Source organism: Hylobates moloch, unplaced genomic scaffold (genome assembly GCF_009828535.3).
Source record: "Hylobates moloch isolate HMO894 unplaced genomic scaffold, HMol_V3 SCAFFOLD_1, whole genome shotgun sequence".
NCBI lineage: Eukaryota > Metazoa > Chordata > Mammalia > Primates > Hylobatidae > Hylobates > Hylobates moloch.
In genome coordinates this window covers 25,682,927-25,814,088 of record NW_026652276.1, presented here as the reverse complement: position 1 = coordinate 25,814,088, position 131,162 = coordinate 25,682,927, and the positions used below count along the sequence as shown (strand labels likewise).

The following is a 131,162-nucleotide window of genomic DNA, read 5'->3' as shown; positions in this document are numbered from 1 at the left end:
GGAAGGAAGGAAGGAAGGAAGGAAGGAAGGAAGGAAGGAAGGAAGGAAGGAAGGAAGGAAGGAAGGAAGGGCATGTTCTTAAAAACCTGTTTTCCCCCCTACAATGACCAAGAGTACAGAGCTAATGGTTGATTGAAGCTAACACTCTGTAATATCACATTTATAATAATCTTTTTTTTTTTTTGAGACAGAGTCTCGCTCTGTTGCCCAGGCTGAAGTGCAGTGGTGTGATCTCGGCTCACTGCAACCTCTGCCTCCCGGTTTCAAGCGATTCTCCTACCTCAGCCTCTGGAGTAGCTGGGATTACAGGTGTGTGCCACCATGCCTGGCTAATATTTGTATTTTTAGTAGAGGGGATTTCACCATGTTGGCCAAGCTGGTCTCAAACTCCTGATCGCAAGTGATCCACCTGCCTTGGCCTCCCTAAGTGCTGAATTACAGGCATGAGCCACCGTGACCAGCCTGTTAATAATCTTTAGAGTGGAAGTGGAAGTGGAAGATGGGCACAGCTTAACTGCCAGAGAAAAGAACAAAGTCCTCTCTCTTCTCTCAAGTCTATTGATTAAAGCCTTGGAAATTGGGTAAAAAAATTTTTTAACCTCTCTCTTGTGAAATCTAAAAGGAAGGAGAGATGTTTAGAACCTGCTTCTCAGATCAAATACTTAAAGCATAATAAAGTATACAAAAATGAGGAAGAGAATTAAGCCTTTCTTTCTTAACAGTTGTTTATGTCATATTTCTGTCAAGACATTTTCTCTTCTCTGTCCTATGAAGTCAACAAGTACATACTGACTTTGTACTACATGTCCAGCCCTGGGGTTTTCCCATTGGTGGTTAAAAAGAAGAGTAAGACAGTTCCTAATCTCTAGAAGTTTGTTATCTACCTAGAAAGATGAATGAAAGCTCATGATGCCATCTATAATCTATACAATGATATGAAATGCTGCATAATTAAGTATTAAGTGTATGGTTCAGATGGCAAATGCTATTAAATTACAAATAGAAGAAGGCAAAAGAAAGGGAATAGAAACTAATATTTATGAAGTGTCAGTCACATATTAGGCATTTTATACTGGGCCATTCATTGAATTCTCACCATACATATGCAACACAGGGTTAGGCTGGGAGGAGAGGACATGGGGGCTGGGGTAGTCACAGAAGGGGACGTGAGCAAGTGAGTCTGTCTTGAGCCAGGCTTGAAAGAAGTGGAGAAGCGTGACAAAGATGAAGAAACCAACATAAGCGGATGTGTTGAGTAGTCATGTTGTGGGAAAGGGAAGGGGGAAAATTGCTACTGAATCCTAGGGTGGGGTGCAAATATGGAGAGCCTCAAACACCAGACAGGCCTTCAGATATATTTTAGTCAGTAATGGCAAGACAAAATAAAAATATTGTTTTGTTTATTAATCACCATTAATATGGTAAAAAATGGTAGAGGAATGTCTTCCATTTTAGAATGTCTTCCAGTTTAGAGGAAGTAGTATGAAGGCTGTATTCTGGCATATGGTGGTAGTAGAAATTCAAATGAACAAATTAACAAAAAGATTTCATAGGAATGACTAGCAGGACTTAGAGACTAATTATTATTAGGTATATGGAAATATGTCCTTAATATAGGAAATGAGTTCATCAAAGAACATTCTAGAAGTTTATAGATCTTTGCATAAATGTTGGCGGGTAGTACGGCACAATGAAAATAACATGGGCTTTGAAATTAGCAAACCTGAGTGTGAGTTCCAGCCCCACCACTTACTAGCTATGTAAGATTGAGCAAATTTCTCCTCTAAATGGGAATAATAAAAGTACCTACTTCATTGGTTTGTTGTGAATATTGAACAATATGATTATTGTAAAGTACTTAGAGCAGCACTTGGCACACAATAAACATCCAATAAGTTTCTGTTGTTACTATTATTAAGTCCAAGTGTCCTCTTCTGCAAAATAATATTTGCTTCATAAAATTATTGTACCTAGGCTGGCATGGTGGCTCACACCTGTAATCCCAGCACTTTGGGAGGCCGAGGCAGATGGATCACTTGAGGTCAGGAGTTGGAGACTAGCCTGGCCAACATGGTGAAACCCTGTCTGTACCAAAAGCACAAAAATTAATTGGGCATGGTGGTGCACGCTTGTGGTCCCAGCTACTCAGGAGGCTGAGGCACGAAAATCGCTTGAACCTGGAGGCTGAAGTTGCAGTGAGCTGACACTGCACAACTGCACTCTAGCCTGGGTGACCAAGCGAGACTCTGTCTCAAAAAAAAAAAAAAAAAACAAGCCGGGCGCTGGTGGCTCACGCCTGTAATCCCAGCACTTTGGGTGGCCGAGGCGGGTGGATCACAAGGTCAGGAGATTGAGACCATCCTGGCTAACATGGTGAAACCCCATCTCTACTAAAAAAGAAATACAAAAAATTAGCCGAGCATGGTGGCGGGCGCCTGTAGTCCCAGCTACTCAGGAGGCGGGGGCAGGAGAATGGCGTGAACCTGGGAGGCAGAGCTTGCAGTGAGCCGAGATCGTGCCACTGCACTCCAGCCTGTGCGACAGAGCAAGACTCCATCTCAAAAAAAAAAAAAAATTGTTATACCTAGAACAACTTTGCGATATCTAGCACATAGTGTTACTTAATAAATATTTACTGAAGCTGGGCACAGTTGCATATGACTGTAGTCCCAGCTACTCGGGAGGCTGAGGTGGGAGGATTGCTTGAGTCAAGGAGTTCAAGTCAAGCCTGGGCAACATAGAAAGACCCCATCTCTAAAAATAAATGAATACGTAAATATTTTTTGAATGTATAATTAAGTGAGATAATGCATGTACTGTATAATCAACACATAACCTACCAAATTACACAATCAGTAAATTCCATAAATGTTGTGGAGTTTCCTTCTTTATCCCTTTCTCCTTTCCTTTCCCCCTTCCCCCTTCTCCTTTTTTCTTGGTAACACTGAGAGGTTCTCTGCTGTAAATAAAGATGAGTTTGGTTTGAACATGCTTTGCTAAATAATTCAATTAGAAAATATTCGCCAGGCTATTGGAGATACAATCTTGAGATCTACATTTGGGTGTTCTTGGCATAAAAGTGGTCCTACAGCTGTGTGCAGGAAGGCTGTATATTTTAACAAGAGGAACAGAGTATGCTGTTGAGAATAGAGGACAATGAATTAAGAATCGGGCCTAGAAAACACTGGCAATTATGGGTTGGAGAAGGCAGATAAGGGAGCAAAAGAAACAGAAGGAAGGTTTGAGAGGTAAAAGAGAATGAGAGTAGAAAGTTAAAGGAGGTGAGGGAAGGTTCAAGAAAGATTTGGAAATTAGTGGAATCAACAGCTCTGGTGTGACAAGGAGAATAAGAATGGTGAAGTGGTCACTGTGATCACATCAGGGACTTTCAAGACGGTTCCTCACCAAAATGCGTGGATCTGTCATCAAATGAAGGAGAAATAGGGTTTTGGACAGTACATAACAAAACCAAAAAACCAAAAACCATCAGCTGTTCACTGCAGCTACTACCACTTGACTACTTCTATTTTTTATTTTCATTATTTTCATTTTATTTTATTTTACTTATTTTATTTTTGAGACAGAGTCTCACTCTCTCGCCAGACTGGAGTGCAGTGGCACGATCTCAGCTCACTGCAACCTCTACCTCCCAGGTTCAAGCGATTCTCCTGCCTCAGCCTCCTGAGTAGCTGGGATTACAGGCGTGCACTACCATGCCCAGCTACTTGTATTTTTAGTAGAGACAGAGTTTCACCATGTTGGCCAGGCTGGTCTTGAATTCCTGACCTCAAGTGATCCGCCCATCTTGCCCTCCCAAAATGCTGGGATTACGGGCATGAGCCACCACACCTGGCCTTGACTTCTTCTAAATCTTGGTGGGGAAATCCTGGACTTTAGAGTTATGCAAGTATAGAATTAAATCCAAGTTCTCTCACTGCTATATTTAACGCGTTGAACCTAATAGGTCAAGTGAGGAAAGTAAGACCTACCTGTCAAGCTTGTTGAGAGATGCAAATAAGAGAACATCTATAAAGAGTTTACCTTACAGCCTGACACATAAGGCTTGATAAATGCCAATTTCCTGGCCTATTTCTCATCTTTGCAAGTGACTTGCACGCGTGCGTGTGTGCGTGTGTGTGTATGTGTGTACAGAGATTGGGAGTGGGGAGGAAGGGCAGAATATTGCAGGATGAACTGGATATGAGTGGCTATAAACTATTTGATAGAAAAGCTTGGTTGGAGATAAATGAGATATCAGAAAGAGTAAAGTGGCAAGGTAAAGTTATTTTTTTCTAGATAAGGAACTCTGAGTTTGAAGGCAAAGGGGAAAGAGCCAGTAGAAGGAAGTTGGAGCTACTGGAGAAGGAGGAAATCAAGGATGAGGAAGAGATGGGGATCAAGAGTCAAGTTGGGGTGGTCAAAGAAAATACCTGTTTTCAGACCACTCATGCTGGGGAAGGCCAGCCACTGTTGTAAGGACACTCAGATGGCCCATGGAGAGGCCTATGTGGAGAGAAACTGAGTCAGCATTATGTGAGAGAACCATCTTGGAAGCAGATCTAGCCTCATTCAAGCCTTCAGATGACTGCAGCCCTGACATCTTTAGAGATCTTGAAAGAAAACCAGCTAAGCCGCTCTCACATTTCTGACTCAGAGAAACTATTTATAGGAATGCCACAGAATTTTTGAGAAAATTCTATTCACAGAACACTAAAAGGTTCAGAAACCATAAAAACAAAAAAACGCTCTTGGACCTCCGAATTCTATAGGCAGGAAGCAGGTAGAGAAGACTACTCACCACCCAGCTAAGGCACTCCCAGTTTATTGACACACATAATTGTGTGAGATAATAACTTTTTTATTGTTTTAAACCTTTATTTCTTGGGTAATTCATTACATGGCAACAGATAATTCACATTCTTGTACTGAGACATCTGATACATTCCAGACTTGCAGGAAACTAACAGTAAAAAGGATCCCCAAATTTAGGAAAACACTTTTTACAGTAGCTGTGATAACAAGTAGCCACCAGAATTAGTTTTAAACATGTTCAATCAACAACTGCCTAAGTGAGTACGTTTTTGAAAGCCAACATGAGAGTGCCAGACCCTGATTGGCCAAAAGTCAACTCACACTAGTGTGAAAGTCAGCCAAACAGGGACAGAGCCACTCACCTGATTGACTTTCAGAAACAAAGGACTGACTGAGGGTTAATTTCCAAAAACATCTTTGCTAAGTGTTAAGGTATGGTTTGTGTTCCCCCCCAAATCCGTATGTTGAAATTTTAGCCCCCAAAGTGATGGCATTAGGTGAGGCTTTAGGTCATGAGGGTGGAGTCCTCAGGAATGGGATTAGTGCCCCCATAAGAGAGACCCAGAGGCTGGGCTCAGTGGCTCACACCTGTAATCCCAGCACTTTGGAAGGCCAAGGCGGGCGGATCATGAGTTTGAGACCAGCCTGGCCAGCATGGTGAAACCCCATCTCTACTAAAAATACAAAAATTAGCTGGGCATGGTGGCATGTGCCTGTAGTCCCAGCTAATTGGGAGGCTGAGGCAGGAGAATTGCTTGAATTCGGGAGGCAGAGGTTGCAGTGAGCCGAGATTGCGCCACTGCACTCCAGCCTATGCGACAGAGTGAGACTCCATCTCAAAAAAAAAAAAAAAAAAGAGAGACCCAGAGAGCTAGTCAGCTCCTTCAGCCACGTGAAAACACAGTGAGAAGGCACCATCTGTGAACCAGAAAGTGAGTCCTACCAAACCCCTAACCTTGATCTTAGATTTTTTGCTCCCAGAACTGTACAAAATAAATTCTTGTTGTTTATAAGCTATCTAGCCTATGGTATTTTCTTATGGCAGCCCAAATGGACTAAGACACTGAGGGAGATTGTTGTTGATCAACTGAACAGGTTTAAAACTGGTTCTACTGTCTACTTTTTACCATGACTACAAAACAACCCATCTTTTCCTAAGTTTGTGGGAATGTTTTGTAGTCTCAAAGGATAGTGTTCTAATTTTAGGGAGATGAGGAAATCATGTTTCAAGGTAAATCAAGGACAGTGTCTCTGTCCTGTGACTACTGTGAGTAGACATTGGCTGGACACCTTTCTAAAATGAGCTGTGCCTGAGGCAAAAAATAGCCCCCTAAGGTGAATAGCCAGGAGCTCACCAACCCTTTACATTTCATATTTCTTATCTAAGGTTTTAATAGGATGTTCAAAAGTCATCTCTCTTTTTGCCTCTGATAGGATTGTCCCTCTCCTCCATCAGCTAACAAGATGATCATGTTTATCTTTTATATCCCCAAGAGACTCCAAAGCTTCTCTTAGCTACTATTTTCTGTACTAGTCTGTCCCTGGGCTCAGGAAGCTCTTCCTGTTATCTAACATTGGCCTCTCCCATTGTGCCCAACCAAATCAAGAGTGTCGAACACCATACCTTTTTATGTTTTTTTTTGTTAAATTAAATTAATTTTTTTGAGTGATTCGCCCACCTTCATCTCCCAAAGTGCTGGGATTACAGGCATGAGCCACCGTACCCAGCCACTTTTTAATGTTTATAAGGCCCATTAATAAGGGTCATCATCCCCATGCATGTGTTCACTTTGCCCTGCCACATCTTCCTAGAGCACCACCCCCTCAACAAAGAGAGAGGAAAAGGGAACAAGAAGTAGGAGATTTGCAACTTGCCTTCTCACGTGTACTCTTTAACATCTCTGTCTCCCTTCTGAACATCTGGGCACATCTTCAAAGAAGTAGTGAGGAGTACAGAACATAAAACTTTTCCCAGCTCTGAAGCTCTGGTCCTTTCGTCTCCTCGGGGTCTCAACCCCTAGTTTGAAAATTCATACTGTATAGAAGAGCCAAGGAAGGCCCTTCATAAGCTGCCTCCAGCAACTACAGAGAAAAACAGATGATCTAAGTAGGAAAACACGGTGGATTAGGGTGGCCTCCCAAGCTGTGATCATTGCACCTTCAAGTAGGTTCGAAGTGGTTTGTTCAGAGGTCATTCCTACCATAGAATTATCATGATGCAGCTTTCTGAATGTCAGTGTACAAGAGGACTTGGACCAGGGAAAACATTTTTGTATTAAACATAGACACTTAGAGAGTAGAATTAGAAATGTATGTATATACACATTTGTATATATATATACATATGTATAAGTACATATATAGATATACATATATGTATATCCTGGAACTTAAAGTAATAATAAAAAGAAGTGTGTGTGTGTGTGTGTGTGTGTGTGTGTATAAAACAACAAAATCTGAAAATCTTCACCTGGGGGTGGATGGCATTCAGCCTCCACATTCAGTTTCCTCTGGGTAGAGGTCTGCTGTCCTCTGTGTAGAGGCCACTTTGGTAGAAGGGCCCTGGTTGAGCTCATCAATGCCCAAGGCCTGCTCAGCATTCTAATGGTTGGATTAATTGTCCTCTGAATCTATTTACCTTGGGAGGGCTCTCTGCCATGCTTCTTCCTGTATACATCTTTGTACTTTTAGACACCTCAGCCAAATGAATCTCCTGGTCCAGAAAGCTCCATAGATAAGAATTTAAAGATAATGGCGCTCATTCTGCCCCCAGTACACCCCCAGGCAAAGTCAAGCAGTGAGGACGTAGTGAAACCTGCCCATTTCATCCTGCGGATCCTACCACTAAGATTCCCAATTCTGTCACTGGGTCCCTGATTTATTCCAGGCATTGGGTTAAGTGCCCAGTTATAAAGTTAATTTAGATCCAACATCTGCCAATCCAATGGAAAGAGAAAGAAAATCGACAGAGGCCAGAGGAAATACTGGGTGAGAGGGCAGCAGAGGAGAGCTCCCCTGCCTGGAGGGGGAGAAAAAGCCATTCCATTGGGCTTAAAATTCACCTAAATTTTAGAAACACTGAAATGAGAAAAAAAATATGTATTTTGGCATTTTAAGAGATATGATATACAGTCCTTCCTGTCACGTGGTAATTACCAAAGATATATAATTTTTAGACATGGGATTTGCCTCAAAATGAATGGAGCCTAGTGGAATTCTAGAGCCTAGTGGAATTTTTGTTTCTTTCTTCTCTCCACTGCCCCACTCCCATCCACTAGGCCAGAACAGTAGACATTGGGAACATTTGAATACACATGAGAGGAGAAGCAGCTTTATTATTGGGAATAAAGGGATGGCAAATGGTGTACATGCGGCAATAAAGGAAAGGCTCCGAGAGCACTGAAATACAGTGAGGGATTTGGGAGTTGGGAACAAAAGTAACAGCCAGTAATCTGGAGTTGCTCAAGAGTGTACAGCCTCGAGGAGTGTGGGGCGGCAGGGTTGTGAGTAGAAGCTTGCGATTCTGAATAATACGCACACTTATTTGAAAAGTGGGGAATTTTTTGGTAAATAGCTTGGAAACTTTTCATATCTACAGCGGGTGCCACTATAGTTCGTAAGTTATTTTTCAGAGTATAAATGCCAATAATATTGCATAACAGCAGGACCATTTGCCTCTTTCACTAGGATTAAAACTGGGTATGTTGAAAGTTCATGAGCGTATTCTAGCTAATAAATTAAGAAGTGAGAGAAATGGAATATCATCATTTTGTAACCCCTAATGATTTAATGGGTATAGTCAATGGCCATTAATTAGCTGTTAACGTCACAAAAAGAGTCAACTAGACATTAGGGGACTTCTAATGGAAGTACAAAACATCACCTCTAAAATTGTCTTGCCAAACAAAACAAACCATCAACCAAAAAAAATTTCAACGTGAAATTGATCAAGACTTTCTATTTAGCTATCAACTCATAACACAGAGTTCAGAGGAATACACTGTGGGGATGCAATCAGCAAAACCCAGGCTATGAGAATCTGCAAGATAAATGACCTGTTTTCTTTAACAAATAAGTTACCAGGAAAAAAAAAAATGAAGGACAGGTATACAGACCTGCACTGTCCAGAACAGAAAGTGGAGAGACAATGTTATTTTAAGGGTGAAAATGAAGCCTCTCCACCACTCTTCCAGCATGTGATAGGACAAATCCCAGTAACTTTTTGAGATTGTGGGCTGACAAGAAGCCAGGAGACAGGTTTCCTTTACAGAATAGCAAGGTAGACATGGTTGGTGTGGTTGTACCATTTGAGTGGCTTGCTTAATGTTGTATTTATCCATTTGAGTATAGTTTTAATGGATGATTCAATAGCCAGAAGTCTGGAATACAGGTCCCAGCCACCTATGGTTCTTTTTTTTTTTTTTGACAGAGTCTCGCTCCGTCGCCCAGACTGGAGTGCAGTGGCACAATCTCGGCTCACTGCAACCTCTGCCGCTCCCACCCCCACACCGGGCTCAAGCGATTTTCCTGCCTCAGCCTCCCAAGTAGCTGGGATTACAGGCACCCACCACTACGCCCAGCTAATTTTTGTATTTTTAGTAGAGACGGGGTTTTGCCATGTTGGCCAGGCTGGTCTCGAACTCCTGACCTCAGGTGATCCACCCGCCTCAGCCTCTCAAAGTGCTGGGATTACAGGCGTGAGCCACTGTGCCCAGCCTACCTCTGGTTCTTAACTTTCATCTACTGGTTAAGGCTTCCTCACCCAACTTCCTTATACTCTGCATGCTCCAACTAGAGGCTGATTTATATACAAAAATTGGTAACACAAGCAGACTATGCTAACTACTTAATGTATGTAAAATAAAGAAACAATAATTGTTGACTTTCATATGAATAAAGAAAATGCAAATTATGATAACAATGAGATATAGTATTCCTTCACGTGGGTTTTGCCAAATATTATATGTTTGTATAAATGACAAAAATATTACTGTAGTGAAAGTTTATTCACTCTCTATTATAAGCGATTTATATTGCACTCCCAAAATAAAGTATTGCAAGAAGTAAAGGGAGAGGAAGGCTTCTGCCAAGTTGAGGATCCTTTCCCACATTCCTGTTCATCTCATCCCATTTGCTTCCTGTTGATGGCTTTGCTTTCCTATCTTTCAGGTGGAATGCATCCTTGGGACATCTTTGCATAACCCCATCTAGGAAGAAGTTCTGTGAAGTGTGAACTGTGAGTTTGCTCAAACAAGTCCAACTCTTTATAAGGCATAAGTAGACGTCAGGTCTGGGATGGAAGAGCCAACAGCAGTAGAAGGCCAGGTCCAGCTTCCAAGCCCCCACCAGGGCTCTCTCAGGAAGGCTGTGGCTGCTGCCCTGGCGCTGGATGGGGAATCCACAATAGGGCGCAGGAAAAAGAAGAGGAAAGAGTCACGCCCAGAATCCATCATCATCTACCGCTCAGACAATGAGAAAACAGATGAGGAGCCCGGGGAATCAGAAGGTGGAGATCGGCCTAAAGAGGAGGAAGGAGATGATTTCCTAGACTATCCTGTGGATGATGGTAAGTCTCTCTAGCCCACTTGTTTAAAGCCATGCGAAGGAAACCAAAAGGGCATCTTCCAGAACAGACAGGCATCTGCTCACTGACCTATTTCTTCTTGGTGACACATTTCTTCTTGCAATATTACCACCTTTTATTCATTTATTTTGAGACAGAGTCTTGCTCTGTCACCCAGGCTGGAGTGCAGTGGCGTGATGTTGGCTCACTGCAACTTCCACCTTCTGGGTTCAAGCAATTCTCCTGCCTCAGCCTCCTGAGTAGCTGGGACTACAGGCATGTGCCACCATGCCCGGCTAGTTTTTGTATTTTTAGTAGAGACTGGGTTTCACCATGTTGTCCAGGTTGGTCTCGAACTCCTGGCCTCAAGTGATCCACCCGCTTCAGCCTCCCAAAGTGCTGGGATTATAGGCATGAGCCACTGAGCCTGGTGCAATATTACAGTCTTCATTCAACGAATGGTCAGTATTTACTGAGCACCTATTACATTTTTTTCTAGATGATACAGAAATCTCCACCCTTTCAGAATTCCTAATGAAATGGAAGAGGCTGATTTATAACAAGAATTGGTAACACAAGCAGACTCTGCTAACTACTTAGTGTATGTAAAATAAACAATAATTGTTGACTTTCATATGAATAAAGAAAATTATGAGAAAATTTGCCATAAGAAAATCATATGGCAAATTATGACAACAATGAGATATAGTATTCCTTCACATGTAGGCTTGCCAAAAATTGAGTAAAATATGACTACGTCAATATGAGCAAATGGATATACTTCATGCACCTTAGTGAAAGTGGAAGCTGCTTCAACCACTTTGTGGAGGAAATTTGTCAACATTTATGAAATATTTAGTAAAATTCACAGTTCAAAACATACATACCTCATGACCCAGAAATTCTCAATATCTACTCCATGAAACTTATGCCCATGTTATCCTTGTATAAGGAGGCATATATAAGAATATTTGTTGCAGCTAATGCAACCATGATGTGTTTGTATTAAGAATTATTGTGGAGGCTGGGCACGGTGGCTTACACCTATAATCCCAGCACTTTGGGAGGCCAAGGCAGGCAGATCATGTGGGGTCAAGACTTTGAGACCAACAACAGGAGTTTGAGACTGGCCAACATGGTGAAACCCCGTCTCTACTAAAAATACAAAAATTAGCTGGGTGTGCTGGGGCATGCCTGAGGTCCCAGCTACTTTGAAGGCCGAGGCACAAGAATTGCTTTAACCTGGGAGGTGGAGAATGTGTGTTTGTATAATGCAGAGGTTGCAGCAAGCCGAAATCCTGCCACTGCACTCCAGCCTGGGTGACAGAGCAAGACAACATCTCGAAAAAATAATAATTATTATTGTGCAGCCGTAGAGAGATGAGGCAGATCTATTTGTGTAGATGGACAGATCTCTAAGACATATGCCCACAGTGAACAAGATAAGCAATTTCTCTGCTCTCCTGCAGTTGACCTTCAGGGAAAGACAGATAGTGAATGAGTCAACAAATAAAAGATACTTCCAGGTAGTAGTATGAGTTCAAAGATGACAAAACCACGCTGATGGGAAGATGAGTACTGGTGGAGGGTGGAAGGTGGTAGGGCAGAGATTGCATGGTTGTGAAAGGCTTCTTTGAGGAAGTGACATTTGAATTGATCCAAATGACATGAGCGAGCCACCATGAAAAGTTCTAGGGCAGAGTTTTTGGAGGCGGAACAGCAAGGGCAAAGCCCCTGAGGCGAGAGCAGCTTTGGCCCGTTTATGGAAAGGAGTTATTTCAGTGTAGGGAGTGTAGGCAATAAGAGGGAGGATGGTGAGAGGAGGACAGGAAGGTAGGCGGGGGCTGGATCATGGTGGCCATTGCAGGTCTTGGTAAAGAGTTTGAGATTTGTTCCAAGTGCAAGAGGAAGTCAATGGAGGACTTTTAAGCAAAGAGACATCATCTTGTTTATATTTGTAAAAGATCACTCTGGCTTCTCTATAAAGAATGAATTATAAGGGTTAAGACTGGATGCTGATGGGAGACTATCATGTCCCTGCAGCCACAGTAGCACTAATGGAGAAGTTCGGGTGACAGCAGGAGAAAGCTGGAGAAGAGAAGCTGGATTCAGGATGCAATCTGAACTTGCTGATTGATCAGAGGCAGGGAGTGAGAGAAAGAGATGAATCAATAATGACTCCTGGGTGATTGACTGGAATGACAGGGAGGATAGATGGTGGTGGTGTTTACTGTGATGAAGACTGTGAAAAGACGGGGCTTGGGGGACTGCACATTCCTTTTCTCTGGGTAAGCAGAGTCCCTGCCACTATCCAGGGCCCTGCTCTTTAGGTGGCTTCATCTTATCTCTCAGTTGTGGGGCAAGGAGGCCACAGGGCCCAAGGTCCATGCCTGCCTAAAGCCTGTATTTTCCCATCCCCACCCAGACTTCTAGGGTGGCCAGCAGATGGCTATTTGGTTCTGTGTGGGTGAGTCGTATGTGTGTGTGTGTATGTGTGGTGTGTGGTGTGTGGTGTGGGTGTGGTGTATGTGGGGGTATCTGGGCTGTTTGTGTGTGTTGTATGGTGTGTGTGTATGTAATGCGTGGTGTTGTGTGTGTGGATAGGTGTGGGTGGTGTGGTATGGGGGAGTATATGGTGTATGTATGTGTGCGTGGTATTTGTGTGGTGTGTGTATGTGTGTGGTATGTGTGGTGTGGTACGTATGGGTATGTGGTGTGTATGTAGAATGTGTATGTATGTGGTGTGTGCATACGGCATGTGGGTGGGTATGTGTGGTGTATATATGTGGAATGCGTGGGGGGCAGCATTTGTGTGCATGTATGGTGTGTGTATGTGTGGTGTGTATATGTGTGTGTGGTGTGTTATGTGTGTATGTTGTGTGTATGTATGGTATGTATGGGTATGTGGTGTGTATATGGTATGTGTATGTGTTACATGTGGTATGTGTGGGGAGGTTGTGTGTGGCATGTGTGGTGTATGTGTTATGTATGGTGTTTGGTATATGTGGTGTGTGTATGTGGTGTGTATGTGGTATGTGTGATGTGCATGGTGTGTGGTGTGTGGTGTGTGTATGGGATAGTGTAGTGTGTGTATGTGGTATGTGATTGGGCGTGTGTGTGTGCGTATCGTGTGTATGTATTATGTGAGAGGGTGTATGTGTATGGTATATGTGGGATGCATGTGTGTATGTGTGCAGCCCCTGGATGTGAGGGCTGGATCAGGCATGTGAGGGGCCCCCTCTCAGAAAGCACAGAACTAGGCATGAGAAGGGAAGGTGGTGGCTGTCCATCAGTCCAGTATCTTCACAGCACTTGTTACCTAAAAATAGGATCATCATTTGCATCATGTCTGTATCAAAGTTCCTCACACTCCTCCATGCCACAGAGATTGTACCAAGATTGAGGCCCCAAAAAGCGGAGAGAGTACATGAAAAACAAGCTTAACCTGCCTCACAATTTTATCAGGGCCCAGGCACAAGGAGTGAGAGTTCATGTGGGAGCAATAACACCAGTGGTCGCCCTCCCGAGGGAGACCCGCTCAGTCTGCCATTGAATCACTGACCCAGGACTGTGCCAGATGCTGTAAAAAAGGCTACTCTTGTCCTCATGCCCAGCCTGGGAGGGTGCGACATGGAGATGCAATGCCCACTCTTCTGATCTTGACTCTCACCTCCTTTGTACCCTGCAGATATGTGGAACCTGCCTCTGGACAGCCGCTATGTCACCTTAACTGGGACCATCACACGAGGGAAGAAAAAGGGTCAGATGGTGGACATCCATGTCACATTGACAGAGAAAGAGCTGCAGGAACTGACCAAGCCTAAAGAGTCATCAAGGGAAATGACGCCTGAAGGAAGAATGGCCTGCCAGATGGGAGCTGACCGTGGGCCCCATGTGGTCCTCTGGACGCTGATCTGCCTGCCTGTGGTTTTCATCCTCTCTTTTGTTGTCTCTTTCTACTATGGCACTATCACCTGGTACAACATCTTCCTCGTGTATAATGAGGAAAGGACATTCTGGCACAAGATCTCGTATTGCCCTTGCCTCATTCTCTTCTATCCAGTGCTCATCATGGCCATGGCTTCTTCCCTGGGCCTCTACGCTGCTGTGGTCCAGCTCTCGTGGTCCTGGGAAGCATGGTGGCAAGCTGCCCGGGACATGGAGAAAGGCTTCTGTGGCTGGCTCTGCAGCAAGCTGGGTCTGGAGGACTGTTCTCCCTACAGCATTGTGGAGTTGCTTGAATCCGACAATATCTCAAGCACTCTCTCCAACAAGGACCCCATCCAAGAAGTAGAAACCTCCACGGTCTAAACTCCCAACAACTTACTCCCTCCTCTGGCCCCAGTAGCCTATATATCATCTTAAAATTCCAGCAGATTCTTTCTTTAAATTACCCCCTACTCTCTGCAGTTCTTCTGGGAAACCAGAGTCCATACTGATCAGTTTTACCATCTTGAGGGTTCCAGGAGGGCAGGGAGCAGACAAGCAATTGTGCCAAAGCAGTTCATCCAATGGGCAAACTCTTTTTGATTCCCTGCCCTAAAATCACCAATTATCTAGGACAACGGAACTCTGCTGTGTGTCGTTTTGGGAGCCTGGAAGTGTTACTGGTGCCTGGAACTGAAGGGAGTATATGACTAAATGTGTCAGGGAGAATAAAGAACCTCAGGGGTAACCACATCCACCAAGATAATAGACAGGGATGGAGTAAGACATTTAGGAAGCTGGTCTACCACAGTGTAGCAGAAGGTAAAGATTTGTGTGTATCATTTAGATTTAGATTTAGCTGCATAGAATTAAAACCCTAAAATATCAGTGGCTTAAACAAGATAGAAGTGTATTTCTTTCTTGTACAGAAGAAGTCTGGAGGCAGACCATCCTGGGACCCTGTGAAGTAATCCAGGTCCCAGGCTTCTTCTATTTCTCTACCATTAGTAGGATGTGACCCTTCTCACCCTTATCCTCAACATCCCAGTGCTGATTACATCTTCAGCCATCACATCATGTTTCTGATAAAATAGAGGAAAGGGCAGAGAAGCACACCCCCTTCCTGTTCAAGGAGACTTTGCAGAAGTCCCACTCAATTCTTCTTATATCTCATTGGCAAGACCTCAGTCACATGATCTCATGAGCAAAAGAGGCTGGAAATGTAGTTGTTTGGCTGGGTAGCTATATTCTCAGCTAAATATTGGGTTCACGCCAATTGGCAAGAAAAAGGAAGAATGGTTATTTGGTTTTTGTTTTGTTTTGTTTTGTTTGTTTTGCTTTTGAGACGGAGTCTCACTCTGTTGCCGAGGCTGGAGTGCAGTGGCACTATCTCGGCTCACTGCAACCTTCGCCTCCTGGGTTCAAGCGATTCTTGTGCCTTGGCCTCCTGAGTAGCTGGGATTACAGCTGCGTGCCATCATGCCTGGCTAATTTTTGTATTTTTTTTTTTAGTAGAGATGGGGTTTCACCATGTTGCCCAAGCTAGTCTTGAACTCCTGACCTCAGGTGATCCGCCTGCCTCGGCCTCCCAAAGTGCTGGGATTATAGACAAGAATGGTTATTTTGGTAGGCAAGTCAGAATCTTTGCCTCACAATGATAATTTAAATGCGTTCAGAACCCCAAACTGCTAATATGGTTTTATTTATTTATTTATTTATTCATTCATTTGTTTATTCATTTATTTATTTAGGCCTGACTCTTACACAGAGAATTTATATATAGATATTAGCTACATATACTTTGAATATACTATACATAGATATTAGCACCTCACATACTTTGCAATTAAGCTTCTGTAATGTCATGCGATTTGTTTTTGGAAAGGAATAGTGGACAGGAGAGTACAATTTATAATAGTAGCATAACTCTTTGTCCTGGTGGTGGAGGTGGGACGAGGTGGTGATATTTAACCTAGATTAAAGACCAGGAAGGGAGGAATTGCATCTGCCAAAGTTTCCTCCAACAGAGATCAATAGCCCTAATCACAAAGAAGCCAGATTTAGCCTTCTGTTGTTTGGCAAAACCTCACTCAGAGCTTTACTCCCTCAGACCTTTCTGAGTTTAACCACAGACATGATCTTTGCTGTGCTGAGAAACTTGTGTCTTCCTGGCCTGTAGGGAGTGTAAACCAGATTAATACAGATTAACAGACTCTGAACTTAAAAAAAAAAAAATCACTCCTAAGGGTGTCCTTCTAATTTCAAAATATCAACTCCTAAGAGGTCAGCAGAATTTGGAGATTTGGGTCCTTATAAGAATAGCTGGTGCTCTTTTCTTGTTCATGTCTCAAAACAAAGCTGTTGAAAGAACTGCTGCGATGAATCAAACCAGAGGAGTTGGTCATGCTCCCCATAGAGAGCCCAGGACATTTGCCTGATGTACGGTGCTGAGCTCCACCTTCAGAGGAACTCTCTCTCTTTTTTTTTTTAAATAATTATTAGCTTGACAAGAAAAAAAAAAGTGCCCAACAGTTTTAGTGTTAATCTTGGTGCTCTATGGTGCATTTGCAGAGATATGAACAATTAAAATGAAGACAAAGAAAATAAAAATAAAGTCTGATTGATATTTGCTCATTTTGTCTTTGAGGCTCTTCAAAATTGCTTTGAATGCTGTGGTTTGCAGAAAGAGGGTGAGCATGATGGCTGTCCTATATGTATGTAATGATTTTAATGTGAATCCTTATGTCTGGACTCTTTCCATGCTTCACTAATTTTGGGGAATTCTATTGAGGTGGACTGTTTTCACAAACCACATTAGAAACTTGCAAACACATTTGTCCCATTTTTCTGGGGTTGGGGAAACCAATGGGAAAAGCCAAAAAGTCATGATTAGGACACAGGTAAAGTGGCTGTGGTGCCATGGAAGAGTGTGGGATGATGATGAGATCATACCCAAGAGATAACTAAATAAAGTTGACATGGCCTTCATCCTAGTTGGGCTCATCATCTAATGGAAGAAATAGGCTTGTAAATTAAAATTATTTCAAAGGGGTTCTATAGAGGTATGTAAAAGCCTAGACTAGAGGAAGGAAAAACAGAATCAAACAGAACCAAAGCGTCTCATTTTTGCTCTCAGCAAACACCACAGAGACCATCAGAGGAGAAATTGGAGAGTTCAATACCATATTTGAACAATTCTTTTGGCTCATAGTTGCCTAATCATCGTGGTGAATATCAAGGAGGATAACTATATTTTCCAGTTGCTTAGCAGCCATAATGTGCTGAGCTGGATAAACCATGTCTGGCCCATAGGGTGACACTGATGTGTTTCCAAGTCATCTTATCTGTTGACATTAGGTAGCACCCTTCATTTCACTTCACATCCAAGAAGAATAAAACCCATGATTTTCTATAAAACAAGATTCTAAATCTTAAAAATAACTAATTTCAGATGATGTGAAAGTTTCATTCTGCCATTTTGGAATGGCCACCCAGAGCTTAATTTGTGCAGTGTTGAAAAATATTAGTGGATATCTCACTACTCACATCTGTTTGGGATATAAACTTTTTTTTTTTTGAGATGGAGTTTCGCTTTTGTCGCCCAAGCTGGCGTGCAATGGCGCGACCTCCGCTCACTGTAACCTCCGCTTCCTGGGTACAAGTGATTCTCCAGCAGCTGGGATTACAGGCATGCCACCAGCATGCCTGGCTAATTTTTGTATTTTTAGTAGAGATGGGGTTTCACCATGTTGGCCAGGCTGCTCTCAAACTCCTGACCTCAGATGATCCACCTGCCTCAGCCTCCCAAAGTGCTGGGATTACAGGCATGAGCCACCAAGCCCAGCCGGGACCTAAACTTTTATTTCATATCTGTACTCTGTTAATATTCTACTTATTTTCTCAGTTACTCATATAACCATTGTAACAGCTCTCTGTCAGAACACAAAGCCTGTACATTTTAATTTTTTATAATGGTCACGAAGTCATTACTCATAGTTCACGTTCAAGGTAATACCAAATGCAAACATATTCCAGCAACTTAAATTATAATTGCAAAATAAAATTTTTATTTGCCTTTATTAACTACCTGAAGGGGAACACATGGTCTACATTGTAGCAATAGTTCAAAAAAATCTCTGCTGTTTCAGTTATCTATTGCTGCTGTAACACCTAAAACACAATGGCTTAAAATAACAGCTTGGTATGCACCTGTGGTCCCAGCCCCTCGGGAGGCTGAGGTGGAAGGACAGCTTGAGCCCAGGAGGTGGAGGTTGCAGTGAGCTAAGACAGAGCTACTAGACTCCAGCCTGGGTGACAGACTGAGATCCTGTCTCAAAACAAAACCAAAACCAAATAAACCCCACCAAAATAGCCATTCAATTCCTTTGCTCACAGTTCTGTAATTTGTGCAGAGCTTGGTGGAGACTACTAGTCTCCCCTCAATGTTTCTAGCGCTGAGATAGCTTCCTAAGGAGGATCTTCTCCTAGACAGCCTCGCTTGCATGGTGGCCAAGTTGGTGCTGGGTGACATCCAGGTTACTCTTGGGGCTGTTGGTGCTCAGTGCTTGTATTAGTCCGCTTGAGCTACCATAACAGATTTGGGCTGTCATAACAGATAACACCATAGACTAGGTAGCTTAAATGACAGAAATTAATTTTCTCACAGTTCCAGAGGCTGGAGGGATCTCTTCTTAGGTTGCAAGTGGCTATCTTCTCACTCTGTGTTCACATGACCTCTTTGTGTGAGTGGGGAGAGAGGGAGAGGGGGAGAGAGGGAGAGAGGGGGAGGGGGAGAGAGAGAGAGAGAGCTCTCTAGCGTCTCTTGGTCTCGTTTCTTTTTACAGAAGCACTAATTCCATCAGGAGGGCCACCCTCATGACTTTACCTAAATCTGATCACCTCCCAAAGGCCTCATCTCCAAATATTATCACATTGGGGGTTAGAATCTCAACATATAAATTTTGGGGAGACACACTCAGTCCATAATAGGGCTCCTTCACGTGGCTATGTTGGGCTTTCACAGCATGGCAGTCTTCATACATGGTATCTGGGGTCACCAGGGTGCAAAAGACAAATCTGCCAGGTATTCTAAAGGCTTCAGCCCAGAACTACCCACTGTTCTGTAAATGCCTACACATTTTACTGGTTATAGCAAGTCATGAGGCCTGTCCAGATTCAAGGGGAAGGAACTACATAAGGGTGTGAATGCGGGAGGCATGGCTCACACGGATCACCAAAATGACATTTTGCCATTCCTCCTTTCCTATCCCATTTATTTCCTTCATATGCCACAGTGGCTCTTACACATTTCTAACTCCCCCTTCTGTCCCCCAACACACGCACCATCACCACCACCTGTCATAGCCCATCAACCTCCTGTCCCCCTTTTTACCCAATTCTGTAACGTATAAATCCAAAAGGACCTTGCACTGACAGAAATAGAATGAACAATGCCAGAATCCTTTTATTGTGGAGGAGGAAGGGAGTAGCCATACATGCTGTCATGTCATTAAAATGTTTATCCCTTGACCCTTGATTAATGAAGGCCCTTTGCCAGGAGAAGCAATGCTTAAAGTCCATACCCCTTCTCAGCATCACAGATGCCTAGCTGCGCAGAGGTGGATGGTTCTAAAGACTTCTATAGAAACAGCTGAGATGCAAACAAGCACAGCTACTAGAACGTCTTTTATTTCTTCCAAGAAACAGACCTGTACTGAAGGGTGTATGGGAGACAGAGAGTGGGGACAGGGAGAAGGAGAAGAAGGGGGAGGAGGAGGAGCAGGAGGAAGAAGGGGAAAAGCAAGAGGGAGGGAGGGAAGGAGGGAGGGGGAGAGAGAGAAAGGAAGAGGAAAAATAAATAGAGACCATATACAAGATAAAAACATGGACATAAAGCATGCAAATTTCCTTCACTGTATTGAGTCTCCAGTAATTCTCTTTACCAGTCTTATTAAAAATATTTTTTAGGCTGAGCGCGGTGGCCCACGCCTGTAATCCCAGCACTTTGGGAGGCTGAGGCGGGCGGATCACCTGAGGTCAGGAGTTCGAGACCAGCCTGGCCAATATGGCAAAATCCCGTCTCTACTAAAAACACAAAAATTAGCCGGCACGGTGGTTGGTGCCTATAATCCCAGCTACTTGGGAGGCTGACGCAGGAAAATTGCTTGAGCCTGGTGGTGGGTGGGAGCGGCGGAGGTTTGCAGTGAGCCGAGATTGTGCCACTGCACTCCAGTCTGGGCGCAGGGTGAGACTGTCTCAAAAAAAAAAAAAAAAAAAAGAGGATATCAGGGTACATTATCTCCAAATGCTGATAAGTCGTTACGTAAGTCCCACCAATTCACAATTTAATATCGTATACTCTACACACTCAAATTTTCAGTCTTTCAAAGCACATTAACAAAGTTATCAGGAAAACGGGACTAGCACAACCAAAGATGTTACAGAGTGCACACAATTTTGACACGGATAGCAACGTAATCAAGGAGTGGTTTTCTTCAGGAAACAATTCTACTAAAAAACCCATGAAAATAGAAGTAATTTAAAAGTTTCAAGACACATTAAATGCATGACTGTGGCTCTATGTTGACATTTAGTATGCGTTGTACTATAGGAGATAAAATACCCTCTCCCTAGGGAATGTTAAACTGACTTCCAAGACAGTGAAAGCCTCCCATTATTCACTATTTCAGTGTTTCCTGGTTGTACCAAACAACAAACAAGTGAATTATTTCACCTTTTAAAAGCTACACTTTAAAAATGGGATGAAGTGGGATTCCCTCCTTCTTAAAAATGTTTCAGCCAGGCACAGTGGCTCACGCCTGTAATCCCAGTACTTTGGGAGGTCAAGGTGGGCGGATCACCTGAGGTCGGGAGTTCGAGTCCAGCCTGACCAAGATGGAGAAACCCCATCTCTACTAAAAATACAAAATTAGCCAGGTGTGGTGGCACATGCCTGTAATCCCAGCTACTTGGGAGGCTGAGGCAGGAGAATCACTTGAACCCAGGAGGCGGAGGTTGTGGTAAGCAGAATTCTTGCCACTGCACTCCAGCCTGGGCAACAAGAGTGAAACTCCATCTCAAAAAAAAAAAAGTTTCTACAGTTACTAAAAAACTGGCATTTAAAAATAGTTGATAAAAATATTCCTTATCAAAATAGTTGATAAAAATATTCCTTATCAAAATAGTTGATAAAAATATTCCTCTGAGGCCAAGTGCAATTGCTCACACCTGTCATCCCAGCACTTTGGGAGGCTGAGGCGGGAGGATCGCTTGATCCCAGGAGTTCAAGACCACGCTGGGCAACATAGGAAGACCCCGCCTCCACACACACACAGAAACCCCACAAAAATTAGCTGGGCTTGGTGGCACACACCTGTGGTCCCAGCTACTTGGGAGGCTGAGGTAAGTGAATCGCTTGAGCCCAGGGGTTCCAGGGTGCAGAGAGCTATGATTGTGCTACTGGACTCCAGCCTGGGCCCAGCAACACCCTGTCTGTTTCTTTTTCTCTCTCTGTCTAGCTCTGGATTGTACAAGAAGGGAGACAAGGACCATTGATAAGATATGGTATGTGATACTAATCAGATTTGGCTTCTTTCTGTCCTGCTTCACCAGAGGCTGGACTCTCCTTGTTTCAGTCCCGTTTTCCACAGGTAAATCTTTTGTTTCCCGGATAGCCACTTGGCCTGTTTGCCCTTTGCTCCCATTTTCCCTTGTTTCTTTGTCTGAAAATTTATGCTGTCCTGCTGCCTTCGCTGGGCTTCGTTTCCACTTTTGCTGGAGGAGATTTAGGTGACAACCTCGCAGATCTTCACCGCCCCTTCTGCTGAGCTGATCTTTCTCTTGGGACTCTTACCCGCAGGGAAGGGCGTGTCCGTGCCTGCCTGCCTGCTGCAGCCCGCGCAAAGCTGAGCGGCCAGGGCGCTGCTGTTCGTTAAAAGTATTATTAAAAATAACATTTCAGCTTTTAAGTAACTCCTTGAGTTTGAATCAAAAGCTGGAAGAACCTCCTGGGCCCTATGAGCACGTCTGAATATGTCTGACTCTACATTCTAGAGGCTTCAATATATTTATAATTTTGGCTCATGGATTCTTCACATCTTTTCAGCTTCAATTCTTGCTTTTTCCAGAAACAATTTTCAAGCAGGAGAGAATATTGATTGGACTTGATTTTCTCAGTTTGGGCAGAGGTTTGCAGACACCTTGCAGGTTGCCAGACTCTTCGTCCAGCCACCTGTCAGCTGGGGGTCATATGGTATAGAAAGCAGTCGTTTCTATGCAAGGTACTGCTTGGGCCTGCCTCCCTTAAAGGGGTAGGGGATGCGGGCTGGACAAAGGGCTCGTGATCAAGTAAAGCACTGTGATGACAGCTGCTATTTCTATATCTCCCTTGACTTGTCTTCTAAATTAAACCTCAACTCCTCCCTTCCAAGCTGGAGCCACAGCTAACTACAGGGAGAGCCTCAGCAGATAAAGTCTCATGCCTCCAGGCGTTTGTGCATCCCATTTTCTCTGCTGAGTAGAATCTCCTTTCTACTTTCGTGCTCCTGGGGACGTCCTACTCTTCTTCCTCAGTTGGCTCTAAGGTTATCCCACAGTGTTTCATTATCACACTTTGTAGAAGAAACTGAGTCTTTTAGAGAAGTTAAGTGACTTTCTGCATTCATACTCATACTCAAGAAAATCTAACTCCATAATAACCAAAGAGAAAAAGTAGAAAAAAACCCACAAATGATAAAAGAAAAAAAATCAAAAGTTATAAAAAAAATAAATGAAAAAATGAAATAAAAGGAAAAAAGATTTTTTTAAAAAGTAAAAAAAAGGGAAAAAAAATCTAACTCCAGAGCTCTGACACAAAATGCCTTAGGTATTATTCCCAATGAGAGAAAAGGGAAGAGAATCTTTAAGTGATTAAGTGAATCGTTAAGTAAATCTGCCGTACTAGCGTCTCAGGCGGCTCAAACACCACAGGCTCCCGACAAGGGCGGAATGGAGGGAATCTGCGCATGCTCGGCAGGAGTCTGCGCGTGAACGGCGGGAATCTGCGCATGCTCGGCGGGAATCTGCGCATGCTCGGCGGGAATCTGCGCACGCGGGGGGATCTGCGCACGCTCGGGGGGATCTGCGCATGCTCAGAGTTCCGGGGCACGGTTTCCCCGCCCCTTTCAGGCCTAGCAGGAAACGAAGCGGCTCTTCCCGCTATCTGCCTCTAGTCCACCGGAAGCGAGTTGCGACACGGCAGGTTCCCGCCCGGAAGAAGCGACCAAAGCGCCTGAGGACCGGCAACATGGTGCGGTCAGGGAATAAGGTATAAAGAAAGCCATTGGCTTGGGCTTTACCCGGGCTGGGGATCCAGAGAGGGTGGCTCGGAAGCAGGAATCGTGGGATCGCGGCCAAGCCAAAGAATGGGGCAAGAGAAGATCATGGTGGTGGGCTTAGTCAGGAGGGCCGGGACCGAGGGATGCGCTATGAGAAAAGCTGGAGATTTGGGGTTCCAAGACCTGAATTTGAGCCTCGCTGGCTCCACCTCTTCCACCACCCACCCATCCCATCCCTCTTCTCCCTCTCTGCCTGCTCTTTGTCTCACCTCCCTCCCCACCCGCCTCCCCTCTCTCTCCCTTTATCCCATTCCACTCCCTAGCCCCACTTCCTCTATTACTTCCGAGCCTGGGTTCTTAAGATCTCTATGAGAATGAAAATTAGCTGTGATAAAGCAACTATCCCACAGGGCTTGTTGTAAAACTTGAGAGAGGGACTATCTGTGACTAAAATAACTTAAAATGTAAAGCGTCGTATTATTAGCTTTATAATAACGTAATATCCCGCATTTATTGAGAGCCCACTCTGTGAGGGACGGATCTAAACCTTTTATTCTTATCTCATTTAATCTTCACAACCCCTTGAAGTGAAAACTGTTTATCCCCATTTTGCAAGTGGGGGAAAATAAAGAACTGTGGGCTTTTCGTGGTGAAATCCGGATTTGAATCCAAGCTATCTGCTTTCAGGGCCCTGGAGAACCCCTGTGTTGCTAGAAATCTATGACCGTTGGTGTCCCAGATCAGTAACAGAAATTACAATGAATTTTAAAGTGATTTCTTTTTTCAACATAAAAGAGTAGTAGTTGTCTCTGAAGGGTCACTAGAGGGAGATGTGGTTCCAGGGATTAATGGATTTATTCAATACAAATAAACAAGATACGAGTTTGAGCAACTGATCCCTAGTTCCTTCAAATCCTCATTGAGAAATGTTGATTAAAACGATCATGAACTTTTAATAATGCCACTCACCTCCTTTGTTCGTCCTCTTTCAGCTGCTGAAAACTTTGTAGCTCTAGTGGAGGAGCTGTTTGTGGCAGATGGACTGGAACTAAAATTCTAACAGCCTTTATTGCTTCGGTATAGAAATGAAGAGTTGCTATGCTGCCCAGTTTCCCTTTCTCAGTTTTCTTACTGCTGCCAGATGGGAACTCAGATATATAGACCATTCTGCTTCCAGACAATAAGTTCCATATTTGAAACCCTTTGATGGCATTTTCTGGATACCTAATTCATGACAAAAGTGCTTTAGTCCTCTAGAGTTTTCTGGCTTAAAAGTAGCTTTTGTAGATGTGTATCAAATAAGTACAGCAGCATATTTTGTGACTCTTAAGTTTTTTTAGGTTATTATGCCCCAGGCATTGAAACTGGGATGTGCATTTATTTTACTGTTCTCAAAGGAATTTTGTGGTTTATTAGCACTTTTTTTTTTCCAAATAATCTAATTTTACTTCAGAAATCTCTTAGTGCATTGTGTTGTTTGTAAACTAGTGAAAAATAATCTCTCCTTTTCATGTGTTGCCTGAGATATAACCACATTTAGAAATCATCTGTAACTTCCCTGATAGAAATTCATTCAGGTTTTTAAAACATTTCTAGGGTCAAGAGGTCACTTAAAAAAGAGTAGTTTCTTTATTGAACACTTGTAAATGTTATTTTTTATCCCTCGTATGGAGTCGCATCAGTCTCCCAATAACTTCCATCTGTTGATCCTGTTGTCTTTCTTGCAGACCAATCCTTTTATACAACAGCTGTCAAATATCTGGGGGGAGGCCAGACACGGTGGCCCATACCTGTAATCCTAGCACTTTGGGAGGCGGAGGTGGGAGGATTGCTTAAGCCAAGGAGTTCGAGACCAGCCTGGGCAACACAGGGAGACCCCATCTCTACAAAAAAAATTTAAGAATTAGCTGGGCATGGTGGGGTGCATCTGTGGTCCCAGCTATCTGGAAGGCTGAGGTAGCAGGATCACTTGAGCCCGGGAGATGGAGGCGGTAGTGAGCCATGATCATGCCACTGCACTCCAGCCTGGGTGACAGTGAGACCATGTCTCAAAAAAAAGGAAAAAAAATGGTGGGGAGGAAAACTGTTATTTTCCCTTTAATCTTCTCATCTGACTTAAATATCTAGTTTTTTCCAACTGTTCTTTACATCATGTATTCTTCAGATTCTTCCCTAAGCTGCTCATTTCATGTTCACTTGTAATTAATTTTCCTGGTAAGATGTTAGCCCAGAACTGCTCACAGTTTGTTTGATCGGTACAAAGCACTGCTGAGACTATCAGAGTCAAGGAATGTTAACTCCAGAAAGGACCTTAAACCTCATCTAGTCCAACAGTTTCCTACCTTTTAGTATTATTAACAGTGAGATTAAGCGACATTCCCAAGGACTCAGAACTAATGGGTAGGAGAGATGGGACTAGATCCCAGGTCTCCCGCTTGCTATTATCTTTTTTCACCAGAAGACCCCTCTTTTCTCTTCTTGAATTCACTACACTGTTGATACAGACCAACATGTATCGGCGATGAAGTAAGATAGGTGTGGGGAATGTGGTGCAAGAGACATTTCACATTGTTGATTGATTTTATAATTCACACTGAAATTGTGAGTTGCCATCAGTCCAGGTCTCTTCCAGCTTGTATTCAGGTAAAATTTGGAAGCCAGGTATAAATAACTTTACATGTATTCCTTTTAGGTTATGTTTCTCTTATTTTCTTAGTCTCCTACATACGTGATTGCTATGTAATGGCTTGTGCGTTAGCTTGTGTGATTCCGTCTGTCTGTAACTTGTTCACACGATTGACTCCTACTCATTAAGACTCACCCAAGGAAGTCCACATTCAGGAAGCTTTTTCTGCCCCTTCACCGCTCTGGTATCGCCTCCACCAGTCTTGAGTGGATGCTCCTCCTGTGTCTCTCAGTGCCTAGTGCATACTTCTATCATGGAACATTGTTCTGGTATTATTTGTTACCTGTCTGTGTCCTCTACTAGATTTGGTGTCTTTATTTTAGATCATCAGTTTACAAACTGACTCAAATTGTCAGGATATACCTCTTAGCATATATATAGATTCTAGCAGTCACTTGTTGTAATAAAAATGCTTCATAACGAATTATGCCCCGAATCAGTGACTTACAATGGAAGCATCTGTTCTCATGTTTGTAGGTCTGCAGGTCAGCTGCAGTTTGTCTGATGTATATTGGGCATAAATGGGTTTAACTCTGGCCTGCAGATTGGCATCATATGTACTCATCATGGGTTTATTCTGGGGCTTAGCCCAAAGAAGTGGCAGCTATGTGGAGCATGTTCCTCTCCTGGTAGAAACTTATATAGCTTTTAGAAAGTATCAGGACTATTTAAGGGTTTTCAGTAGTGAAAATTTACATGTCTTACACACATTCTTATGTAGAACACATCCCTTTCTCACACCTTTCCTAAATACTGATACAGGTTCATAAATACAATAAGCAAGGGACATTCTTACATTTTCTTATGACTTATTTTCTCAAACACTCTTTGGAACTTTGTTTCCAGGCAGCTGTTGTGCTGTGTATGGACGTGGGCTTTACCATGAGTAACTCCATTCCTGGTATAGAATCCCCATTTGAGCAAGCAAAGAAGGTGATAACCATGTTTGTCCAGCGACAGGTAAGTTTCAGATTGACACTGAGCTTGTAAGCCATGTTTGAACTGCTTGTTGCCTCTACCTACTAATGCAAGATACCAGCCTCCTTATAGTGTCCAGCCCCTCTGTTTGGAGGGATTCTGGGGAGTTTCCTTACATGTACTCACAGGTTCACCTACCACTAGAGTCTGATATTTTTTCTTCCCTCGTTTTGGCCCCTTCACTAGATATTACAGTTTTTATGAGAAACAAAAGGCAGTAAAAAGTAATGTTTAAAAGCATAATCTCTAGAAACAGATGGCTTGGGTTTGTATCCTTGCTCTGCCATGTCATTTACTAACCTGATCTTGAACAAGTCCTTCAACTTGTTTGTGACTAGTTCAGTTATCTTTTGCTATGTAATAAACTACCCCAAAATGTAGTGTCTCAAGTAACATTTTAAAAATTCATCATTCATGGTTCTGTGGGATGACTGGGTCGCTCAGTTGGGTGATTCTCTATTGAGGCCCCTTACGCAGTTGCAATCGGATGGCACCTGGGGCTGGAGTCATCCAAAGGCTCAGCTGGACCAGATGTCCAAAATGGCTCACTCACATGGCTGGAAGACAATGCTTTCTAGTGGCTGTGAGCTCAGTTGGGGCTGTCCATTAGAATCTCTACATGTGGTTTCTGTATAGTTTGAATTCTCACATGAAGCAGCTGGTTCTAAGGAGTATCCCAAGAATGGGTTTTCTATGAGACCCTGCCTATGTGGCTTCTTAAGACCTATTTTTAAAAACCCCAGAAAGTCGTTTCTGTTTTCTGTTAGTCAAGCAAGACACTAAGGTTAGGTCACATTTAAGGGAGGAGAATTAGACTCCCTCTCTTGATAAAAAGAGTAGCCTGCAAATACAAGGAGAGAAAGAACGGATAGTGGCTATCTTGGAGGTTAGCTACTACAGTGCCTCAGTGTCCCATGTGTAAAATGAGAATAATGATACCTGTCACATAGGGTAGTTTTGAAGAATAAAAGAATTAATGTAGATAAAGTGCTTAGAATAGTGCTTGGAATATTGTAAACACTATGTAAGCATCAGCTATTTTTATTTCTGCCCCTTCTACTTGGTATGACTGCCACTTTTGCTAAGTCCATGAGTTCCTGCTTCTTTCACTGTCTACTGCTGCTGCTCCTGGACACTTCTGTTTCTTCTGTGTGTGGCACTAGTACTTCCCACCTGTCATTCTAGATTTTAAAAATCTTGATGACCTGGAGTCCTTGAGGTGTTTTGTCAAGAAAGGTGCTCTAACCCCGTTCTTGGTTATAGTTGTGTTGGTGGAATTCAAGTAGTGTGGCTGTCCCCTAGTATACTGTTAGAGAAGGTAAGTAGACATGAGCAGAGCAGGAGAGAGGGCCCCCGAGAATGTTGGGCATTTGTGAAGCCATGGTTAGGCAATTAGAAATCTGTCCCTCTGAAGTGATGAGCAGGGCAAGGGAGGGGCCCCAAAGCTGTCAGGTTATCATAAAACTATCACTGTAAGGTAATAAGTGGCCATGATTGGTGCCAGGAATTAGAGGAATCTTAATAGACAGAAAACACCTGGAGTTAGCAAGCCACAATCCTTAAGGTTTCGAGCATGCCCAGTAAAAGAGCAAGATGGTGAAATTTAACCGGTATAAAAGCTTCCTCTGGGGACGCTCGACCAGTAAGGCCGAGTTGCCGCTACTGAGCATGCGCATGACTAGTAACCACACTACGCATGCGGCCACCTCCTAAGCACTAGCAGGGCTAGTGCGCATGCGTTGATTAATTCGGCCTGCTCAAGGGAGGAACAAAGGAGACTGGAAGCCCGGGAAAAGATGGCGCCCGGGGGCGGGGCGGTCTAAAAACTAAACAAAGAAGGGCGGAGGGCACTTGATTTTTGATTTTTCACGTGGCCCCCTTGGTTCTCTTACAAATGTACTCTACTTTCTCCAGTAAACTCTCACTTTGCTTAAAATAAATTTTTCCTCCTGCTTTAAACCTTGCCTATGTCTGTCGTTTCAATTGTTTACTTCGAGAAGACCAAGATTACTGCAGAGTCGCCACTCCGGAGCTTCTCTGGATAACTGCCTACTTACACCCCAGTAACAAGAGTATAGGTGTTTTTTCGTTTGTTTGTTTTTGTTTTAGAGAGAAAGAGAATCAGGAAGTCAGAATCAGGAACTTAGTGCCACTCCCATACTACATTCAGAATTTCCTCCCCTCCCATGTCTGAGATTTTGTTTAGGGCAAGATTACCTTGCCTTAAGATGGATGCTTGTCTAGGCGGCAGATACCTGCCCAGCCAGTATGCCAGACGTGCTTGAATCCAGCAGCAGACACCGTTAGTCCATGTACAACTGGGAATTGTGTTGTTACATACTAAAGGGTTAAACAGACCCTACAAAAGTGAAGAATGACAGAATTCCATTATCTCTCCATACAGCACTCTTCTCCATCAGTGTAAAAAGGCCTGTGTTAATAATTAGACAGGACTGTCTTTTGTGTCAGATACTATTTTTTGTTTTTATATTTCATTATGAAATATTTCATAAAATAGGCAGATACGGAGAATATACAGATAACCAATTTTCCCGTTGTCTTATGCTGTAAATCCTAATGTTTCATATCTGTTTGATTTTTTTTTTAATAAAGTGTTACAGATAAACCTGAAGGCTCTTCCTAACCCTTTTTTTCTCTTCTCTTTTTCTCAGGATTTTGGTAGTTATTACCATGTGTATTTTATACTTGGACATAAGTATATATCCATAAATATTTAATATTGTATAAAGCGTCAAAAGTGTATGTAAATAGTTTTATATGGTACATGTAATTCTGCAGCATATCTTTTATCAACTTATTTTTTTTAGATCTATTCATGTTGATATGTGTTGCACAAATTTATTCATTTTTACTGGAGTATGATATTTCGTTGTATAAATATTCTGTAATGTATTTTTGCATTCTCCTGTTTGATAGTTTGCTTCCAGTTTTTGCCCTATTATAAACAGTGCTGAAGTGTAAACTTCCTATCTGTACATAATTTTTCTAGGGTATACTGTGTGTGCCTGCCAGTGAAATTGCTGGGATATAGGCTATCCTGCACTTTTTTTTTTTAACCTCTGGAAAGTTTAAACCTTAGACATTCTATAAAGACATACTAAAATATTTTCACATTATCCATTTTTGGTTCTCTAATTGAGAATTAGAGTTTGATTTGGCTGGAAATCATCAAGAACACTTACCACCCTCCTATTTCCACACCCCAACTTCTGCTGAAATGAAGGGTGAGACTTATAGTCAATGAAAAACATCTGTTTAGAACCTAAGAATTGTCATTGTCCGTAAGTCTCATGTTTCATCCCGCCCAATACTATATGGCCCCAGGGACCTGCCATAGGGAGGTCTGGTTGTCCTGCTCCCTGAAGGTTAGGTATTTTATTGCTTCCAGATTGTTCTAATATAGTTTTCAGCCATCTGACATTTTTTTCTAGGTGTTTGCTGAGAACAAGGATGAGATTGCTTTAGTCTTGTTTGGTACGGATGGCACTGACAATCCCCTTTCTGGTGGGGATCAGTATCAGAACATCACAGTGCACAGACATCTGATGCTACCAGATTTTGATTTGCTGGAGGACATTGAAAGCAAAATCCAACCAGGTTCTCAACAGGCTGACTGTATCCTTTTTCTGTCAGAGGAGACTTCAAGAAATTTCCTTTATTCTGGGAATCGTAAAGCAGTTTGATGAGACACCCCCAGAGTTTCAGCTATGAGTATATGGGTATATTTTGCTCTGAGGAGGGGGAGGTAATGTGTTAATGGGGCTTAATGTGAAATTAATCAGTTTAAAACAGTGCCTGGGCTCCCAGCCCTCCACTCACTTCCCTGTTCTCTGCATGGGTAATATTGAGAGGTTGGGAGGCATAGGAAGGGGGAAGATCCTAGGAAGTATATGTGAACATTGACTATATGCAGATGGTTTTAGTGGTGCTCATTAGAAATATTTGGAGTTGGATAAAAGATATTTTTTTTTTTTTTTTTTTGAGACGGAGTCTCGCTCGGTCGCCCAGGCTGGAGTGCAGTGGCGCAATCTCGGCTCACTGCAAGCTCCGCCTCCCGGGTTCACGCCATTCTCCTGCCTCAGCCTCTCCGAGTAGCTGGGACTACAGGCGCCCGCCACCACGCCCGGCTAATTTTTTGTATTTTTTTTTTTTAGTAGAGACGGGGTTTCACCCTGGTCTCGATCTCCTGACCTCGTGATCCGCCCGCCTCGGCCTCCCAAAGTGCTGGGATTACAAGCGTGAGCCACCGCGCCCGGCCAAAAGATATTTTTAAAAGAGCATCCTCCCAATGTTCTCTACTTTTTTTCTGGATAGAAGATGTTTTTGTGCCGGAAATCAGATTGATACCCAAAGTGAGATTTCCAGTTTACTCCGCAGGTCCCCTAATTTTAAGGGATCACTCTTTTTCTAATCAGTAGTGCTATTCCTGATCACTGGGAAGTGCTGTTGTGTTAGGAGTACTTGCAAGTGCTACATTATGGTTCGCTTCATATTTAAGAATGGACTGTGGCCACCAAAAATGGGTTCTAGATACTATTAAATGACATAATTTTTGGTTAAATGAATGCAATGTGTTAGGTTACCTTTTGTTTATATTTCTTGGTTGTTTTGGGCAAAACATATAATTTGATATATAGAATGTATGAATATATGTTAGTGAACTTTGGAAGAAGGGCACTCAGGCAAGTACTTTAAGTCATCACATAGTTCAGTGTCCACAATTCCCAGCACAGTGGACTTCACTGGAAAGAGTTGAAGAGACTGTTTGGTGATATCCCTATCCTTAACTAGCTGAGTCCTGGATGCACTAATTGTGAGCATGGATGTGATTCAACATGAAACAATGTAAGTGTTCCAAGGAAGAGAGCTGGAAGTGAATCTTTTTGCAAAAATTGTATGGGTTGATGTATTGAATGTACTTTGTGATTCATTGTTAATCAAGTTGCATGTTTGTGTGACAAGAGAAACGTTTTATAGAATTGAATGGTTAAGTCCAACCTCTCTGTTTTTTAAAAGTTTTAAAAGAGGAAGGGCTATACTCGGTGAGTATTTCTCTGGGAGAAATAAAATATTTTGCTTATTTCAGTTTACTTCCTATTAGAGTTAAGCTGATTACCAGGAATTTTAAAAAACACTAAGTGGTATAAGCCATGTGTCATTGATATTAAGTGCATAGTAACTCTGGCCAACTTCCCTTTTTTGTTGTGTGTGTGTATGTTTTTTGTTGTTGTTGTTGTTTTTTTCGAGTGGGGGTCTTGTTCTGTCACCCAGGCTAGAGTGCAGTGGTGCCAATATAGCTCACAGCAACCTCAGCTTGATCTCCTGGGTGCAAGAGATCCTTGCATCTCAGCCTCCTGAGTAGCTGGGACTACAGGTGCACGCCACCAAGTCCAGCTAATTTTAAAATTTTTATTTTTGCAGAGACAGTCACTGTTTTGCCCAGGTTTTCTCAAACTCCTGGCTTCAAGCAGTCCTCCTATCTTGGCCTCCCAAAGTGTTAGGATTACAGGCGTGAACCACCATGTCTGGCCTGCTTCCTAATTCAGTATTTATTTAATTATTGTGCCTTGGAAATGTATCTGTGGAGACATACATGTGCATGTACACATACCCCTTGCCTGTCAGGAAAATCATTTGCACTAAAATCCCAGGCCTAAATCTGTATCACATTTGAGTTAGGAATCCAGAAACATAATTTTTCCATAATGCCCAGAAATTTTGGCCAAGATGTTCAAAGTATAAAGTGTATCAGGGTTGATTATGAGTTTAATAAGAACTTAATTGGACTACTAGAATGTAATCACATTTATTAACTCTTATCTAGATCCATTTCTAAGCTTCTGTCCTCAGTGACCAAGTATATTTGAATTTGTAGAAAAATAATTCAGGAGAATGATTTCTTAATGTGATAACTCTCTTTTAGAGGAAAGAAGTTTGAGAAGAGGCATATTGAAATATTCACTGACCTCAGCAGCCGATTCAGCAAAAGTCAGCTGGATATTATAATTCATAGCTTGAAGAAATGTGACATCTCCCTGCAATTCTTGTAAGATCCTAAGAATAATGCATGTAGACAAATCCTGTGATTTCCTAATATAGTGAATGGGCCCTCTGTATAGAGTACTTGGTTTATGGGAATTTTCACTTTCTGCTCCAAGGCTGAATCTGTCAGATGACTGACTACTCAGCAAACATTTGCTGGTTACTCTCTGTGGTCTAGGAACTGTTCTGAGTGGTGGTGACAAAAAGATGAAAGTCAGTGATCCAGAACAATTGAGCTTAGCGGCAGATGATTGTTTAGTGTTCTTAAACTCAAAGAATTGAGGATTAGAAGAACCCTTTGAGGATATTCAATTTGTCTTCTTCCTGCATGGAAGGCTTTACCCAAACAGTTAGCAGATTGATGGATTTTTTTTTTCTTAAACAGCTCTAGAGAACTGTGTGCTATACAGAGTGCATGTTTTAGGGTAGACAGGAATGCCAACTTGGGAATCATTCTAAATACATAACATGTTTATGTTTGACTCTTTTCAGACACAAAAGATGTAGACACATATATAAAATTTAATTTGCTTATGTTTATTCAGAGATGGAGTATAAAACTTCAGGGGAAAAATAAGTATTTCACAATTTATTAGGGAGAGAATTCGTCCTCACACAGTAACTTGAATATTCCCTCCGGGATTTACTTTCTCTGTGTTATATCCCTAACAAAACTTTCCTTTCACTACACTAACCCTTCTTGCTGCATTTGAAACATTTTTTCTTGTCCTATTTTTGGTAAAAGTTGAGTGATGGTATAGGATGTTGAATTATTAATCTTCTGGGAATACTCGTTTTTCAAATTGAGAGCTATGCCAAGAAGCCTCTAGCTTAGAGTGGTAAGCCTTTGGCTTCATAAAATGCCTGCCAGGGGACATTAAGAATTTGTTTTGCATGTATGAGTAGTCTTAAGACTACAGAGCGACATCTCCTTTCTGTATGACTGTGGAAAAAGTTCAGAATAACCCATCAAACCCATACTTGTTAAGATAGTACTTCAGAGAAATTAAGTGCTTTTAAGTGACACTTCTTATTGAGTTAAGGTTTTTCTCAGTACTTCAGAAGCCCAGCTCAGCTTCTGGTCCCTTTTCATAATCTCAGGATGCCTTTACATGTTAGAAGCATACTGCATTTCTGTGAATGTCATTCTAAAGAGCTACTCTTTTTTTCCATGAGCAATACGGAAAAGTGCAGAAGAGGAAGCATAGCCCTTCCTTCTGTTTGCTTTTTATTTGGTTGTATTTTTTTCTTGGTAATATGCTTTCTTCTGTGCTACAAACCTCCAGCATACAAAGTAGAGTTTATAGTTTTACTGTTTGGTGTATTCCATGTACAACTGATTGTTGTAATTGGACTAAAAAAATACCAGCAGCTCAAAGAAGCCCTGTGTTCTGTTTTTAATTTATTTTTAATTTTTTTTTAGAGGCGAGGTCTTCTGTAGTGGCATAGTTATAGCTCACTGCAGCCTAAAACTCTTGGGTTCAAGTGAACCTCCTACCTGAGCCTTCTGTATAGCTGAGACTATAGATGCATGTTACCACACCCAGCAGTTTTGTTTTTATTGGTTGTTGTTTGCTTGTTTTTGAGATGGAGTCTTGCTCTGTTGCCCAGGCTGGAGTGCAGTGGCACAATCTCGGCTCACTGCGACCTCCGCCTCCCAGGCTCAAGCAGTTCTCCTGTCTCAGCCTCCCTAGTAGCTGGGATTTCAGGCATGTGCCACCACGCCCGGCTATTATTTGTATTTTTAGTAGAGATGGGGTTTTACCATGTTGGCCAGGCTGGTCTTGAACTCCGGACCTCAAGTGATCCACCTGCCTCACCCTCCCAAAGTGCTGGGATTACAGGCTTGAGCCACTGTTCCTGGCATAGTTTTTAGTTTCTTCTGCTGACTACTAAGGAAGCTTATTTCTGATCTAACGCAGAATAGACAGAACAGTTATCGTAATTTCTTTTTCCAGGATAACTTCCTTTGTCTTCACTTTTATGACATTTGTCCTTTTCTGGTTGTTGCTTTGGAAACAGGAGTAACCTGATGCAAACCCTGTGTCTCACACTTTCCTCCCTGGAAACTTTTTACCTGTTAAATAATGCAGGATACGCAAATTACATCATGCTGTATTTGCTAAGTATATGAAGAAAAATTGTAAACAGAAAGCCGTGTTTTAAGTGTAGCAAATAAAATGAGAAATCACCTTAAAAACAAATTTATTTCTCACAATTCTGGAGGCCGGGAAGTCCAAGATCACAGCACTAACAGATTTGGTATCTGCTGAGAGATCTCTGCTCTCCAGATGGTGCCTTATTGCTGTGTCATCCCACGTCAAAAGGGCTAACACTGTTCTCACATGGTGGAAGGACATAAAAGGCAAAAATGGCAAAAAGCCTCCCCCTTCAACCATTTTTTTTAAGGTCGCTAATTCCATTTATGAGTTCCTCACCCTCAGGACTTCATTACCTCCTAAAGGGCCTCTGTCTTAATAGTATCATATTGGTGATTAGGTTTCAAAATAATGATTTTGGGGGACACGTGTAGACCATTACAGTGTGGAAGAGGCCAGTCTGAGAGAGTGAAGCCAGCATAAAGGCAAATGAAGGTAAAATAGAGACAGAGAGAGTAATCCTTGCCACAGTTGAGACCCTGGGTCTGGACTTGCTAAGGCCTTGTGCCACCCTGCCCTTTCAATTACTTGGTTGTATGGTAGCCAGTGATTTTCTCCTTTTACAAATCAAAGAGGTTTCAGTCACTTGAGAGTGGGAGAATATTGGCTAAGGTAGGTAAGAGTCATTTGACAAATGAGAAATTTGAAACTTGATAAGGTTGATTGATGTGCTCATTTTCTCATAGCTGATGAGTGACAGTTACAGGATTAGAATGCTAACTACTGTTGATCTTTCTTTAATAGCTTGCCTTTCTCACTTGGCAAGGAAGATGGAAGTGGGGACAGAGGAGATGGCACCTTTCGCTTAGGTGGCCATGGGCCTTCCTTTCCACTAAAAGGAATTACCGAACAGCAAAAAGAAGGTCTTGAGATAGTGAAAATGGTGATGATATCTTTAGAAGGTGAAGATGGGTTGGATGAAATTTATTCATTCAGGTAAGAATTGAAAACATTGATGGGAATTTTTAATTGTACCCATGTAAATTTCTCTTTTGATTAGAGGTCTCCCAAATGTTTCCTTTTTCTGGGCCACTCTCAAATTAGTCATTGCTTAATATTCTGAGTTTTATTAAAGAAGTAGTACACCCACCCTTAATCACCCTTTTTAAAGTTTGTGTTCTTGGCACATGTTTCTCATTTATTTCCAGGACCTGTGTCAGTGAAGTTCAGGAATACATAGATACCATGAGAAATTAACAAGTCAAATTGCAAAAGATGAAACAGTAGATTTCTTCATTATGCCAAGCTTGGGATACATTTCTTGGGCCCTTTCTTTTTACAGATCTACAAAAAACATTCTTAATTATAGAAAGTGGGCTCAAATCTGAGATAGTCAATATCTTATCATCCTATTAAGGTTTTAGAAAGTAGCATACTATGGTATAGTGATTTTTTTTTTTAAACTTTTGATCACAAAGCAGTTTGAGTGAAAAAAAACCTACAATGTAAAGAGTTCATAGCCTACTTACTTTACGTGGCCGTTGGAAAGGCAAAATGATTTAAGAAAAGTGAATTCCTTGAAGTACCATATAACAATAAAGCAAACTGCTTTTTCAACCATCCAGGTAGAGACTATGGAAGAGACCATCTCCTTTATCCATCTTATTCTTGGTTGGAATTGGACATACATGCATTTTGAGCAAAGAACCTAAGAAGGATCGGTGGCATTTAGAATAGTGTGTGTCCTATGGGGTTCAATTTGGTAAAAGTGGCAATAGAGTACTTTACATAGCAGTATGGCTTGGGTGGTTCAGATTCTCAGGGATAATACTGCTTGATATTCATGAATTATTTCCAGTTTATCAGTCTGTACACAAAATACAGGCTGTTTAAGCACACTGAAGTAATGATTCAATAACTAGAACTTTTTAAGTAGCTACAGTGTATATCTCCTTAATATTTTTTCTCAACGACCATTTTTAATATTTCCGATGAGCTATAATTGACAAAAACTATATTCTGATTTTCTAAATACAGACAGCCTTGAAAAATGATAGATAAATGGAAATTTAGGAAACAGAATTGTAATTGCCCACGGGATTGCCCGAGGAATCCTGTGAGGTGAAGTTTCACAATATTTACAGATATGTGTTCCTAAGTTGTTTCACTTTCAAATTTGGGAATAAATGCCTTAAGCTAGACATATTACCCTTGATATCATAAAGAAAAATTAGGCCGGACATGGTGGCTTATGCTTGTAATCCCAGCACTTTTGGGAGGCTGAGGTGGGCAGATCACTTGAGGTCAGGAGTTCGAGACCAGCCTGGCCAACGTGGCGAAACCCCGTCTCTACTAAAAATAAAAAAATTAGCTGGGCATGGTGGTGCATGCCTGTAGTCCCAGCTACTTGGGAGGCTGAGGCAAGTGAATCACTTGAACCTAGAAGGCGGAGGTTGCAGTGAGCCAAGATCATGCCACTGCACTCCAGCCTGGGTGACAGAGCGAGACTCCGTCTCAAAAAGAAAAGAAAAATTAGAGGCCAATATAGATTACTCTTTAAGAAGTGTTTTTGTTTGTTTTTTAAATTTTTCTGTAGCATATCAGGTAGGGAAATTACTGACTATGCATTGTTTTAGCATTTCGACGCTACTTTGATTTTAGGTCTGCCATGAAGGTGTAGACCAGAACTTTGCCTTCCAATACAGTAGCCATTAGCTACATGTGGCTATTTAAATTCAAGTTAGTTAAAATTAAATACATTTAAAAATTGAGTCCCTTAGTCATACTATCTGTGTTTGAAGTGTCTATTGGGCTAGCATGGTTAGAAATAGAACATTACCATCATTGCAGAAAGTTGTACTGGACAGCACTGGACTAGATGTATCTCCATATAGATCTTAGGAAGAGAACTTGACATCTACTTGGGGAGATTGAGCTCTATTGCAGAACTGAGTCAGTTGTTCTCAGATTTTTTTTTGAAACAGGGTCTCGCTCTGTCACCCAGGCTGGAATGCAGTGACGTGATCTCGGCTCTCCGCAACCTCTGCCTCCCAGGTTCTAGCCATTCTCATGCCTCAGCCTCCCAAGTAGCTGGGATTAAAGGCGTGCGCCACCACGCCCAGCTACTAAGATCTTATATACTGGACGCCGGTCTTTAGAATTCTCCCTGTAATAGAATCTAAACCTCATGGTGATTTGAGGCCATGAGGTTTATATTCTGTTGGACTAGTAATGTTGTATGAGACAGGTTAGACCTGGTTCAGACCCATTCATTCCTCAGCAAATCCAAAGCCATTGTGCACCATAGGCTTTGGAAGCTGGGCGTCAGGTAAGATATCTACTATTCGTTGTAAATTATTTCTGAAAATTGGAGTCTCTTGAGACCTGTCTGTCCATAACTCTGTGGATAATGTAAAATAATTCTCTTTACCACTTTGTAGATCTGTTTTTTATCTGTACAAAGGAGTTCAGCTAGAAAGTCTGGACTGTATGGTTTGAGTGTATTTTGTCATTAATTCCTTTGCTGCTTATTTTAGTGAATACCACAAATTCCACCTATCTCCTATCATCTTCCCTGTTGTGTTTGATTATGGGCCAGATGAAAATATGGTTGATCTTCACTTTTGTTTAAATGAAGCAGCACTCCACAACACTGTTTGCACCTCTCCCCAGCTTTTCCCACCAGTAAGAAACCTAGAGTTAACCTGCTTTACCTTAAGACTAAATATGAACTAAATTCCTTTATTCCTTGTATAGTCTTTAACTCTATTATATACATATAAAAACGTGTATCTTTAATATTCAGAATTGGAATTAATGAATTATAGAGTTGTAAACAGTGATGATAATTATAGGATGGTGCCCTCCCTTTGATATTCTAGAGCAGAGGTTCTTTTTTTTCCTTTTTTCTTTTTTTTTTGAGACAGAGTTTCATTCTTGTTGTTCAGGCTGGAGTGCAATGGCGCGATTTCAGTTCACTGCAACCTCCACCTCTCAGGTTCAAGTGATTCTCCTACCTCAGCCTCCCTAGTAGCTGGGATTACAGCCATGCGCCACCACACCTGGCTAATTTTGTATTTTTACTAGAGATGGGGTTTCTCCATGTTGGTCAGGCTGATCTTGAGCTCCTGACCTTAGGTGATCCGCCTGCCTTGGCATCCCAAAGTGCTAGGATTACAGGCGTAAGTCACTATGCCAGGCCTGAGCAGAAGTTCTTATCCTCAGGTCTGTGGTTTTCAGGGAGTTGGTGGTGAATCCTTTATATTGTGTGCAGACTCATTCATGACTGTGCTTTTATCACATCCTCAAAGATGGCCTTGGTCCTGAAAAAATGTTAAGAACCTCTGGCAAGAGTTGAAAGAAAATACTGAATAAGAGGAAAATAGAGCTGTTCATTTTCACCTGTTAGTAAAGTAATTCAGCTCCTCTTCCCTTCTAAGCCAACTCCCTCTTGCCCTGGCTATCTCCCAACTTGTAGTGGTTGTTTTCCGGCCATCTGCTGCTGTTTCTCTCTTTATAATTAACATTAGCTCACTTCTCATTGTGGAAAATCAAATGCATCATCCAGCACGAGTTAACATTTAAAAATTGTTGCTTTCATTTTATATTTTTGTTTATTAAGTGAGAGTCTGAGAAAACTGTGCGTCTTCAAGAAAATTGAGAGGCATTCCATTCACTGGCCCTGCCGACTGACCATTGGCTCCAATTTGTCTATAAGGATTGCAGCCTATAAATCGGTAAGTGGCAGGTACACATTTTTAACAGAAATGTTACCGGGCAGATAAGTATGTGTATATAAGGAACAGACAATTCATGTGTGTGTTACTTGGAACCATAATTACTGCTTTTCTAGTTGTTCTCCCTGCTCATTTAATCTCTGTGTTTAGCTTTTTATGTAAAAGGCAGGCTTGGAGAGGAAGTTTAAAGAATTGTCTATAATAGAGTTTGATTTCCTCCTCTTTTACTTTCTCTCCATTGGTAATTGATTGTTAATCATAAGTTCTAGGCCTCTTTTTTTTTAAAAGAAAGAAAATGAAATGCATTAAGCTGTGTTATTGTAGTATCATAGCAGAAATGTAGATAATGCACCGAAGTTCAGTTCAGTTTTGGGGCTGTCACACCTAATTCAATTATGAATGATCTGATAGTAACAACATCTGTGAAATGTAAAATATGTTTTGTTACTGTAAAATTGCATGTTATAATATATGTACATTTATATACAATAGCACACTTTAAAAAATGAGTTGCTTTTGGTGATTATTTGATGAAATTCTAGTTTGAGTAGGAATCTGATTCGTGCCTTCATGTGAGCCTCCTTGCCTTTTTCCTTTAAGTGTTCAAAATAAATAGGAACATTTTAGACATATGAAATAAATATACAAAAACGTTTTTATGTATTCAGTTTTTTTCTTTGTATATTAAAGAACTTAATTCCAAAATACATGATATATCCGTGAGAATCTTGAGGTAGTTCTTTATTTATTTCAGCTTCCATCAAAGCCTAGAATAGTGTCCCTAGGAATGTGAATACAGTCTCCCCCCTTTCTTATTTTGGCCTCCTTTTCAAATTTCTTTGTTGATTTCTGACACAGATATATTGCTTCTTTTTTTTTCCTATTGGAAACTATGATAAAATACATAGTCCTCTTTTTATTAGACAGTCTGGCTGGGTGCAGTGGCTCATGCCTGTAATTCCAGCACTTTCAGAGGCTGAGGTGGGTAGATCACTTTAGGCCAGGAGTTCGAAACCAGCCTGGTCAACATGGCGAAACCCTGTCTCTACTAAAAATACAAAAATACCAGGCATGGTGATGTGCGTCTGTAGTCCCAGCTACTTGGGTGACTGAGGCATGAGTATCGCTTAATCCCGGGAGGCGGAGGTTGCAGTGAGCCAAGATCGCACCACTGCACTCCAACCTGAGTGATAGAGCAAGACTCTGTCTCAAAAAATATAAATAAATAAAAATATTAGACAGTCTGAGGTTTTGTATAGAAAGTGTGAATGTAAATATTTGTGGATTACTTTTGGGAGAAAATGAAATGTAGAGAAAGTTATCCAGTATAGTTTTGAAATAAACTAGCCAGGGGTGGTGGCTCACGCTTGTAATCCCAGCACTTTGGGAAGCCGAGGCGGGCGGATCACGAGGTCAGGAGATCGAGACCACGGTGAAACCCCGTCTCTACTAAAAAATACAAAAAAAATTAGCCAGGCGTGGTGGCGGGCGCCTGTAGTCCCAGCTACTCGGAGAGGCTGAGGCAGGAGAATGGCGTGAACCCGGGAGGCAGAGCTTGCAGTGAGCCGAGATTGCGCCACTGCACCCCAGCCTGGGCGACAGAGCGAGAGTCTGTCTCAAAAAAAAAAAAAAAAAAAGAAATAAACTAAAATTTTCATAATAGGCGTGAGCAAACAAAATAATGTAGCTAGAGTAATTGTTCTGGATTTTTGTCTGTGCCAGAGAGTGTATTAGGTTTTCATCTTCTATCAATTGGAATCCTAACTTTCCTTGTTTTCCCTTTGTGTTTTGGAATGTAAGATTCTACAGGAGAGAGTTAAAAAGACTTGGACAGTTGTGGATGCAAAAACCCTAAAAAAAGAAGATATACAAAAAGAAACAGTTTATTGCTTAAATGATGATGATGAAACTGAAGTTTTAAAAGAGGATATTATTCAAGGTATGTCAGTAAGAGTTTTCACTGTTGCCTAAAAGACATTTTCTTTAACGTGATATGATGCAGGGTGGGGTTTGTATTATTGTTTGTTTAAAGTTATTTCTTTGAGTTATAGAGATATAACAGTTTGAAAGGATAATGAGACCCTAGGTCCTTTAGCTCATTTGTTGGGTCTTAGGCAGGTTGGTTCTCAGGAGTACACTTGGGTGTTCCATCTCTGTGAGTTTTAAATGTCTTAAGTGATAGTACTCAATACTTGGCTTTATTTTAAAGTTTGAAACTCACTAGCTAGGAGAATGTTTAATATGGTTGAACTAAGGTTTTTTTGTTTATTTTTGACTTTCATGTTGATTATTCTTCTAAGTACCAACTTCAGGTTTTTTTTTTTTTTTTTGGAGACGGAGTCTTGCTCTGTCGCCCAGGCTGGAGTGCAGTGGCACGATCTCGGCTCACTGCAAGCTCCACCTCCCAGATTCACGCCGTTCTCCTGCCTCAGCCTCCCGCGTAGCTGGGACTACAGGCGCCCACCATCACGCCCGGCTAATTTTTTGTATTTTTAGTAGAGACGGGGTTTCAGCATGTTAGCCAGGATGGTTGCGATCTCCTGACCTTGTGATCTGCCCGCCTCGGCCTCCCAAAGTGCTGGGATTACAGGCTTGAGCCACCGCGCCTGGCCAACTTCAGGTTTTATGTCCTACCAGATATACTTCCTTAATTTAGGGGCTGAAAATTATTTGTATTTATTATGTTGCTTCATATTAAATAGGATTTTTTAAAAGTTGTACTCCTATATTATACCCATTTGGATTGAATAGTGTGTCTAGATGGCATCTTTATCCAGAGGACTTAGAAACTAGCTGAGGATATCTGTATGTTCAAGACCTAAAATTATTAAGATACCAAATGATGGTTAAGATAGAAACCAGAGTCCTTAGATAAATGTTTTGCCAGGCTATTCACTACCCAGTATAGTTTTGATTTGCAAGTCTTGAAAAGAATTCTTTTCCTCTGTAACACTGTATTTCATCTTACAGTGTATATTTGTGTGTGTTGGAGGAGGGGGTTGTTTAAAGGTGGTGGTGGTTATGATTCCTTCTTTTCTCCTGATGGATTATGTGTAGAATGTAATTAATACCCTACAATTTCTACTAATTCTTGAATTCAATTCTGTAGCATAGAACATGAATTTTGGAATCAAACCTGGGTTAGAATCATGGTTCCATCATTGGTTAATCATTTGATCCTAGTATAATGACTGGCTCATAGTAGGAAGAATAGCATGATTAAAGGCACAAGACCAGGAAAGTAGGGGGACTTCTCAGAGATACTAAGTAGTCCACTTGGGTTGGTGTATTGAGCATGTACAGGTTAGTACTTGAGGGTAGCATCTAATGGACAGCCTGCATTTTCTCTTTTAATCATCAATGACCATCTTATAAAGCAGGCACTCTTTGTTATTTCCATTTTATAGATAAGGGAACTGAGGCCGAAAGACACTTAACTCACATATTCAAAGCCACACAGTTCTCAACTAGCAGGACTTGGATCTAGGCCTGTACTGCTTCAGAGTATGTGCCTGCATACTATTCTGAATTTGGACTGAGTAATGAAGGGCTTTGGATAATAGGCTAAGAGTTGATGCATAACCTTGAAAACAACATGGAGCCACTTACAGTTTTGAGGAACAGAATGTCATTGGGGCTATGTTTTAGGAAGATTAACATGACAACTGGTTGTAGGATGGATTGGAAGGAGAAGGATCTAGCGATGAGGATGGATGCCAGTTCTTTTGGTTGTCAGCAAAGAAGGCATCCCTGGTTATCTTAGGCAAAAAGGAAATTTATTGCTGGGGCAATGGAGAGGGAAGAGTTAAAAACTGCTTGGATTCAAAGAGCGTAGAAGTGTATCTTTTCTCCTGTACCTTTTTGCCGTTAGTAGCTTACTTCCTTTGCCTGTCCTCCAGTTTCCCGCCCCTAATCAGCTAGAGGTTTTTGTTTTTTGTTTTTTCTTGAACTAAGGGACCAGTATACACATGTGGGCAAAGGAATCTGGTTAAATGTTGTAGTCTATCGTAAGTATACAATATACAAAAGTTGGAGTTATATGCCCTTTAAGTAGATGAACCAGAAAACATAAAACAGTTTTAGTTAGAATGTTTGTTACAAGTTACACGATTCACACGATTCAGGTAAGATGATGACTGATGACAGAGATAAGACAAATATTTGGTTTAGGTACCAGTCTTAATCATGTGCCATACATTTCCCTGTTAATTTTTTTTTGGAAAGTTTGGTTTTGTCACTAGCTTTTTAAAAAAGACATACATGGAAATAAAAATATGTTTCTATTTTGAGACAGAGTCTTGCTCTGTCGCCCAGACTGGAGTGCAGTGGTGCGATCTCAGCTCACTGCAACTTCCACCTCCCGGGTTCAAGCAATTCTCCTGCCTCAGCCTCCTGAGTAGCTGGGACTACAGGCGCGTGCCACCATGTCTGGCTAATTTTTTTGTATTTTTAGTAGAGACAGAGTTTCACTGTGTTAGCCAGGGTGGTCTCAATCTCCTGACCTTGTGAGCCACCATGCCCGGCCTAAAAGTGTGTTTCTTTTTAATAAAATAGATGTCATCAACAGACTAACAGGAACAAGTAAACACTAGATCACAGAATCTGTCCCTGGATATGAAAGTTTTATTGTGTCTTGGGGTAAAGATGCATATGCTTTTCCTTTGCATTTATCCAAGGCCAGAATCCTTGGATTTTGATGCTTCTTCTTCCTACAAAACATAGAAGATACTGTGTATTGAAAGGGCGTGATTTTTCATAGAATACAGGCTACGGAACAGGGTCGGACTTTTTTTTTTTTTTTAAGAAGCCAAGAGCCTATATTTATATAAATATCCTATGTAATTAAAAAGAAAAAAAAATACAGTTAAATCCCAGAAATAAAAGAAATTTAAATATAGAAAAATATACAACTTATCAATTGAATGTTTCCAAACAGAAGAGTTTTAGCTTCTGTCAGGCATTGCATATCTCCAGCATGCGTTTTTGAGAACATTTTATTCTGAAAATTTCCTGTTGGCATTTTTCTCTGTGGGTCTCTAGGTTTCTGAATAATGTGTTCTTATGTTTACAAATCACGCTGTACTTTAGTCAACCATGGTTTATCTTTGGAGGATAACTAGCACGTTAACATTTAGCAGATTTTTTTCTTTTAGGCTGGGTAATCATTAAGGTAACTAGATTGCAAAATATGCTACACTAAAAAATGTAATTAGATTTTAATCGTCTCTATATTGTATATGTGGTTTGTGTATCTGCTGCTGCTTTTTCACCATTGATCACAAGGGGCGGTAATCTGATTCCAGGGAGTAGAAGATGGAGGCTTGCTCTGGCGTGTGCGTGTATTGTTAATGTATGCATAGAACTAATTTCAGCTTGTAGAAAATGAGGCCCCATATGCTTAACAGATGCTCTTCTCTTTTTCTCCAGGGTTCCGCTATGGAAGTGATATAGTTCCTTTCTCTAAAGTGGATGAGGAACAAATGAAGTATAAATCGGAGGGGAAGTGCTTCTCTGTTTTGGGATTTTGTAAATCTTCTCAGGTACAGTTGTGAACAAACTAAATGAGCTTTTTCCTAGCTATTATTTGAAATGGTATGCTTTTGATTGGTCATTTTATTTATAAGGTATATTTATTTCACTTTTAATTTTTCTACAATGTAGTCTGGGGGTTAATGTTGCCGTGGTATGTATTTTATACATTAGGAAACTGAGGTTCAGAGCCATTAAGTAAATCTATATGAGCATAGCAAACTAAAAATACAGGATGGTTTTTGAATGGGGAATAGAAGTGGAGATGAGGGGTATTTGAATTATGTGGGCCTAACCCTCATCCCTTTGAGGTTTAGTCTTCTTGAGCTGGTATTATGGTGACAGTGCTCATACTGTCTCACTCTAGAGGTGGGAGGGCATAAAAATGCATGAGAAACATTGCCCAATAGAGCACATGGCGTGTTCTTAAAAATAAACCCCAGGCTTCAGATTTCATAGATCAGACAAAGTTGATCTTGGTAGATAAGTGCAGGTGGTTATGATTTTCAGAACTCTTCAGTACTCATTTTCTAATCTGATATTAGTAGAGCTGTCTTGACCCCTGTTAATACTGTGCTAGATAAGTTAATTGAATTTAAGGGGGTGGGGGGAGAGACATGCGCTACTTATTTTTTATTTAATTTCTCTTCCTTTCAACCCTTCCCCTCTTAATTCTTCACTCAGGCCTCTACTGTTCATCAGTGCCTCAGTGCTACTCTTAGGAGGAAATGCAAACCACTTAGCTTTGTTCTTAGGAGACTTCATCATCTGATCTTTGTTAATCTCTGTAATCTAATTTTTCACCTTTCCTCTCACACAGTGGCACTGTACTACTCCAAGAGCAGTTCTCCAAATGTACCATGCTTTTACAGCACTCCAGACTTCTGTTGATAGTGTTTTCTCTGCCTGGAACGCTTGTACCCAGACTTTTCTCTTAGTTAGTTCCTATTTGTCCTTTTAAGTCTCGACTTAGGTGTCACCATTGCAGAAACCTTCCCTGATCCCTCATGACCAGGCTTGGTGCCCTCCTTATGTGCTCTTAAAGCACCATGTAACCCTGGACCATAATACTGCACTGCAGTTAATTCATATTTATCTATTGAAGCTCCTCAAGGGCAAGATTATATTCTGTTCACTGTTGTGTTTATAGTACTCAGACAATCTTGGACGCATGCTAGGTTAGTGGACTACAGGCCCGCCACCAGCCTGGCAATTTTTGTTTTTTAGTAGAGACAGGTTTCACCGTTTAGCCAGGATGGTCTCGATTTCTGCAGCGTCCCAAAGTGCTGGGATTACAAACGTGAGCCACCATGCCCGGCGGTGCTCAGATATTTGTTGTGTTGTATTGAATTAAACTTCAGGTAATAAGGTGTTTTTAGTATCTGAATGTTTTTCAGTAAGAGGATTTTGAATGGAATTTCTTAGCAATGTGTGTCATTATGGTTATACATGTTACTTATTTTGGATCAAGAGCAATTCTTTTCCTCTCTTGTAGGTTCAGAGAAGATTCTTCATGGGAAATCAAGTTCTAAAGGTCTTTGCAGCAAGAGATGATGAGGTGAGTTGGCAGCAGGTCTTTGAGGTAGTGCTACAGAATTGAATTGTAGGTCTATGAAAGCAAGTTGTTTGGGGCTTTTATAGTTTAAAATGACATGAATTCTTGCAATAGGAGTGGGGAAATCCACTGATCTTTAACTGAAAATGGAGATGTGGTAAATGAATTTGTGTTAGCATGAGCACAAGACCCGAGGACATGGAGACCAAGGAAGTATTAAAAACATTTTGAACCACTGCATTTAGGAATGGGAATTTCACAGTCAAATGTTAAGGAGGGTTGGGGTCAGGTTGACATTTTGTGTTGTCATAAGCATCCTGGATGTGCACTTCAGTGACTCACTAGACTGCTTTTGTCATTGAGAAAATGTGTCTTTTCTCTATTCCTCTCTCTTGGTACTCTTCCTGCCTCCCCATGATACTCTGTTTTCAGGCTGGTTTTTCTCTAGCTAACAGCCTATGACTGCTGCATTCTATACTCACATCTGCCCTTTCTGTAAATATTTTCTGTTTGATCTCCAAGTCAGAACTAACTTTGTTGGAGATAACTGATTTTAACTGGAAGATTGCAGTCTACTGTCTGTTTAAGGCAGCTTAAGCAGGTTTCCAAGTTCCTGAAGTATTTGCATTCGCAATTAATAAACTGGATGTAGAAGGCTTGTTTGGGGTGGGGGTAGGGTGGTGGTATAACTAGTATAGTTCTCTTTTTCTCCTCACTTCTGGAAGGTGGCTCGTTGCTGATATAGTAGATGGGTATGCCATTATTATCTCAGAACAGTTAAGGGAAGAAAATGTTTGGCTTCTACCCTGTTCTGAATGAATTATTAGAGCACAATATTAGCATACGTGAATCTTCAAATTTGAGAATCCTAGTTCATGGATTTCTCTTGAATCAAATCCTGCTGGGAATCATGGAAGTCTAGTATATACTGTCAAACCACAACTTAGCTGAAGTTTTATTTATTTATTTTTTAAGAGACAAGATCTCATATGTTTCCCAGGCTGGCCTGGAACCCCTGGGCTCAAGCGATTCTCCCACCTCTGTTTCCCAGATAGCTGGGACTATAGGTGTGCGCCACCATTCCTTGCTTCTGCTGAAGTTTTAACTTCCACTTACTGTCCCTTTACGCAAAGAACATTCTGATCATTTCATGAGACTTGCTGGGTATGCAGTGAAGAATCACAAAGTTGTGTTGAGACACACGTATTAGGTAATGATGTAGGCTTGCTAGCTAAGGGCAGCCTTGTGGATTGTGTAATTCAAATCTGGCCTTATACAACACTAATTTCTGTATATCGTAGGATCACTTTGAGATAACTCAAGAAAAACAAATTTATCTGCTAATGGCAAAGGGATACTCTCTAGTGTCAGTTTTTGAGGTAGTCAAAAAATGGTAATATCTAATTGGAGCTTCTGAGATAAGGGAGTAAGGAAACGATGTCATATGAGGACTTCCAGTAAAACAAAACAAAAAAATGCCTGGAGAAGACTTGTGTAGGTAGGCAGGGGTGTAGGAGGGATGACAGACATAATAGCACTCTTCATGCATTTGGAGAATTATCTTGTAGAATAGAAATTAAACTCTGCTTCGTATCAGAGGGGTGAACTGGAAACAGCAGGTGGTGCTTTTTGTTCAAGATGAAGAATTATTTTGTCAACAAGGATTACTGTCCCCACTGGATTGTTTTCTTGTAAGATGATCAGATCCCCATTTCTGTAAGTTTACAAGAAAAGTCTTTATCACCACCAGTCAGATGTACATGTGGATTGTTAAACTAGATGAATACGGTTGTTTTTTAGCTCAAATATTCTTTAGATAATTCCCTCTTTAAAAAGTTTTCTCTGGTCATTAGCATATAATTTTTTGTATTGAGAATCTATACTTTCATGTGCTGATTTGCACTGTGTGTAGAAAATGAGGGAAAAGAAAGGAAGGAAATGGAGCTTTAGTTGAGTTATACACAGCTGTAGTACTGTCTTACCATGTATCAGTCATTCACAGCCCCATCCTTCCTTCTCGGTTTTTTTTTTTTTTTTTTTTTTTGGAGACGGAGTTTGGCTTTTTGTAGCCCAGGCTAGAGTACAGTGGTACGTTCTCGGTTGACTGCAACCTCTGCCTCCCGGGTTCAAGTGATTCTCCTGTCTCAGCCTCCCGAGTAGCTGGGATTACAGATGCCCACCACAACACCTGGCTAATTTTTGTATTTTTTGTAGAGGTGGGGGTTTCACCATGTTGGCCAGGCTGGTCTTGAACTCCTGACCTCAGGTGATCCGCCCCTCCTCGGCCTCCTGAAGTGTTGGGATTACAGTTGTGAGCCACCATGCCCAGCCCCTTCCTTCTTTTAAACATCCTAATTCGTCCTATCAAAGACATATAAATAAAAACTTCAAACAGATTGGAAGTAATCTCTTCCTCAGATTCTCATTGTGCTTATCTGGCCCTTTCTTATGGGACTTAACTATTAGAACATACATGTTTCATATTTGCTACATATTTCATTTCTGCTAGTAAAGAATGTATTAGGTAAGTGAGGTCAAGGACTTGGTCTTTGTTTTTTCACAGGGCTCAAGACAGTGCCTGGCAAAGAACAGGCACCGAGTAAAATAGCCTTTGAATTGAACTGAAAAAGTAATGATTCTGTTAGGAAATCTGTACAGGATTCTAATGGCCAGGTCTTGGGGTCATAGGTTTTTTGTTTGTTTGTTTGTTTTGTTTTTCCAACAGCATGGCTGGGAGATCATAGGTTTTTAACTTTGATGAGGTTAACCGTGATAGAGAAGTACATAGTGTTTGGGGAGTTCTGCAGAGAGAGAGAGAGCTGACTAAGGTAAATCTGGAATGGAGAGGGTATCAGTTTACTAAGCCTAGAGAAAAGGTTAGAAGCTGGAGAGCCAGAGATTAGTAAAGGGGCATTCTAGCTAGGAGGTAATGGTATGAGCAAAGGCCAAGTATGAGACCTGCCCCCATTCAGTGATCAGCTCAGTGAGGCCAGAATAGAGGAACCACTGGAAGGGAGTGACGTGATGAGCTCCGGGAACAGAGGTGGCTGTCAGATGGATTTGAGAGACAGTGTAGAGGTAGAATTGGTAGTTTCGTGAACACTTAAAGGTGAGGGATGAGGCCCAGCACTTTGAGAGGCCAAGGTAGGTGGATCACTTGAGGTCAGGAGTTCGAGACCAGTCTGGGCAACATGGCAAAACCCCATCTCTACCAAAAATACAAAAAGTTAGCTGGGCATGGTGGCACGTGCCTGTAATTCCAGCTACTCGGGAGGCTGAGGCACAAAAATTGCTTGAACTGGGGACACAGAAGCTGCAGTGAGCCGAGATTGTGTCACTGCACTCCAGCCTGGGGGACAGAGTGAGACTCTTGCAAAAACAAAAAAAAAAAGTGAAGGATGAGAATGGTGGGGTGGCATTATCAAAGACTGGGGTTTCCAGTTTGGTTGATTAGGCAATGATGTTAATGGAAATAGGGAATCCAGGAGGAGAATGAGGGGGAAAGTTAGTAAGTTTAGGTTTTAGTCTTGTGGTGAATGTGAACAGTTCATACTGAACAGTTTGAGATAACTGAGGATGCCATGTCAGATACCCACCAACTAGCAGGCAGTCTAAGTCTAGATCTTAGGAGAGTTTTAAAAATGAATGTACAGGCCTGGTGCGGTGGCTCACGCCTGTAATCCCAGCACTTTGGGAGGCTGAGGTGGGCGGGTCACCTGAGGTTGGGAGTTTGAGACCAGCCTGACCAACATGGAGAAACCCCATCTCTACTAAAAATACAAAATTAGCCAGGCGTGGTGGCACATACTTGTAATCCCAGCTACTTGGGAGGCTGAGGCAGGAAGATCGCTTGAACCTGGGAGGCGGAGGTTGCGGTGAGCTGAGATCACGCCATTGCACTCCAGTCTGGGCAACAAGAGCGAAACTGTCTCAAAAAAGAAAAGAAATAAAAGAATGTACAGATTTTTGATTCATCAACTCATGGGACTGGATGAAATAATCACCAAGTAGAATTTTAGAGTGAGAGGAGGAGGGAAAGGTCTAAAGTAGAATTTACAAATTGGTGGAGAAAAGAGAATAATCAGGGGAGAGTGTTGTTTCTGAAGCTATGAAGGAGAAAGTATATAGAGACAGTGGAATGGTGAGATGCTACTGTCAAACAAAAAAACCGGGAACCAAGGAGTTGGCAATTAGAAGGTGATGGGTGACTTCAGAGGATAATTTCAGTAAGGAAGTGGGGGCAGTAGCTGGACTAGACTGAAGAATATGCACTAAGCAGTGGAAACAGCATGCCTATTTTAAGAAATTCAGAGGTAAAGACAGGAAAGATACTGATAGCAATTTGTGGAGAGGGAAGGAGAAACAAAAGATTTGTTTAGGAGGGCTGACACGAGTTTATTTTTAGGGTAAAGATAAAAATTTAGAGAAGGAAGGTTGAAGCAGTAAGACAGAGGATTTAGTTAATGAGGTTAAGTCCCAGAAGAGCTACAGTAAATGTAATCCAAAGCAAATGTGTGCAGTTCATCCTTTAAGGGGGCACCCTAAAAAATATAAAATGGAAAGAAAGTGATTGATAACAGTCTTAAAGTATTTAGTTCTGTTGTGAAAACTCTCACATGTTGAATATATGTTAATACATCCATCTTTCTTACAGGCAGCAGCAGTTGCACTTTCCTCCCTGATTCATGCTTTGGATGACTTAGACATGGTGGCCATAGTTCGATATGCTTATGACAAAAGAGCTAATCCTCAAGTCGGCGTGGCTTTTCCTCATATCAAGCATAACTATGAGGTAAAACCCAAAGTCTTAATGTTACTTTTTTTTTTCTTCAGTTCCTTTAGTCTAAGCAGTGTTTCTCAGCTGTTAATGTTCATAATAATTACTTGGGGATCTTGTTAAAATGCAGATCCTGATTGTGTAGTTCTGGGGCGGGGCCCAGATTCTCTGTTTCTCTGAGAAATGCTGATACTGGTCTGTGAACCACACTTTCGGTTGGAGGAAAAAGTATACATTATAAAAGTAATATAAGAATCTTTTAATTATAAAGTATTATAAGAATCTTTTTATTAAGTATTATGAAAATCTTTTTAGATTAAAAGAATCTAATCAATAAAGGTTCACCATGGCCTTTTCTTGGTTCTCATCCTTCTTGACTTACTGGAAGCAAACAGAGAAATTACCTCCATTTTTACAAATGAGAACTATGAATAAAGGTTGAGGATATGATTTTGTTGTGATCTTTGTGAAACAGTTTATTTAGGGCTCTCTTGTGTAAAATACAGTTCTAAATTCCTTATCATTTCCTCTGTCTCAGAGAACTTACTGTGGCCGAACTGGAAAGAGAAAGCACCTATCTTGACTTCCAGGTCAACCTTCTGGTCACCCCAGTCTTCTCATTTGTTGTGTTGGTCATGCATTTGATAGCAGTCCTTTAGTAGTCTTTCTTTTACACATTTCTCTTATGCTTAATATTCTTTATACTGTTTGCAGTTGTGAACAGCCAGTAGCAGTAGTCAAAACACTTCACTTTTCATATGCCAGAGTTGGGCTGTCTGATTTTTGAAATATTTCTGTTATGCTACTTTCACAGAATTTGGGATCAGTTTTATATTTTTTCATTAATTTGATCGTTTCTGCCTTTACGCCCTTTCTTTCTCATTAGTGTTTAGTGTATGTGCAGCTGCCTTTCATGGAAGACTTGCGGCAATACATGTTTTCATCCTTGAAAAACAGTAAGAAATATGCTCCCACCGGTGAGTTTGTTTTCATTTAGATCATTCATTGACTACACACACTGTTCTTGGGAAATCACCTGTCTGCTAGCTGTTGGTTGGGGCCAGGTATTTATAGGGTGCAATTAGTTGGATTTCCAATCATACACTTAGACACAGTAATGATGAAGGTGGTTTACTTGGTGTTTTTCCAGTAGTAGGGGTAGGTTTGCCCTAAACTCACCCAACACTGTCTAGTTTTTGCCTTGGAGCATGTACCTAGGGGAAAGCTTGATGGTAATGGATGTCCATCTCTAGTTGTGAGCAGAGTTTGCCCCTGCTGAAGTGAATCTGAGCAGTAGCAAACCTGTGACTTTAGTGTTCTGTGTAAAGTCTGATGTAGCTTTGAAATGAAAAGTGACAGTGCTGAAGATTAACTTTTCTCTTTGCCCTGTTTTTGTAGTTTGCACCAACAGTCCAAGTCTCATTGTTACTTATTTCTGGCTTTTAGGAGTGACTTCAGGCTTGATGTGAAAGGCCGTGATTGAGCATCTGGCTGCAAATGTCAGGGTCCTATATAGAATTATTCTTACAGCCACAGGTCCAGTCTTCCAGAGAGCCTATCATTTAAAACAATTGTAATAAAATATAATAGGGGGCAGAAGTAGAAAACATACCAAAAAGAACAACAAATGATGAGTAGATGTTTTAGTTTACAAGTTTATGTATATTGTCTGTGTCTGTGTTAGGATTAGGGAATTGTGAGGTGAGTCTCGGAACTCAATTCTTTCTGTTATTTTGGCTAGACCCTTTGGAAGTAGTGTGCTATAAAAAGGCCAAGAATCAGATGGGTCCCTAGGGCCTGTATCTTTATCTTCCTTCTAGAAATGAGTCTTTCTGCATCATGGTGGAGGCAGGCATGGACCTGATTGTATGGAAGTTGCCACTGTGTTACAGTATTACTCTGTCTCTACTTCCTGATAATTCCAAAATTTAAATGAGTAGAATATTTAATTTAATTATTTATTTATTTGAGACAGGGTCTCACTCTGTCACCTGGCTGGAGTGCAGCGGCATGATCATAGCTTACTGGAGCCTCAAACTCCCTGTGTATTAGTTTGTTTTCATACTACTGATAAAGACATACCCGAGACTGGGAAGAAAAAGTGGTTTAATTGGACTTACAGTTCCACATGGCTGGGGAGGCCTCAGAATCTTGGCGGGAGGCGAAAGGCACTTCTTACATGGTGGTGGCAAGAGAAAATGAAGAAGCAAAAGTAGAAACCCCTGATAAACCCATCAGATCTGGAGTGAATAAATCTAGAGACTTATTCACTATCATGAGAATAGCACAAGAAAGACCAGCCCCTCTGATTCATTTACCTCCCCCTGGGTCTCTCCCACAACACGTGGGAATTCTGGGAGATACAATTCAAGTTGAAATTTGGGTGGGGACACAGCCAGTTCTGGCTCATGCAATCCTCCTGCCTTGGCCTCCTAAGTAGTTGGGACTACAGGTATGCGCCACCATCGCTGGCTGATTTTTAAAATTGTTTATAGAGATGGAATCTCACAATGTTGTCGTGGCTGGTCTTAAACTCCTGGGTTCAAACAGTCCTCACATCTCAGCCTCCCAAGGTGTTGGAATTATGGGTGTAAGCCGTTGCGTCCAGCCCAGAATATTTTTAAAAACCCAGTTTATTGATAATTTATTTTGTCGACATAAATCACTCAGGATCTAAAACATTAAATATCTTCTGTTATCTATTTTCTGTGAGTTAACATTTGTTTACATTTTCTCCATTGGAAAAATGGAACATTAAAGTTATTTCTTGTATTTCCCAGTAGATGTCTATGTAGGGATGCAATGCCAGGATGATCTGGCCTCCTACTACCTTGTAGTAAGTGAAAATCACTGAATGTTCACATGTACAAGTACTGCCTCCTACCTGTTGCTGGGAGGGCCTTGAATTAGCAAGTTCAAGGTGGTGTTGGCTGTGCCATTGCCTGAAACCTCCCCTGAAAAGTCCAGAAACAGGTAGAAAAGAAATACCCGATGATAAATATCTGTATGCTCTTTTATTTTGTTGTAGCTGTACAAAAGGGATATTTGAAAAGGTGCAGAATAGAAGTATAATGTACTTTTTAGGAACTACTTACACTTTTCCACCTTTTGCCTGGTGACTGTGAATGTTCCAAAAATAGTGCCTCAGGTTCAACAGCTGAACTGCTGTGTGAATCAGCAAAATGAAAGTTACATGCTGTAGTTTAGGCAGAAGTATTTTTGGGAGAATTGCCTTTCATCCATATTGCTTTGGGCTGTACCGTTTTTATTGACTGAGTAGATGTTTATCGAGGAGCACTTGCTTTCTATTAGTATTAGGAGAGACCTCAGGAAAGAGGATGTCATATTTCTGCTCTCATGGAACTTGAGAGTTTGAATGGAGTAGGGTAAGATGTACGCAGGTGTGATCAGTGTCATGGAGGGAGTGAGAGAGGAGAGAGCTTATTCTGCCTCGGTAGATTGCGAAGAAATCAGCTTACCCTGATCCAATGGTGTCTTCCTGTTAAGGTGCTGTACTCTGATAAAACTTAAAGTCCTTAAAATGCTTATACTTCATCACCAGAGAGGTTTTTTCTTTTTAATGTTTTTCTTCTTTAGCTAATTAGTAGTTTTTAAAATATTAGCTCAATGGATACTAAATATTTTGTTCCAATCTCCATATAGGGATTGGTTTTCATATGGCTGTATTCCTCTGAAACAAACTCTCTGGCTTTTGATCCGATACTCCATTGTCAAAGGCTCACTGAATGGTAGAACTGGAACCTAATCAGTCAGTCACTCTAAATCGATCTTTTCATGGATAAGAAAACCAAGACTTGGGTTAAATACGTGCATAGCTAGAGAATACTTTGGCAGGGCCAGGACTGTATAACCTGCCAATATTGCTGTGGATAGCTCTACGTAGAAAGCGTTTGTTTTAGTGGAGAATAATGGAAATAATCATTTTTCTTTCTGCTTCTCTGTTAAAGAGGCACAGTTGAATGCTGTTGATGCTTTGATTGACTCCATGAGCTTGGCAAAGAAAGATGAGAAGACAGACACCCTTGAAGACTTGTTTCCAACCACCAAAATCCCAAATCCTCGATTTCAGAGATTATTTCAGGTGAGAGAGGAAGGATGAACAAGTCATATTTCTTTTAAATGAAAGAGAGCTAAGTGCAAAGTTTGCGGTAATTGGCCAGTCCTAAATAAATGTCTTCATTCTCTGAAGGCCCCATTTGCTCTATTTAATGGAAGAATAACATCTTCCTCTCCTACTTCAAAAGGTAAAAATATTCTGAGCTCTTAAAAAGAAAAATAAAGTTAGAATGCTTTCTTTCTTTCTTTTTTTTTTTCTGGAAGAAGGTTACTTTAACAAAAAAAATACAGGAAGGCCACTTGCCCATGCTGGAGTGCAGTGTTGTGATCATAGCTCACTGTAGCCTCAAACTCCTGTACTCAAGCACTCTTCCCACCTCAGTCTCCTGAACAGCTGGGATTGCAGGCATGTGCCACCATGCCTGGCTCATTTGTAAAAATTTTTGTGAAGGCAAGTCTTGACCGCTTGCGGTGGTTCACGCCTGTAATCCCAGCACTTTGGGAGGCTGAGGCAGGTGCATCACTTGAGGTCAGGAGTTCAAGACCAGCCTGGCTAACATGGTGAAACCCTGTCTCTACCAAAAAATAAAAAAATTAGCTGGGCATGGTAGCACGCGCCTGTAATCCCAGCTTCTCAGGAGGCTGAGGTGGGAGAATTGCTTGAACCTGGGAGGTGGAGGTTGGAGTTAGCCGAGATCACGCCCCTGTACTCCAGCCTGGGTGACCGAATGAGACCGAGTCTTTAAAAAAAAAAGGTTCCTAGGCTGGTCTTTAACTCCTGGGCTCAAGCATTCCTTCCACCTCAGCCTTCTGAGTAGATGGGACTCCAGGTGTATACCATTGCCCCCAGCCAGATGCCTCTTTTATATTTTTTCAGGCTTTTCTCCTGTATTGTATGTAAATAACACTTTTCTTCGTTTTCTATATCAAAATAGTAGGAGAGCTTATATGAACTCTATAATAATATAACATTGTTAGAGAAGAAGTGTTCTAATGCCACATTTCTCAAAAATTTCATAATTAAAGGGAGCATGGGGTCAGATAAAAAGTTTATACTGTGAAATTATTAAAGAATAAAATACAGAAAATATAAAAAATCTTCTGAATCTTAGGCCAAAGGAATTGGAAGGCAGAGATTGGATTAAGGTAAATCGGGGAAGTTGACAAGAGAGCCAACTTATGCTGAGGAAGGGGAGGGCTAGACCAAGGTTGAAGGAAAAAGGAATATTACAGTCCTGGATTCAGTTGATGACAGCAGGACATAGGCTTCTCTGACCCCCACAAAACTGAAAAAAAATTATAAGCAGCTTTTTTAGGCAAGCTGTTGCTCACAGAGGAGTAGAGGGCCCTTTTCTGCGGGTTGGGGGTAACAGGGCATGTGCTGCAGAGACCACAGATTCTCCCTTTCGACTCACTTCATGAAACATCTGTAACTGACTTAAATCCATATTGGGGCTTGTGATTTGAGGGATCCTCTACTTGAAAGAAACTGCCTGTTTTTTTGATGCTTGTAAATCTTTTAAGTAGTGAAAAAAATCTTTTGTTCTAAAATTAGAAATGTGAAGCTTAACATGTGAAGACCTGACTCTGAATACTCATGCCCCTCAATTTATGATGGGGATACATGCCTATAAACCCATCTAAGTTGAGAATATAAGTTGAAAATGCATTTACTACACCTAACCTACCGATCATCATAGCTTAGCCTCACCTACTTTAAATGTGCTCAAAACACTTACATTAGCCTACAGTTGGGCAGAATCATCTGGCAACATCATGCACTGTAAAGGTTGTCTACCCTTGGGAGCTGCAGCTTGATATCACTGCCCAGCATTGCAAGTGTCCTACCGAGTTCTACTGAATGAGTATTGCTTTCACACTGTTGTAAAGTGGAAAAATTGTAAGTTGAACCATCATAAACCAGGGGCCATCTGTACTCTAGCATGCTAAGTGTAATGAAGTATAAATTACAGATATAAAAATCCTTTGGTGTTTTATTGGCAAGTGTACTTGAAGACCTAAAGCCTTGTGCAATTTGTAGGAAAGGTAGGAGCAGACCAGTTCAAAGCTTACCAAAATGGTTCACTATGGAGAAAAAGAGAAACTTCTATTAATACTATTTTGCACACTTATCTAGGGTAGGTTGTATTTATCTTTAATAAATGTTTATTGGAATAACAAACAGATACAAGCCATAAATGCAGGCATTTTTATTTTCCAAAGCTGCTGCAAGCACGGGCTTTGATTTTTATTAGTTTGTTTTGTGGGGGAGAGTTTTTAATATGGCTTATCTGTATAAAGAAGTATCTTCACTAGGATACATAAACTTAAAACTTATTTATTGAGTACTAACAATGGACCACGTGCTAAAGATACTATAAGCTTCTTTTTTTTTTTTTTTTTTTTTTTTTTTTTAATTTTGAGATGGAGTCTCGCTCTGTCAACCAGGCTGGAGTGCAGTGGCGTGATCTCGGCTCACTGCGAGCTCTGCCTCCCAGGTTCACACTGTTCTCCTGCCTCAGCCTCCCGAGTAGCTGGGACTACAGGTGCCTGCCACCGTGCCCTGCTAATTTTTTTTGTATTTTTAGTAGAGATGGGGTTTCACTGTGTTAGCCAGGATGGTCTCGATCTCCTGACCTCGTGATCCGCCCGCCTCGGCCTCCCCAAAGTGCTGGGATTACAGGCATGAGCCACTGCACCCGGCTAAGCTTACTTCCTTTATGGACCCCTCTAGAAGAATAAGAAAAGTAGAGAGAGAAAAAACCAGTAGTTAAAACAGTGGTGGGAAAACACCATGAGAATAAGAAGAAAAAGATTTTTGCAAGTGGGTGACTTAAGGAAGGCTTTGCTGAGGAATTAGCATTCGGACAGAGTTCTAAAAGAACAAAGGGGGTGCATGTTGTAAGGAGAGCATGCCATGCAAAATAAATAATGTGGAAAAGCATGAAAATATGAAGAGCCAGGATGTGGATCCCTTTGGGTGCAGAATAAGTTCTGTATGGGAAAATGATGGAAAACGTGACAGAGAAGGTAAGTAGTAAGTTGGTTGTGAATACCTTGTATGCCGCACTCAGTCATTTGGATTTTACAGCAGTGGGTAATTAAAGAATTTTCAATGGCCCACTTGAAGGCTTAAGAGTTAAAGCAGTGATGGAGAGAGTGGAGAAGAGAATCAATTCTCAAGGCATTTAGAAGGTATAGATAGAACTTGAGTGAGTGATGGAAAATAAAGAGGAATTGAAGATAACAGAATCCTAGCTTGGGTGACTGAAAAGATGATGTCATCATTCAATGTGATAAGGAATACAGAATGAGCAGGTGGAAAAAATAATTCATTTATTTTCACAAGTGTTAAATTTGAGAAAATCTGTTGGATATCCTGGTACAGACACTCATTGGGAAGTTACAAACAGGGCTGCAGAGCCCAGAAGACAGGTCAGGTCTAAACACACAGATTTGAGAGTCCTCCTCATTGAGGCAGAAAGACAAGTGAGTAAGATTGGGAGAGCACATTGGGTGAGTAGGAGAGAGAACAAAGTAGAGAACCCCAACACATGAGTGAACAATTAGACATATAAAAAAGGGCTGTTACAAAACCAAACCAAATGTTCCTACCTCCATACCCCAACAAAAATCAGCGAGGTAGAAAACTAGGAGAAATGCATCTTGGAAGGCACAGGAAGAGAAGAGTTGGAAAGGAAAGAACCGCAAGTCAGATGCACAATGGGGAGTAGAGGTGAGCTTAGCAAAGGGTCTTTAGGAATTTGTAGTCCAGTTTGAGGACTTTGGGGACACACAATCAGTTGAGTAATGGTGTGCAAGCCAGGTTATAATGCCTAGATGAGAAAGACTTTCTGATGAAGGGAGAGAGAAAGAGAGGACACAGTAATCTATAGGAGGTTGTGGGATCCAGGAAGGCCACTTTTTTCTTTTTGAAATACCTACAGTTAAGGATAAATGAGCTTGGAGAAGGAGAGAGATTAATAATCAATTTGTTATCAAGAGGTTATTTAATTCTAATTTTGGAAAGAAATGCTGAAAATATATCTTTTATAAAGTATACAGTTAAAACCACTTTTTAAATAATTGATACAGTGTTGCTAAAATCAGTTTATTAGTAACTTTTGAGCTATTGTGGTCTGTAGGTTTTTCCTCTAATCTTTTTCAAATTGTAAAAATCACATCCAATAACAGTTGCTTAAAAGAGAAATAAATAAGTCAAGAACTGTGATCTCAGCTTCCCATCTACTCAGAAATGTCACTTTCTCATAATCCCATTTTTTTAGTGCATTGGGAATTTTTACCTGAATTAATTTTATAAGTATCTCGCTTAGCTTAATTTGCCTAAAACGTGACCTTTCAGAAAATACAAGAGGGAGGTTGGTACTTCAGAACATCTCCTGTAGATCCTTTATTATTGACTTATGGATGATGACACTGAAAAGATTGCCTGGGGTTTATGCTGAAAATCTGGAATGTTTTACAGTGGGAAGGCTGGGTAGGATACTTGTCCATTGGTTATTCTAGCCCTTTTCCAAGAAATGTCAATTGGATATCACAGATAGAATCTTCAGGAGTTTATGAGAGGTAGTCTGCTATGTTGGGTGTTTGATTACTACTTTACATCTTTAGGACTTTCTGAGCTGTTGAGATATTTTAATGAACCAAGGGAGAGCACTGTGAATAAAGGATTATGCATAATAAGAAGGTGGTGAGGGGGTAGATTCACAGAGTTTGGGATCTTTTGGATTTGCTTAAACAGTTTCGGGATTACCTTGCTTTACATTGAATAGGCCTGATATTACTGATGCTCAAGGGAAAGTCAAGTAATTAGGAAAGAAGAAAGCAGGCATCAAACTCAGACAAATGAATATACTATGGAGAAGGAATAGTTGTGGTTGGTGCTTGAAATGGGGAAGGGAGCAGGGAGAAGCGCATGGAATTTCTGGAGGAAATTGGTACTTAATTCCTACCTCAGGGTTTTTGGAACTTACAGGACATTGACTCTTGGATGATACTCACTATTAAACCTAAGCATCTTTTATTTTTTTATAATAGAAACTTTCAGCTTACGCTTTCTTCAGTGTAGGAAAGGAGTCCAGGGGATAGTATAAATCATATACTTTGTGATAGGAGCAGTATTTTGAAATTACAGGAGCTCTTCGGCTCCCTGCTGGTGTTTTTTTTTTTTTTTTTTTAGAATTACAAATTTATAAGCTGTTTAAAAGTGGGAATAGTTATACCTTAATTTTGTAATTAATCTTTATCGAAGGAAGGAAAACATCAATAAACTGATAGTTTCATTTCTTTGTTTTTTAATGACATCTAATCTTACTGCTTACCTTTCTATACTCCTTTTGGAGCATTTCCTTTTCTGGGCAGGCCAAGGCCTGGCCCAGTAGACTCGAGGCAGGATAGGTGGTTGAATGAGGCGGCATGCTGTGTAGAACTTCACTCACATGGGCAGTGGAGGATCTGCCCTGGCCTTGATCTTGGTGCCCCTCCCCCTTTGTGTTGCTTCTTGACACCGCTGTCAGCAACTGGAGCCCTGGAAAAGAGCACTTTATTCTTTCAGCCATTATCTGCCAGGTGCTTATTATGTGCCAGGTAGTATTTTTGGTGCTTAGAATTCATTCAGCAGTAAAGAAGAGAACAGCACTACTTGTAAGGAGAAGGGTTAGATAATAAACAAGTGAACTAAAAAACTGATAATTTTAGATAATGATGGAGGCTATTAAAAAATATAAAATAAGGGAAGTGACAGAAAATGACTGGGGTGGTAAGATAGGGGTGGAGGGGCTACTTCATATAGAGTGTCAGGGAAGGCCTCTCTGCAGAGATAGTATTTCAGCAAAGACCAAAATGATTTAAAAAAAAGGGTGAGGGTGGAGCTGACTCTGTCGAGGTTTAGGGAAAGACAGAGGAGGCAGAGGTAGCGTTAAGCCCAGGCCCCAAAGGTAGGATGAGCTTGGTGTATGAGCAAAGCAGGAGCCCAGCCTGTTGGGGTTGTGAGTGAGGGGAACAAGTGGCTGGTGATGAGATCGAGGAGGCAAGCAGGGCTGCATCATATGACCCTGGGGTATGGTGAGCAGTTCATTCTCGGACCACTTCAGTCAGGCAGTGGAAGGAGAAGCTGGGAGACCAGTTAGAAGGTGACTGGTAGGCCAGGGATGAGGTGATGGGGCCTGGGCAAGAATGGTAGCAGTGGGGTGGGAGAAAGGTGGATGGACTTGTGGAGAAAAGTGCAAACTCAGCACTCGGGGACAACTCAGTATTCTCATCTCTTTTGCAGACATCTCTCTGGGACTCACTGAGCATGGGCAGCTTCCCTGTAGCCACCTGTTTCATCAACCACATGGTATTCTCTGAGATAAAGTGAGGGAGAAAGCACAGCATGATTAAGAGAGATAAAAGGATTATAACAAGAAAGTTATAATACCAGATTATCAGGTCTTGGAATTAGGTATTTTGGGGAATCTTGTATATTCCCCAAGTAGTAAAAGCAACAGCTTTGATTTATAAGGTGAGGCTCCTTTCCAGGAGGTCCAGAGCAGAAGATACTGTTGCTAAGCTTGGATCTGTTTTTACAGTTGGTTTTAGGTATTGACCAATATCCTGCCAACAAAGGTGGTTCTGGGTGAATCCTCTTGATTGTTTTTTACATATGGTGTGAATCACTTAGCCCTCCCACACTAAAGATGGAAGATCCCTGATCAGAAAATATAAAGAAGCCATATATGTTTCCATCTGTGTTTTAAAATCCTTACTTTTTCCAACAGTGTCTGCTGCACAGAGCTTTACATCCCCGGGAGCCTCTACCCCCAATTCAGCAGCATATTTGGAATATGCTGAATCCTCCCGCTGAGGTGACAACGAAAAGTCAGATTCCTCTCTCTAAAATAAAGACCCTTTTTCCTCTGATTGAAGCCAAGAAAAAGGATCAAGTAACTGCTCAGGACATTTTCCAAGACAAGTAAGTACTTGGTATAGTTGGATTTAATGTTGGGGTACGTAGGATTTGTGGTCATTTTGGAGTGGCTTTGGAAGTGTCACATAGGGGTCTATGGAATTTAAAAGGTGGGAGAAAGAAGCCTTTTGCTATTTGGCCCTTATATTGAAATACTGATTTCTTATATCTGTCTGCTGTGATCATATTTTATTCTTGCTGTTCACCTTGGATTTAGAGCTATCTTCTGGGCTAATGACTTTTTGATCAGCATCAGATTCTTGGTGAATTATATATAATGTATAACCAGATAAGTTTCTGAATATCTAAGGCTAAGTGTCACCCTTTTTAAAGTAAAGTACTGAGAATGAGTGTATTGAAGATCATAGGTTTTTTGGGTTGGGAGGAGATTAGATGTTGGGGATGTCAATGAGATTTTTGGAGGAAAAGTGGGAATGAGAGTGAAAAACTATCAATTCTTTAGCCGTTCTATTAGTGTATCAGTGATGTATTTGGTTGTGCTATTGGGGAGGTATTTGTAGTTCAAGGATTGCAAAATGCTTTTCATATACACTTAAATCAAGCTTACAACTAGCTATTAAGTTTTTTCCCTCTTCTGTTCACAATCTGTGTCAGCTTCCATTCAAAACAAAACAAAAATAAAACAAGAAGAAATTGTTGTTGCTTATCCAGAATTATTTGAGTATGTAAAATTGATTTTTACCAGGTTTAGGTCAACCAGTTATTGGTGACTTTTTTTTCTCAAGCCAGAATAATCTATACATTTCTTTTGGCTGTATTTTGAAATCTGATATTAAACCATGAATTTTTTTTCCTTTTTTATTTGATTTTTCTCTCCACAACTATCTTTATTGACAAAGCTTCTTATTTATAAATACCCCAGTGGAGAAGTATTGAGTAATTTCTGGAAGTCTTCACAGGTTTCTATAAATCGTTGATTTAGAGAATTACTGTCTAAATTGAATAGAAAGCTGTGCACATTCTGTGACTTTCTAAAGGTTAACATCCAAGCTTTGTCAGAATTGAAAAAAAAAAAATCATGCACTTGGTTCCTCCCCTCCAACTGCCCGCCCCCTATAAGACCATCTCTCAAGGAAATTGATAGATTGTTTCTTGATAGATTTTATGATGTGCATTCCTTACACATCCTGGAGAGGTTTTCATTTCTGTTTAGTCTATCATCATTCTACACAAGAAGACTGTCACTAAAAATTCACTTTCCCCCTGCTATCCTTACCTACCTTCTGGATTTGTATTTTAAAACAGTTCAATAAAAGTCTGCAGCCTTTTCTTTCTATGACACCTTGCTCTAGTCTCACTGCAATCACAGGGCTATTCTCTCTCTGTGTGTTAAAGCTCCAGTCCATGATCTTGATTACCTTCTGGTGTTGTGGGAAAGAAATGGGCCATTTTCTGCTCTTCCCTTTGATTAAAATGTAAATTAGCTAGTTAAAAAAGCACACCACCCAGACCCAGAAGGATGCTGTTCTGTTGTTTGATCCCTGTTGTGATCACACCTTTGGCTCTGGTCCTGCTGGGCACTCTTCTGGAAGCTTGAGTGTGCTGAGCTTCTTGTTCTTTGCTCCCATAATGGCTCGCAGCATAGCTAAGTTAATCTTGCAGGGGCCTGAGAAGTATCTTACTCACACACACTTGCTCATGCTCCTATTCTCTCTCTCTTCTGAGAAAGCTTAGTTTTTAAGAATTGCAGAAATGATTCATTTAGCAAATATTGAGTACCACCTGTATTCAAGAAGAATGATTCAGTCCTTTCTACAAGGTTCTGAAACCCCTCAATTTTGATGATAAAGCTCCAGTCAGTTCTAGAGGTAATTTTTCCAAGGAAAGAAAAAATTGCCAACAATTCGCAATGTTTTTGTATATATTCGTCATCTCTGGATCCAGGGTACATATTTCCAGTGGAGGGGAGAGGGGCTAAGATCAGGAGTGGACAAATGTCTGTTCAGGCAGTTTAATCATCTTAAGAGCTGGGAATCATTCCAGTTTTTTCACTTGATATGATTTTGGTGAAATAATTTTACCTTTATGAGATTTTCTTCACTTAAAGAAAAATCTCAAGAGATATTATAACAATGAAATCACAGATATTAAAGCACTTTGAGCAACTGTCATCCTTCACTTAACGACAGGGATACATTCTGAGAACCGTGTCGTTAGGCAATTTCGTTGTGTGAATGTCACAGAGTGTACTTACATGAGCCCACATGGTAGAATCTACTACACACCTAGGCTATGTGGTATGGCCTTTTGCCCCCAAGTTACAAACCCGTGCAGTGTGTTACTATATTGAATACTGTAGGCATTTGTAACAGAGGTATTTGCACATATAAACATATCTAATGATAGATGCCTAGGGAGGCTGAGGTGGGCAGATGACCTGAGGTCAGGAGTTCGAGACAGTCTGGCCAACATTTTTAGTAGAGAATCCCCATCTCTACTAAAAATACAAAAATGAACTGGGCGTGGTGGTGTGTGCCTATAGTCCCAGCTACTCAGGCTGAGACAGGAGAATCTCTTGAACCTGGGAGGCAGAGGTTGCAGTGAGCTGAGATCATGCCACTGCACTCCAGCCTGGGCAACAGAGCGAGACTCCATCTTAATTAAAAAAGAAAAAAAAAGGTAATGCTTTGTGCTATGATGTCATGACAGCCCTGATGTCACAAGGCAATAAGAATTTTTCAGTTTCATTATAATCTTATGGGACCACCATTGTATATGTGGCTCGTCATTAACCATAACGTCATTTTGTGGCCCATGAATGTATTTGGAGGGAAGGCAATAGTCAAAACCTAGAGCAATAATAGTATCATTGTCTATAAAAACATTGAACCTTTGAGAAGATCTGATATTTGTCTTGGACTTGTTGAATACCTAGTGTTAGAAGTGATTTCTTCATTTCAAGAGGATAAGAGCACCAGTTGACACTGTAGTCCCAAAATATACTAAATATTACCCTCATCATGTAAAAGCATTGCTTCCCTTTATGTTGCTGTACACCCTCGAAATGAAAATGTCATCTCTTGGACAGAGAACTTGCATGAGAATTCGGACATCTCAGGTCTAATCCTGCTTGTGCAGCTGATGTATATGTGATCTTGATTTCTGTTTATCTCTATGCAGGTGGTCTAAAGCTTTCTGCTCTTTTCAGGTCCACGAAGACTCCTCCTCACTTACTCTCAGCAGACATCCTCACTTGGTTAATGGTTAAGACTTCAGACTCCAGAGTCAGCCAATATGAGTCAGACCCCTTGCTCTGCAGTATGGCCTTAGGCATAGGTTACTTATCCTCTCAAAGCCTCAGTTTCCTCATGGGTAAAATAGGGATAATAGGAATATCTGTCTCATAGAGTTGTCATGGGGGTTAATGCGAGTGGTGTATGCCGTTCATTCTTGTATCCCTAGGACCCGGCAAAGTGCCTAGCAAATAGTAAGAACACAGTGTTTAGAGTAAATGATTTTAAAAATCCTAGTCATGTGCCTGGCATGTTAGCAGTGACAATGACAGTAGAGGCCAATAGGTGGTGTATTAGTCTGTTCTCGTGCTGCTATAAAGAAATACCTGAGACTGGGTAATTTATAAAGGAAAGAGGTTTGATTGACTCACAGTTCCACATGGCTGGGGAGGCCTTGGGAAACTTAAAATCATGGCAGAAGGCGAAGGAGAAGCAAAGGTCCTTCTTATGTGGCAGTAGGCGAGAGCGAGTGTATATCAGCACAGAAGAAACTACCTTACATAAAACCATCAGATCTCATGAGAATTCACTCACTATCACAAGATTAGCATGAGGGAACCGCCTCCATAATCCAGTCACTTCCCACCCGGTCTCTCCCTAAACACCTGGGGATTACAATTCAAAATGAGATTTGGGGCTGGGCTCAGTGGCTCACGCCTGTAATCCCAGCACTTTGGGAGGCCAAGGCAGGTGGATTACTTGAGGTCAGGAGTTCCAGACCAGCCTGGCCAACATGGTGAAACCCTGTCTCCACAAAAAGAAAATAAAAAATTAGTTGGCTGTGGTGGCACAAGCCTGTAATCCAGCTACTCGGGAGGCTGAGACACGAAAATTGCTTGAACAGGAGGCAGAGGTTTGCAGTGGGCTGAGATCACACCGTTGCACTCCAGCCTAGGCAACAGAGTGAGACTCTGTCTTAAAAAAAAAAAAAAGAGAAAAAAATTTGGGTGGGAACACAAAGCGTAACCATTATCAGGTGAGAACTCCGCAGTTTTCTGGCCCATCTTATCTCAAAACTTACCTGCTTTTGCGTGTACCTCCCTTCTTTTCCTGTCTCAGTGAAATAGGGTATTTATTTCATCCTGCCTAATGTGAATTCCTTTACCTGTGCCCTGGATCCTTTTTTTTTTCTTTTTTTTTTTTTAAATTTTAGTTTTTGAGACAGGGTCTCTCTCTGTCACCCAGGCTGGAGTGCAGTGGCACAGTCACAGCTCAGTACAGCCTAGACCTCCTGGGCTCAAGAGATCTCCCAACTTGAGGATCCTCAGTAGCCTCCTGAGTAGCTAAGTTTTTTATATTTTGTCGGGATAGAGTCTTACTTTGTTCCCTAGGATAGATTCCTTTTTCTGCCTCATCTGGTACTTTAGGCCACTAATAATTTCTTCTCTCTTTCTGTATTTTTAGCTTCTCCCTCGCTACCACTAGCTCCTTTCTTCTCTCATGTTAAATTTCTTTCATTTAACACAAAATAATCCCCCTAGCTTCTTCCCTCTAATTACTACCTGTTACTAATTACTAATCTAATTATTATCTTTCCTTCCAGAAGCCAGGCTCTTGGAAGAATAGTCTATTTTGCAACCTTTCTCAGCTCTCATTCTCACCAGCTTTTGCCCCCACCACATCCTTGCAATTCATCTTCCAAAAGACACTAACTGCTAAATTCACTTCGGCTTTGTGGTCCTTTGCTTTCTTGACCTCTTTGAAGCACTTGACACTGTCAGTTATTCCTTTTTTCTTGAGTCTCATATATCTGTCTTAACTTCAGCTTCTCCAGGTTTTTCTTTTTCAGTCTTTGGCAGTTCCCTCTCAGATTCCTGCGGGGGCTGCTTTTGTGTGTTTTTGTGTTGATATTCTGTAGGATTTATCCTCAGAAACAGCAAACATTTATTGAACCTTATGCTGAAGATAATGGGAGGCCATTAAAGCAAGGGTTTTAAATCAGGGTTCCAAAGATGATATCAAGGAATCTGTGAACTACCTGAAATTATATTCAGACTTCAAAACTTAATATGTTAAGTGCTTTACATGATGCTAAGTGCTTTACACACATTATCTCTTTGGACCCACGTTGCCATCCTATGAAGTAGATTCTTCTGTTGACCCCCAACTTAAAGCTCAGGAGACTCAGGATTAGAGAAGATAAGAAACTTGCCCAAGATTGTAGTTGGTAAGTGTTGGAGTAAGGATTTAAGTGTAGGCAGTCTGACTCCAGAGCTTGTACTTCAAACCGTAATGCCACTTTGCCTTAGCAATGCATGTCCCAAGACCTCTTTTTTATTTCAGAGCCTCAAAAACTACTAAATATCCATTTTCAGCCCAGATTTCTATCCCATCCACTAAACAGCTTAGGTGCCTGTAGGCCCCTCAAGTTCAGTATGCCAGAAATGGCTTTGTTATCTGCTTTCTTCTTCCTGCTCCTTTCCAACCCCTCTTCATGCTATTATTCTCTATTTCAGTGAATGACACCTAATTTCTTGGGAGTCTTCCTTTTCTTTTACATTCTATCTGTAATTGGTTTACCAAGTTGTATTACATTTACCTCAAATCTAACCCTTTCACTTAAGGTTAGTCTGGTGGCTAATGGCATTGATTTTGGGGTCGAATTTGGAGCTAAACTCAAGCATTTCCCCTTAAAAGCAGTTGAAATTGGCAAGTTGCTCAATGTCAAGTGGCAATAACAAATGCCTGCCTTCCAGGAGGTTGGATAGGAGAATGGGTGAGTACAGGATTAGTTCTTTCCCCTTACTGTGTGCTTTAAACAAGGGATCGAACTTTCTTGAGGCTTGGTTTGCTCATCTGTAAAAGGATGCTGATAATAGCTAACTCATAGGGTTGTTGCAAAGTTTAACTGAGATAATTTAAATGTGCCTAACATAGTGACTAGCACATGGTAAGCATTAAAAAGAAATGTAAGCTCTTAATAGCATCGCCCACTGCTTTTATGTAGGCCTTCTCATTTTAGCCTGTCTCACTGAGATAACCTCTTCACTAATTTCCCTAATTTGTCTTACCCCTTTCCAATTCATGCTGCCTGCCTCAGCTTCCCAAAGTGCTGGGATTACAGGCATGAGCCACCGCGCCCGGCCAGTGCAACTATTTTCTATCCTCTGAAAGAGATAGGCTGCCTATCACAGTATTTTGTTAATTGTCTATATGTATACTTAAATTTTTATTTGGCTGAAGGTGTTGATGGTATGTTAATTTTTGTATATTGAGAGTTTAGAGTCTAACTTAGTGACTGCTATATAATACATATTCAGTAAATAGTAGGCTAAATAAGTGAATTGCAAAATTCATACATGTTTGTGAAAGAAAATAAGAAAGGAGAAAGAACAAATTACCCATGGTCTCATCATCCAGATGGACCAACTGCTGACATTTATATGTCTACTGTGATCTTGTGTGTATAAATTTCTACTTTCTAGAGCTTAGCGCCTTCATAGATAATTTAGGGAAGAGAGTCATTACTCTTTCCCACTTCACATAGAGATTATGAATTTAGTATACGAAAAATTCCTAATAATGTTGTTAAATGATTTGGCCTGGAGAATATTAACCATACTAAATTTTACTATGTTCTACATATGACTGGGGCTACTTTTACTTGCCTGGTATGGGAAAATTGTGTATATGTCTGTTTACCCTTTCCCTAGAACCTCATTTTGGAGGGTTGAAGAAATTCTTCATGTGATTCAACTTCATATTCCCCCATAACTTAGCTTTTTATGTGTAATCCTTCTTAATACTACTATATAAGTGAATCTGTATTTGTGGAAGAGAATAGTTGATATACTGATGGTAGTTTTCATCATAGTGCTTTCCTAAGGAGCAGACTGAAGCTCAGAGAGGTTTGTAGCTTACTAGACTCTAAACTCTAGATAGATAAAAATTAGTACACAGTGAACGTCCTCAAGAAGGTGTAAGATTCCAGGGCTAGTCAGCGGCAAAATTGAGACTAGAATCCAGGTCTTTTGACCCCAACTCTTCAGTAGTTTAATGTTGTTGGCTTGTCTCTTGGGAAGAACTGGCAAAGGTTAATTGAAATGACTGGCCCTGACCTTTTTTTTAAAACAGACTCAACTTCTAATGGAATTTCATTCTACCTTGGATTTCTGCTTTTTTTCTTCCATTTTTCCACGAAGGCTTTGTGTTTATTTTTTATTCTATTTGCAAGAAAAGAGTTCTGGGTGACTTATCCCTTGTAATGTTTCATGGTTCCCACCCTTCTGTCTTCTACTTCGCTCTTGTCTACTTCTCAAAGGGAAAACGTTTAGTTGTGAATGGGAAAGATGCCAAATAGTGCAAGTTTAATTCATGGATGTATGGCTGTGATGATTACTTTAGTTCTTTTACCTACCTCTAAGAGGAAATTCATTATTGAAATTGAGGAAGCCCATGTATGTTTTATTTTCTCTTTGCTTCACTTTATTTTTAAAATTTATTTTTGCTTCATTTTTAAAATAACTTCATTTTCAAGCCTCATTGTCTGAAGGTTGAGGCTTTGAGCAAAAAAACAATACATTTAGAAATACTAGTCTTGAAAATTGCTGAGAAATTTTAACTGTTCTCATAATAAAATAAGTAAATGAAATAATGCATATGATAATTAGCTTAATTTAGCTATTTCATAATAAATGCATATTTTAAAACATTTTGTACATGATAATATATACAATTTTTATTTGTTAAAATAAATGAATTTTTAAAATTTCTAGATCTTGGTTACTAATTTCTCTTACCATTTAGCCATTTCTGATGGCTGCTTTTGCCCTAGATTGCATTTCTTTCTGGGAGAAAAAAATCTTCATTTCTTTATGTTCAGCAGCTTAAGGGAGATTACAGGCAGAGTGTTTGGATTTGATTTTCTTCTCTTTTGCAATTAACTTGACCTCCTCTTGACTTTAAGACAGGCTGTTAAAGCCAGCATGTTACTTGAGGCAAGATGTTTGATATACTTTTCCTTAGAAGACAGATGCTACTGGACTGTTAGCATATTGCACAAAGCAGAATTAGGTTTATAAAAGAACAAATTAAAAGTTTTTGGGGAAGTGTTTTTTTTATAGTTTACGACTTCTTTAAGACGGAAAGCTCTTGCATAGTTAATTAAGGATTGTCTAGTAAGTTTTGACAGTTGTAAACAGAAGCTTATAAAAAAAGCTCTAACATACATGATGAGAAAATGGGTTGTTAGACACAAAGGTCTTCTGTGTACAGGGAAAGCTAATAGCTGTCAATTCTGAGACAGGAACTAGAAAATAGTATCTGAAGAGTAAATGGATTTCTTACTTAAATGTTAAATTTCCATTATCTGTGCTTGCAGTTTCATCTTTTCCAAGGACCTTATGGTGTGATTGCTTAATTCTGATTCTTATACTGCTGTGAAACAAAGCCAGGGCTGCCTCAAGTTAGGCCCTTAGGAGCCCGGTGGCTGGGAAAGGGAGGCAGCTTGTTTGTAGAAGGACTACATGTAGCTATTGTTTTTCTTTTCTTCTTCTTCTTCATTATTTTTCTTTTCTTCTTCTTTTTTTGGTGCTTGGAAAATAAGTTTCACATAGCAATCTGGTTTTGTATTGTTTGTTCTGTTTTAAGAGAAGTTTTTTTTTTTTTCTTTTCTAGCCATGAAGATGGACCTACCGCTAAAAAATTAAAGACTGAGCAAGGGGGAGCCCACTTCAGCGTCTCCAGTCTGGCTGAAGGCAGTGTCACTTCTGTAAGCTAAGCTTTTCAAGTGTGCTTACCCCTTTGCAGGAAGGTTGGGGCTTGAGGGAGAGTGCATCAATTTTTGTTAGTCCGTTCTTATCACTTTCAAGTAAGATCACGATCACTTTCTCTGGTCCTTGCTCTGTAGAAGCCATAAAGACCTATTCCATACTTCTTTAAGTAATTATTATCATCAATTGCCTACAGAATTATCTATATGACATAAGGTATATAGAGCTCTTTATAGAACGTGGAACATCTCAGTGTTGAGATTTTGCTGTTGGCATTATTTTGCAGCTTTTCAGCTAGTCAAAATGATAGGATAAATGGGGGTTAGTGATAACGAACCTTAATCTTCAAGTACATACAATTTAAGTTAGTATAACTTTCCTATTTTCTAACATGCAGCTTTAGAACAGGATTCACAAGTTTAGGATTTCCCCAAGTAAGTATCCTTTGATACATGAGATTTTTATTTAATGAGAAATTTTTTGGAACTTGAAAATACTACCTTATTTTATTTTATTTATTTATTTATTTATTTATTTATTTATTTATTTATTTATTTATTTATTTATTTTTATATCTTGGTCAGCCAGGAGGAAGAATATTTTATTTAATTTTAGAGATAGGTTGTCACTGTCACCCAGGCTGGAGTACAGTAGTATGATTTTAGCTCACTGCAGCCTTGAAATCCTGGGCTCAAGTGGTCCTCCTGCCTCAGCCTCCTGTGTAGCTAGGACTAAGAGCACATGCCACCACACTCGGCTATTTTTCATAGAGGTGGGGTCTTAGTATGTTACTCCTGGGCTCAAGCAATCCGCCCGCTTCAGCCTTCCGAAGCACTGGGATTATAGTCATGAGTCACTGCACCCAGCCAAATAGTGCCTTCTTTTAAGCAGCATTAGTGTGAATCAACAGATCTTAAAAATTGGCTGATAACTTTTTAACAAAATATACTAGGAAGGATAGTCAGGGAATAAAGGGCATGCCTTTATTCTCACCGCGAACAGAAACTCAGAAAAACTGAATGTGTGAAAAATGATTTAGATTTCATTTAGATGTTTTATATATAATAGTAAAGGAAAAAGTCATGATCTTGTTCTGAGAGCTTTTCTGCTTCCTATATCCAAGCAAACTGGAAGCTTTAGTATATTTTGGAACCCCATTGTTTTCTTTCTTATGAGCTGAGTGGTTCTTAGGCCCTGTGAGGGTTGGGGCCAGCAGATTAAAAACATAGGTATAACCAGAAAGTTCCATATAATATGGCAGAGTTTCGTCTTTCAAACTTCCTCACCCAGCACTGCAGTACATCTTTGTCCATAATCTGCTTTTACTTTCTGAGGACGTGTTCAACCTGGGTATGCTTTGTATATTCTACCAAAACTTCAGTGCCAGAGGGTCAGCAGCAGTCCCACTAATGGGCACTTCGGTGAATCAGGCTTTAAGCTGTATTTCTCATGTTATCTTAGTGGGGCAAGTATATTCGAAACCGACCCCACACTGCAGAATCCTCCGCTTTCTAATTGGTTGGGTGACAGGATATACAGGCAATCTGTGCTACACAAAGCCTTCCAGCTGGGCTGGCTGGTGGCTTGAGTTGTAATACTTTTCTGACCCCTCTGGAAAGAAATCAGCTTTCATAAAGCAAGGTGAGTGAAAGCACAGAGGGCAGCTCTTGGACCACTGAAATCTGCCGGCCTTTCACAGAGCCCTGGAAATGAAAATGAATAGAAAAGGCCTTCTCTTTGTGTTTGGTTTTATTTTATAAGAGCACACTTACTACATTAAGCCATCTTATATTGCCTGGGGTGCTGCTAAAAAGAGAAATAACCTGTAGGTTTATCATCTGTTGGTATATTCTAGGTTGGAAGTGTGAATCCTGCTGAAAACTTCCGTGTTCTAGTGAAACAGAAGAAGGCCAGCTTTGAGGAAGGTGAGTGGTTGACTTTGCATTTAAGAGAAGCTGTTTAGTTAAGCTAACTGATTTAAAGTCTAGATTAAGAACTGTAGCCTTTTGTTGTAACACTTTAGCATTTTTCTTTACTGGCGGATCTTTGTGGTTGTCCCGTTAGGGAGCTCACTGAGGCAACATTATGAGCACATGAAAGTGAACTCAGCACAGATTTTCCCAAAAGGAACTAATTTGTAGGTCTCCCTACAGAAAAACTTTGGGCCGACACCTTGGCGCTTATAGCTCCACTTCACTGAAGTTTTTTAGGATTTTGTCATGAGCTATAAATAAAACACTTTTATGTCACATCTTCCTATTTTATTTTCTTCCTTTTTTTTCTTTTTTTTTGAGATGGAGTTTCTCTCTTGTTGCCCAGGCTGGAGTGCAATGGAGTGCAATGGTGTGATCTCAGCACACCGCAACCTCTGCCTCCCGAGTTCAAGCGATTCTCCTACCTCAGCCTCCCGAGTGTTTGGGATTACAGGCATGTGCCACTATGCCCGGCTAATTCTGTGTAGACAGGGTTTCTCCATGTTGGTCAGGCTGGTCTTGAACTCCTGACCTCAGGTGATCTGCCAGCCTCAGCCTCCCAAAGTGCTGGGGATAACAGGTGTGAGCCACCGTGCCCGGCCACATCTTCCTATTTTCAGAGACACATAATTCTTGTTCCAGTCTTAAGAATTTGTGGCCCATTTAGACCCAGAAAGACCTTGATGCTGCCCCTAAATTTAATCCTTCTCAAAATGGCTACATGTTCACTTTTCCTTATCAGATAGTACCTAGAATCTCATTTAGGCTGTGGCTAACATAAAAATAGCTTTCAGGGATGCACAGAGGGCCTGGGACTAACATTCATTCACTTGATTGCATTCAGGTTTCTGTTCGTTTACCCTTTAAATGGTGGCAACTGGCAGTTGTTAATCCTGCAGGTTTATGTATAAACTATTATATTCATTATTGCTGGTCCAAGTCTGGCCTGTCTGCTGCGAGCTGACTTCTACGTATATGAGTGTTTATGTTTGTTCATGTGTGTATAGAACTTTTTCTTCTAACATCCTGCCGGGGGCAAGGGAATGACTTTTTTTTTTTTTAGTGACAGGGTCTCGCTCTGTCGCCCAGGCTGGAGTGCAGTGGCAGGATCATAGCTCACTGTAACGTTGGACCTCTGGTCTCAAGTGATCCTCCCACTTTGGCCTCCCAAAGCTCTGAGATTACATGTGTAAGTCACCATCCCTGGCCAAAAATTACTTTTTTTCTTTTTCTTTTTTTTGGGGGGACAGAGTCTTGCTCTCTTGCCCAGGCTGGAGTGCAGTGGTGAGATCTCGGCTTACTGCAGCCTTCACCCTGGGTTCAAGCAATTCTCATGCCTCAGCCTCCCGAGTAGCTGGAACTACACGTGCTTACCCCCACGCTCAGCTAATTTTTGTATTTTTAGCAGAGACGGGTTTCGTTATGTTGGCCAGGCTGGTCTCGAACTCTTGACCTCAAGTGATCCGCCCACCTTGGTCTCCCAAAGTGCTGGGATTACCATGAGCCACGGTGGCTCATGGCCCAAAAATGAGAGTTAAATGCCTAGAAGCACTACTGCCTGTAGTAGGTCTAATGCACCTTACTACTTAGAGTCTAGGAATCCTGGCAAGATCCCCAGATCTACTGTGCTGTTGTCCAGAGGCAAGCATGAGCAGCTGAGCCTCAGAGAGAGCTTACAGTCTACCAGGCTAGATCCTGTCAGCAGGAATGCCAAAGGCCAGACCCATGAGAATCTCCAGAGGAAGAACAGCTTTGTTTTCATAGTAATCTGTAGTCTCTTAAGTGGGGTGTGTATGTTTTTGGTTTTGAGATGGAAGAAGAGCTTTTTGTCCTGCTAAAAGTTGCCATATAGGAGAAAAACTTTGAGTTTTAACACAACAAAACCTCATGTAAATAGAAGGAGATCTGAAGTTCTAAGTGACAGTTTTCTAGGATTGGTGAAAACAGTACTTCAGAATTTCTCTCTTTAATGTATTGGAGTGATCAAGACACTTTCACAGTATTATACCTGTTGTCTGTTCAGCTGTATATTGTTATAGGGTGTTTGGAAAGTGGCGGAGATGCTACTATGACAAGTCAATGAACTCTTGTCTATCAAGACTGTTGTGTTTTTGAAGGAAAATTGAGACTTTTCTAGCTTTCAATTGTATGTCATCAATTACCTCAGCCAGTCAAAGTCCAAGGTCCCCCATTTGGAAGTGATTGGACTCTGTGGTTGGTGTAGGCATGGTCTTTTCAGGGACTGAATCTAGCTGTCATCACCATTATATGGTAGCCACTAGCGGTTTCATATTTACTGTGTTCAAGGCATTGTGCTAGCACTTTTATGCTAATTTAATTACCTGCATTAGCAGTTCTGCAAAATCTTGTGAAGAAATGAAGAAAATGTTAGAGCTTTAACAGCTTTTGCCAGAATTTTTTGAGAGGATTGCTTTACTTGGGAAAATAACTTTGATAAGTGCTTAGGGTAGAGAATGAGTCTCCATCCCCAGACTTGGTTGGCTAGTCCAGAGGCTTCAGAGGAAAGGAAGCTCCTCAGCTTCATAGAAGTAGAAAAACTGGAGCTAGTTTAGGAGAGGAGGGGCTTAGAAGAAGAGGGAAGAGGCAGGGAGACAAAAGTGGGTGAATTTACGCACAGTCACGGCCTTCTATGATACGTTTCAAACTCATGACCACAAATTACTCAGTGTCAGTAAAACTCTGGAAATGCCAGGTTTAAGTGCTGTATTTGGGGAAACTGGCAGTTTGGTGTCTGGCATCATTTCATGCAGAGTAGAGAAAGCACCTGAGCACACAGGAGGCCAGAGTCTGAAAAGACCAGGAGAGAGTCAGTTCCTGAGAATCTGCTCACATCTTAGGAAAATATGTCTTACCCCTGGCCATGGGATTGGGGATTCAGAGCAGTCTTGTGAAAATAGCAAGGGCAAGTGGACCCTAGATAGCATGTAAGTTACAATTAGTATTATTATCTCCATTTTACTGATGGATAAACTGTAAAATTGGAAGAGATGCATTTTCCCAAAGATCACATAGGAATTCAAACACACGTTTCTTTCAAATACTGGGTTTTTTACTTAGCCATATTGTTTCTTTTGTTTCCTAATGCCTTCCTTTCCTGCGCTTTTTAAAACAACATTTTAAGGTCATGTATCTGAAACCTTGTACCTACTGATAGGAATTTTGATGAATAGACTGTCCTTTTATATTGAATTTGACTTTGAGACCCAGCATGTTGCTAGCATTTCAACAAAAGATGTCCCTCTGACCTCCGTCTAAGACTTGGTAAATCAGAGCCCTCTAGTGATGTCACAAAATCAGACTCTCCACAGAGCTTTCAGAAAATGGATTGCTTATTAGCAACTAGTTCTCCTCGTGGTTTTAACTTGGCTTCCCTTTTGTCCCTTCTGCCGTTCTTGGTGCCAGCTCCAGAACTGATGTCCTGTTCTTTGTTTTGGGCATCTTGTTTGTTTGTTTTTCCACTAGGGCATCTTTTTAACTAAGGCCCTTTATAAGCCAAGACTCACTTCTCCTGCAGGCCCAAAGAGTTCTCCCTCCCTAGTAGTGGTCTTCTTTTAGAGAAATTTCTGTCCGGAGTGGGGAGACAGGAATCCCTTCCTCTTTTCTCCGGTAAATTTATTTTTTAAAATTCAGTTGTCAAAAGGGCGATCGGCGATAGATAGTTGGTAAGATTGTTTGACGCTTAGGTAGAACTTGGCTGTTTTACCTATCATTATAAATTAAAATATGGGCGTAGTTACTTTTTCTCAGGCCTAATAGTAGCATAATCAAACTGAGAGTCTTGTGATTCTCTCCCCGACATCAGCAGTCTATATATAGTAGGCAGCTACACATTTTCTTAACTTCTGGTTTTCAGTGTGAGGGATGTATCTTGTTCTAAGCTTACTGGCAGAGAGGAGATAACCAATGCCCTGAACCCCAGGAAGCATGTTCTTTCTGGCTGCCCTTTTCCCAGTCCCTTTCCTCCATTCTCCCTACCCATCACCATTCTTTCACCACAGAGTTAGAATAGAAAACAATTTTTTTCTCTTTTCCTTTTTTGTGAAAGGGTCTCACTCTGTCGCCCAGACCGGAGTGCAGTAGCATGATCACAGCTCACCGCAGCCTCTACCTCCTGGGCTCAAGTGATTCTACCACCTCTGCCCCCACCAAGTACCTGGAGCTATAGGTGCACACTACCACACCAGGCTAATTTTTGTAGTTTTTGTAGAGATGAGGTTTCGCCGTGTTACCCAGGCTGGTCCTGAACTCCTGAGCTCAAGCGATCTGCCTGCCTTGGCCTCCCAAAGTGCTGGGATTACAGGTGTGAGCCACCAAGCCCAGCTCAGAAAAAATTTTGACCACAGCTGTATATATAATAATCATCTATCAGTTGTGAAAGTAGGGTTGTTTCCCTACATACACTATTCATAAGCACATCATTGCCATCATCTGGGATTTGTTATCTGTCGTTGTGGGGTTCAGAGAGTCTCCAGAGGCTCTTTACATTGAGTTTATCCACTTGTTTGGACATCTTCCGCCCAGCTCATCAACAGAGTTGCTAAGGAGGAATGCCATGATTTTCAGCTCCTTGCCCTTTCCCAACTTAAGAAGAATGCTAAAATAAAATAAAATAATAAAATGTCAAAAGATAGACAGCAGGTTCAAGAAGGAAAAGCCACATTACTTCTTTCCTCCGGACAATTCCTGTGCGATTATGTCTGAATTTATAAATTCCCACTGAGTATGGGAGATAATGTAAAATAGCTTGAATGTTCTTGGTGTGTCCAAAACAGGTTTTGTGAGGATCTTAAGAGCCAGAAAGGATGGATATATGGGGACAGATAAAAGGATGGAATGTAACTTTAACTTTATAATGAGATGATTCTCTCTTTCAGGGACCTTGTTTTTGCCACTGAGATTGTAGGTTCTGTATTAGGCTTGTGTGTAGTGACAGGGTGGCAGAGCTCCATGTTACCAAATTGAATTCACATGAGCCTGACTGGTTTAAAAAAAGTCTGTCAAGAGAAGACCTAAGTAGAAATAATACAGACCCCAAACAGCCTTAACATTTGACTCACGTACAAGAGAGCAGTAATATGTACTTGTCCATTTGATTAGAAGGTGATCATGTTTTTTTTCCCTTTCACTTTGTTTGGATTACGTCTCATCCTAGAGTCTTTATGCCTTTGTTCTTCAACCTTCTTTAATCTCACTTACCAGAAACATCCTTTCATTTTTAAAAGATATTTCCTAAAATTCACTTTTCCAAGCAGTTTCAGCACTAGATAGAATATGGTACAATTAGTAATAATATGATATTCATCAAAGCCAAACAGTTTTCAGTGTTTTTGTATGGTATAGCACTATCCCATTTGCATAGCTGTTTACTTACATGCGTTATGTGATTTTCTGCCAGGAGTCACGCCCTAAACAGTGAACCTTTGAGAATTGTGATCTAGCAGAAATCTCTCTCATGTGTGTGTGGGTTTGTGGGTGTGTGTGTGTGTGTGATTTTTTTTAATTGATCGTGATTTATGTAATCTTGGGTATGGATTATATAATCAATTATACTCTGCCCAGATAGATAAGCACATAAAAATGTGGCATTTTTCTACACAGCGCTGGTAAATTTAAGAAAAATAAGCTCTTTCAAATACCTTGAGCATCTTAAAGGAAAGATACTAAATACAAACAGTCACTAAAATTTTAAACATCTTTAGCCCTGTAAAAGTTTTTTTTTCTTAAAGAATTTGACATACTTTTTTAATCCTTTCTCCAAATAGCATTGATACATCTAATCATGAGAAAATTCGTGATTAAGGATTCTAGAGGTTTAGTCTGTACTTTGTATTTTTATTAAATATCTCACTTGTTTTTCACTGGTTTTCTTTTTGACTCATTTTAAATTATTAAACTTCAGAACTGGATGATCCAGGCTTATTTTATGCCTCATTTATCAGGACAAGTGGTCTCATTGTAACACAAAAATCAGTCTGTTTGGAATTGTGGAGAATACTTGCTGAAAGGGTGTGTTATCTGACATGGTAATTATGCACCATTGGCCTTTAAGGTGTTGTTCATTTTTCATGTGGGCAGACTGAGGCCCAGAGTAGTTAGGATGACTTTTCACAGATAATTGCAAGTACGTAAAAGACTCTGGATCAAATTCCAGGGAGCCAATTCTTGGCCTCTGTGGCTTAAACCTTTTTACTGGTTGTGTATATTTCTTTGGATGGCACAGCACCACCCTGAAGTTTACATCTTAATATAATGAAACTCAGCAGCCAAATAATTTAGATGAAATCATTGAAATAAAGATGAAAAGAAAAAATAAAAAACACATGACATAGAAACTAAAGACCATTATACACGCATAATCATTTTAAATATTTTCATTTTTCAGCAACTCTTCCTAAAAGGCTTTTTCATCTATTCTTACCCAGCTTTTAAAATCCTTATAAGTTCCTGTCAATCTGTATCAGAGTGTCCCTAATTACAGGATATAGCTCTTGTAAAATGTAGCCTGACTATCCATTAAGAAAGAGAAATGTCTGGTAGCATAAAAATGAAAGCATGTTTGCTGTAGTTACATTCTGTTAACTGAAAAAAATCACAGGATCTATAAATTTAGAAAAAGAGAGCTTTATTTCTTATAAAGGGTTACAGCTTGCAAGGTGGAAATAGCAAGGTCAAGTGGACCCTAGGCATATAAGTTACAGTAAGTATTATTATCCCCATTTTACTGATAAACTAAAATTGGAGGAGACACATTTTCCCCAAAGATCACATAGGAATTCAAACACATGTCTCTTTCAAATACTGGATTTTTTACTTAGCCATACTGTTTCTTTTGATTCCTAATGCCTTCTTTTCCTACACTTTTTAAAACAACATTATAGGGTCATGTATCCGAAACCTTGTGCCTGTTGATAGGACTTTTGATGAAAGCCTGGGAAAGGCTATTCCTAGTCTATTCAAAGGCTGGGAAACATGGCCTCCAGCCAAAGCCCAGAGACAGGCACTATGAAGGAGGGTTTGGGGTAAGAGCATTATTGCTGACCTGATTGACTAAACATACATATTCAGCGGGTTACAGGAGGAGCTATGAATATTCATGAAGATGGTCCTGATGCATGAGTATTAAACATGCATGTTATGTAATACCCATGTTCACCTTGCAGGGAAGACTCGACATTTAAATATTACAGTTAGAACCTGTACATCAAAAGGTCTTTTCAGGACACAGCACGCAAATGTGCCATCTTTGTAAAACCCACTAGAACCAGTCCGTGGTTGGTGGTCTTCTTATCAGGAGAAAGTTACCGAAATCACTCTCTTGTCCATTCAAAGCTGTAGTTATGACTGGTGGAACCAGAGTTCAGTAAGTCAGCATCTGGTAGAACTGCAAATTGTTTTAAAAACAATACTGCGTATCCCAAGGCCAGTGCTTTTTTAGCTGCTAAAGAAAAAGAAAAACCTTTTGGCAGTTAGAACATAGTTTATCCTTTAAGTTTAGGGGGTATGACTTAACCCTTGCCTGGCATGGCCTTAGGTCCTGTTTACTACAGTTTGTTCTCTCAGTCTTACGATACCTATTTTAACATTAATGCTGGAAGGTTGTGTCTAAACTGCAAAAAGGACGGGTATAATGAAATGCACCTGGCCGGGCGCAGTGGCTCATGGCTATAATCCTGGCACCTTGGGAGGCTGAGGTGGGCGGATCACGAGGTCAGGAGATTGAGACTGTCCTGGCCAACATGGTGAAACTAAGAAATAAAAATAAAAAAATTAGCTGGGCGTGGTGGTGCACATCTGTAGTCTCAGCTACTTGGGAGGCTGAGGCAGGAGAATTGCTTGAACCCTGGAGGCGGAGGTTGCATTGAGCTGAGATCGTGCCACTGCACTCCAGCCTGGTGACAGAGCAAGACTGTCTCAAAAAAAAAAAAAAAAAAAGGGTGCACTTGACCCCTTGTCATGTCATGACCAAAAACTCAGTTAAGGTTTTCTGGGGTCCCATTTGTCAAGAGGGGGTCCATTTCGTCAGTGGGGAGCTTAGGATTTTTAGTTTACATTTCTCAGTGAGCACCTGAATTTCTTCCTAAGAGTTTTTTAAAGTCTTTATGAAATGTATGACAGTGTTCCCGTTTTCTCCCGGTGTTTTGTTTTCTCATGCTACATAGGAAAGTTGCTTCCCTTAAATGTGCTGAGTAATTTTTCTTTTTATATTAAAAGTGGAAAGAATAATTTTCCATCTGGCTGAAAATGTGGAATTCATGAAGGCTTTCTCAGCATCAGAACTAGATGAGCCCAGAGTTCATTCAAGTCTTTATTTAATATACTAAATCACTCCTGATACCAATCTTTTATGAAGGAGAGAGAGAGAGAGACTTTTAAACCATGAGATATCAAAAGAACTCACTGTCACAAGAACAGCAAAGGGCAAGTCCTCTGCCGTGATTCATTCACCTCCTACCAGGCTCCTCTAATTTGATATGAGATTTGGGTGGGACACAAATCCAAACCATATCATTTCAGCTTGCATCAATGACTTGGGCCATCAGTGCAACAAGGCAAATGCTCACAATTGGTTCTGATGGAAACGCAGAACTCTTGGGTGCTTAGGAGAAGGGGCCTGCAGCTTGTTGTTAGAATTCACCCTTGCGGTAAGTGCTAATGAGTATGATTTGTGAGGCAGAGAGCAGTTCAAGCATTTACTCATGGCAATTTGGTTCTTTCTTTCCACCTCCTATAAATTCTGCAGTTCTTCCTTCCATGATAGATCATTGTCATGTAGGGTGTTGTGCTTGGTTCTCCTTGAATTGGGCTGTCTTCAAGATTGCTCCTTAAGCCCAGCTGGTTAAAAAAGGAAACTGGTTTCAGATTGTGCTGATGTGCACACTGCTTTAATCAATGACTTAAAGTGACTGCTGGTGGCAAACAACAGACGCTCTTAACCAATTAAGATATTTAGGAAAGGATGTTAGGCTTTTGTTAAAATAGTCACTAATCAACTGAAATATGTTAAGAGGAGCCAAGAAACAGCTAGGAGTTCCGCTTAAATGTAATAAAAGTGTTTGGGTCCTCCCCTTTCAAATTGCATGCCCAAGGCAAAAAATATGCTGACACAGAAAGGAGTGGCAAGTGTAATTTGGTACAGTTAGCCTGTCAGATCCATGCGTGTCTACATAAAACCTAGAAAAATGTCATGCTTGCTTCTTTGGCCAGAAGAGGGAAGGGAGTTTAATTCCTTTATAGAACAGTTTCAAGAGGGCTGGAGAATATTACCAGCTTAGATGTCTTTGGAAATGGGAGAAAATTTAACTTGTTTTTAGAGGTTCCTTATGGACAGTTGGAGAAAAATCTTCAGTTAATAGTTATAGTTAAAGGCCCATTTTCGTTTTCCTCTGTCAGATTAAATTACTGAAATCTGTAGTTATCTGTTCGTGTCTCTCAGTGGTAATGAGGCTCAGCCATAACACTCAGGATAATTACTGTATTTCATGGTAGCCATTTGAAGTCAGGAGCCATTGCTCATATAAGACCTACTTTTTTACAATTCCCTTGCTCTTGGAATCCAATAGTGTTTTCTTGGGGCATTGAGAGTAAGATATGCTGTCTAAGTTTTCATACTTATTCTGTGATAGAAACATCTAGTTTCTCTCTTCTGTCTGTGGTAAATCTCTACAGGTCTCTTAGATAAATTGCACTTATTAATTCTACTTTTTAAAATAGCTTTATTGAAGTAAAATCTTCTACTATAAAATATACTGGTAAGTATAATTTGATGATCTTTTGTAAATTATAGAGTTGTAAAATCATCACCACAGTTCAAAGAACATTTCTCTCACACCCAAAAATTCCTGGGACCTGTTCATAGTCACTTTGGGTCTGGAGTGCACACAGGTGGTGGGAGGTTGCAAGGCTCCCACCTTGATGCCGGCCTACATGACTTGTTCTGATAATCTTGAGTTATTGCCCCATCTGTTGAATAGGCTGGTGCCATCTTGGGCTTGACGAATTGTAAATTACCTGCAGCCTTCAAGTAATTGCCCGGTGGTGGAACATTCTATACATACCTGGATTGTCTCTGGAACTTCTAAGCAAACATAATTAGATAAGCTAGCAATGCAGTGGAGTGTCTGGTGGAAAGGAGGAGAGTAAAGATTGTTAATTTCATAACTAAAAAGTTAATACAAAGGGCCTCAGAAGGAAGAGTTTAAGAAAAAAAGACTAAAAAATAGAGTACTCGGATACACTCCAACTTTGTTCTTTTCTAAAAATGTTTTAACTACTCTGTCATTTGCATTTCCCATGGAAACTTTAGCATCAGCTTTTCTTTTCTTTTTTTTTTTTGAGACAAAGTCTCACTCTGTCACCCAGGCTGGAGCGCAGTGGTGCGATCCTGGCTCACTGTAGTCTCCACCTCCTGGGTTCAAGTGATTCTCATGCCTCAGCCTCCTGAGTAGCTGGGATTACAGGCATGGGCCACTACGCCTGGCTAATTTTTGTATTTTTTTAGTAGACAGGGTTTCGCCATGTTGACCAGGCTAGTTGAACTCCTGACCTGACGTGATCCACCTGCCTTGGCCTCCAAGTTTTGGGATTACATGTGTGAGCTGCCGTGCCTGGCCCAGCTTTTCAATTTATATGAAAAAGCCCACTGGTATTTTGGTAGGGATTTTATTGAGTCTATAGAAGAGTTAAGGGAAAATTGCCATTTTAATAATACTGAGTTATCCATGAACATGGAATAGTTACTCAGTTATTTAGATCTTATTTTTTCTCCATAATGTTTTATAGTTTTTAGTGTAGAAGCTATACAGCTCTTTTATTAAATTTATTGCCAAGTATTCTTTTTGATGATGTTGTGAACGGAATTGTTTTTTAGGTTTGTCTATTTCTTTTTCATTATATCAAGTATGTTGATATAATGAAATCAAATAAGTATATTTTTGGATTATTTGTTGCTGGTATATAGAAATGAAATTATTTATTTATTGATCTTATATCTTGTAACCTTATTAAACATTAGTTCTTGTGGTTTTTTAAATATACTTCTTAGGATTCTCTACATACAGGATCATATTGTCTGCAAATAAAGAAAGCTTTACTTCTTCTTTTATAACTTGTAAGTTTTTCTTTCTTTTTTTAAAATTATTGTACTGGCTGGAACTTCTGGCACAGTGTTGAATAGAAATGAGTGAACGTCCTTGCCCTGTTCCTGATCTTAAGGAAAAAACTTTGTCTTTCACTATTAGTATGATGTTAGTTGTAAGTTTTACCCTGATTTCCTTTGTCAGCTTGAGAAAGTAAGTTTCCTTCTATTTCTAATTGGTTGAAAGTTTTTATTATGAATGGATGTTGAGTTTTGTTAGATGCATTTTCTGCCTCTATTGAGATGACTGTGATTTTTATTCTTCTGCTAATATATTAATTGACTTATAGTTGTTAAATCAACCTTTCATTCCAAGTATAAAATCCAGTCATTCTATAAAATCCTTTTTATATGTACTGAATTCATTTAGCTAATGCTACAGTTTGAATAATATCGCCCAAAGTTTATGTGTTGGAAACTTAATCCCCATATTAACAGTGTTGAGAGGTGGGACCTTTAAGAAGTGATTAGGTCATGGAGGCATCATTCTCGTGAAAGGATTCAGGCCATTATCACTAGAGTGGGTTAGTTATAAAAAGGATGAGTTCGACCTGATTTCTTCTCTGTCTCTGGCTTGCTTCTGCCTTCTGATGTGGGGTGGCCTCCTCCAGCTGCTGGTGCCATGCTCTTAGACTTCCCAGCCTCCAGAACTGTGAGCTAAATAAATATCTGTTCTTTATAAATTACCCAGTCTTGGGTATTTTGTTATAGCAGCACAAAATAGACTAAGACGGCTAATATTTTGTTGGGTAATTGTTTGTAGTTTTCTTGTTTTGTGTGATGTCTTTGTCTGGTTTTGGTAACAGGAAAATACTGGGCTCATAGAATGAGTTAGGAAGTTTCCTTCTCTTCAAGATTTCTATTATTTATTCTTTACATATTTCATATAATTTACCAGTGAAGCCATCTGAGTTCTTTGTGGGGAGCTTTTGTTTTGTTTTTTGAATTTTGAGATTGTTTCATTTGAAGGTCACCTTAATGCTCTTACATTCACAAATATGCTAATTTAAATACCAAATCCTGTTTATCTAAAACACATTGCAAACATACAAATATCGCTTCTCTTCACATGTCAGTGCCCATTCATGTCATGGTTTGGAAATGGGGACAGTAGATTCCCCTTAAGCTGCAAGTCAGCATATGTTTCTTTATAGTTAACTTTAGCAAAGTTTATACAAAATAGTAATTAACAGTAATCTTCTTTACTTGTTAACTCAAAAGAAAATACCTTCAAAACTGCATTTTGTTTAAGTTTCTGTACTAAAATATAGAAAAACTACACAAATATTGAAAAGTTTAAAATTCTTTAATTTTTTTATTCCTGTTATCACTACCACAATTTACAGGGCAATATACTTGATATAATGAAAAAGAAATAGACAAACCTACAATAGATAAAAGAGCTCAGGAATGTATGTCTAATTGACACTATATTGCATTCATTAATAGCTGCACTTTTGCAAACTGTGGCTATGACAGTCCTGCACAAGAAGGGTTTTCTGTTTAAGCTGCAATAACTTTTCTGACTATGGATCATCATTCCTTCTGTGGCAGATTTTTACAGTTCCTCTAATGCATTTGGGATGACTATCTCAAATAACCTGCAACTTTTCTGACAACTCCTTGTTCTTTCTCCTGCTAAGAATTTTAGCCCCTTTCTGCTGTTTTTAGAACCTTCTGCTACCATATCCATCACATCTACCACCAGATCCATAACCACCACCCATAGGAACTCCCCAAGCTTTTTCCACTAAAACTGCACCCTTTAATGGGTTCATAATTTGATTGTTTTTGTCTACTAAAATTTCCAGAATCATTATAGTTCCCACCACCACCATAGTTACCACTGCCAAAATTTCCTCCTTCATTGTAACCATCATATCCTTCACCACTATCACCATACCCGCCATCGTGGTTTTCACATCCTGGTCCACCGTCTCCATAGCCCCCACTACTGCTGTAGGCAGGCCCACCACCATTGTTGCCACCATCACCTCCACATCCATTATATCCACGATTACATCCTCCATAACCACCTCTGCTGCCACCACCTCTACTTCTACCACCAGAGCCTCCTCTTCCACCAAAGTTTCCACCATAGCCAAAATTACTTGCACCACTTCCAGAGTTTCCTCCACAACCCATAAAGTTGTCAGATCCACCTCCATCACCTCTGTGATCCCGCAGACTGCATCTCTTGTTTAGAAAGGGCCTTTTTCACTTTACAGTTGTGCTTGTTAATAGTGTGGTGTTTCCAAACAACAGTTTTATCAATTGTATCGTGATCATCAAAAGTTTAAAGGGCACATTCTCTTTTTTTCCACTCTGTCATCCATGACTTGTATGGTTTCAGTCTTGTTATAGTTTTCAGAGTAATTTCTCAAACTGCGTCTACTTTAATACCACCAGCAAAAATTTTCTTCACTGTTAGATGGGCACCAGGCTTTTTCTAGAATCCTCTCTAGAAACAACTGTCTTTGGTTCCACTCCACATCCATCAACCTTGTGTGGTCAAGCACACATTGCTATGTCCACCTCTTCAACACAAGAGTAAGCCATAAAACCAAAGCCCCTGGAATGTTTGCTTGGGGTTCCCTCATTAGCACACAATCTGTGAGTGTGCCCCCTTTCTCAAAATGTTCTCTTAACCCATCATCTATAGTTTTAAAGCTCAGACCACCAATAAACAATTTTCTCACCCGTGCTGGGTTTCTTTGGATCATGGCCTTCCTCCTCTTGGCAGCAGCAGCAGTGACAACAGCCAGAGTCAGCCTAGGGGCGACCAGGTAGTGGTTTTACCTCCATTTTAAGACTAGACTTGCGTCCTCCAACTCAAGTTCAACATGGAACTGTGAGAAAGAGACTGTGGGAAGCTTTTTCATAGTAATTCAATTTTTTTTTCTTTTTTTTGGATACGGGGTCTCACTCTGTTGCCCAGGCTGGAGTGTAGGGACGTGATCTTGACTCACTGCAACCTCCGTCTCCCAGGTTCAAGCCATTCTCCTGCCTCAGCCTCCCAAGCAGCTGGGATGTCAGGCGCCCGCCACCATACCCGGCAAATTTTTATATTTTTAGTGGAGACGGGGTTTCACCATATTGGCTAGGTTGGTCTCGAACTCCTGACCTCAGGTGATCCACCCACCTTGGCCTCCCAAAGTGCTGGGATTACAGGCGTGAGCCACTGCACCGGGCCCAATTGTTAAACTAATAAATCTGGTCAGTTTTAAAATTTCTTCTTGAATCCGTTTTAATAATATATCTTTATAAGAATTTGTTCCTTTCGTCTAATTTTTTAGTATAACATTGATTATTATTCCCTTATAATAATACTTTTGAGATCTGTTCTTTATTTTATTTCTGATTTGGGGATTTTGTATCTTCCCTTTTTCTTGGTCAGTCTAGGTAAAGGCTTATGGAGTTTATCTTTTTAAGATCCCAGCTTGTAGTTAGTTTTACTGATTTTCTCCATTATTCTCATTTAATTAATTTCTGCTCTGATCTTTATTATTCCGTTCCTTCTTCTTACTTTGGCTGTAATTCGCTTTTCTTTTTCTTGTTTCTTAAGGTGGAAGCTTAGATTATTGATTTGAAACCTCTTTTCTAATATAGGCATTTAAAGCTATACATTTCCTGCTAAGCAGTTTTTTAGCTTCACACCATAAATTGCGATGTGTTATGATTTTGTTTTCATTTAGTTTAAATATATTCTAATGTCTTTCATGATTGTTTCTTTGACTCTTGGGTTATTTAAATGTGTTCTTAAATTCCAAATATTGAAGATTTCCCAATTTCTTCCTGTTGTTGATTTTTAATTCTGTTGTGATTGGAGATCATACTTTGGCTTCAGTCAGTCTGAATTTGTTCAGACTTGTTTTTATGTGGTCTCACATATAGTCTGTTCTGACAGTTGTTCTCTATGGCCTTAAAAAGTACGTGTATTCTCCTGTTACTAGGACAAGTGTGCTGGAAATGTCAGGGCGATTTGGTTGATAGTTTGTTCAAATCTGTCTTTTGATTTTCTATCTAGTTGTTTTCCATGATGTTTTGAGTATTGAAAGTATTCACCTTGAGACCTTTTGTGCTAGTGAGACCTTTATGATTTTTGTCTCACCCAGCTAAACCAGCTTGGGTCATGTGATCCTAGTTAATTTTTACAGGGTAACACTAAAGAAAACACTGTCAGTTCAGGTAATAGGGTATATTTTAAATAAAGGTCTTCAGGTATTGGCGTTTTAAGAAAAATAAACTTAGCTATGTGTGCTGCAAGATTATGTGTGTTTCTGAATCCTCTGCTTCGAGGGAAAAATTAATTTATATTAGTAGAGGATAAGTTTACTCAGTACTGGAAAAATTGTGTAGATTTTAGGAACTTGTTGGAGCAGAAAGGTGATTAGTTGTGAGAAATGAAAGTCAATTTTAGTGGCAACAGGTATATCAAGTACATCAAGTCTTAGTTCAGTGTTTATAGATTTTGAAAATTTATAGGTTCATTATTCCTTTCATTTGTTTCTTCTTTTGTCCCATTTTTCTCAAGCATGTATTTATTTTGTTTGACTCCTTTTTTGTCTCATGGACTGAGAAGAAAATATAACTAAGGTTGGATTATCCCACAGTTTGCCCTGTGTCTAATTATTCTGAGGTAGATTGTAATGAAGCCAGCAAGACTTATACGTTGGAATTTTAAATGTATGGGATTGTAAGGAGGGTAGAAGCCACAAACCAAAGATAAGATATGCCTGCAGATCTGCTTCAAATTCCTGAGGGCAGTAGATGAAATTATTTCTAAGGGCCTTTTTTACCACTGCTCTTTAAGTATATGAGTAATAAACAAAAAGAACAAAGTATGTGGTTCAGAAAGAATAAAACAAAAAAGAAAGAAAACGATCAATGAAATAGAAGTATCCTAAGTGTCACCCCATGAAAATTGTCTTCCTGTTGAGAGCTCACTAGAAATAGAAACAATTGTTTATTGTCTCCTTGTATGACAATCTCTTAACTGTTTCGAGATGATTTACTTGCTCCTTAGGCTTCCATTAAAAATAAGTACATGCTTATATGGGGGAAAATGCAAATAGTAATATAATAGCATATAAAGTTAAAAAGTGGACATCTCCTTCTTTATTGTCTGCCTCCCTTTGAAAGTCTGCCCATACCCACATTCTCTGTCTTCATAGGAATAACCCTGTTCATCCCTACTGATGCCCTGTATTGTGATCAAGATGGTTAATTGTTTTAGGGTATAATAAATTGGGGATATAGTCAGAGACAGTACATTTTGGGAGAACCCTCCATTCCCAGTGGCATCAAGCAGCTTGATCTAAGAAAAGAAAAAGGTGTACACCAAGATGAGATGAGGCATACTTAGTAAGCAATAATAAAACGCCAAGATGTCTTCATGCATATAACATGACAATGTTGGATGTGATATCTCATCCCTGTACATCTGCATATATCTCTTACATAGCATGTTATTCTTTCTGCATTTCCCCCTTCAGTAGAGCTTTATTGTAACCATTTCTGTCTCTGTAAAATTAAGGGAGGGAGGGGATAAAAGAGAGTTCTAGACTGTCTACTCCCCTAAGTGGCAGCCAGTACTAAATACACAGCTTATGGGTTTAAACTGAACGAACAACAAAAAGACGTGTTCATTCCTTAGGCTTTTAGAGGAGTAAACTAGCGAGGCCTACACCATTTGTTCATCCATTCAACAATTATTTGTTGACTGCCTACTGTCTGCCAGTCATACCAAGATACAGACAGTAAACAAATAAGAAAATATATGTCAAATGGTGATAAGCATTTGTGTTAGTGTCCTAGTGCTGCAGTAATGGAGTACCACAAACTGAGTGCCTTCAAGCAGTGGAAGTTTATCCTTGCAGTTCTGGAGACTAAAGTCCAAAATCACAGGACTGCTTCCTTCTGAGAGGTGTGAGGGAGAATCTGTTCAATGCTCTCTCATAGCCTTTGGTGACAGCTGGCAATTCTTGCATCCCTTGACTTGTAGATCCGTTACTCTAATCTCTGATTCTCTCTTAACAGGGAGTTCTTGTATGTCTGTATCCAAATTTGCCTCTTCTTATAAGTATGTCAGTTATATTGGATTAGGGCCTTTCCTAGTGAGCTCATCTTAATTTGATCACACATCTGATCACCCTCTTTCCAAGTAAGGTCACGTTGTGAGGTTTTGGTAAGGACAGGAATGTGGGGGCGGGGTGGGGATACTATTCAACCCATGACAGCACTATAGAGAAAAGTTAAAGCAGGATAGTGGGATAGGGAATGCTGGGTTGAGATGGGCTTATAATTTTATGTAGAGGATCAGGGAAGTCCTAACTGTTGAACTGAGAATTGAGGATAGTGAGAGAGAGAACCTAGTGGATATCTGTGAGGAGAGCTTTGCAGACAGAGGGAGCAGCATGTTCTTGAGAAGCTCAAGATGAGTATGCTTGGCTAGAAGCATCAGGGAGGCCCGTGTGGCTGGAGCAAAGAAAGTAGGAGCTGAGAAATCAGAGAGCTGGCTGGGGTACATATCACATAAGGTCTTCTAGACCTTTTGCTTTTCTCTGAGTGAAATATGAAGCCATTGAAGAGCTTGAAGTAGCGGATGATCTGGTTTTATATTTCATACCATGTTGAGGAAAAGGGCAAGGTTGAGGTAGGCAGATGAGTTAGAAGGCTTTGGCGTTAATCCACGTGACCGGAGGTAGTAAGAAGAGGTCTGATTTTTTATCTGTTTTAAAAGTAGAATTGTCAAGTTTTGCTGATCATTTGAATGTAGAGTGTGTGAGAGAGAAAGAAGTTAAAAATAACTCCCAAGATTTTTAGTCTGAGCAACTGGACGAATTGCCATTTGCTGAGAAGGGGAAGATGGTCACGCAGGTCTGGACTTCAGGAAAAAGGTCTGAGTTGTATGTATAAATCATGGAGAAGGAGCCATAGAGACTTTTAAGACATGAGACTGAAAGAAATCCTCGAGTAGCGGAGAGGCATGGGATCTAGGGCACAGGTGGAAGGGGTAACTTAGATAACACACAGACAGTTCAGCAAAGGCAATTTGGGTGCAGATGCAGGTAGGTGACTACTTTGAAGAAGAATTCGTGGAGGGGCCGGGTACAGTGGCTCATGCCTGTAATCCCAGCACTTTGGGAGGCCAAGGCAGATGGATCACTTGAAGCCAGGAATTCAAGACGAGCCTAGCCAACATGGCAAAACCCCATCTCTACTAAAAATACAAAAATTAGTCAGACATGATGACGTGGGCCTGTAGTCCCAGCTACTCAGGAGGCTGAGGCACAAGAATTGCTTGAACCTGGGAGGCGGGAGGTTGCAGTGAGCTGTGATCATGCCAGTGCACTCCAGCCTGGGCAACAGAGCAAGACTCTGTCTTAAAAAGAATTCCTGGAGGAGGTTGGCATAACCTGGTCCGTTACGGTAAAGGTGGATAGGAGAGTGCCCAAAGAAGGGCATTCTAAGAAAGGCAACCACCTAAGTGATGGCGTTTCCTGATCCTATTAATGGGACTTTCTCCAGAAATAAGTGGTGTTGCTGTTTTGCCCCTTGAGTATCTTTTTTTTGTTTTGGAGTTGGAGTTTCGCTGTTGTTGCCTAGGCTGGAGTGCAATGGCGCGATCTTGGCTCACCACAACCTCCACCTCCCAGGTTCAAACACTTGTTCTGCCTCAGCCTTCCTGAGTAACTGGGATTACAGGCATGCATCACCACGCCTGACTAATTTTGTATTTTTAGTAGTGACGGGGTTTCTCCGTGTTGATCAGGCTGGTCTCAAACTCCCGACCTCAGATCATCCGCCCGCCTCGGCCTCCCAAAGTGCTGGGATTATAGGCATGAACCACTGCGCCTGGCCTTGAGTTTCTTCAGTGGCATTTCTGACAACTTTGTATCCATTTCTCTTCTGCTTTCTAATCGTCTTCTAATTTACTTCTCAGGTCTGTCTCTTCCTTTCCATCCTATCACTATCCTAATTCAGGCTTTGACTATTTTATCACTGGACAGTTCCAGCATCCTTCATTAATAACCTTCAAAGTTCTCCTTCATTCCTGCCTGTATGTTTGTACAGATTTAACTTCTTATAGCACAGATTTTATTCCGGGTCAGCCCTTATTAATTACTCCCATTCAGTCCCCCATTCAAGGCTTGCCACAATCTGGCCCCATTCTGCCACTCCCGACCCATTCTTACACAGATTCCCTCTCTGAACCTTGTATTCAAACCATATTCCTGCTAATGCCCTTGCAGCATCAGCTTTCTAAAGCTGATTAACTCTTTAAAAAAAATGGCCATTCTTATCTTTACCCCCAAATCCTACTCAAAAGAGATGCCTGTGATTTGAGAACCAGTATATCTTTGGATCCCAATGCCGCCCATAGTTTTATTGTAGTATGACTCATTATCTTAGATGCTGCTGCTGCTCTACCATCAGTGAGACAAAATGACCTCCATCTGACTTTTTTGGTTTCCATTGCCGACTTTAATAAAACAGTGCTTGGGAGTAATAAGAATTTGAATTTTTGAATTGTAGCAGATTTACTTCTCTGGTTCTTTGGATCAATTCCTAAGTCTTAGCCCCATCAAAGAAGAAGTACAGAATCTAACATGTCTGTATTTTGACCTCTAGGATACTGTAAAACTTTCTTCATAAAATTAGAAAGGATAGAGGGGGAAAAATGCAAAGAAAAAGAAGAATCTGAGAGGTCCCTAAGGAAAGATACCATATCAACACAAGACATTATTTATCAGTTTTTAGAAGGAGTTATCACATAGAATATGGTCTTTCTAAAATTTCTGGTACCTAATATTTCCTTTCAAAAAAGACTCAAAATCTTGAGGCATCCTAGAAGACTTGTGTGCTGCCTCCCCCTTGTCCAACTTCCCCAAAAGCACATTCAACAATGGCTGCCTGTTTCTCTCCTTGGTAAGGAGTCTGACTCATCATTCACTCTGGTTTTTCAACTGATACCTGCGTTTCAGTTCCATTCAATTACCAACTTTTAATTGGATCCCATTGCCAGATTGATTTTGTGTTCCTGTTTCCTCTTGGCTGCACTGTTACTATGACTACTTAGTGTCTTCTACTTACTTCCTATATTAGTTTGAGGACATCTACTCAGGTATGAAGCTAGATAGATACTATAAAATTGCTACAGTACCAATCACTATTATCTTGCATTTTTCCTTTCCCCTACTGCTCATTTGGAATGGAATCAAGCATGGTGATAAGGCTCTTAATTCTTCTCTATCAATTTTAGTAAGCATTGGCAAGTTTTAGAATTCTAGGACCTTGGAAAATTGTGGAGACCCGCTTTCTCTGCCCTCCCTAGCCTTCACCCCCCACCACAACACATTCCTTCAGGCATATGGCATATATATTTCCTAAAAAGCTGAAAGATATCATTTCCTCATTTAATTAGAAAGTCTTCCTTCAGTTTCTTTCTTATGTTAGCATAATGTCTCAATATTCTACTTTACGTGTACTCCTTTGTAGAATTGGGGAAAATTAGTTACACTAGGCAGTGCATGTTCTTTGGTCTTTAGTTAACTGCTGTATGCCCTATAAATATTAACTGATGACCTTCAGGCTTTATGGGCTATGTTTAGTGGCTTTTTAATGGTTAAACTGAATATTTTTAATAAAAATTACAAGACCATAGAATGCCACAGAACCATTCCACTTACCAGGAAACTTAAAATTTGCCAGCTGACCTGGGAACAGATCTGGTCATATACCCAAGCTATTGAAGAAGATAAATATTACTCATCAGAATAAAAATGTTGTATCGTAATGCTCTCTTACGTAAAATGAGCTTACAGCCAGTGGGCTAACTGGATATCATTTTTCTAGTTTCTCATTAGCTCCCACTACCATATGTGTTATACAGAGTGAGCTAAGGCCAAGAGACCTTCCATATCATTCTTCCTGTGGCTACAAACTAGGATTCACAGCTAGCTCAAATAAAAACAGAAATAAAAGGAGAGAGATCTCATAGTCTGCAGGAATGGATTCTGACAATAAAGACCTTGCATTTACTCTGTTCCTTGTGCCTGGGGTTTTAATTTAACACATCAATGAAAAGGCAGCATTTAAAAAGGGGGGGAAACACCCAGCAGGACTTACTTTTATTTGTGCAATTTGTAAGAAATTACTGCACTTAATGAGAAAATCGTTAAGCATGAAAAAATGGGCTCTGACTGAACTTGTGGAACTTAAATGGTGAGGTTTTAATTGAGTTTTTTAGTTTTTGGTAAGAATAATAATAATAATTTAAAAATACAGGACTGCGTCTGTGTGTTGAGGTGGTCAGCACTTTGCATACCTTAGTCCAATTTCCTGTGCCACTGGTCATGCATAATATTATGGCTGTGGTGTTCTCTCTGTCGTATCTACTGATTTTTCTGTTCTGAAAGGGAAGCAGGGAACTTCTTTTTTGTTAGATGAGGAAGTTTGGGGCAAAGAGCTAGCAGGACAGTTTCTAGAAGGTGGAAGAAGGGCAGGCTAAGGCAAAGAGCAGAGCTATGTCTGCTTCTCAGTCCAGCTGCTTAAAAAAGATGACAAATTTCAGTGTTATTTTCAGTTTACTCAAGCTTATGCTTTTTTCCTAGTTCTCTATTTCTTTTGTTGCCATCCAGTGATTTATCCTCAATAAGAATATTTCATTAAAGACCATGCAACTAAAAAGCAAGAATACCAAGAGCAAAGAGCACTCTTCAGTCCGAACTCTTTTAGAAGTGGAAGCAGAAAGAAGGGTGTTTAAGAAATAAGTCAGCACTGTGTGTGTGTGTGTGTGTGTGTATGTGTATGTGATTTAGAGAAAAAATATTTAAGATACCTTCTTTTTGTACTTAAAATTTCATAAGTACGTTTGACTTCTGAGACGACCAGAATGCCATGGGAAGTGCTCAGTTGCATCCAGTACCTCTTGTTTATTGTCATGGTCCACACAGTTGCATGTCACAGCCCTGTTAGACCCGAAGGAAAGGAAATGTATGTAGCTCTAAAGATGTTTCAAGTAGAAGTGAAAACAATATTTTTTTACATAATTTGTTTTTTATAGAAATACAGCTTTTTTTTAAAAAAAATTAAAACTTCTGGGAGAAGCTTTAAATATGCTTTTGAACTTCTTCAGTAACTTTTAATTGAATTTCATTGTATCCTACCTCACTAGAAAGAAAGAAACCTGCAAATTTCAGCTTCCCTTACAATTTAAATGATACCTTGCTAATTTCTGTGTTTTTGAGATGGAGTCTCACCCTGTTGCCCAGGCTGGAGTGCAGTGGTGAGATCTTGGCCCACTGCAACTTCTGCCTCTCAGGCTCAGATGATTCTCCTGCCTGAGCCTAAGCTTCCTGAGTAGCTGGGATTACAGATGTGCGCTACCACACCCAGCTAATTTTTGTATTTTTAGTAGATGGGGTTTCGCCATATTGGCCAGGCTGGTCTTGAACTCCTGAACTCAGGTGATCCGCCCGACTCGGCCTCCCAAAGTGCTGGGATTACAGGAGTGAGCCACTGGGCCCAGCCTGATGCCTTGCATTTCTGTCTCCTGGAAATACCAATTCATAAAACGGGCCATCCCCTTGTGAGTTCATAACACACTGTGCCCTTAGATCCCCTCCTCATCCTCCCTTCTTCTCTGTATGCCCTGCATCTGAGGGAGGTGTGGGCACAGCTGGCTCCTGTAGGTTGCATTTCCCAGGCTCCCGTGTCTAAAGACTTCCTACTGGGTTCGGCATGAGAGATACTGGTGGGAAGTAGGGAGGGAGAAACCAGTGTATCTCTTCTTCCCTTTCTATGTTGGGTAGAATCTTTGGTCCTCAGTGTCTTCAGCCCCCATAGGAAGATCCCTGAGCTCTATTTATACCCTTTCTTTTCTTTTTCCTGTACCAAGGGATGCGAAGGGTTTCTTGCTGTTACCAATCCCTGGGTTACAGCACCATTCTCAGTTGACTTTAACACACTTCATAACCTGCGAAACAATTGCTTGTCTTAAATCTCCTGTGTTAAATATTTGGAGTGATTTATATTCCTTGTGTTGGACCCTGACTGATATACACACCTCCTCAACCCACAATGGCCAATTTATGTCCGATAGTAAAGAGGCATAAAGAAAGTCTGTTTTTGATATGTTTCTTAAATTGCCTGTGTTAAAACAGACTTTCTTTCTTATCAGGCAAATATCTTTTATAAGTTTCTGGCTTAAACAATGATTATAATTTATGTCTGGATTTAATTTATGGTAGACTGGACTACTTGCCTAGAGTTTTATTTGCTGATGGGCATTACTCCTTTTTATTCTCTTAATAATGAACTACTTGACCTTATACTTATTTTGATCTAAGTGCTTGATTTTTATTGTCACTTTTAATTTTGTGTTATAAAGATGCAATTGTCATTGGCTATATAAATTTGTTTTTTCCTTTTCTTTCTTTCTTTTTTTTTTTTGAGATGAATCTCACTCTGTTGCCCAGGTTGGAGTGCAGTGGCATGATCTCGGCTGACTGCAACCTCCACCTCCTGGGTTCAAGCAGTTTCTGGCTAATTTTTGTATTTTTAGTAGAGACTGGTTTTCACAATGTTGGCCAGGCTGGTCTCGAACTCCTGACCTCAAGTGATCCATCCTCCTTGGCCTCCCAAAGTGCTAGGGTTACAGGTGTGAGCCATTGCGACCGGCCATAAATTTATTCTTAACATTTAAAATTTATTTAACTGCTGACGTTTGCAAAATGTACAGCATTTCAATAAGTAACATTTACATGAGGCATTGAGAAAGTGAGAAGAATTAAATTGGGAAATATCCTAAATGATGGCTGAGTTCAGCCAAATCATTTGAGGTGTCTTCACAGTCTTTTATATATAATGTGTGACAGATGAGGGAACCTACTGCTTTTTGGGCTCTGTCAGATGGGGGAGAAAATCCTACAATAAATGACTTCCTTTCACTTTGTTGGAAACATCTTTGCAAAGAACAGAGGTAGTGAGTAAATGTAAAGGCAGAGGCAGACATGCACATGGCCCTGGATGTTTTGACCTTGGTGACTGTGCAATGAGAGGGGAGTTGTAGTCCGTGTTATAGGACTTTGGGTGGTGTTGAATGTTTTCAGTAGAGAAGCAGAATGTGTATTTCAGATTAAACAAGAAAACTTTGCCATTTTCCTCTTCTGTAACATTTCTAAATCTGGATAACATTTTGAATATGATTCTGAAGTATTGTATTGAGACTAATTTTGGGTGTCAACATCTGTATTCATTTAAGATACTGGGTTAGTATATGATGCCCATATCTAAAGGTTTTGCATTTTCTAAAACCTCAAAATCCAAAACAGACATTTGAAGTAATCCTGGAAATAAATGACAGCCATTTGCCTGACTTAGTATCCTAAGATGGATGGCCCTTCCAATGGCCATTTTTTATTTTAGCTACTAATGAGTATTATTGAGTCACTGACTAATTTTGAAGAGCGTTTTGGTGAATTATAATTGGGGCTGTGATTTACTGAGTTTGAAGACTGATAAGCCATTCCTTAGCCCTGGAATTGATGTAGAAGCAGAGAAAAGCACCCTGATGATCAGCATTTCCTTTATGTGGGGCAGGGGAGTCAAAAGCATATTCCAGCCAAATATTATAGAATATTATTTTTTCAGCCATTTCTGCATTTTACTTTTATTAAAAATGGCAGGGAAATGTGAAGTGCCACAAAACTTTGGAAATGAAGTCTCTTGTCTACATCCCTCTTGATACTCCATATATTCAAGCATCATCCATCACAGCTATTCCCTGGTGTTAAATGGTTCGTTATAGTCAGTGAACCACAAAAGTAGTCTGGGTAGGGGGACAGAATTTAGAATCATGGACCAGATTTACAAGCCATGTAACTGAATATTCCTAGAAGGCCAAAATCTGGTTCTTTGTATTCATTGGGTTTATTGGAAGTTTGGATATGTTTATCCATCTGTGTTTCTGAACCCTCTGGAGGAGAGAGCAGAACAGTCTAACATGTAAATAAGAAAAACTAAATCCAAATAGGCCCACAGATACATTAGGACTTCATTTTTTTACAAAGAAACTGGGTATTGAGACTCCTGCTACTTCCTTTTACAAAGAATTTATGGTGGGCTGGACTGCCTTCTTTCCTCTATCATTGCAAATGGATTGTTGGCTTGGGTATTTATTTTTGTTTCTTTTGAATATTTTTCTCTGTAAGATAGCAACTGTGTGTGTGTGTGTGTGTGTGTGTGTGTTCGTTCTATCATATTTCAGGATAAAATGAGTCAGGAAGCTGGTCGTTTTGGTTTTTTGTTTTGCTTTGTTTTTTTGCAAAGCAATTTAGTACCTGTGTAGTTGTTTCATGGGCTCCCAGCTCTTAGGATTCCCTGTTTCTATCCTTAATTGCCTATGCTCTTTATACTCTTCCTTGTAGTCTTTATGCAATAGTTTGGACACAGCAGACAACTCTTTCCTTTAAATAATCTCTTCTCTTAGTAACTGTGATGCCATGAACTCCTGACACACACACACACACACACACACTCTCTCTCTCTCTCTCTCTCTCTCTGTCTCCCTCTCTAACTAATCCTTCTTAGCCTCCTTCTTCAGCTCCCTTTCCACTATCCAACCGCTAAAATTTCTTCTTTCTTCTACACTTTCTAAGGAGCCAAGCTGTACCCCTACCTCAGGACTCTCACACATACTTCCTCTTCTTGGAACTCCCTTTCCTCCAGCCATTTTCTGTCTAATCCTCACTCTTTTTTCTTCCCATATTTCTGTCCGTGTATGAGGCCATTTGCTTTTCTCCAAACACAGCTTGTGCTTTCTCACCTCTCTTCTTCATACTTAGGCTAATTCTGTTTCCTACTGTGTAATTGCCAAATTCTGTTTTTCATTGCCTAGCTAAAAAGCCATGTTGATTTGTGAAGCTTTCTGTAATCACCAAAGATTTTTTAAAAATTCAAACCAATTAATATATTTCCTTAAAACTCATAGCCCTCTTCACATTATTTCCCCGTGTTAATTTTATGTATATGCGTTATATTCCCTATTCAACTGCAAACTCCTCAAAGGCAAGGGCCTTATCTTCAACTTAATTCTGTCTCCCACAGAACATAACATAGTATCTTCTACATAGTAGTTGCACAATAAGTATATACTATCAAACAAAGAGAAACATTTACGTTATAGCTTCCTAAGATTTCCTATTCTCATTTCAAAAGAAATGGAAAATTTAGAGTCTCTAGGATTATTGCCCTTGGCCTGTAAAGGTTTTTATTTGTGCCCAGATATGTAACTTCAAGTGAACTTTGTATCAAATGATCTGGGAAAGTACACCGCTTTCTGTTATCAAACATTTCTGTTATTTTGCTTTTCAAGCGAAAAGGGGAGATAACTTCTGTTTGCTTTGAGCTTTTGTTGATGGTTTTCTGCTCTGCCTACTAATCAGGGTTGTATTATTTACCTTGTTTAAAAAGGTTCATCTGAACATTCTCTCTCTACTTTGAATTGTAGTTGGATATTAATTCACTGCTGCAGGATACGTTGGTAAAGATTTCTGAAATTGCAGGGAAATGTTTCTTTAATCCCTCAAGTTTGTTAAGTGCATTCTTATAATGGAGATCATAATCTCTGAGTTGGTAGAAGGGATGAAATGGTTACTGGGGATATTTTTCCCTTGCTGGAAAATTGCTGTATTAAAAAATACTTCATCCAGTTTTTTAATCCTTTCCACATGCTGTATGGTCCTTAGGAAATAAGTAGATTCTTAGCACCGATTTCATGTTTTTAATAAGGAAGGCGTTGAGTAATGTTCAGGTCACTGAGATTCACAGAGTTAGTGGCCTGGGGCCTTTATTGGTAAAGCTTGAAAGTAGTTTTCTTTAGCATTGTGCATACACAGGTAGCTACTAGAATGCTCACAGGTGGCTGTGATTTGGGGAAACATGCAGTCATAGAATATCTTGAACATTCAGCATAAATTGCCAAACAGCCACAGCTAGTGAATGGTTTCAGCGGACAAGGGAGAGGAGCCTTTAGGCATGAATACCCACATCTCCCTGATTTGTTCTTCCACACACAGATCTTAAGGGTCAGTTTTGATCTGCACAGCAAGTTAAGTTTCCTCATGACTTTTAGATTTCCTTTTTCCTCTGCTTTTTATTCATACTGAAGAATTTTTTGTTTCTTTGTAAGGTGTAATCTACTTTGGAAATGATAACACTATGAATGCATTTTCTCTTTCTGTAGCATTTATGACATTGCTTGCTGACAGTTACTGTTTATTAAGTATTTGTGGCTTTTGGAGTAGTGAGCAATAGGGAGAATATTCAGGTCCAGCTAAGGGCGTAAGATAGATAGTAATGATTTCTCATTCGAAAGGGATATTTTGTTAAGACTAGGGCTGATCTTTTCTAATTTAACCTTGGATTGGTAGAAGATGGGGTGTCCCCTGGCTCATTATTTTTCACTGCCCATCACTGTCAGACAATTATCCTGTGTAGAATTAGGGGAGGGACTAGAGGATCTGTTTTCTGTGAATACAATAGGAAAGGCAGTTTCGAATTATCCAAATGACCCCTAAATTCTGGGGGAAAATAAAATAACAACAACAGCAGTTTTAAAAACAACTACAACCTAGGTTCTGACATCCCAAAAAGGAATATTTCAACTATAATTCTCAGCATTTTAGAAATTAATTTCTTGACAAATATCAATAGGTATTATTCAGACTTTTCAAATACAGAGTTTTGAAATCAGAATTTTGCATCTCATCTCTCCCCTAAAAGAAGTATGGCAATTGTGCTTGCTGACCATGAGGCTTATGAGCTATAATACATGCTTACAGGCATAAACACAGAAGCATACCCTCTCTCAGGCATCACTCAAATCTAAGAAAATTTGTTGTCTTATGTTTTAGCGAGTAACCAGCTCATAAATCACATCGAACAGTTTTTGGATACTAATGAAACACCATATTTTATGAAGAGCATGGACTGCATCCGAGCCTTCCGGGAAGAAGCCATTAAGGTAATGCTATCCTAGCATCTCTTTTCTTCCTAAACAGTTGGCGACTATCACAGGGAAAGAGGCATACAGCATCCTGGAAATGAGCCTTGGCCGTGGAAATTATCATTCTCAATGTGAATAGCAGTGTATGCCAGTGGAACTAAAAATGACTTAAACTCATGTTACTATACTGTCATTTCTGAGATGGGATAAAGATGAGTAGGTAGGGTGTTTTATCCCTGAAAATTGGCTTTTTATTGTACTGAAGCCCTGGCCTTTGCTTTCTGTTCCTATTTAGGGAACCAAGGAAATTTCCGTTATAACCTCTGGTGGCCCACTCATTATTGTAAAGGATGAGCTATTTTAGGGAAATGGATGGAAAATATATATTGGTATAATTATTGAGAAAGATTTTATGAAGACAGGAGTAGGGATCTAAATGTCAGGAAAAAAAAAGGACACTGACAATAAGTTCCTCCCATACCTTTTGTGTGGGTTTTGTCTGTTTGATTGTTTTATTATGAATTGTTAGAAAATATTTCTAAAACTTTTCCAAATTATGTATAGGCTTTTATATCTCTAGGTAAGAAGTGAGCAAGTTTAAATTAGAAAGCAGATTTTTAAAGTGGGCACAGTTGTAGTATATGTTCTTGTGTGGGTACTTATTAAATACTTGCCGAACGTATGAATGAATTAATGCTTAAATAATTTAGTTGCTTACAAAGAGTGACAAGAAAACGGAAAAATCATTAAAATTAGATTCAATAACAGATTCAGAAGTAGATGACCTGAATACTCTTCAGATAAAAGACAAATTTTGGAAAAGTAGAGTCAGGACAAGACTGTAGATGATTCAGTTGGATGGAGAAAGATTTGGTTCGATGGAAAGAGATAGTAAAAGTGTATTGCTTTTTTAAAGCACTACCCAGGCTAGATGGAGTGTCTTATAACACCTCTGTGCATGGTTGCCACCCAGTGTCCTTAAAAATACCAAGTCACATTGTATTTCTTAAAAAAAAAAAAAAAAATAGAAGAGGAGCAGAAGAGACTTCAATGACATATCATTCAGTCTTAATGGAGAGATTCTTATTTTTTCTTTTCCTTTTTTTTTTTTTTTTCCTCGAGACAGACTTTGGCTTTTGTTGCCCAGGCTGGAGTGCAATGGCGGATCTCGGCTCACTGCAACCTCTGCCTCCCAGGCTCAAGCGATTCTCCTGCCTCAGCCTCCTGAGTAGCTGGCATTACAGGCGCATGCCACTACGCCCAGCTAATTTTTGTATTTTTAGTAGAGACAGGGTTTCAGCATGTTGGCCAGGCTGGTCTCGAACTCCTGACCATAGGTTATCTGCCCACCTTGGCCTCCCAGAGTGCTGGGATTACAGGGGTGAGCCACTGCACCCGACCAAGGGATATTTTTTGAACTGTAAAAAGATTATCTTTAAGTTTTATGGAACAATTAGGAAAATGAGAATACTGGCTAGTTATTTGGTTCTATTAAGGAGTTATTAATTTTTTATATGGTGTTAATGGCATGTGAGTGTTTTAAAAGAGTATATATTTTCTATATTTCATACAAGAATATTTATAAATGAAATAATTTGACTGAAATTTGCTTCAATATAATTAGAGGGTTATGGGAGAAGGTCATAGTATAGAGGAAGCAAGATTGGTTTGGTTGATAATTATTTCTTTATTTTATTTTTTATCTTTGAGAAGGAGTTTTACTCTTGTTGCCCAGGCTGGAGTGCAGTGGCATGATCTTGGCTCACTGCAACCTCCGCCTCCCGGGTTCAAGCAATTCTCCTGCCTCAGCCTTCCGAGTAGCTGGGAATACATGGCGCCTGCCACCGCACCCAGCTAATTTTTGTATTTTTAGTAGAGACGGACCCATGTTGGCCAGGCTGATCTCGAACTCCTGACCTCAGGTGATCTGCCCGGCTCAGCCTCCCAAAGTGCTGGGATTACAGGCATGAGTCACCATGCTCGGCCTGAGTTGATAATTATTGAAGCTGGGTTATGAGTGTGTGAGCACTCACTAAATTGTTCTGTTTTTGTTTGGGATTTTCTACATTAAATGTTAAAAACAAAGGGCTAGGCCACCACAGAAAAACTGACTCTAGGAAGCTCTGTGCCTTCCACAGATGGAAGGATTTCTGGTCCCCAGTGAACACACCTCAGTTTGGAATGCCAGCTTCCCATGTACCAAAGAAGAACATTTTATTTTTTTGTAATAAATAAGGTGATTCAGAACAAACTTTGGTTTGGGGTGAATTTGTTTTTGTGTTTGCTCTGACTTGCTGCCTCCTCTATCCCAACTTGCTACCACAGTTTTCAGAAGAGCAGCGCTTTAACAACTTCCTGAAAGCCCTTCGAGAGAAAGTGGAAATTAAACAATTAAATCATTTCTGGGAAATTGTTGTTCAGGGTAAGTTGTCATTTGTCTTTTTTTTTTTTTTTAAAGTATTTTTAAAATACTTATGCTATTTTATTCTAAATATACATATAAATTCTAAATATAAACTGTATTGTATAATGAGTTACGTGAGAAACGTGATGACTTTCTACATGGCTTTGGGAAATGCTCAGTGTTCGGTGAACTCAAACTCTCCCTTAATAAGCATAAATACAAAGTGATAAATAATAAATAAACACGTAAGTTCCATCTTAGACTCTTTACGCAGCATGACCTATTTCAGGGCTGTGCCTTTCTGTTTGTTGAATGGAGCAGCTGTGTGGGCAAACATTGTCCCCTTTCTCAGATCCTTAGGGCATTTTAGTCCTGCTGGATCCACAGCCCTTTGGTTGACCTCACCCAGATTTTATCTCCCTGCTACTTTTCATTTACCATGTTCTTGGACTTTCCGTTTCAGCAGACCAGCATCTTCATGCTCCAAAACCATTCAGTTCCTCACTTGCACAGCAACCAATGCAGGTTAAACCCAGAAAGAAGACAGCACACATTCTTTCAGTGTTAGGCTTGATCTTTGCTTTTTTTCATGCCCTTTGCCCCACCTTTTTTAAAACATGACCTGATTTTCTTTTAGAACCCAGGTATAAGATATTACTTGTTTAAAATACATATTATGAAAATGATTATGTTTATGAGATAAACTTTTCACTTTTACTAGAGATGCAAAATTTGTTTCAATCTCTCTTTCTGTGCAAATTCTATATAAAAAGAGTTGCATACCTATCTATCCATCTTCTAATGGGCAACTCTTCATCACACAGGTAACTGTTTTCCTGACAGTTAATTTTTCAGCCCTTTAACTTCTTTCTGCACTGGAGAACAAAAGGAATTGGAATGGGTAGTGAAGGGGGCTTACTCAAATCACTTTTGTGTCTCTGCTGTTGACCCCGTAAATGAAGGAGATTGGTTTTGGTATTTATTGAATGCCTGTAGCATATTATTTGCTGAAAAGAAACTTACAGGTCATACGCAAAATCCGTATTTTCTGATAGCTTATACACCACTGAGAGAATACAGATGACCAAGGCCATGCATAGGTACAAATGGATGTTAAATACATGTGCTTTTCGAACAGTACATCAGCCATTTGATGTAGGAAAATAGGAAGAAGAGCAAACTAAATAGTAGATTTTCTACCCTTGATTTGCTCTTACTGAGCTAAAATTGATAAACTGTCCTAAATGAGACATGCCCCTTGATGAAGACCATGTTTTCTTCCTCCCTAGTCCTCTGGCCACTCTATCAATAGCCAGTAACATGGCCACAAGACGAAATGCATGGCGTAGTTCCATATTGGGCACCTGATGTCTTGGACAAAAGCATACAGTCATTTAATTATCATTTATTTATTGAGTTTCTGCTATGTTCTACAGTAAGTCCTCACTTAACGTTGTCCATAGGTTCTTGAAAATTGTGACTTTAAGCAAAATGACACATAATGAAACCATTTTTTTTCTCATCAGTGTTATAATGAAACAATATTATTCAAGGACCTACTTTTGTTTCACTTAAAGTCACAGTTTCCAACAACCTATTGATGATAGTTAAGTAAGGACATACTGTACATTGAGGGGAATATAAAGATTTATAAGACTGAGTGTCTGCCTTTGGGAAAATATATTCTTAGGAGAGAGAACATGTGTACAAATACTTATATATGACAAGAGCCATTTCAAAGTAATAAAGTGATCTGAGATTTCTAAAGAAGGGGAGACTTAACCTAGAGTTGATCAAGGAAGGCCTCATGGAACACGTGGCATTTGACATGCGGCCTTTATTGCTTATTACACAAGCAAAAACTGGAGAAAAGATAATTTAAGATGGTCATTGTTAATTAGTTGGCCTTTATAGTTTTATAGAACAGAGCACCTTTATAGTTTTAAAAATCTCCAGCTCAGGCTGGGCACAGTGGCGCATGCTTGTAATCCCAGCACTTTGGGAGGCCAAGACGGGAGGATCACTTGAGCCCAGGAGTTTGAGACCAGCCTGGGCAACATAGTGGGACCCTGTCTCTATAAAAAAAAAAAGAAATCTTCAGCTCAAAGGTGGGAGGAGGTGTGGTGGAAAGGAAAATGGGATTGGGGTTGATTCTTTGTGTTTTGATTTTACTCTCTGAATTACTTTTTAGATGGAATTACTCTGATCACCAAAGAGGAAGCCTCTGGAAGTTCTGTCACAGCTGAGGAAGCCAAAAAGGTATTGAGGGGTAACACTTTGTCTTTAGTTGAATTATTATAGTGGACTTTATTTTCTTGATACCCTCGAAGAAGTTAAATTTTATGGGTAACTAAATTAGTGTACTCATTTTGTATTCAATATGTAAATTGCTTCAACCACAGCATCCTCATGGGAGAAATTATAATCTTACTCAGTTTCCTGTAGGCTGTGGTTATATTTCTGGAACTCACCTGTAATCCCAGCTTCGGTACCTCCAGAGTATGCTGTTGAACTCCATAGTGCACAAACTTAACCTCTGCCCTGGTAAAGGTTATGAAATCCACAGTGATTCCCACCCTGGCCACACATTAGTTACCTGGTGAGCTTGTTCTGTTCTTTTCTTTTCTTTTCTCTTTCTTTCTTTCTTTTTTTTTTTTGTTAATACTGATTAAAAATCAGAATTACCCTAGAGATTCTGTCTGAGATGGGTCCTGGGCACAGTTGGTTTGTTTGCATTTTAAAACTCCTCAGGTGATTGTATTGTATAGTGAATAGAGAAACACTAGTATTCTAGCATAAGGGACATCCAGGTATTTTCAGTAAAAGACCCCATGCAGTCCCCATGAGCTTTTTATTCACACACATTGTTAGGCCTAGGCCTCCTTGTTTGGTGTGTATTGAATCTTATTCAGCCATGAGTCAAATACATGCGGTTATTTAGTTCAGTAATCCTTCATTGTACCTCAAGGTTGTGATGAAATTTTAATGAATTAAGTTGAATAGCTCAAAAGTATATACTTCATAACATTCAGTTTCAGTTACAGTCACTGACTGATGTAGTTCTTCTGGCACCTGACAGCTCTCAGTTACTAAGCTTCTACGATATGCTAGGCACTGTGCTGGATGATAAGACAGCACCCCTGCCCTCTAGAAGCTCAGGCAGTTAAAGTGGAGCAGAGGGAAGCAACGGAGACTCAGAAAATAACTATACACACTAAGGGAGAGCTTGGTCTGGGGCTGGTGAATAGGAATCTGTTAGGGAAGTGACAGACACAAAGCTGGAAATGTTAATCAGATGGCTAAATTCAGGCCAAAATTTAAATATCTTCAATTTTCAACTCAAGAAAGGCATTTGGCAGAAACCATAGTATGGTTTGGAAGAGAAATTAAAATATACAAGAATTTTTATTAAGCACTTTGCCTGGCAAAAGATTTTTGTTAAAAAGAGAAACAGATGTCATCCCTACTTTCAGGGAGTAGGATCCTGGAATTTTTGAAGCAAGGTGGTGATTATATCTCAGAAGGGGTTCCGTGGTGTCTGTACCCTCTCTGCCACAGTCAATACTGAGCACCATGGGCTTGAGTATGCCATTTAACTGTTTGGTTTTATTTATATTTGTCACTTTATACAATGTTTGATAATATCTCCTCATTGAACTGGGCTATTTCAGTCAAGGTTCTCCAGAGAAACAGAACCAAGAGAACATACATGTGTGCGTGTGTCTGTGTGTGTGTATACACATACACACACACATATATAGAGAGATTTATTGGCTGAAATTTCAGAAATTGGCTTGTGTGATTGTAGGGCTTGGCAAGTCTGAAATTTGTAGGACAGGCTAGCAGGCTGGAAACTCAGGCAGGATTTCTATGTTACAGTCCTGAAGCAGAAACCTCAGCTTTTGCTCCTAAGGCCTTCACTTGATTGGATGAGATCTACGAATATTACTAAGATTAATCTTTGCTTAAAATCAGGCAATTTTAGATGTTAATCACATCTACAAAATACCCTCACAGCAACATCTAGAGTAGTGTTTGATGGAACAACTGGGGGCCACAGCCCAGCCAAGTTGACACATAATATTCATTGTCACATGGTGTGAAGACCTATCAATCAATTTTTGCTAAACAAGTAAATCGGGAAAAATATTTTTTGTCATTGTTACATTAAGAAAATTTGTTATCCAGGTGACAATACATACTAGAGTTTTTGGAAGAAGTGAGGAGCCGTGACCTAAAAAAGCTTGTGTTTCCTCCCAGCAGGACATCTTAACCAAAGATGTTCCAGCTAAGTTAACCCAGAATATTAGACAGGAAAGAAATCTGAAAACATGATGCACTTGCAAATTGTGCAAGGCTGTTCTGTAATGCAAATAGGTTGTCTTCTTTGAAATGTAAAGGCACTGAGCCTAAGCATGAGGAATTTTAATGTCTAATGATGAAGCTATAGAGAGAAATTTCAGTTAATGACCAGGTAGGTATAAGATGGTGTCCTTAGATAATTCCGATATCAGAACTGATGTCAATTGTAGTTTAAGACAACTCTCCTGAGGCAGGAGAATTGCTTGAACCTGGGAGGTGGAGGTTGGGGTGAGCCGAGATCACGCCATTGCACTCCAGCCTGGGCAACAAAAGCGAAACTCTATTTCAGGAAAAAAAAAAAAAAAAGAAAAAAAAAGACAACTCTCAAAACTTCACCATCTTTGAATAGAGAGAACATCAGTGGAGAGAATCTCTTCTCCTTCAGCCACGGGTTGCCTGGCTCTGACTGGCATCTTCTTCGTTTTAGAGCATAGTGTTTCCATAGTCAAGGCACAGAGAGTGTGCTTCCAGTACTACCAGCAAAACTGAACTTCACTGTCATGGCAGATAAGAAGTTAGGAAATTCAACATAAAATGTATTGAGTACCACCAGCTCTGTGCTAGGCACTTTGATATATATTATCTCATAGCCTCCAAAAAAAGTACATTGCACATTCACCTAGCAGACTCTTTCACCCCATTTCCTTTTTTTTCCCCACATTTATCAGTGCTTTAGCCAATGTAGTATGTATACCAGATGTTTATGTGACACTTTGACTGCTAAAGAACCATTCACATTGTATGGTGTTTGTCTAGAACACTATATACATCATATCTAGATAATGGTAGAAAATAAGAGTAGTAGAATTTTACTTGTATCCAACTCCCGAACCAAAGAGCCCAGTATTATCTCTGTAATCCTCACAATGATCTGCTAAGAATTGGCAAGAGCAGGAACTACCATCCCTGTTACCACTGGGAAGCCAAGCCCTAGAAAGATAAAGTGGGGTTACACTTTGAGCTCACAGAGGTAGCAAGAGGATTAAAATGCACGTTCCTTTGCACCACACCAGATCTTCATTTTCAAGTGGATTAAGTTTTATAAATGGAATCTTGAACCAATCATTTCTAAAATACAGTACTGCCTGTCTGCTTCATCTCAACAAATGACTTTCTGGCCTAGAGCCAGGTGGTGGTTAGAATAACCTGGAAAGTCATAGAGTAGACCCTGTAATTTTGACTCATCTTCAGTGTACACTGTATTATGTCTGTCAGTTCTCATTAGTATAGTGGTGGGTACCCCCACCTGTCACTATATCATGGCTGACTGTGAGATTATGCTTTTGTGTCTGCTTTAATATCACATGAACCCTTTATTTTGTTTTCCAGGGTGAGAACTTGATCCTTTGTATTAAAAATGCTTTTATTTATTTATTTATTTACTTATTTAGAGACAGAGTCTCGCTCTGTTGCCCAAGCTGGAGTGTAGTGGCACGGTCTCAGCTCATTGCAACCTCTGCCTCCCAGGTTCAAGCAGTTATGCCTCAGCCTCTCGAGTAGCTGGGATTACAAATGCGCACCACCCCACCCAGCTAATTTTTGTATTTTTAGTAGAGACGGGGTTTTACCATGTTGGTAAGGCTGTTCTCAAACTCCTGACCTCAAGTGATCTGCCCACCTTGGCTTCGCAAAGTGCTGGGATTGCAGGCGTGTAATCCCAGCCATGCCTGGCCTGAAAATGCTTTTAAATGGCATCTGTTGATTTTTGGAGAGAAGTGTAGAAGGGAGAGTATACATAATGGGGAGAATTGCAGAGGAAGATTCTGGCTCAAGGAAGCTGATTTCTTGTGGTTTTAATAGAAGAGACATGCTTTAGCTATTTCTCTTAGCCAAGTGAGAGAAATATAATCACTTTTGACCATGTACTGAAATATTCATTTATATTGCCTTCAAATGTTCAATTTGGTCACTTCCCAAATAATCATTTAAGGAAACTTGACTATAATCACTGAGGTTAAAGAACAATCCTCACAGTCTATTTAAATTCTTTTGAGGTATTTCCCATAAGTTATTTAAAGTTAGCAAGCTGTCAAATTCTTGCTATTAAATGTTGACATTTGAAAGGAAATAATTATCCAGGGATGTTCATTTTAAATGAAAATTATAACTTTACATTTGTATAACATCTTAAGAGCTATTACCCTCCAGTTGTTCTGGAAATATGGGGATTGTATGATTCTTTGAGAAATAGAAGGAAGTCAGCTCTGCTACAGAAATAGAAAGTTTTTGCATGACATAAGTTTAGACAGTCACTTTATTTTAAGTTTCCTGGTACCTCTTATTTCATTTTGAAACCTAGGCATAAATCATTCTTTAATGTTCATTTTTATTATCATTATAACCTGTCAGTTCTTCCACTTTTTCTGTTTCTCGTTTGTATGATTAGATATGCCATTAGCATTTGATGTTTGGTAGAATCTTTGTATAGCCTTTGTGTGCCCTTCATCTATCAGTTCTCCCAGCTCTGTAGTGGGCAGAAGAGGTAAAGTGATGTGTCTGAGCGCTCACAGTAAGTCACTGGCCAGGAATCTAGTTCTAGCACTGTCCTAGTCCTTCATTCTTCTTTAGTATTGAGAAAGCAGTAAAGGAAGAGGATTTATCCCCATGGCATTGGGATCATTATTTTTTTTTACCAGATTCCAAGAGGCTGAGCTATATCTAAATAATCATTTGAAGTAAGCTCTATGAAAAAAAATCATTATTTTAGCACTTGTTTTTCTTGTAACTGCCTAATTTATCCTTCTTTATTGTTGTTGACATTTATGGATTTTCCACCTTAGTATCACAGACATTGATAGATAGCAATGTGGCCATTTTACCAACACCCCTGTCTAGAGAGGTAAAGTTTTCTGTGCCTCACAGCAAGCTAGTGGCCAGCAGAATTGACTGGAATCCAGACCCCCAGATGCCCGCTATGGTCACCTTATCACCACACCATGGCGCCAACTCTTCACGCCTTCACCTTATAATGCCACCAACCACATCTACCTAGAGAAAGGATGCTTATGCTCCCTTTTTCAAGAGTACATCCAGTTCTGTGTGTGAGAGTGCACAGGAATTCTCCAAAGCTTAGTGAAGGATTGAAGACAAAGGTTAAGAATCATTTCTTGAGAGCAGTTTTGTCAAACTGCTGGCCCCTGTTGGACCCTATGACATTTTTCTTTGCTCTTTTCTGCTTTCATTTCCTGCCTTAATTCTCTGGTGTAGTTTGCTAGCACAAGAAAAGTAATAATGAAAATATCACAGTGTTACCCAATATTTATTTAAGGCTTGATACATTTAAGATATGATATTAAATTTTTTATTGAGGTAGAACATGTATACAGTAAATGCACAGATCTTAACTGTGCCACTTGATGAATTCTTACACATTCATGTACCTGGGTGCTCACCACCCAGATCAAAATAATAGAACATTTCCATCACCCTATAAGCCTCCCTGGTACCTTCCCAGTCGGAAGCCCCCATCCCTCGAGGTAACCACCATTCTGACTTCTGTTACTTGAGAGTCGTCTGGCCTGTTTTTGACCTTCATATAATTGGAATCATGCCTTTTTTCATCAATTAAGTGATTATAGCTATGTAGTAATCCCTTTTATGATTTTACCACAATTTATTCATCCATTCTCCTAATGATGGACATTTGCTTGTTTGTCCTTTGGCAGTTATGAATAGAGATGCTGTGGATATTCTTGTACATAGCACTTGGTGGACATATGTTAAGTGCATTCCTAGGAATTAGAACATGAAACTTACAGTACCATAACGAATTTTTTCATTCTCTTTTATCTGAGACTCAAGAACCCCTAAGATAGGTATGGTAAGTAGTAGTATTCACATTTTGTTTTTGAGGGAAATTAGTTATGAAAAGGTCAGGTGGCTTGCATAGGGTTCCTGAGAAACTGACAGGGTTATAATTGTGTTCTCCACACTAGGCTGCAGGATTTCCCTCTTGCACCATATTAGTGTTTATAGCATCCGTTAAGCTACAAGTGGCATTAATGAAACCCAAATATATGTCATTTTAGGCAAAGTACATGCAAACTGACTTTTATTATTTTTGATGCTTTTTTACACATCTAGATTGTCAGTAATCCTTTGGAATCACCTGATGGTGTTGGAAACAACCCAGTGGAAGTCATGTGTTTTTACTTTGGGGGTCGGTTAGGGTCTGAGCACAAGATGATAGTCTTTTAGTCTTTTATGGGGGGATAGGACTGGCAGTTTCTATATAGAGGTTATTGATTTCATTACTCTGCTTGTGGCCAGGATTATATTTCAGTGTACTTGAAAAGTAGTAGATTATCCATTTCATAAAGTTCTCCAGGTAAGGAGGCACTTTTATGGTAACCCCAGGTAAGTGATGGTGGTTTGAGGAAGAAGGAATATGTCACTCACACACATGCCCTGCCCTTTCTATCTATTCTCTACTTTCTCAGCATATTGCAGAGGGAAAGAACACACGAGAAAAGATGACAGTTGACTCCGACTCCTTTCTGCAGAAGAGATTCGGAGAATCTCTTGCTTTTATTGAGAAAGCAGGCCAGTCATTGAGTTCTCTGCTCTATCTTGCTTCCTTGTCACTGCATGGGCTAGGATTACTTGCAGTTACAAACACTGATGAGGAGGAGTGATACGTGGAAGAGATCAGCCTTGCCTGGGGCATTGGGGAGGATAATGGATGGCAGCCCAGCTTTTAAACATAATTTGCTTACACAGAAATGTGAAGCAGATCTGTCAGGAAAATCAGTTGCAGACGATACTTAGCACTTGATGAAAATGTAGGATTTTTGCTGCTGCTCATTTCTTCCTAGGAATTTGGCCTAGTCTCAGAGATGTGCCATTTGTGCTTAAGTATATATACCGTGGTCATACTGTGCCAACAATAAGTCCTTAACTAAGGGGTCATACAAGACGTAGTGGGCTACAGAATCATTGAGGCTATGGAGTTTTTCAGATGTTTGGAAGATACCAGTCATTTGTGGCCCTACAGAGATTTATGGCAGGATGCAGCTCTACTGTTTATTCTCTTGCCCCAACTGGATAAGTCTTATCCTGTAGCCATGTAGTCCTGATATCACGAAAATCATGCAGGGGTTAATGATAATGAGTAGGAGAGGAGAGGTACAACATAAAAAGTATGATAATAACCCGGAAAACCCCAAATAAAAACCAATTTGAGAATCTAGGATAGAGTAGTTTATTTAACCTTTACAGATAAATCATATGCCAGTAAATGTATAGATTTTTTATTCATTTATCTGTATTTGGCTGTCAGATATCTTTATTCATAATCACCTAGAATAAACAGAATGAATGAAACAGAAGCTTCATCACAATTCTGTTACAGACTGTCTGCCCCCATTGCTGGGATTTTCTGTCTCTTAATACCATTGATTCTCAGTCTTGCACGTGGCCCAGTTTAGGGTCAACAAAGGGCTATGGAAAGATCCATAAATGTCCTTAAAAGAAGATAAATTCCTTATGCGCTCAGTCAAAAAGAAGTTAATGAATAGTGAGGTGGTCTTAACTGAGGGAAAAAAAAGTCCAAGAGAGTGGTTGATCAACAAACAATTATGTCCATGGTGCTGATGAAGGCACTGCACCTCAAGGCAGACATAGCCTCCACTGTTACCACTTTGTTACCTGTGTGTGTTTTTGTATATGAGGAATGGAAGGACAGGCAGAGCTTTCTTGCTTCCTGAAACTTGCCACATGCAGCCTCATATTTCATGGTTCACTTTGGTTTGACTTTTTAAAGAGACATATTTTAGTTTATTTATAGGTCTTAGGTTTCAGAGGTCATGATTGTGTCCATTGTACCATAAAAGTAACAGGAATGTAGAGAATGGCAGCTCTTACCATTTTTTCATGTTGAGAGTGAGGAAAGTATAATTATACTTTTTCCTCTTTACTGGAAGCAACTACAGGAGAGCATGAGTGGGCTGGAAGGCTCGCTAACTGCATGCCTGCTCCATGCACTCTCAGTCTGAGGAATGCCAGAATGCCTCTAGGGGCCAGTCAGTTGTGGTACCATAACTGATTCTCTATTTACTGTTTCTGGCCCCCAAAGGAAAAGTAGAAGTGCCCCACTTTCCACTGCCCTCTCTAAAACACTCACTCCTACAGGGAGGCGTGCTACCAGGAAATCACCTTCTCGTGTTAGGATAGATAGGCATTGCTAGATAGATATGCATTGCTAGAACCCAGCTCTTAGAGGCAGCTGCCACATGCCTTGAAGGAAAAGGCTCCCCACTGCTATCCCTTGGAGGGACAGGATGGAAAAAGAGTGTTCAGATAATTTTCAAGGGCACTCACCTCACTACCCTTTTAAAATCTGAGTGTCATTCCTAGATCCTCACAGACTTCACTTCCTGGACTTTGCTGTATTACTATGTATCTGCCTTTCAGAAGCTCCACATCTAGAGCAGTGATGCTGAACGGTTTTCTCATCCATTTCTCATCTGTCTGTTTTCAAACAATTTCTAACACAAATTGAAAGATTTCCATAAAAGGAATCAAACAACCTTCCAAGCTCCCTCATTTTTGCATTTCACGTTTCTTATAAGAAGTCTCCCTTTTACTGCTTTTGTCCACAGTGGAGTTTAAGAATAGATTATTCTAATCTTTTTTTTTTCCCTGATTCTTCATTATTCAACTTGAGATTATTCTAATCTTGACTTGATTCTCATGCTCCTTTCAAAAGAGCATACTAGTTTGGGGTGGTTGGTTATTTTCTTAACCTTAGCAAGCCAACTTATTTCCTGTGGAAGCAGAACTGGAAACAGCAGATGTCCACCATGCTTATACAGGACCCTACACATAGTCACTGTCTTGACAAGCCATGTTATTTCCTCCCTCTTCATAAGCACTTTCTCTGGTGATGAGTTAGTATGGACTACTTGAACCTCAAAACTGGGCCTCTCACCCAAAGCCAAATGAAGGAGCGTACGTCAGGATGATGTTTCTTTTGGGCTGTTTGCAGTGAGACTGCTAAGCAGGCTGCCTTAGGTTTCCCTGTGGCAATGCTAGCAGATTGTTCCCTCCTTCAAAGGGGTAAAAATATCATTTTGGTATGATAACTGACTTTCTATTTACAGTTTCTGGCCCCCAAAGACAAACCAAGTGGAGACACAGCAGCTGTATTTGAAGAAGGTGGTGATGTGGACGATTTAGTAAGTACTTTTAATATGCACCTGGTGTTCTGTGATTGAAGTCACTTGAGCTGTAAATACAGCCACAAAGGCTGATTATGTTAGACTTGTTGCTTATTTGTGTTTTAATTTCCAATACACCAGAAGCTTCCTACACCATTATATATTGCCATTATAAATTCAGTCAGATAGGTAATTTCGTAATGGAAATTCCTGTGTTTCATGGTGTCGGCTATATTGTTCATTCAGATTAATCCTCTACCTTGAAGGGCTGAAAAAGAGCTAGGGAGGCTATTCCATTAGTAGCAAAATGTTGTAATTCATTGAAATTGCTCTTAACCAAAAATAAGTAATACAACATGCAGTTTGTGTGGGTTGACAAATAAAAACAGCCCTTGAAAGGGCTACTTCTTAAATGTTCTCAATTAATGTAAACAAAATAGACCGATAGGCATTTGAGGATTTCTGGACCCCATTACACCATGTTGTTGATGCCTGCGAAGCTGTGTAGTAAATGTTGTCTTTTGTATCTGTCCTTAATGTTTGGAAACTTCCCGCCTTTAAGCTTCATGTGACAACTGATGAACAAACACTACATACTATGATATCAACCTTTTTTAGAGACGTTCTCATTACTAAAATGAGTAGATACTTGAATGTTTAACTCCTGAAATAGTGAGCGGTGAATAAATGAGCAAGTACATGCATGCCTTCCAATGTAGAGTCATTTTCATTAAACCCTCTCTCACCAGAGAAGCAGTGGCATGAAATTGGCCTGGTTCCTTCCTAAGTGTGTTGTTCTTGTTTTCAGTTGGACATGATATAGGTCGTGGATGTATGGGGAATCTAAGAGAGCTGCCATCGCTGTGATGCTGGGAGTTCTAACAAAACAAGTTGGATGCGGCCATTCAAGGGGAGCCAAAAGCTCAAGAAATTCCCAGCAGGTTACCTGGAGGCGATCATCTAATTCTCTGTGGAATGAATACACACATATATATTACAAGGGATAATTTAGACCCCATACAAGTTTATAAAGAGTCATTGTTATTTTCTGGTTGGTGTATTATTTCTTCTGTGGTCTTACTGATCTATGTATATTACATACATGCTTTGAAGTTTCTGGAAAGTAGATCTCTTCTTGACCTAGTACATCAGTGACAATTGCAGCCCTTGTGATGTGATTAGTGTCTCATGTGGAACCATGGCATGGTTATTGATGAGTTTCTTAACCCTTTCCTGAGTCCTCCTTTGCCTGATCCTCCAGCTGTCACAACTTGTGTTGAGCAGGCAGTAGCATTTGCTTCCTCCCAACAAGCAGCTGGGTTAGGAAAACCATGGGTAAGGACAGACTCACTTCTCTTTTTAGTTGAGGCCTTTTAGTTACCACATTACTCTGCCTCTGTATATAGGTGGTTTTCTTTAAGTGGGGTGGGAAGGGGAGCACAATTTCCCTTCATACTCCTTTTAAGCAGTGAGTTATGGTGGTGGTCTCATGAAGAAGAGACCTTTTGGCCCAGTCTCTGCCATATTAGTGAACCTTTAAAAACTTAAAAACTGAAAAACTTACTACAGTAGTTAGAATTATATCACTTCACTATTCTCTACTTGCAAGCCTCAAAGAGAGAAAGTTTCGTTATATTAAAACACTTAGGTAACTTTCCGGTCTTCCCCATTTCTACCTAAGTCAGCTTTCATCTTTCTGGATGGTGTCTCCTTTACTAAATAAGAAAATAACAAAGCCTTTATTCTCTTTTTTTTCTTGTCCTCATTCTTGCCTTGAGTTCCAGTTCCTCTTTGGTGTACAGACTTCTTGGTACCCAATCACCTCTGTCTTCAGCACCCTCATAAGTGGTCACTAATACACAATTTTGTACATGTAACATTAAAGGCATAAATGATTCATTTCTCTGTGAATTGCTGCTAATTATTGTCTGCAAAAGACTTCTTCAGTGCTCTGCTGAGAATTGAACACCCTTATCCATTGATTGAAAATCGATCTGCAAGATAGAACATCATTCATTTAGCTGAGGAGAGAAAGGAGTGCTTCACTTTGGGCTTCTAGGACATCCTCTCAATACTATACACACTTGCATCAAACTTGACATACAGGTGGCCATTTAAAGTAACCCCAACAGAGGATGACATATCATAGTTTCTGGTTAGGTAGTTAAAGCCCAGGGGTTGTTTGTGACTTGGACAAAACTGAGACATTCTTAGAACCACAGAGAGTGGAAACTTTGATCTCTGAAATCTTCATTATTCTCATCAGATCCTCCCAGCAATATGTAAGTATGGCTTCATCAGCAGCGCCTGTCTTTGGCAGTTTGGGGAATTTCTTTTTGGAAACGTCAGTCTTTTTGTCCTGCCAGGAAAAGTTTAAATCAAGTTAGTCCTTTGGATCTTCTGATACTTTTTGACTTAGTTTGAATGTAGCAGGATTATTTGTGCATCTCTAACCCTGTTTTACCTAAATCTGAATACCTCAAGGAAGAAATTAGTTTCACAGGCTAAGGAGAGGAAGAACTAAATGAGTCATGTAATTTCCAAATCCATTTCATACAGGTGAAGTATATGTGCTATGTAGACTTCATCAGAGCCTACTGTTTTGAGTAGGGACAGCGTGTTTTGCATGAACACATCAAAGTCCTGTTTCCCTGAAATGAGATTGGCAGATCTACAGAACTCCCAGGTGTTCTGCTGAGTGTAGCCCTGGAGTGCTGTATTGTCGTCAGTCCACCATGGGCTGCTCCTCAGAAGCCCAGTAATCCCACAAATGATAGGCTTGTCGGTGATTGCAAGTCACTGACTATGGACGCTGTCACCTTTTTCTTCTATGTCACTGAAATTTATTGACTTGAAGAGGAGTCATCCTCTTTGTGACGCCCCCACCCAAGTCACAACTCAAATGACCTTACGCATTTCCAAATGCCCCCTTGAAGGTATGTGCTGCCACTCATTAAGTACCACTATTTTAAGTGTTGGGTTTTAATCCTTTGCCAGTTAATTTACATATAAGATTTAGAATCTTGGAAAACTATTTGAAAAATCGTGTTGGGATTAGGCAGCATTTTTTTTTTCCCGCCAAGTCCAGGATGGCTTTGAAAATAAATGGACACAGATCTCTCCTGTTTTGATGATGTGCAGTGCTAATGACTGGCTTTGCAGTTAATTTTGATTCAGGCAACAGATGTTCTTTTTGGTTCCCTGTCTCCCATGGGCGTCATTTCATGTTGTCCCCCTCCTTCCCCCAGATATTCTAAGTTCAGGACACAAGCTTGTGACCCATGCAGAGCAGATGTCATGAGGGGTCACAACATGGGTAAGGGAGGAAACACTGGGCTAACCCAGATACTGGACTTGAGTCCTGCCTCTGCTGCTTGCTGCATGGCTTCTGTCACGGTGCTAAACCTGTGACCTGCCTCACAGGCTTAGTAAGAGCATACTCATAGAAGTACTCTAAACTAAAATGTTTTCCACAAATGAGATGGTTTCATGAAAACTCCAAATAGAGGGCCTGGGCAGAACATAACTTTTTTTTTTTTTCTTTTAGAGTATCACTCTGTCACTGAGGCTGGAGTGCAGTGGCTCAATCTTGGCTCACCACAACCTCCACTGACCAGGTACAAGTGATTCTCCTGCCTCAGCCTCCCGAGTAGCTAGGATTACAGGCATGCACCGCCACCCCTGGTTTATGTTTGTGTTTTTAGTAGAGACGGGGTTTCTCCATGTTGGCCAGGCTGGACTCGAACTCCTGGCCTTAAATGATCTGCCCACCTCGGCCTCCCCAAGTGTTTGGATTACAGGCATGAGCCACTGCGCCCAGCCACTTAATAACTTTTAAATAGGTCTGCTGCTGTTTTTTTATTTTAACCTTATTTCTTCTAAGACCCTGAGTAGTCCAGTGCTGTTTTCTTTGTAATGATCTATTGTTATTGGTCTTAGGTTTTCTTATCTAGTTATACATAAAAATTAAGTCTCCATGTGATCAAAGGTAAGGGTAGGACCCAGGGTAGGTTTTCTTACTTTTAACAGGGTGACCATGCATTCCAGCTATGGAGGATGGATTGTTGTCTTAGCATAATTAATAGTGCTCTTTTTCATTCTCAAAATTGTCCTGGTATGGATTATAGATATATGGTCCCCCTAGGTTTTGATTCTATTAAGTTAGTATCACAACCAGGGCCCAAGGAATGGCCATATCCTGCCTTGCCACTCACCCCTCTCCTGTTAACTCCCTCCTGGAGCTAAATGCACAAGGAGCAGACAGCAAAATAGAAATCAACATACTGCTTTGTATTAGCTTATTTCAGAGATCTTTGGAACAGCTAGGTTGTGGCCCATGGCTTAGGTTTGTCATCTGCCTCCTACATCCAGATCTTACCACCAGCTGGCTTCCAAGCCTGAGACAGGGAAGGACGTCTCATTGGGCCTGCTTGGAAAGAGTAGGCCCTTGGGCGCAGTGGCTCATGCCTGTAATCCCAGCACTTTGGGAGGCAGAGGCAGGTGGATCACTAGAGGTCAGAAGTTCCAGAACAGCCTGGCCAACATGGCGAAACCCCATCTCTACTAAAAATACAAAAAATTAGCCAGGTGTGGTGGCGGGCGCCTGTAATACCCGCTACTCAGGAGGCTGAGGCAGGAGAATCATGACCCTGGGAGGCGGAGGTTGCAGTGAGCCAATATCACACCACTGCACTCCAGCCTGGGCGAGAGAGCAAGACTCCATCTCAAAAAAAAAAAAAAAAATGTAGGCCCCGGTGCTTGTGCCTGGTTGACAGCATGGAGCAGGAAGTGGAAATGCATATGATGCTTAAACAACCTTTTAGGGGTTTAATGACCCCTAATAAATATAGCTCAGTCTCCAGCCATTTTTCTAAGTCCTCCCTATAGCAGGCAGGGGAATATTAGGAGGGTGATGGGGAGTGGGACTTCCCCCATCCCACACTTTTACCCCATATAGGTCAGTTCCCCTGATCAGAAGTAGAATTGCTAATCCCTACTTAGATAGTTGGCTTTCTGCAGTCATTTTGGGAAGGAAAGAAATGCTCCTTCATTTAAACATAACCCAGGACTAGACTTCCTTTCAAGAGGCGTAATGGCATAGTGCTTCAAATAGCCACCTGGATGTTAGATACTTTAAGATTTATTAAGTCCAGATGTCAATAGCATTTAACAGTTATGTGGCTTTCACAAGTCCCTTAACATTTGTAAGCAACAAAATAAATCACTTGCATTTTATCTGTGGGCAGAGTGGCCCAGGAGACGACAGAACCTTCTCAGCCAAAGGGAACTCACAGGAGCTGCTTGCATATGCGAATGAGTGCTGCTTGGAGTGTTGAGAAAGCAGCTCCAGACCCAGGCCCTATCCCACATCCTCCCATTTTACATTGCCCAGGGCCACCCACCTTTGCACTGCAGCTTGTGTGGGTAAGGACCCTGGCAGACCTGGAATGGGGGTCTTAGCATGGGTAAGTCTCTGAATTTCTCTATGCCCCTCCCTGTTACCTTTTCAGTATGCTGGGAATTATAACAGCTTACAGGGTTATTGTTAAGATTAATGAGCACATACTGCTAACAGCATATATTAATAGCTTGGTAAAATAAGATGAAAACTAAAATTTATTTTGCAACAGAATTCCCCTTAGGAACAGATGTGGTTTGTTGGATAAATACATTGATGAACTACTTGAGGGATTGCAGTGGCACCAAGATAGGAGAGGAAAGCAGAAGGAAGATGGCACCCTGGGGGAACTTGGTAGTAGGGGAGGTGTTCTGGCTGGTTACTGGCTTTGGTGTTGATAAAGATTATCTTTAAATAAGGGGAGAGTTTTAGAGATGGAGGTGGGTAAAAACAGCGATGGACAGCTGCAGGGGAGGGCAGCTTTAGGGGCTTGGGGAAGCACAAATGTCCATAGGCATCCTAGTCTTAAGTTATCCTGTGTGGGTTGAGTGAATTTTCATCTCCCCACTGAGTATTCAGTGCAACATCAATTTCACTAATATGCTTGGAGTTGGTATTTTTAGGGGATGCATGTAAGTGCTGTGAATGTGACCTGTTTCAAGGAGGGCAAGGGTGAAAACAGGCTGCCCAGAGAGAGGCTGGTCATCTCTGGATTATGTTCATGTCTTGCTGTTTAAACCTGAAATCAATCAAATGTAGGTGATAGCAAACTCTGCTCCTCCTTAGGTTGAACTTCCACTGTGGCCAAAATCAAGCCTTATATAATTCCCCATTCAGTAGTAAGAACAAAAATGAACTCTGTTCTTGAACATAACTGCAGATAACAGCTTGGCCAGGAAAACACAAAAGGTAGCACGTGTGAGACATTTGTCATTGCTCAGAATTTTAAAATTGCATTCCAAGCTGTTGGATTTGAGTTTAAGTAAGGCCAAACTGGGGCAAGATAAACACGCCGTCAAAGAATTACACACGTATCCATGTGGCCACATTGCTTTTGTTGTTTGTTTCAAGGATGCTGTGTCTGTTACTAGGGTTAAGACTCTTCTCCTGGGCCGAGGGATCTTTTCTGGAGATTTTGAAAACAGGAAACAGATTTCTCTCTCCCTTCTCTGGTAGTCTTCCTACTCGCATCAGAAACAGTCTTGCTCAGAGGCAGAGGGTGAATCCCTCGCAGATCTTGACAACCTTATGTAATATGTGCATGAGTTTTCTCTATCTCTGCCATAGTAAGAATACTAGGCTGAAAAATAGGTTCCCTTTCTTAGCAGTTTGTGTGGACAGAAGTTGGCATATGGTAGGGGTAAAAGGGAATCTTAGAGCATTTCTGAAGCCAGATGGTATAATACCCCAACCCCATCTGGGAATGTCTGATAGGAGCTGGGGAAAAAAAAAAAAGCAGAATCTCTCCTGAGTCCTTCCTGTCATTTCTGCAGCTTTAGCAACACCAAGTACTATCTTTGTCAACGCTGAATTCCTGTGGCTTGTGTCCTAGAGGAGATGAATAGAATCGAATGTGCTCACCTCCAAGATTGGAGTCTACCTTGTACCAGAAAAAGCTGAGGAATGAGACCCATGCAAAGTAATACAGAAACATAACAATCTACTCCTGATATTCTTTTGTGGAAAAAGGGGAGAAATAATCCCAAACCATTGTATCAAGTGGGCAGAAGTGAGATGGGCAGAATCTCTTCCTGCCACTGCCTGAGGGAGAGATCTCCACTTGCAGAGCATCCGAAGTTGATGAACGGCATGGCACTTTGAAGAGCCTTCACTTACTGTGGAAACTCAGAGAAATTGCTTTACCCTCAGAGACTTCAGTTTTACCATATATATGGTAATTGGTATGTTTGTTTGAGATTTAAAATCAGTTCATTTAAGTAACACTCCCAATGGAGTAAGTCATGTTAACTTTTTAAAATCACAGATCTGTAAGTTTGGAAGAGGAGAGAGGAAACTATTACTTCTTAAGAGTTATAGCCTGTCAGGTTATCTTGCAAGCTGGGAAGCACAGCCTTCTCCAGCAGAAGCCCAGAGACAGGCACTTCAAAGGAGGAGGGGTTGGCTTGGAGCTTTATGCTGAACAAGTTGTCTAAATATGCATATTCAGTAGGTTACAGGAAGAGCTGTGAATGTTCATTAAGGTGGTCCTGATGAATGTGTATTAAACAAGTATGTTACATATAACCCATGTTCATCTCACAGGAAAGACTTGACATTTAAATATTACAATCAGGCCCAGTACATCAAAAGGTTTTTCAGGACAGGAAGGCACTCACGTACACAATCTCTGTAAACCCACTAGAACCAGTCCATGGTCGGTGGGCTTCTTAACAGGAGAAAGTTACTGAAATCACTCTCTTGTCCAGTCAAAGCTGTAGTTACGGCTGGTAGAGTTCAGTTAGTCAGCATCTGGTAGGGCTGCAAGTGTTTTATTAGTGTTTATGGTGAGGCCACTGCTTGTTTAGCTGCTAGAGAGAAAGAGAATCCTTGTGGCAGTTAGAACCTAGTTTATTCTTTAAGCGTAGGGGTGCATAACTTAACCCTTGCCTGGCGTGATAATTTGTTATGTTGTTGCCACAAAGAATCTGTTCTGTCAATCTTAGGATCTCTATTTTAACTTTAATGCGGGTCAATTGTCTGTAAACCAAAAAAGGGAGGGGAGTATAACAAGGCGTGTCTAACCTCCTGTCCTGTCATGGCTGGGAACTCCGTTTTTAAGAATTTTCTGGGGTCCCCTTGGCCAAGAGGGGGTCCATTCAATCTGTAGGGGAGGAGTCTTAGGATTTTATTTTTAGTTTACATTCTCCCCTTTTAGCCAAGTTGTGCCAGAGGCAACACTGATGACCAAACATTTATTTCGTCTCATGTCACTGCCGGGGTGGTGTGGTTACCTGCCCCAGACTCATTCTGTTCTTTGGTGGGATCCCTATGGCCAAGGGACTTGGAACCAAAAGACTTAAAACTAATTAAACATTGGAGGCCAGATGAGGATGGAGGTTCACAGGCGCTCATTATGTTTCTCAAAAGGCCCTTAAAAACCTTTTGAGCAACATAAGAACTAAAAAGCAGTGTTACAAAAGTGACTTGTCTATAAGTTCTATGTGTTGAGCCATGAGCTGTTTGGTAATCTGTTTGCCCATCTTTAATTTGGAGGGTCTGAACTAATTTTATCTGTTGAAACTGGCCCTTGCAATCTCATGTACTCACCCCTTCTATGATAGTCCATGGGCCTACTGGGAGGGTGCTTGATACTGTATTGCTTTAGCAGCAGTGCCTTGGCAATGGAAAGCAGATTGGCCTAGGGGGATTGAATAGTTTTCAAATTCTAGAGATACTAGGTAGAGAGAAAGGTAATCTTCATTGTTTTACCCAATTTCTGTAAGCTGTAAATAGTTTAAAAGAAAAAAGGTTTTATTGACTCTGAAAAGCAAAACATGAAGAATTAGCAATGTTTATTCGATTTTGAGGACATTTGTCAAAGATGTTCAGAGGCTCAAAGCATTTGATCAAAATGGAATTACAGGTCATTGTAATAGTTATTCATTAAACCAGGAGTAATAATCAAAAGACTTTAAATGCAATATAGAAAGTCACATGGATGTAAAAACCTTAACCCTTTTAAAGCTCAGTTTTCCTAAGTAATCAAAAATCTAATAAAGAAAACATGGGAATTATCTTGATAAAATGTAAAATCTTTGGTTCTTAGGCTAGTTGCCAAAAAGGCAAAGAAAGACCTACAATGTGGTTGCTTCTCCTATGAGAAGCCCATTTAGATAACTTGGAAATCAAACTGGAACTAATCAGACACAAGAAGAGTGTGTCTGGGGTCATGAATGAACTTTGTATTATAGAGGAAACAGGAAACTAGAAAACTGTACCTTGAGCAGGGGAATACATGACTCTTAATAACAGCATGGAAAGTTTTCTGGTTATATGGAACAATTCAGGTATCAGGAAAAGCCAAGAGTACAGAATGAAGTTATACTGTAGGAAAACATTGCCTTTCTAGACCTTCAAGATAAAACATTTTAGCATCAGGCCACAATGGCAGTTAGAACCAGAGGAAAAAAGTTACAGGAGCTGGCAAAACAGTTGAAGGGAAAAGTTATCATCTCAGGCCCTCTCAAAGGGGGAAAAAAACAAAGTAGCAAGACACAGCAAAAGTTGAACTTCCAAGATACGAATCTGAGAAGTTTTCAACAAGAAACAGGTTTAGAATTAAAAATCAAAACCTCTTTTAATTGTATTAAGAGTAAATCAATATTTTAAGACAACTTTCTTTTAAAATAAGGGACCAAAATTTAGAAAGACTTTTATAAATAATTTTAATTATAGCCAACTTAATCCCACACAAAATGCTTTTCATAAGTATTCTTTCACAAACGTTATCACAACTTAGACCATCTTTAACATGCTTGTACTTTCTGATTTGTACTAAATTTCCCCTTTCCTTAATAACCAGTCATTTTACTTTAGGACAGAAATTTACCCTGTAAGATACTTTCATATATGAAATTATTCTCTTTTTAATCTTCCTTACCAAAAATACATCTTCATAGCTAACTTTTTTCACATCTCTCCTACTTGCTGGTTTTCTACCTTCTTTCATAACTAACCTTTAAATAACATCCAAATTAAACAAAAGTATTCTTTTTCTCCATAAGAACACATTTATTTGGCACATTTTATATATAGAATTCTGTATTAACTAAAATTCTCACTCTTAGTAACCTTAAATTTTAGTGAAAACCTAGGAAGCAAGAAATATTGAATTGTCTGTTCTCTATCAGCACTTTAAAGATGAGAATCACGTCACAATTTTTGGAAACGTGTTTCTGGCCAAGCATGGTGGCTCATGCTGGTAATCCCAGCACTTTGGGAGGCTGAGTTTACATTCTCCCCTTTTAGCCAAGATGCGCCAGAGACAACATTGGTGACCAAACATTTATTTTGTCCCATATCTTTGCCGGGGTGGTGTGGCTACCTGCTGCAGGCTCTTTCTGTTCTTTGGTGGGATCCTTATGGCCAAGGGACTTAGAGCCAATTAAGCATTCTAGGCCAGATGAGGATGGAGGTGAACAGACGCTTATTAACCCTTAAAAACCTTTTGAGCAACATAAGAGCCAAAAAGCAAGGTTACAACAGTGACTTACCTGTAAGTTCTATGTGACGAGTCATCAGCTGTTTAGTAGCCTGTATGCCCTGTTAACCATTTTTGTAGCCTGTGAATATCAGATGTTCATTTAAGTAAGAACCTTAAACGTGGATATTTTTGCCAACAACTCAGAAGCTAACAAAACAGCTAGCAACTTAGGTGTTTTCATTGAACCAACAATATTAAATTAGTCTTATTTGTCAAAAAATTCAGACAAAGATCATTCTCTTTTTGACTGGGTTTATAGTCTTATAATCTTTTGTGCCAAACCCTGATACCTTAAAACATCTAGCAGAGGCAAATATAAAATAATCAGTAAACCCAGACTAAAAAAAAATGTATGTTGACAATTCTGAAGACATTTCTAATTTTATTTTACCAATAATTTTAAAACCATTTTTATTTACCAGATTACTAAATTCACATGAATCTGAAAAGTATTTGGACTTACTTAGTTTATGAGTATAATTTACTTACAAGCCAGTTTGGTACCATGCTAGATACAACATTACATAAAACATGTTCATATACAAACATTTAAACACATACACACAAAGATCTTACAGCTTTTACTTTGGAACCTTAGCCATGAGATGGTAATACAGACTCACCACTTAACAAAAGACAGCTGGATCCAAATTATTTCTGACAAAATTGGGACCTGTTCACATGGCTAAACTTTATTTGTCCCAGTAGGTAATCAAATGAAGGCTATGGACCAAAGTCTTGGGAAAAGTAGTTTTCATGGCAGTTTTATTTTTAAAAACCTTTTACCCTTTTTTTTTTCCTGAAGTTTCAAATGAGTTTTCAGTGTTTACATTTTTTAGCTACAATTTTAGCTACAATTACATTTTTAGCTACAATTGGCTGAACTGTATAAGAACAAAGCTTCAAATAGCCTTGAATTAGTAGTATCATAAATAGTGAGTTTTATCTTAACAGCAGTAGCTTAATAACAGCAAATTCAAAGCAGGCCGAAAAGAAAAAAGAAATAGATAGCTTTAGAAAACTCTGTATTTTAATTGTATAGTTGCAGGTTGGGCATTTGAGCTCTGAATTTTCCTTGCTGTAATTTGCCTGTTCAGTTTAAAAATGTGCACAAGAACAGGCCACAATATGTAGCTAGCTGAAGTGCTAGAAAACCTGGCATGCCTTTGAACTTCTACAGGAGTTCCTGCCCCTAGTGGGTAAGTTACCCATTGCACTGACTTTATGAAGACATCTCTTCCAGTGCCCTTAGTGTGAGCATCCCCACAAACCTTATGGACCAGTTGAGTCCAACCTGAATGCCTCTCCATAAGTCCGGAGCCCACAAAAGCATTTTCTCCAGGGCCCTTGGATGGAGGGAATCAGGAAGTCCTCCTCCAAACCCAAGGCTAGGAGAGATGTTCCCTCCGGGGTCCATGGGTGGAGGGAACCAGAAAGGACTGAGAAGAACTAGGAATGCCCTCCCAAACCCAAGGCCAGCAGGAGGGTCTCCTCCTGAGTTCCGCAGATGGAGGGGGCCTAAAAGAAGAAATCAAGTCTGCAACCTAAAAGTGGAAGATCTTGGATTCTGATAGCACTTACCCAGATCCTTTCCCAGCATGGTCAGGAACAAATGGACTTTTTCAAAGGGACCTTGAGTGTGCCTGGTGTCCTAAGTGACACAGGAAAAGGAATTCAGGGGCTGCTTCAGAATCCCGTCTTTGCCAGATATGTTAACTTAAAAAAAAAATCATAAGATACAAATTTAGAAAAATGGAGACACTACTTCTTAAGGGTGACAGTCTGCCAGGTGGCCATCCTGCAGGCCAGGAAGCACAGCCTCCTCCAGCAGAAGCCCAGAGACAGGCACTTCCAAGGAGGAGGGGTTGGGGTAGGAGCTTTATGCTTTTATGCTGAATGGGTTGGCTGAACACATATTCAACAGGTTACAGGAGGAGCTATGAATATTGATGAAAGTTGTCCTGATGCATGCATATTAAACATGCATGTTACATATGACCCGTATTCACCTTGGGGTGGAGACTTAATATTTAAATACTACAATCAGGCCCTATACGTCAAAAGGTCTTTTCAGGACATGAAGGCACTCAAGTATGCAATCTCTGTAAACCTGCTAGAACCAGTCATGGTCGGTGGGCTTCTTACCAGGAGAAAATTACCGAAATCACTCTTGTCCAATCAAAGCTGTAGTTATGGCTGGTGGAGTTCAGTTAGTCAGCATCTGGTGGAGCTGCAAGTGTTTTAGTATTGTTTATTTAGAGGCCAGTGCTTATTTAGCTGCTAGAGAAAAGGAAAAACCTTGTGGCCATTAGAACATAGTTTATTCTTTTAGTGTAGGGCTGCATGATTTAACCCTTGCCTGGCATGACCTTAGGTCCTGTTCGTAATTTGGTATCTTGTTGCCACAAAGAGTGTGTTTGGTCAGTCTTATGACCTCTATTTTGACATTAATGCTGGTCAGTTGTGTCTAAACCATAAAAGGGAGGGGAGTATAACGAGGTGTTTCTGACCTCTTGTCCCGTCATGGCTGGGAACTCAGTTTCTAAGGTTTTTCTGGGGTCCTCTTGGCCAAGAGCGTTTCTGTTCAGTTGGTGGAGGCGGCTTAGGATTTTATTTTTGGTTTGCAGCCAGGGTCAGTACATTTCAGTCACCCCCTCAGCCCTCCTGATCCTCCTGTCTTTCCTCACATCCTGTCATTGTCAGAGATTTTACAGATATAGAGCTGAATCATTTCCTGCCATCTCTTTTAACACACAGGCCTCCCAGATCTTTCTAACCCAGGACCTACTTGGAAAGGCATGCTGGGTCTCTTCCACAGACTTTAAGCTCTCCCTACACCAGAATTTAGGTGAGTGCTTTGAGGACATGAAGCTATTCCTCCCACCACCAGTAGCCTTGGGCTGGCCCACGCTTGCCAACTGTGGAGCTGGAGCGGGAGGGAGGAGTACAGACATGGAATTTTAATTCTTTAATCCAGGGCTTCAGTTATGTACAACATCCATGCCGTTTGATGATTCCACAACTCCTTTTCCATCTCTCCCAGAAGCCTGCTTTTTAATGCCCACTCAATATTATCAGAGCCCAGCCTGGAATCAAACTGCCTCTTTAAAAACCTGCCACTATATCCTGGCTTTGTGACCTCAGCCAAGTTGCTTGACCATTCTCAGTCTCAGTTTCTGCAACTGTCAAATAGGGTTTATGTTAACCTAACTTTCAGAGCTGTCAGGATTATATGAGCATGAACCACCTAAAATGTTTGGTGTATAATAAGTGTACAGTAAATATTTCCATTATCAGTCCCTCCAATTCTATTTTTCTTCCTTCTCTACACAGCCCCTGTCTGGCTTTAAAATGTCCTGCCCTGCTTTTTATGAGTGGATACCCCCAGCCCTATGTGGATTAGCAAGTTAAGTAATGACACTCAGAGACAGTTCCATCTTTGTCCGTAACTTGCTCTGTGATCCAGTGTGCATCACTCAAACAGACTATCTCTTTTCTCCTACAAAACAGACAGCTGCCTCTCAGAGAATGTTGGGGGCTTAGGAGGAATGGGAAGCCCACTAAGAGAACAGAACTCAGAAACTCTAGATGGGAGGAGGTGTGCATGCACATGTGTGTTTGTGTTTCAGGTCTTGGAATCTCAGCAGGTCAGTCACATTGCAGTGTGTCGCTTCACCTTGCTCCCTCGTTTAAAGATTTTCCTTCCCTCTTTCCAACTCCCTGGGTCCTGGATCCTCCAACAGTGTCAGGGTTAGATGCCTTTTATGGGCCACTTGCATTAGTGTCCTGATAGAGGCTTAATCACCACTCAGAAACTGCCTTCTGCCCACTGGCAAAGGGAGGCAGGGGAAATACATGATTCTAATTAATAGTCCAGGCAGAGAGGACACTCAGAATTTCAGGACTGAAGAGTAAGTGTGTGTGTGATGGTAAATGGGCAAAAATCATCCCTTGGCTTCCCATGCGTAATGCATGGGCACACAGACTCAAACCCTCTCTCACACACATAGACGTATACACTGTTATTCCACACACAAGGCATAATCCCAGTGTCCAGCGCACATGCATACACGCACACATTCCCTTCCTAGGCCACTGTATTGGTTTCCTAGGGCATCTTCTTAAAAGACACCAGTTGTATGAGGAGCCCACCCCACTCATCTGAGCTTATCAACCAATTACATTAGGAAAGACCTTATTTCCTAATAAGGTCACATTCAGATGTACTGAGGGTTGGGACTTCAACACAGCTTTTGGGGGATCATAATTCAACCCATGACAGCCACTGAGATTATTATATCTCCAGAGAATAAATGTGGAGTTAAAAGGAAGATACATGTGGTACAAGGGGTGGGAAGGCAAGGGTAAAAGGGGAGGGAGGGGATTGAACTAGACACACACAGACACATGAGCAGGACTTTGGGGAGTGTGTTTTATATCTGTCAGATGCC

General features: G+C 40.4%; 2 protein-coding genes across 3 annotated transcripts in view; both read left to right on the top strand.

Annotated features, from left to right (window-relative positions):
- TMEM169 (transmembrane protein 169) overlaps window positions 1-16,936 on the top strand; it is a 31,705-nt gene extending 14,769 nt beyond the window's left edge. The window contains exons 2-3 of the mRNA XM_058438580.1: window positions 9,982-10,378; window positions 14,064-16,936. Coding sequence (XP_058294563.1) covers window positions 10,108-10,378; window positions 14,064-14,686 — 894 coding nt within the window. The 5' untranslated portion in view covers window positions 9,982-10,107 and the 3' untranslated portion in view covers window positions 14,687-16,936. The remainder of the gene's footprint in view (window positions 1-9,981; window positions 10,379-14,063) is intronic.
- A 6,520-nt stretch (window positions 16,937-23,456) lies between these two features.
- Window positions 23,457-117,154, top strand: XRCC5 (X-ray repair cross complementing 5). 2 transcript variants are annotated; one of them, XM_032754583.2, is made up of 21 exons: window positions 23,457-23,606; window positions 27,149-27,262; window positions 30,733-30,916; window positions 32,098-32,146; window positions 33,225-33,347; window positions 36,247-36,438; window positions 40,064-40,178; window positions 41,979-42,117; window positions 45,606-45,718; window positions 47,203-47,265; window positions 51,917-52,054; window positions 52,926-53,016; window positions 56,008-56,141; window positions 62,896-63,089; window positions 71,954-72,047; window positions 73,904-73,973; window positions 102,096-102,205; window positions 104,513-104,609; window positions 106,783-106,850; window positions 116,054-116,128; window positions 116,919-117,154. In XM_032754583.2, exons 1-21 carry the CDS (start codon window positions 23,586-23,588, stop codon window positions 116,931-116,933), a joined length of 2,199 nt encoding a protein of 732 aa, XP_032610474.1. In that variant the 5' UTR covers window positions 23,457-23,585; the 3' UTR covers window positions 116,934-117,154. The 2 variants fall into 2 exon arrangements, with proteins under 2 accessions (XP_032610474.1, XP_058294553.1); XM_058438570.1 differs by lacking the exons at window positions 116,054-116,128; window positions 116,919-117,154 and adding an exon at window positions 115,011-115,548.
- Window positions 117,155-131,162: the final 14,008 nt, after the last annotated feature.

Coding starts and splice junctions, on each gene's coding strand:
- XRCC5 (XM_058438570.1), top strand. CDS start 23,586: ATGGTGCGGTCAGGGAATAAG. Junction 72,048..73,903: donor CTGAAGGCAGTGTCACTTCT/GTAAGCTAAGCT, acceptor GGTATATTCTAG/GTTGGAAGTGTGAATCCTGC. Junction 102,206..104,512: donor TCCGGGAAGAAGCCATTAAG/GTAATGCTATCC, acceptor TTGCTACCACAG/TTTTCAGAAGAGCAGCGCTT.